The sequence below is a fragment of the Haliotis rufescens genome, unplaced genomic scaffold, assembly GCF_023055435.1.
Source record: "Haliotis rufescens isolate VD_foot unplaced genomic scaffold, xgHalRufe1.0.p SCAF_18, whole genome shotgun sequence".
NCBI lineage: Eukaryota > Metazoa > Mollusca > Gastropoda > Lepetellida > Haliotidae > Haliotis > Haliotis rufescens.
Window position 1 is genome coordinate 11103067 of NW_025963868.1, and position 144179 is coordinate 11247245.

General features: G+C 39.6%; 4 protein-coding genes across 9 annotated transcripts in view; all 4 read right to left on the reverse strand.

Annotated features, from left to right (window-relative positions):
* The window catches only part of LOC124119123 (perlucin-like), a 7652-nt gene extending 6332 nt beyond the window's left edge, over positions 1-1320 (reverse strand). The window contains exon 1 of the mRNA XM_046481533.2: positions 1260-1320. Within this exon, the coding sequence (XP_046337489.2) occupies positions 1260-1320 (61 nt within the window). The remainder of the gene's footprint in view (positions 1-1259) is intronic.
* Positions 1321-7218: 5898 nt separating this feature from the next.
* Positions 7219-75281, reverse strand: LOC124119138. 5 transcript variants are annotated; one of them, XM_048398210.1, is made up of 6 exons: positions 75212-75281; positions 11988-12052; positions 11415-11561; positions 10993-11094; positions 8754-8925; positions 7219-7490 (listed from the first exon to the last, which is right to left on the reverse strand). In XM_048398210.1, exons 2-6 carry the CDS (start codon positions 12042-12044, stop codon positions 7414-7416), a joined length of 555 nt encoding a protein of 184 aa, XP_048254167.1. In that variant the 5' UTR covers positions 12045-12052; positions 75212-75281; the 3' UTR covers positions 7219-7413. The 5 variants fall into 5 exon arrangements, with proteins under 5 accessions (XP_048254167.1, XP_048254163.1, XP_048254165.1 ...); XM_048398206.1 differs by lacking the exon at positions 75212-75281 and adding an exon at positions 12160-12274; XM_048398208.1 differs by lacking the exons at positions 7219-7490; positions 8754-8925; positions 10993-11094; positions 11415-11561; positions 11988-12052 and adding exons at positions 31711-31984; positions 33312-33483; positions 34253-34354; positions 34745-34891; positions 75040-75111 and having other exon boundaries at positions 75212-75259.
* Positions 75282-88197: 12916 nt separating this feature from the next.
* Positions 88198-92851, reverse strand: LOC125381519. Of its 2 annotated transcripts, none has more exons than XM_048398212.1 (6): positions 92829-92851; positions 92065-92136; positions 91224-91370; positions 90732-90833; positions 89792-89963; positions 88198-88471 (listed from the first exon to the last, which is right to left on the reverse strand). In XM_048398212.1, exons 2-6 carry the CDS (start codon positions 92119-92121, stop codon positions 88392-88394), a joined length of 558 nt encoding a protein of 185 aa, XP_048254169.1. In that variant the 5' UTR covers positions 92122-92136; positions 92829-92851; the 3' UTR covers positions 88198-88391. The 2 variants fall into 2 exon arrangements, with proteins under 2 accessions (XP_048254169.1, XP_048254168.1); XM_048398211.1 differs by lacking the exon at positions 92829-92851 and adding an exon at positions 92265-92373.
* Positions 92852-131949: 39098 nt separating this feature from the next.
* Positions 131950-136193, reverse strand: LOC124119131. The gene is made up of 6 exons (XM_046481544.2): positions 136089-136193; positions 135889-135960; positions 135142-135288; positions 134650-134751; positions 133252-133423; positions 131950-132062 (listed from the first exon to the last, which is right to left on the reverse strand). The coding sequence occupies exons 2-6, from the start codon at positions 135943-135945 to the stop codon at positions 131965-131967; spliced, it is 576 nt and encodes a 191-aa protein (XP_046337500.1). The 5' UTR covers positions 135946-135960; positions 136089-136193; the 3' UTR covers positions 131950-131964.
* Between the last annotated feature and the right edge of the window lie 7986 nt (positions 136194-144179).

Here is a 144179-nt window from a genome sequence, read left to right on the forward strand (position 1 = left end):
CCAATCATGTGTTCACAAGCATCACAAGGTCCATGCGGAGGCGTTCTGTGGCAGTTGTCAACGCACGTGGTGGCCATACACGCTACTAAACTTGTGTGCCATCAGATTCTCGTGCTTGGGACTTATGATTTAAACTGTTGATGTTATTACCGAATACCGTAGGTGCTTGGAACAAATTATGGTTACCACCGTTAATTAAAATCCTTCTTTGGACATTAATGATTTAAAATTACCTTCTCTGATACATTTGTCCGTTGTATATCATATATGGGATTACTTTTAAAAATGTGAAGTTTTTAATTTGACTCAGTATATATGGTATTCACACAAGTATAAAAAAAATATACTAGTTTCAGTTTGAACTATGTTTACTGTTGCCACTGTCTCGCTGACCATGTGACATAATATTTAATGAAAACTTGCAGAGTTTAGGTACTGTTTCTGGTTAGGTTACCGCTTTTAACAGTATTCAAGTTATATCACGACGTGTCAGCTTTGTGATGCAGGTCTTGGACGTTTACCGCTTCGATGACACCCACGAGCACAAGTATGGTGATGACACACCTGGAAACATAACTTGGGCGAACCGGGATTCGAACCCACAATCATAGGTTTCTGGCGTGCCCAAGGGACGCAACTATGCACAGCGAATCGCGGCGCCTCAGACGACTGGGCCACCCGTGGCCCCCTCAACACCAGGGAGGGAATATAAATGGTAAGAGCTGTGCTGACGGATGTCAAATTGGTCTGTGTTGTTAGGTAAGTGTCTTGAAGGCAAAAAGCCGACGGTTCCAAATTTTGAAACAAGAGCTGTATTTCATTAAAAGTATTGCGACCTCTTCAATGCCATTGTATAATGTTTTATGGATTCATGGTTCTTCCACGGGAGATATCTCAAGCGAACGTGGGGCGACAAACAACGGAGGTATGGCAGGACTCGGATCCATGTCCAAACTCTTGTCATATGTTGTTGTTGTTTGTTGTTTAACGCCGCACCCAGCAATATTTCAGCTATATGACGGCGGTCTGTAAATAATCGAGTTTGGACCAGACAATCCAGTGATTGCTATCATGAGCATCGATCCACGCAATTGGGATCAATGACATGGATCAACCAAGTCAGCGAGCCTGACCACCCGATCCCGTTAGTCGCCTCTTATGACAAGCATAGTAACCATTTACGGCATTGGTTGCTGAAGAGCTATTTTTCCCCGGCTCTTCACGGGTCCATAATGTAATAATATGATGAAAGTATTTACCTCCAGCAACAGTTACTGATGCAAGTGAGCACAGTAAGACAGATACAAGTGCGAGCCTCATGCTGCTGGTAGATTGTGCTTCTGTCTTCGCCTCTGGTTTGTCAACTCAACAGTATACAGCGCCGCGTTTGGGCTCGGACCCTACATGCAGCTTTAAATTATTCCAACAAGGAAGTTCATTGGTCCATGATATGTGATCAGCCAATGAAATAAATGGTTTTAAGCGAAATGCCGGATCTGACTGAAATTCCCCATTCTGATTGGTTAAAGAGGGACTACGCTCTACTTCCTGGAGTCGATGGCCAGTCTAGGTCCGACCGTTGTCATTACTTCCCCGTCAGACCATGCATGTTTGTTTGTTTGTTTGTTGTTTAACGCCGCACTCAGCAATATTCCAGCTATATAACGGCGGTCTGTAAATAATCGAGTCTGGGCCAGACAATTCAGTGATTGACATCATGAGCATCGATCCACGCAGTTGGGATACGATGACATGTGACTTGGGTAATCGTTTACTGCTATATTCACGAACATCGAAAGTGCGTTTTGAACTTCATTCAAAGTTTTGTTAGGCTGGCCTTGTTTTCCTTAAATAAACCCGTGAAGATCCGGGGTAGAATAGGTCTTCAACAACCCACGCATGCCGTAAAAGGCGTCTAGCGGAATCGGGTGGCCAGGCTCGCTGACTTGGTTAATGCATGTCATCGATCCCAATTGCGTGGATCGATGTTCATGATGTCAATCAGTGGATTGTCTGGTCCAGACTCGATTATTTACAGACCGCCGTCATATCGCTGGAATATTGCTGAGTGCGACGTTAAACAACCAACCAACCAACCAACCATTACACCAAGGATACGGTTTGGTGTGATGGACACTGATATTTTCTTCACGTTTCCCGATTACATTTACCCGACGTGTGTGACATAGAGAACGCACGACGAAACTTAATTACGTGATTAAAGTTTAAAGGTCAAAGTAAGACCATCGTGGTACACCAATCACTGAAAATTTACATCTACATGTATTCATCAAACACGCAAGGGAAAGCATTTCCACTCTGTGTCAGAATGATTGTTTCTATCAGCAAGGAGCACGCTTCCTGCTTAGATACGCCTTTCCGTTCTTGACTGCACTTGGTTTGCATCTTTCACCCCTGTATTTCTGAATGGTAGTCATGATTGGTTGGTTGGTTGTTGTTTAACGCCGCACTCAGCAATATTCCAGCGATATAACGGCAGTCTGTAAATAATCGAGTCTGGAACAGACAATCCAGTTATTGACATCATGAGCATCGATCCACGCAATTGGGATACGATGACATGCATCAACCAAGTCAGCGAGCCTGACCACCCGATCCCGTTAGTCGCCTCTTACGAAAAGCATAGTAGTATTTTATGGCAAGCATGGGTTGCTGAAGAGCTATTCTACCCTGGATCTTCACGGGTCGGTAGTCATAAACAAAATCACAAGGAAACTTGCACATAGATCAGCTTAATGCAATATTCCAGACATAGTCTGCTACAGACAATCCAGTGATTGATATTATGAGCAACGGTCCCCTGGAATATTGCTGAGTGCGCCGTAAAACGTAAATTCCAATAATTCGAAATTCGAATTTAACTATTGAGGTCAAATACTCTAACGACCTTTATACTCTGTTTTGCTTCATAGATGAGATTATTACTTTTATGTATTTACACAACACATTTTATTCAAAGATCGTGTCCATAGGAGGATAACATTGTAAGGTGAATACCTTTCAAAAAAGGCACGTGAAAATCCAGGGTAGAATAGGTCTTCAGCAACCCATGCTTGCCGTAAAAGGCGAACACATGGAAACAAGTTATACTAGGCTGAAACGGAGGTAGGTGTCGTTTCCGAAGCAGTACTAAAAGAATATTCAACATGTGTAACCCAAAACTTGGTACATGTATTAATTAGGTCTTCAGCAACCAATGCTTGCCGTAAGAGGCGACTATGCTTGTTGTAAGAGGCGACTAACGGGAGCGAGTGGTCAGGCTCGATGACCTGGTTGATACATGTCATCGCATCCTAATTGCGGTGATCCATGATCATGATGTCAAACACTGGATTGTCTGGTCCAGACTCGATTAATTACAGACCGCCGTCATATAGCTTGAACATTGTTGAGTGCGGCGTTAAACAACAAACAAACAAACATTGTGACAACAGAATGTAAGGAGGACACGTAACATCTCTTACTTCGAACACACATTCCAAGTAAGTCTAGGATCTCTTTTGGGATTGTCACTGCACTCCCGAACCATTCAAACCCTCTTCAATCGTCGTATTTCACTATCCGCGATTTATATAATAAGGTCCGGGTTGGAACTGATCTTCAGCAACCCATGCTTGTCGTAAGAGGTTAACGGGATCGGGTGGTCAGGCTTGCTGACATGGTTGCTGCATATCATCGTATCCTAAATGTTCCCGATGTTCATGATGTCAATCACCGGATTATTTACAGACCGCCGTCATACACCACAAACAAACACACAAACAACATTTAACACGTAAACACGTAAACATACAAGTAAGGGGAATGAAAATTCGGCAATGATGAAAACATTTGGTGACGTTTAAAGTGGAAAATGCTTTCTTGATAAACAATAGGTGATGTTACATGGAAAATAAACTACTATTATGGTACAAATAGAGGTGACCAAACAAAAGGTGACTTCGAGTGAAAATGGTGATGATTTATGTTGTGCAACTCTTATATTGAAGACCGCTTCCATTGCCTAATGGATGGAGCGTTTGCTCGGAGAGCGGAAGGTCGGTGGTTCGATTCCCCGGCATCGTCATACTGAAATATATTGAAAGATGGTACTCTCCAAAGACTGGAACGTGTCTGAGTCACTATGAAGTATAGGGGCGGTCGGGTAGAGTGGTTAAAGCGTTCCCTCGTCACGCCGAAGACCCGGGTTCGATTCCCGACATGGGTACAATATGTGAAGCCCATTTCTGGTGTCCCCCGCTGTGATATTGCTGGAATATTGCTAAAAGCGGCGTAAAACCATACTCACTCACTCACTCACTATGAAGTATAAATCCGGCATTGGTACGGCCAAGTACAGCAGTTGCACGAGTTGCCTCCCTTTAAGCACACACATTCTCGCTTGCCTCATTGAGCCATATACATTAAAAAAAAATACAATAGTTGCATTGCAGCTAAAGGGAGGCAACTCATGTCTCCATACCTCGTTAAAAGGAGTTTTAAAGTTAAATTGTGCATCAAAATGTTTTCAATTAACGGCGAACAAGTCGAATATAGCTCAGTCACGTTGGTTTGTTTGTTGTTTAACGCCGAACTCAGCAATATTCCAGCTATATAACGGCGGTCTGTAAATAATAGAGTCTGGACCAGACAATCCAGTGATTCATATCATCGATTATTAACAGACCGCCGCCATATAGCTGGAATATTGCTAAGAGCGACGTTAAACAAACAAACACACTTTGTGTGACAAAAACATCTAATTCAAAATGATTTACAGCATATCTAACTGAAATAAAGCTTACAATACACCGTCTACATGGTCAGGTGAAACCCGCATTGCTTGTGTCAATATTGACCCTCCAGCATCTCTATATTTCCCGTTACAAGTGCCACACCTGATGTCACAGTGTATGGTGTTCATATGTATTCAACAAGTTCGTCTTTGTCTGGGTTTAAAATTAAGCTGAGTGCCAAACATTGTGACAGACCCGTGAAGATCCGGGGTAGAATAGGTCTTCAGCAACCCATGCATTCCATAAAGGCGACTGTGCTTGTCGTAAGAGGCGACTAACGGGATCTGGTGGTCAGACTCGCTGACTTGGTTGATGCAGGTCATCGTATTGCGTGGATTGATATCAGCTCATATCAGTCACTTGATCGTCTGGTCTAGACTCGATTATGTACCGCCCGCCGTTATACCGCTAGAATATTGCTGAGTGCGGCGTTAAACAAACAAACAAACAAACAAACAAACAAACAAGCCCTCAGAACAAAGGACAGGTGTGGACCAGATGTGCACCTAAATCAGCATATTATGCTGCCAGTGCGATAAACATGTAGTTGCTATATGCTCAAACGACACATTTGGTATAATTTGAAAATAAGTTCTCTTTATGTTTTGTCTTTCTTCCAATCGATATCTTTCAAATCAAATCGGATTGATAATCCTTTCGAATAACGTCCTCAATTATATGCAGATATGACAAAATTACTGCGATAACAGTAAGCAGCATCCATTCACGCAATCACTCATTACCTTTGAGCCATCACGATGTACAGATACGACTGTTTGTAAATAATTGTACTCGATGTTAACTAACGTCTCGGTGCCCGACAATTCGTGTAAAAACGTGGACACTTATGTTCGTATTTTCTCGCCTTATTGAGAAGTATTCTGTACTAAGCTTTATGTCGTGTATAACTAATGAAGAATACGTGGAGATCCGGCTTAGGATTCAGCAACAAATCATGAGGGATCGGGAGGACAGACTCACTGATTTGGTTGATGCATGTCATCGTATCCCAATTGCGAACATGATTCAATTACTGAATTTTGTGGTCAAGACTCGATTATTACAAACCGCCGTCATGTCACTGAAATAGTGCTGAGCGTGGTGTTAATCTATCCATCAATCATTTCATCAATAATAATTGACAAAGAGGACATAAATATTGCATTTTTAGCAATAATCCAGCAATATCAGGACGTGGGACAACAGAAATTAGTTTTACACACTCTACCCATGTCGGGAATCGAACCCGAGTCTTCGACGTGACGAGCAAACCATAATGATAACTGATAAAGAAGACATGTACTTTGCATTTTTAGCAATAATCCAGCAATATCAGGACTTTGGATACTAGGAATGGGCTTCACACAATCTACCCATGTGGGGATTCGAAACAGAGTTCTCGACGTGACGAGCAAACGCTTTAACCACGAGGCTACCCAAACGACCAAAGAATTCCATGAAGATTCAGTGGGCATGTTCGTAGAAGCCGACCATATTAAAATGCCTTATGAGGCTGATACTGTGTCACGGTACCCCTCGTTGTATCGTTGGTCATACTATCAACCACTGGTTTGCCTGCCCAAGTTATCTACAGACTCAGCAAGTCAAACAACTCCATCGCTCAGTCAGAATGATTGAGGGCAAATTCAGTGGAGGGGCAGACAATATAAAAACAAAGCCAAGTGCTTAGATCATCCCTTGTTCTCCACAAAGAATTCACAATTTAGTTTGAATTCATATTTTATTTATTGGAAATCTACATTGAAGATGAGCCACTTGTATCGAGCAAGTCCCTACTTTCCTAAACATCTTCTGACACAAATATTTGCTGATGGTACAGTGATTGTATTCCAAGACTATCCAATGACATCGGTCATTTGGTCTTAACCGTCGTATGTTTGAGTGACTGAATAAGTTACATGTTGAGTTCAACAGATGAAGTGTTGACAACTGGTTCGTTGGTTTGTTTGTTGCTTAACGCCGCACTCAGCAATATTCCAGCTATATGACGGCGGTCTGTAAATAATCGCGTCTGGACCAGACAATCCAGTGATTTATGTCATGAGCATTGATCCACGCAATTGGGATCGATGACATGCATCAACCAAGTCAGCGAGCCTGACCACCCGATCCCGTTAGTCGCCTTTTACGACAAGCATAGTCACCTTTTACGGCAAGCATGGGTTGCTGAAGACCTATTCTACCCCGGCGTCTTCACGGGGCTGTTGACAACTGAAATACATACAGTTGACAGACATTCTTGACACCATACCTTACTGACACAATATTCAGTAGCTGTATGGTAGTCAACATGTAAGTCACGTGACAAACAAGTGACCCTGAATGTTGTTAGAAATAGTAAAGGAATAGCTGTTCATAATGTTTCTAATTGTGAAAAAACAACATTGTTTTCAGAAAGCAATTGGTTTGAAACATTAGTTTATTGCAACATTGTGGTAAATAGGACAACAATTTAACTTTAGAGAATGCATAGTTTTTTGCGTTATCTAGTGGCTTTATTGAAATCCGACACTGGATACCTATTGTAATTCATGAGTTATGAAGTTGACAGAAGCTCTGCTCATGTCTGTTGTCCGAGACTGGTGTATTCTTGTAATTAGTGACGACAACAGCAGCAAGCGCTTGCAACAGATACCCGAGGAGGTGCTGCACGTTTGTATCGCCTGGGTGGAGCTGTAATAATCAAATTATGTCTATGAAGTATAACGTAAGGTGCTATATGTATGAGATGTCTGATTGTCCGAGCTCAAATGAACAGAAATTTAGATAGGCGTGAGAATACAACAAAAGTAAAGTAGACAAAACCACTATCAGTTTCACTCTGTAAACAATCCACACAAATACTTACCTCATTCGATTAACAAGGACTTTTCATTGACTAAGGCCACAGATGGTGCACATTTTAGATATTGTTTTGTAGAGGAATCGCCAGTAAATATGAATGGCATATTAGAAAACAGGTGTACAACAGAGTGCAATACCAATTTAAAGAAACGAATGAATAGCGAATGTTTAATACAAACGGTATGACATGGGAGCGAGTTTAGTAATGTATTTATTACTGTCGCTTATAACCCTAATTTGATCGAACTATTGGAATTCCCGCCATAAACTAGGTGAAGCGTATGAATACAACAAGTCTGGCGTCGTGTGTAAAAAGGAAGACATTGTTGGTTGGTTGGTTTGTTGTGGTTTGTTGTTTAACGCCGCACTCAGCAATATTCCAGCTATATGACGGCGGTCTGTAAATAATCGAGTCTGGACCAGACAATTCAGTGATTGACAACATGAGCATCGATCCACGCAATTAGGATACGATGAAATGCATCAACCAAGTCAGGGAGCCTGACCACCCGATCCCGTGAGTCGCCTCTTACGACAAGCATAGTCGCCTTTTACGGCAAACATGGGTTGATGAAGACCAAGACATTGACGCGATCCACAGCATAATCCAATTTATTTTTACAGAATAATACAATGAGGGAGTTTGTATGGTTTTACACCGCTTTTAGCAATATTTCAGCGATATCACGGAGGTATGGGTAGGCACACCGGATATGGGCTTCACACATTGTACCCATGAGGGGAATCCAAACCCTGATCGTCGCCCTGACGAGCGAACACCGACGTTGTGACGTAATCTTTGAGATTCTTTTGCCAGCTACAACAGCGAGACAATGCCCTAGGAACAGGGTTCATGCCATCGAGTTTTGAGTGATCTATCACTGTACGCAATGTCATAGAATAAGCTCAGCGATGTTGAGAGTTTTCCATTTTTTTCGTGGAACATGAAAGCACCAGCTTATTGTTATTAAAAAAAGTGGTATCTTAAACGGGCGAGTAATAAACGGAAACACCACTCGGACAATGTCTTACATAAACTATGTATTTACAATTAAGAGTTCCACACGATCAATGATGTATGACAATACATACCTGTGAGGTCAACGGTCCCTGTGTGCACGAGACCGACGTAGTAGACGTCGTGGAAGCGGCAGAAGCTGTCGATCTCATCTCCAAGAAGCTCCTTCACAGCCCACGGCTCAATTGGGCAAACATTGTCCACGTCGATCCAATCTTCAGCGAGCTGGCCTACGGTTGCATTGTGCTTTAGGAGTAAATGAGAGAAAATATATTATTTCTAAACGTTTCAGTTCAGGACTAAGACAGCTGTGGAGACAAGAATAAGAACAAATGTGAACTATACTCTTTTACGAAAGTAGGGGATCAAGAAATATCAATAATCGATTGTCAGGAGAAGATGAGATTTGAAAAATGACTACTAAAAACTAAAGCCCCAACACATCAGAAACATTGCACATGGACCATGTAATTCCTCCGTGCACGGAGGTAGGTAGTCATGCTTCATTTTCATATTTCAGGGAAAGGTCGTCATGTCGCTCTGGAGCCATAAGTATTTTCGATTTTAATTATCCACAGTAACAGGAAAACGCTCTACTATTGCTATAATTAAGCATTTGTGATCTGACTGACAACAACCAATCAAACGCCAGGCCACTGACCTTTCATTTGTTTGCATGCTTGGCGACCATGTATTGTACGTTGAGAAATATAAGTGAGTGAGTGAGTATGGTTTTACGCCGCTTTTAGCAATATTCCAGCAATATCGAGAAATATAAGAAACTTGGTCCTTCCCCTTATCTTATCCACCTAATACAGTCCCTTGTTACCTGCACCGTGAAGATCCGGGATAGAATATTGATCTTCAGCAACCCATGCTTACCGTAAAAGGCGACTATGCTTGTCGTAAGAGTCGACTAACGGGATCGGATGGTCAGGCTCACTGACTTGGTTGATGCATGTCATCGATCCCAATTGCGTGGATCGATGCTCGTGATATTAATCACTGGATTGTCTGGTCCAGACACGATTATTTACAGACCGCCGTCATATAGCTGGAATATTGCTGAGTGCGGCGTTAAACAACAAACCAACCAACAACCCTTGCTACCTCTTTGTATATCTGTAATCATCTGTTATTTTCGAATATACACTACGTGTTTGGAGGGTATAATACATACAAAGAAGCAAATATAATTATTTGAAATAGTATTGAAATGAAATGAAATGTTTCTAACATTTGGATATTTGTTTATGATAAAAGTCATACTGGAAATTGTTCTTTTCTTGCTTGTGAAATATTCTGCAGACACGTCCCATACCTACTATGCTTTACAGCAGCAGCATGCACACGGAAAACGTCTTTTGTAAGCAAATAAGTAAATGATATAGCATATCATGTTGTAAATGTCTTTCAAAGGTTTAATATAGAACTTAGTTTCTCTGACATAAATGTTATTAAATTTGAGAGTTTTTCTAAAGCACAAACTACCAGTACTTGGAATAACGTATTGTACATATTACATAGGTTTTAATTCAGATGGATTGACGAATATGTTGTTTATCACTTAACATGGAATTTTCTTTGAGACTAAGATTTTATAATGAACATTTTAAACATTCTAGGCAACACAAAGTCTTCGGGTCAGACTTCCCCTAAACAGAAAATGTTTAAATATTTACAAAAACAGAAACATCTAACACGACCCCAGCCCCACGTGTACCTGGTTGTGCTTTTAGTTCATTTTTTTAACCTTTGAAGATAGATATGCAACTATAAGGAATGAAGTTCTTCCTCAAGTGTGTCGTGTTGGATAGTGGTGTAATTGACATATTTCAACATAATTGAACTAAGATATTTTCCGAGAATTAAAAATATCAAGCAAAACATTTAAGGTTTTGAGAATCTACATGATATTAATTCCACTCGTCCCCAAATACTTCCTCTTAATGAAATGGGCAATGGGGTAGCAATGGCAATGGGTACAATGTGTGAATCCCATTGCTGTTGACCCCGCCATATTGCTGCAATATTGCTAAAAGTGGCGTAAAACCATACTCACTCACTCATTCCTGTAAATATGACGAAAATCCTTCCTTGATTGTATTACAGATATACATATTGTTAATTATTGAGAGAAGCATTTGGTGGTACATGTGATGGATCTGGAAATATATCTCTCTTTGTACTCATTGAAGCTCTGGAATCCGGACGGATGGTCGCTGGACGTCAGGACATATGCTCAGTTAGTATTCTACTCTTTTAACAACATCTCCTAATCGTTGTTAGAAGCTAAAACAAAACTTCACGTACCTGTTCGATACCTCCTATTTTCACTTTCAAATCTTCAAAGGTTTCTTTGATATGTCTGACATAACACTCTTTGTCCACCGAATTCCTCATGGCAACAAGTTGCTGAAATAGAATGATGTTCTATCAAGGCGGACTTAAACATCGAGACTGGACCAACGTTTAAGAGACTGAGAGCAACTATCAGCAAAATTGGGACATGCAGTCAGACAAATCACAGTGCCTGTCTTACAAATCCATCTTAGTTGACTGTGATGTTCCTTTGTATGAATGTCACCCAAGAGTTCCAAGGGGGCTATTGAGTCTCCAATAAGAGTAAGTTTTAGGTTAAGCTTATTGAAACGGGCGTTAAGGTGAACACATATTTCGACAGAAAACTGTACACCTATAGTTTAACCATTAAGAGACAAATAAAGAACAAATACCCTGGAAAACACGTGGAGGTTGGTTGTTTCTCGGAAAGAGGCAGGCGCATTCTCTGGTTTGTGGGAGTGCAGTTCAATGAATCCATCTCCGATTGCAACGTTCAACAGCATTTTCGTATCCCCGAAGGTAGCGCTGATATTTCTCCACTACAAATATTGGAATTGATTGTTGCTTAGCGCCGCAATCAGCGACATTCCAAATACAATTAGAAATAAATAAAACATTAAGTATCATTGTCATAATTCAACTTTTACATTAAAAGGATTGAGATCAGAGAACTCTGTTTTAAGAATTGAACTAATTCTTTCTGAAGATTCTTGACAGGGTAAATGATATTTTGTTTGCATTGTCCTTAATAAGGCAATGCTGTTTAACATCGCACTATGCCAGCCATTTGGCGTTGACCTGTAATTGATCGAGTCCTGACCAGAAAACCCCATTTTACGTCAACTCACATCTAACATGGCGTCCTCACGGAGGTACCACTATTCATTTGTTTAACTTCACAGACAATGTGCAATGTCATCATCGCAACACTGAATGGCATGAATTCATTGCTGTCACTCACTCACCTCATGCGCTGCTGCAGGAGACAAAAGGAGCACAAAACCCATCAGGAACCTCGCCATTGTTGATGCTTAAGACAGAAACATGAAATTAATACAAAGCATTAAACAAGGTGTGGAGATGTATCAAGGAATAAGCTATGTGACAGCAGTGTTTAAGGATAAGAAAGTAACTGACCTTTCCTAATGAAGGAGAACCGGTACTTGAATGTTATTTCAGTGTCCAGCCGCCGTCTGTAACAAGTCGTTTTACTCATCGGTATTTATATCTAATCTGTCAGACACGTCAGTTGCACTGAACAGTCAAACATCCAATCACATTTGTTGAGAAGAGGACAACGTGATTTGCATATGATGGTCACACAACCAATCACAATCATTCAAAAGAGGAACCATTGAATGTTAAGACAGTTTTGTTGTTTGTCCGTCCCCTGAGCAGTGACCATACTAGTTCTACACATTGTTCTCATTCTACATGCATTTACATAATACAGTTGTCTGTGAATAGAATAGCTTAATAGCATGCTCGTAATCCTTTTCTTTGCCACAAGATGTATTGCATTATTGTACAATGCATATTTTGAGAACACACGTTGATATCATTTTATACATTGCATTGAGAACTATTTGTTGGGCGGTTCGTGGTACCAGTCATGTTAAAATTCATAATGAAACAAATTGTCAGTCTTTAAAAGAATGAAGAGACCGCTCCAAATAGATTACGTTTTACAGAATGAAATAACGGTATTTCACGTGTATATCGCAATTATCTCACTCCAAGTCAAGTCAAGATAATGGTATTTATAACCTTAGAAATAGATCTAACATACAAACAATCAAATGTAAAACCAGACCTATGCTAAATCATTTCGTCCTGATACGATTAACCTGTGGAACACTCTACCCGATGAAGTAACTAATGCTCGCTCATTAAAAGAATTTAAATCCTTAATTAATCCTTCTGATACAATTATAAATAACTTAGACTTAAAATACGGTCATAGATCATGCGAATAAGTTTAGACGACATGTATCAGACATACCAGACTTCACTTGTGGGTATCACTTTGAAGATGCAATTCACATTTTCTATACCTGTCGAAAATACGATAATATCAGATACACTGTGTATTTCTACACACTTGGGTATGATTTAAAAACGATATTACATGGCTATAGTTCTACAAACATGGCTATTTTTCAATCAGTTCACGATTTCATTGTCAAAAGCAAAAGATTTGAGTAGCTTAATTATATGCATATAGTAAATAGAAAACTGCATAATTTTATTTCACAGACACCACTTGCTTCAATGTATTGGGTTCATGTATTTCATTTGTTAATTTTGTATGTTTATGTTTGGCACTATAACCAGCTGTTGATAAGCTAATACCTGGATAGGTATTTACATAAGCAAGATTTGCTTGTTTACCGATCCAGATTTCTTTTTGAAATGCAAATATGTTTAAACCATATATTGCAGTGATTCGTGGGTGTACATGGCTTGCTCCTCGGGAGATGCTATGGATGCTACACCACGGGGGTGGTTCATTTAATATGCGATCAAATTTCATATACCTATAATATATAAACATGCAGCACTTACCATTTTGGAATATCTCAATATCACAATATCGCAATACATATGTACATGCATGTTTTATAAAGCAGACATTTGGTTCGGTTCGCCCTGATTATGTTTCTAGGTTTGTCAGCACCATACCCGTGCTCGTGGGTTTCACCGAAGTGGTAAACGTCTGAGACCTGCATCACTTCGGGCTTTCCTCCCACATTAAGCTGACATGCCGTGATATGACTGGAATAATGTTCTCACCTACCATGTATAATACTGTACCATGCTCATTATTCAATCTTGCTGAACATCGGTTTAGGGTCCATACAAAACGTCGATGTTACTGTATGATAAAGAAGTTCTTAGCCATACAAAATGTCACATTGTGATATGTGGATGCAACTTGGCAACAATGGTTTCTATCACCTTACTTATGCAGCATAGAGACATTCATGTTTACTTGACGGCGGGCAGGTACCAATTCAACATGCACGTTTATTCCATAAACAGGTTACATTGTAGGCAAGGCTGTTTGTTTCGACTGAAAAGGCATTAAAACCACACATGTAGCTTACGCACACGTCTGAATAATGAGGTATATATTCTTTTAGGTAAACATCGGATGATGGTGCAAAACACTGTCTACATATGTACCCACTGTGTCCAATGTCTGGAAGTAAAAAGTGCTGATGCATTCGAGACAAGTGCAGGCGAGAATGACGGTGACTATAAGTTTTTGTAATGATGGAGGTATTCTTTTTGTCACGTTGAAACTACATAGGCTCGGAAGAAACTCTATTTAAAGTGTTCCATTAAACATGAGACTAGACTGACAAACACGCGACCATTTCTTTTCTATAGTTCTATTAAAAATATGTCCTTGACGAGTACATGTTTATTTTGGACAAAATACATAAGATCCTATGTCCATACATTTCCTTACAAAACGAATGCGCGTTTTCTTGCTGTCTACACACGTCGGCATGCAGTTGTTGACTCGGAACACGACCCTTTAAGTAAATAGAACGTATTGTCAGAGCGTATGCAGATGTATGGTGATAAAACAGACCCTCTCTTTGTGATGAACCCCCCACCCTAATTCATATTTACTTTCTCGAGTCCTGTTCGTTTGGGCCTCTGTGGTGCATAATAAAACAACATGGTTCACACGTACCCACTCGACTGTACCTGCAGCAGTGTCCAGAACCAGAACTAGATTTGGGGGGCACGGGTGGCCCAGTTGTCTAAGGCGCCGCGATTCGCTGTGCAGAGTTGCGTCCTTTTGGCACGCCAGAAACCTATGATTGTGGGTTCGAATCCCGTTTCGCCCTGATTATGTTTCAAGGTTTGTCAGCACCATACCCGTGCTCGGGGGTTTCACCGAAGTGGTAAACGTCTGAGACCTGCATCACTTCGGGCTTTCCTCTCACATTAAGCTGACACGCCGCGATATAACTGGAATAATGTTAAAAGCGGCGTTAAACCCAACTCACTCACTCACCCTACAGATTTGGTCAGTATTGTGTGAACAAATTAGCAAACATCAATAATGTGAGTTCCTGGTGAAATTATTTTATTTGCAATTGATTAGGTCATTTGGGTCATTACTTGTACTTCCAGAAGCCCTGTCAGCATGTATGACTGACTCTTTGCCCTACATTTGGTGATGTTGGTTACTGAGTACACTGAAGTGGACATTTTGTAGGAAAGTTACTCGTAAATTCAGAGAGGAACTGTATTCAAGGACATGTTTTCTAGACCATTAATATTATCTACATCCCTATGAATGTTTTATGACATATGAATGGATGAACTGGAACATCCCCGTTTTGAAAAACGGGGGGATATGGCGATCAGCATGTACGTCCGTCCGTCTGTCCTTCGTCCGTTTCAGAAGCAGAATTCCTAAACCGTTCTATATTTATTGTTGAAACTTGCAAAAACAGATGAACTAGTGGGGAACTGAGATTTGGGTTTGTATTTTTAAAGAAAAAAATATTTGTTTTCATGACAATTTTAAAAATGAGGGTAGTGCTCGTTTCCGGGGCAGACCTCCAAAACTATTGAATATTTCTTGTTGAAACGTGCGGCACAGGACAATCTAGGGGTCAGCTGGTGCCATTTGATCCTTTTATATTTGGAAATATACTGTACAGCATTATTTTTTTTCAACTGAACAGAAGGGGTTAAAATAGTCAAACTCCTAGTTCGACAAGACCAGAGTAATGCAGATATTTCTGATTGGTATCCAGAAGAATTAAATGATGACACACATGTGTAAAATGCATTTGTATTTGTAACAAATGTCAGTAGGTCTTAATGACACCTGAATCCACCGACTTGTGAAAGTTTGAAGCAAATCGAATTTGTTTCAGTGCTGATATCCACACTAGATCAGTTTACTGACTACACGACGATTTTCCTATTTGAAGATTAACTTATCATAATCAAGTTGATATTGATCAGATTGAGCTGAATATTATTTCATGAAAGAAACTTTAAATTTTGTCAAAATGTTAGTTTTTACGTAAAAGCCAAATATCAATTTAATTGTGTCGGAGTCCGCCAACAGATACATGTACTTGGATAATATTGTGTCCGTCTTCAAATGTTTATAAAAAAGACTTGAAGATGTACATGCATTAATGAAAGAAAGGACTCGACATGTTTCTCCATGTAATATTAATTGCTGTCTTGTTTCTCAATTGTGTTTTTTAAGTATATCATCAATAATATCTGCATGTGTGCAAGTAGTATGCACCTGCATCTCCACATAAGTAGTATGTAGTAGTATGTAAATGTCAACAGAGAAGGAATGGTTACATAATTCCCCCGCCGTACTCCAGCCCATCACAGTTATGTTAAGATATCACACAATGTGTGTAATTCCTTCTCTCCTATCATCATCCTTCTTGACACATCGGGGCGGTGGGGTAGCCTTGTGGTTAAAGACTTCGCTCATCGCACAGAAGACCTGGGTTCGATTTCCCACATGTGTACAATGTGTGGAGTCCATTTCTGGTGTCCCCCGTGATTTTGCTGGAATATTGCTAAAAGCTCCGTAAAACAATACTCACTCACACACTCACTCTTGACACATCATTCATTCTAGACACCATACAAGTTGCCACTTTTGGTCCATCATTAGCATCCATCATTCAACATTCAGCCCAACTTGTCATGGTACCTCATCATGTCTCCTTAGTTAGAGAATAAACTGAAAGTTTAAACTATGGAAACATACACTTCATTTCAATATACCTATTATTCACCGCACCCAGCACCTACTGCACCACATTCTCCATGTGTAAAGTGTTTGCGCACCCTCTCATTTTCTACTCAGAGCATGTCTTGCTTCAACATGTACTGCTGCCCAGATAACGTGTCAGTGGACATGGTTTTTAATAACTCTAAGATCTCCTTCATAACAAGATTGAAGTCTTTTTAAGGAGTGGCCCATACAGCTGCAGCAGAAGCCTCACTGGTTAGCAGCTGCAGGGTTCTATTATAGCGGCACCTCTGACAAAAGGCGTTTGCTTTGCGTGCTGAAATATGCTCAAATATTGGATCACCTGCTGACAATCCTTAAAGTGAACATACCCAATGGTCATCAAGCTGCAAGTTTCTCGGAGAGGGACATACCCAACGAGGCTCAACAACACATTACAAAACCACATATGACACAGTTCTGTGACTAACCCTATATCAGAGTCTGGCCTGCCGCAAAACCGTCTTAGCTATACATCCATCTAGCAACTGCCGTTTCTGCGAATTTGTTTCCAGTCAATTTGGTCCTTACCATAACGATGCAATCTGTTAGTACTGTGCCTCCTGTAGACGCGTTCCACCCGGTGGTCAAACACCCTATCAAAGAAAGCTGTTAAACATACCCCTGTTGGATGGCAGCCATGTGCCTATGTATTGATACTTATCTTAATGTTAACAGTAAGGAACACATGTGGTGCTTTCACGGCTCTAAAGCTTTCACACTCCACACCAGAAATTCCTGTTCACCACGGTGTCAACAATACATTGACCGTGAACGTCACAGGCAGCATGTGTAGGAAGGATCAAGTGAGTCTGTCAACTTCCAATCGTCTCACAATATGCACAAATCAAGGATCGGCAATTGTTGACATTCGACAAATTCCCAATAACAGGTCTACAATTAGAGGTATAGCCATTTCACAGCAAGAATGGCATCATCTTCCCGAGGCATGGGAGTTAACTGGCTATAAAAGTCCAGTTTCAACCCTTGTCGAACTAGGCTGGAATTCCTGGGCTCGATCGTAGCGCCACCAGTGGTTATTACGAGTCATGTCCCTTCTAAGCCTCTCCTATGGACCAATCAGATCCCACCTCTCGTATCACTTGCATTTGTATCAAACAAAATGGCGGCACCCAGTCAAGACGATCGATAATTAAGTTCCATGTCGTGATAAAATGAGACTTACGTTGCGAAGTGCATCAAACTGCATGAGCATCTGCATCTGCGTCATGCACGAGCACCATTATATTTGACTATCCCGCATTAGAGTTTAAAGCTTGATGGAATAAAGCAGTTGAATTGCAGGTCTTCATATTGTCTTTTTTAAGGTAGATAATTATCTCTCACAATTTACACCTGTACCAACCTACAAATGGCTCTAAATTATTCACACATATTTCTTCTTATTTTTATGCACCTCACTGGCATAGCCGTTTCAAATATTTGCATAAAATGCAAATTCCGGAGAATCTTGTTACAGGTGTATATGGTAATAAGTATTCCAGGCATGTTGTTTGTTTGTTTGTTTGTTTGTTTGTTGTTTAACGCCGCACTCAGCAATATTACAGCTATATGACGGCGGTTCCAGGCATGTAAAACGACCGACTACAAATAATTATGCAAATGTGAGATTACCCTTTAAGTGTACTTTTACATGTAAAATAATGAAAATATTCGTGTGTTGTCATGGATGTATGAAATGGCCTATAACTTGATGTAATAACCAAACACCTGACCCGAGGTGATGACCTCACACCGTCCCGTGCATTATCCCAGGTGCAAATATCAGCGAGATGGGGGCGGTCTCAAAATGTTATGGTACTTAATTGACATGTGCGTTGATAGGAAAACAATTAAGGATATGTACTGCATTATATTTGCTTGGAAATTTGATGGAATAGTTAAGAGCTATGAAACGGGATGAATATTGGAAAGTTGCGGTTTTGGAATCAAGAAGTATTTGTTGTTCTACAGATGGTTTCTTGAGGGAGCATTTATAAATGTCCGCTGATAACGTATATGAACCTGTACTTTTGGATGTTGTGTTATGTCTTGCCATGAATCCTTTACACTTAGCCAAGATGGGCACAACAGGGTTGAGCTCACAATGTCTGACTGACAGACGTAAGACAACGTGACCGTGTTGTGCCGCCAGCACATATGTCTTGTACTTTACTTGTTTCTTATTCAGCCGAATTTTCTCCATGAGTTGAACTTTCGTTTCATATGGTCTGAAGTCGACAGTGTCATATATGTATTCCTGTGTGGTCACCTTCAGACTACTCATGGTTGGGGCGACAGTATCTGATTCCCAGATGTTATATTAACTGGCGTTATCCATGACAATGACAATGACGTTTTTAAAGTGGGCGATTGCTGAAGTTCCAATCAGTCAATGAACACATCATTTCCTGTAATTTCCTTATGAAAATCAGCAGCTTTCATTTTGGCCTCGAAAACTAGCATACATCCATCAACAAGCCCCATATCCTGGGTTGCGGCCTGCAAAAATTCTGATTTCAAATTATACTACAAGTCAGGGTTACCTTCTGCTCACAAAGCTTGTACACTTTTTGCCTAATCACCCTGTGTCAAAAGCTGTCTGATATTCTTTCACTTCCCTGTTTTATTTTGAGACGACCCCTATAACTGTTTTGTTTTCTTATCATACCGTGGACTTGATGATATGAATTGCATACCCAAATGCTTGGGCAGTTCGGTAATTCACCGTATCTAAATTAATAAATGGTTTCCCTCTATCTTTCTAAAGTGGAAAGAACTTGTATACATTTCCCAGTACAAACTCCATGTCGTGTACCGTGGCTATGGCCATGCGAGTGTAATGTAACATGCATCACGGGAGCAAACGCAGCCTTCATTTTGTTATTTTAGAAGATGCACACCTAGAATTTTCTCTAAATGATTTTTGTGTGTGGATTGGATGTTTTATGAAGACTACATTATCATCATTATAACGGAATCACGTGCGCATATTTCTATAGCCCGTTTAGACTGTCATCATTGGAATAAATGTGAACTTCCTGTTTTCGTTCGAATTTGTCTCCTGTAAACTGACCGCCTCCGTGGTCTAAAGGTAGAGCGTCCGCCCGGAGAGCGAGGGTCCGGGGTTCGATCCCCAGCCGCGTCATACCAAAAGACGTTAAAAGATGGTACTTGTTGTTACCCTGTCTGGCGCTCGGCATTAAGGGGCTAAAACAAGGACTGGTCGGCTCGGAGTCTGAGTGGGGTATTCATGTTAAACTGCGGCATGGTATCTCAGTGTGCTAGCACTATAAATCGGCATCAGTCCGGACTAGTAAAAGCAGCCACACACATACATACACGTGCATGCGCGTCGCTATATAAGTGCAATAATCTTGGACGCGACGTTAAACCCCATTTCACCTCACCTCACCTCCTGTAAACTTATTAATAGGACTCCTTGTGACTGAAATACTTGAAACCACAGGTAGGGCTATCGGTAGTTACTCGATATTTCAGTCTATCAAGCATTATGTCCTTGTTAAGAGGCAAAAAACAGTTTTGTAGCATTTCTGACAGTACTTTAACTATATTTCCCATTTATTAAGGATACCTGATACCAGAATACACACCTTCCAATTTAGACAACCAATTATGATGCATATGAATATTAGTTGCTCAGTGCCATAGATTTTATGGTTTATTATCAAGACTTCGCGTCAGACAAATCAAAAGAAAGTACTTCGTGTGTCGCTTATATGTTTATCGCCGCGATTTCTTGCAGCGTGGTTTTTTTCCGGAAAAGGCATCAAGTAACTACGATCGGCTTTTGAAGGCTACAGACGAAGTTGTTCCGCTGCATTTGACCGAGTTTCCCATGACGGTTGTGCACGTATTCCACTAACGACCGTTGTTTTTTTAGTTCGCATAAGAAATGCATTCAGTTCCAATACGGAAGCTATGCTACCAATACCCCTTCATTTTAAACCCATTCAATGTTGTTTATTCAAATAGATAGGACGGGCTGAAGTTACAATGTCTGTCATGTGATTCTCATGTAACTGTTATCAAGACTGAGCAAACAACAGTGGGATAATCCTGATCTCCATCTACTCGGATAAAGTATGCTCAGTTTATTTTGTACCGCAGAGGCTGTCACAAATCTTTTTCTGTAGGAACATCCGGTTGTACAGCAACATGTATTAACAAGTGTAAGAATCTACATTTGTTCTTAGTAAAACAATCACTCATTGAACTTTCCCGTTGGAGTTAAAACTAACTCGTACAAAATAAACTGAGGAAAAAAGCAGAATTATGATATCGCCTTCAAACAATTACTTCACATTTGTTGTGATCATTTCGTCTATCCCCAACTACCATAAGCGCAGGTAGTTGTGATATCTTAATATGAAGAGACAACATGCAGTTATAAAATAAGGTACGGGCACACCAAGGGCACACCTCCCCAATCCGTCTTGTCCATGTTGAGATCCCTGTCGAAGATGTTAAACATGTAATACGCGATTGTACATTATTTCAAATTTTCAGAATTCATGCTTAATTTATTCATGATTTTTCAATTGATGACTTTCTTTATGCCGATCATATTACTAGAAAAAATCTCATATGTCAAGCGCCGTGATATGGTTGGAATATTTGCTCAGTGCAGCGTTGGACAACAAACAAACAAATCACATGTCAAGACAACAACTATGTGAAGACACGTAAAATCCCTTACTTCGACCACACATTCCAAGTTAGTCGAGGATCTCGTTGTTGAATACTACTGCACTGCCGGTACATTCTTGATCCCCTGTAATCTGAGTGTCGTGTTTCCCTATCCGGGGTTTATAGTTAGTTATCACTGCACGTGTCCAAAAGGGTGATGGAAAGTGTCCAGTTATTATGTCCTGGTTGATGTCCAAGTATTCATGGAACATGTCAAAAGGTAAACACACGAAGTGAGTGGAATCAATATGAGATAATGACGAAAACATTCATTGAAGCATAAAGTAGAGAATGCTTTCTTTATCAACAACCGGTGACGTCACATGGATAATAAACTTCTGTGATGGGAAATGAGAGGTCACCAAACAAAAGGTGACCTCGAGTGAAAATGGTGATGATTTATGTTGTGCAACTATAATATTAAGGACCGTCTCTCCATCGCCTAGCTGAGAGAGCGGAGGGTCGGTTGTTCGATTCCCCGGCCTCTTCACACTGAAAGATGTTGAAGATGGTACTCTGAATTAAGGGGCTAAAACAAAGACTGGAAGTCCCTGTACTGAGTCTGAGTGGGTTTGACATGTGAAGCTGCGGCATGGTATCTCAGTGGGCTAGCACTGTTAAGCCGGCATTAGTATGGAATAATGCACGCACGCACGCACGCACGCACGCACGCACGCACGCACACACACAAGCGCGCGCGCACACACACAAAAGCTCACTCGTACGTGCCTTTGTAAATGCAATAATCATGAATGCAGGATTAAGCCTCACCTTACATAAAACATGTACACTGGTTGAACTGCAACTAAAGGGAGGCAACTCGTGTCTCCTTACCATGTTAAAAGGAATTTTACTGTTACGTTGTTAATACAAAATATTTTCAGCTATTTGAGAACCAAATGGTGTTTCTGTTGACGTTAAATTATCTTGCAACATCACGTTGACTCGACCCTGCTTCAGGCATAGGAATGGCTCGCAGAGGCTCATTTTCGGACAGACGTGGCATTTCGTAATGTTGAATAATTGCGTAATTTGGTTGTTTTTCTGAGTGGTTGTTGTCAGCACGATGCTAAACAATACATATGGAATCCCGTTAACGCACATGTTTTTTATACCCATTTTTTGGTAGTGAAATGCATGGTGCTTGTATAAAAGTCAACTTTTGCATGGAATGCATGCTTTTCTGTAGCAGTTGCGTTTTTGTGACTTGATTCCATACATGTACTACAATATTGAAAACCAAACTTTACTTGTTTGAAAAATACACAAAAAATTTGGTGTCACAGGAACTTTTGTTGTTGAGTATAGGTATCACTTCGCCGCCCAAAAACACGAAATTGAACAACAAATGAGAAAGGTAGAAGCTAATAATGATCGAACATAATCCTTTCTTTACTCATACTCCCGCTGCATGAAATATTGGATCACCTATGGACAAATATATCGGTAGGTGCAACTATATCTTTATATAACAGATGTTATGAACTATGCTCATTAAATGAAGAATTTCCGTGTATTCCTAACGGTACTGAAACATAACGGAATGTGATCAGTTTTTTACAGGTTTAAAATGAATATAAAGAAAGAAGACAATGCCTCAACTGTTTCCATTGGGTTTGAAAGTTATGCAAATAACAAATATTTCTGGTATAAGGAATGTTTGTGTGTAATACACCATATCTCCTTGTGAGTGAGTGAGTTGGTTTTAACGCCGCTTTAACATTCTTCATGTTATATCACGGCGTGTCTGTTTAATGTGGGAGGAAAGCCCGAAGTGATGCAGGTCTCCGACGTTTACCACTTCGGTGAAACCCACAAGCACGGGTATGGTGCTGACAAACCTAGAAACATAATCGGGGCGAACCTGGATTCAAACCCACAATCATAGGTTTCTGGTGTGCCCAGGGGACGCAACTCTAGATCTGCACAGTGAATCGTGGCGCCTTAGACGACTGCACCCCCCCCCCCCCCCCCCCCATTAGTTTGAAGTTTGAAATATGTTGGAAATACTTTGTAGTATTTATGATAGTTAATGTACATTGTTACCTGTTATCAAACCACAGTGCCAAAATAATCCTTCATTTAGCAAGTATGCGGCGTTACACAACAAACAAACCAACTTGATATCTATCAGTGCCTTGTCTGGTCCAGACTCGATTATTAACACACTTCCGTCATATGGCTGGAACATTGCTGAGTGCGGTGTTAAACAACAAACAAACCAACCAAGTTGATATCAATCACTGCATCGTGTGGTCCAGACTCGATTAGTTACATACTGCCGTCATATGGCCGGAATACTGCTGATTATGTGACGAATATCTTCATAAAATCTTTTGTTAGGGCACCTAACTTCCAATTGACTTCTTTAAATTCGTCACTAATACTGGCTGCAATTACGTTAAGGTAATAGAAGATACATATTCAAAACATTACAAGCTTGTGTTTCGTAATATAATATTTACACTTTGTTTTGTTTGTAGTAAATTACAATGTCTGGCAGTGGATTCTCATGTTACAGATCTCAAGACTGAGCAAACAACAATGGGAATATACTCTTTCCATCTACTGGGATAAAATATGCTCAGTTTATTTTGTACCGCAAAGGTTGTCAAGATGTCCCTGTTAAAGTGTTACAAGTAGTCTTGTTTCTCTAGGAATATCCAGAAGGTGTACAGCAACATGTATTTACCAAGTGTAAGAATCTACATTTGTACTTCATAAAACATTCACGCATTGAACTTTTCCGTTGGAGTTAAAACAACTCGTACAAAATAAACTGAGGAAAAAAGCAGAACTTCAAACAATTACTTCACATTTGTTTTGTTCATTTCGTCTATCCCCCACTACCATAAGGGCAGGTGGTTGTCATATTTTGATATGAAGAGACGACATGCAATTATAAAATCAGGTACGGGCACACCAAGGGCACACCTCCCCAATCCGTCTTGTCCATGTTGAGATCCCTGTCGAAGATGTTAAACATGTAATACGCGATTGTACATTATTTCAAATTTTCAGAATTCATGCTTAATTTAATCATGATTTTTCAATTGATGACATTCTTTATGTCGATTATATTACTAGAAAAGAGCCGTGATATGGTTGGAATATTTGCTCAGTGCAGCGTTGGACAACAAACAAATAAATCACATGTCAAGACAACAACAAACCACACATTCCAAGTCAGTCGAGCATCTCGTTGTACGATCCTGACAAAATATATACAAACTAAAACGTAACTGTGCTTCCTGTAATCTGAGTGTCGTATTTCCCTATCCGGGGTTTATAATTAGTTAGCATTGCACATATCCAAAAGGGTGATGGGGAGAGTCCAGTTATTATGTCCTGGTTGAGGTCCACGTATTCATGGAACATGTCAAAAGGTCAACACACGAAGTGAGTGGAATGAATATGAGATAATGATGAAAACATGCTTTGAAGCATAAAGTAGAGAATGCTTTCTTTATCAACAACCGGTGACGTCACATGGATAATAAACTGCTGCAATGGGAAATGAGAGGTCACCTAACAAAAGGTGATCTCGAGTGAAATTGGAGATGATTTATGTGGTGCAACTCTTATATTGACGACCGCCTCCATCGCCTAGTGGAAGGAGCGTTTGCTCGGAGAGCGGAGGGTCGGTGTTTCGATTCCCCGGCCTCTTCACACTGAAAGATGTTGAAGATGGTACTCTCCATAAAGGGGCTAAAACAAAAACTTGAAGTCCCTGTACTGTGTCTGAGAGGAGTAGTGAGTGAGTGAGTGAGTTTGGTTTAACGCCGCTTTTAACAGTATTCCAGTTATATCGCGGCGTGTCAGCTTACTGTGGGAGGAAAGCACGAAGTGATGCAGGCTGAGAGGAGTAGACATGTTAAGCTGCGACATGGTAACTCAGTGGCCTAGCACTGTAAAGCCGGCATTAGCATTGTATAGCACACACACACACACACACACACACACACACACACACACACACACACACACACACACACACACACACACACACACACACACACACACACACACACACACACACACAAACGTGCCTTTGTAAATGCAATATTCATGAATGTTGGATTAAGCCTCACCTTACATAAAACATTTACAATGGTTGAACTGCAACTAAAGGGAGGCAACTCGTGTCTCCTTATCGTGTTAAAAGGAATTTTACAGTTAAATTGTACATAGAAAATGTTTTCAGTTATTTGAGAACCAGTCGAATTAAGCTCAGTCTCTTCTGCGTGATAAATTCTAGGTAATATAATGCTAGTAAAATTAGTGATGTTTTGTTTTGTATATATATGAATATCATAGAGAAAAGGAAAAGAAGGAAATAGCCTTATTTTGAAATTAAATAATGCATATCGCATTATTGAAAACCAAACTTTACTTGTTTGAAAAATACACAAAAAATTTGGTGTCACAGGAACTTTTGTTGTTGAGTATAGGTATCACTTCGCCGCCCGAAAACACGAAATTGAACCATCAACAATGTACAGTCAAATGAGAAAAGTAGATGCTAATAATGATCGAACATAATCCTTTCTTTACTCATACTCCCGCTGCATGAAATAGTGGATCACCTATGGAAAAATATATTGGTAGGTGCAACTATATCTTTATATACCAGATGTTATGAACTATGCTCATTAAATGAAGAATTTCCATGTATTCCTAACGGTACTGAAACATAACGGAATGTGATCAGTTTTTTACAGGTTTAAAATGAATATAAAGAAAGAAGACAATGCCTCAACTGTTTCCATTGGGTTTGAAAGTTATGCAAATAACAAATATTTCTGGTATAAGGAATGTTTGTGTGTAATACACCATATCTCCTTGTGAGTGAGTGAGTTGGTTTTAACGCCGCTTTAACATTCTTCATGTTATATCACGGCGTGTCAGCTTAATGTGGCAGGAAAGCCCGAAGTGATTCAGCTCTCCGACGTTTACTACTTCGGTGAAACCAACGAGCACGGGTATGGTACTGACAAACCTAGTAACATAATCGGGGCGAACCTGGATTCAAACCCACAATAATAGGTTTCTGGTGTGCCCAGGGGACACAACTCTAGTTGTGCACAGTGAATCGTGGCGCCTTAGACGACTGCCCCCCCCCCCCCCCCCCCCCCCATTAGTTTGAAGTTTGAAATATGTTGGAAATACTTTGTAGTATTTATGATAGTTAATGTACATTGTTACCTGTTATCAAACCACAGTGCCAAAATAATCCTTCATTTTGCAAGTATGCGGCGTTACACAACAAACAAACCAACTTGATATCTATCAGTGCCTTGTCTGGTCCAGACTCGATTAGTTACATACTGCCGTCATATGGCCGGAATACTGCTGATTATGTGACGAATATCTTCATAAAATCTTTTGTTAGGGCACCTAACTTCCAATTGACTTCTTTAAATTCGTCACTAATACTGGCTGCAATTACGTTAAGGTAATAGAAGATACATATTCAAAACATTACAAGCTTGTATTTCGTAATATAATATTTACACTTTGTTTTGTTTGTAGTAAATTACAATGTCTGGCAGTGGATTCTCATGTTACAGATCTCAAGACTGAGCAAACAACAATGGGAATATACTCTTTCCATCTACTGGGATAAAATATGCTCAGTTTATTTTGTACCGCAAAGGTTGTCAAGATGTCCCTGTTAAAGTGTTACAAGTAGTCTTGTTTCTCTAGGAATATCCAGAAGGTGTACAGCAACATGTATTTACCAAGTGTAAGAATCTACATTTGTACTTCATAAAACATTCACGCATTGAACTTTTCCGTTGGAGTTAAAACAACTCGTACAAAATAAACTGAGGAAAAAAGCAGAACTTCAAACAATTACTTCACATTTGTTTTGTTCATTTCGTCTATCCCCCACTACCATAAGCGCAGGTGGTTGTCATATTTTGATATGAACAGACGACATGCAATTATAAAATAAGGTACGGGCACACCAAGGGCACACCTCCCCAATCCGTCTTGTCCACGTTGAGATCCCTGTCGAAGATGTTAAACATGTAATACGCGATTGTACATTATTTCAAATTTTCAGAATTCATGCTTAATTTAATTATGATTTTTCAATTGATGACATTCTTTATGCCGATTATATTACTAGAAAAGAGCCGTGATATGGTTGGAATATTTGCTCAGTGCAGCGTTGGACAACAAACAAATAAATCACATGTCAAGACAACAACAATGTGAGTACACGTAAAATCCCTAACTTCAACCACACATTCCAAGTCAGTCGAGGATCTCGTTGTACGATCCTGACAAAATATATACAAACAAAAACGTAACTGTGCTTCCTGTAATCTGAGTGTCGTATTTCCCTATCCGGGGTTTATAATTAGTTAGCATTGCACATATCCAAAAGGGTGATTGGGAGTGTCCAGTTATTATGTCCTGGTTGAGGTCCACGTATTCATGGAACATGTCAAAAGGTCAACACACGAAGTGAGTGGAATGAATATGAGATAATGATGAAAACATGCTTTGTAGAGAATGCTTTCTTTATCAACAACCGGTGACTTTACATGGATAATAAACTGCTGCAATGGGAAATGAGAGGTCACCTAACAAAAGGTGATCTCGAGTGAACATGGTGATGATTTATGTTGTACAACTCTTATATTGATCATGAAGACCGCCTCCATCGCCTAGTGGAAGGAGCGTTTGCTCGGAGAGCAGAGGGTCGGTGGTTCGATTCCCCGGTCTCTTCACACTGAAAGATGTTGAAGATGGTACTCTCCATTAAGGGGCTAAAACAAAGACTTGAAGTCCCTGTTCTGTGTCTGAGAGGAGTAGTGAGTGAGTGAGTGAGTTTGGTTTAACGCCGCTTTTAACAGTATTCCAGTTTTATCGCGGCGTGTCAGCTTACTGTGGGAGGAAAGCCCGAAGTGATGCAGGCTGAGAGGAGTAGACATGTTAAGCTGCGACATGGTATCTCAGTGGCCTAGCACTGTAAAGCTGGCATTAGCATTGTATAGTACACACACACACACAGACACACACACAGACACACAAACACAGACACACACACACACACAGACACACACACACACAGACACACACACACACACACACACACACACACACACACACACACACACACACACACACACGTGCCTTTGTAAATGCAATATTCATGAATGTTGGATTAAGCCTCACCTTACATAAAACATTTACAATGGTTGAACTGCAACTAAAGGGAGGCAACTCGTGTCTCCTTATCGTGTTAAAAGGAATTTTACAGTTAAATTGTACATAGAAAATGTTTTCAGTTATTTGAGAACCAGTCGAATTAAGCTCAGTCTCTTCTGCGTGATAAATTCTAGGTAATATAATGCTAGTAAAATTAGTGATGTTTTGTTTTGTATATATATGAATATCATAGAGAAAAGGAAAAGAAGGAAATAGCCTTATTTTGAAATTAAATAATGCATATCGCAATAGATATTCATGAAGACACCATTGCGGTGACATCCCGTTGCGGGTCACGTCATAAGGACGTTTCTTGCTACCAATCAGAGCGACGCTTAACAGATCCTGAAAGTGACGGTCGGAATGTGTCTTCCAATCATGCAAACTGGAAACGGTGAACACGGGGTATTCCGAAAAACAGTTACGGACTCTCAGAATGATTCCGTCGAAATCATCGCCTATCTCTTGCTTCAATGGGAAATTTGAAATTGAGACTTTCCGAGGGAAGAATTGCCACACAATCTTGGCCGCCTGATAGACATTCCAGCATTTCGTTTTTTTAGTTTTCAAATTTTGAATTGATATTTTGCCAAGGTGGTCTGGAAAGGAAGTTGCCATAAAGCTGCCTTCTAAATGGCTGAGGGGCGGTCGGGTAGCCTAGTGGTTAAAGCGTTCGCTCGTCACGCCGAAGACCCGGGTTCGATTCCCGACATGGGTACAATGTGTGAAGCTCATTTCTGGTGTCCCCCGCCGTGATATTGCTGGAATATTGCTAAAAGCGGCGTAAAACCATACTCACTCATTCACTCTTAATGGCTGATGTCGACTTGTTGTTTGTCATTTTATTGGTCGGTCAAAGTTCGCGAAAGGTCGTCCTGGCGTGCCCTGTTTTTGGATGTACTCAGATTTTTGTTCGGCAGTGCGAGAACTAAAATCTGATTTAAGTGAACTTGGGCAGATAATCGAGATTGATTATTTTCTAGTGTTGATGTCTTATATTTACATAATGCTGTCAATGTACACACTTTAGGTCTTCAGCAGCCGAATCTTGCTGTAAAGTGTGGCTATGCTTTTCGTAATGGAAATTTACACAGAAGGAGATCTAGAGTAACCTCTCTCTGTATCGAGCCAGTCTCTACATTCCTAAACTTCTTCTGACACAAGTATTTGCTGATGGTGACCCGTGAAGATCCGGGGTAGAATAGGTCTTCAGCAACCCATTCTTGCCGTGAAAGGCGACTATGCTTGTCGTAAAAGGCCACTAACGGATCGGGTGGTCAGGCTCGCTGACTTGGGTGATGCATGTCATCGTATCCAAGTTGCGTGGATCGATGCTCATGATGTCAAACACTGGATTGTCTTGTCCAGACTTGATTATTTACAGACCGCCGTCATACAGCTGGAATATTGCTGAGTGCGGCGTTAAACAAACAAACAAAGCCCTCAGAACAAAGCACAGGTGTGGACTAGCTGTGCACCTAAATCAGCATAATATGCAGCCAGTGCGATATACATGTAATTACTAAATGCTAAAACGACATATTTGGTATAATTCGAAAATACGTTCTCTATACGTCTTTCTTCCAATCGATGTCTTTCAAATGAAATCGGATTGACAATCCTTTCGAATAACGTCCTAATAATATGCAGATATGACAAAACTACTGCGGCAATAGTAAGCAGAATTCATTCACGCTATCACTCATTACTTTTAAGCCATCACGATGTACAAATGCGACTGTTTGTAAATGATTGCATTTGATGTTAACTAATGTCACGGTGCCCGACAATTCGTGTAAAAATGTGGACACTTAAGTACGTATTTTGAGAAGTTTTCGGTGAAGATTATGTCCTGTATAATTAATAAAGAATCTCTGGAGATCCGGATTAGGATTCAGCAACAATCCATGCTTGACGTCAGGGGACATTAACGGGATCGGGAGGACAGACTCACTGATTTGGTTGATGCATGTCATCGTATCCCAATTGCGTACATGATTCAATTACTGGATTGTGTGGTCAAGAATCGAATATTACACACCGCCGTCATGTCGCTGGAATAGTGCTGAGCGCGGTGTTAATCAATCAATCATTCATTACATCAATAATAATTGATAATGAGTACATATACTTTACATTTTTAGCAATAATTCAGCAATATTCAGACGTGGGACACCAAAAATTGGTCTCACACATTCTTTCCATGTGGGGAATCGAACCAGTCTACGACGTGACGAGCACACGCTTTAACCACTAGGCTACCCCACCGCCCAAAGGACCCCATGAAGATTCAGTGGTCATTTTCGTAGAAGCCGACCATATTAAAATGCCTCATCTGGTTGATACTGTGCCAAGGTACCCCTCGTTGTATCGTTGCTCATACTATCAACAACTGGTTTGCTTGCTACATACTCATAAAATCAAACAACTCCATCACTCACTCAGAATGATTGAGGGCGAATTCAGTGGAGGGGCAGATCATATAAAAACAAGTGCTTAGATAATCCCTTGTTCTCCACAAAGAATTCACAATTTAGTTTGAATTCAGAATTTATTTATTGGAAATCTACATTGAAAAAGTGCCCTTCTCACTGTATCGAGCTAGTCCCTACATTCCTAAACATCTTCTGTCACAAGTGTTTGCTGATGGTAAAGTGATTGTATTCCAAGTCTATCCAATGGCATCGACCATTTGGTCTTAACCGTCGTGTGTTTAAGTGACTGAACAAGTTACATGTTGAGTTAAACAGATGAAGTGTTGACAATGGCGATACATACAGTTGACAGACATTCTTGACACCATACCTTACTAACGCAATGTTCAGAAGCTGTATGTAAGTCAACATGTAAGTCACGTGACAAACAAGTGACCCTGAATGTTGTTAGAAATAGTAAAGAAATAGCTGTTCATAATGTTTCTAATTGTGAAAAAACAACATCGTTTTAGAAAGCAATTGGTTTGAAACATTACTTTATTGCAACATTGTGGTAAATATGACAACAATTTAATTTAAGAGAATGCATACTTTTTGCGTTATCTAGTGGTTTTATTGAACTCCGAAACTGGATACCTATTGTAATTCATGAGTTATGAAGTTGCCAGAAGCCCTGCTCATGTCTGTTGTCCGAGACTGGTGTATTCTTGAAATTAGCGACGACGACAACAGCAGCAAGCGCTTGCAACATCTACCCGAGCAGCTGCTGCACGTTTCCGTCGCCTGGATGGAGCTGTAATAATCAAATTATGTCTATGAAGTATAACTTATGGTGCTATATGTATGAGATAATATAGATAATTAAGTGGCATTCTGATTGTCCCAGCTCAAATGAACAGAAATTTAGAAAGGCGTGAGAATACAACAAAAGTAAAATAGACAAAACCACTGCTACCACTATCAGTGTCACTCTATAAACAATCCACACCAATACTTACCTCATTCGATTAACAAGTACTTTTCACTGACTTAGGCCACAGATAGTTCACATTTTAGATACTGTTTTGTAGAGGAATCGCCAGTAAATATTAATGACATATAAGGAAACAGGTGTACAACAGAGTGCCAAAACCAGCTCCCGTGTAATACCAATATAAAGAAATGAATGAATAATTCTGGTATTTGACGAGCAAATGTTTAATAAAAACGGTATGACATGGGAGCGAGTTCAGTCAAATATATATTACTTGCAACTTATAACCTTTTCAACCGTAATTTGATCGAACTATTGGAATTCCCGTCATTAACTAGGTGAAGCGTATGAATACAACAAGTCTGGCGTTGTGTGTGAAAGGAAGACATTATTGGTTGGTTGGTTGGTTTGTTGTGGTTTGTTGTATAACGCCGCACTCAGCAATATCCCAGCTTTTTGACGGCGGTCTGTAAATAGTCGAGTCTGGACAAGGCAATCCAGTGATTGACAACATGAGCATCGATCCACGCTATTGGGATACGATGACATGCATCACCCAAGTCAGCGAGCCTGACCACCCGATCCAGTTAGTCGCCTCTTACGACAAGCATAGTCACCTTTTACGGTAATTTTGGGTTACTAATTGATTTTAACAGAATAATACAGTGAGGAATAAGTATGGTTTTACGTCGCTTTTAGCCATATTTCAACAATATCACGGAGGTATGGGTGGGTACACTGAATATGGGCTTCACACATTGAACCCATGAGGGGAATCTTGATCTTCGCCGTGCTGAGCGAATACCGACGTTGTGACGTAATCTTTGAAACGTTTTGTGCAAGCTGCACCAGCGAGACAATGTCCTAATGTCATGTCATGTCATCGAGTTTTGAGTGATCTATCACTATAGAATAAGTGATCTGATTTTGCAATTGAGGGTTTTCCATATTTTTCGTGGAACTAGTTCCGAGAATACTTCCATGTAAGCACGCGCTTTGGTATTAAACACCAGCTTATTGTTATTAAACAGTAGTACCCTAAACGGGCGAATAATAAACGGAAATATCACTTGGACAAATGTCTTACATGAACTATGTATTTACAATTTAGAGTTTCACACAACCAATGATGTAAGGCAATACATACCTGTGAAGTCAACGGTGCCAGTGTGCACGAGACCGACGAAGTAGACGTCGTGGAAGCGGCAGAAGCAGTCGATCTCATCTCCAAGGAGGTCCTCCACAGCCCACGGCTCAATGGGGCAAACCTTCTTCACGTCGATCCATTCTTCAGCGAGCTGGCCTACGGTTGCATTGTGCTTTGGGAGTAAATGAGAGAAAATATCTTATTTCTAAACGCTTAAGTTCAGGACTAAGACAGCTGTGGAGACAAGAATCAGACAAAATGTGAAATATACTCTCCAACGAAAGTAGGGGATCACGACAAATAAATGTTATCGTCACCAGGTGTTGATGAAAAGTCGAGCGTATGTTCCCCTACCGGTGGCACCCGTCACAACCACACACAAGGGGTCCACCTGAACAAACAGGATCATCAGATACAAGTCAAAATAGGGAATTGCATCCAGTCAATAATACAATAAATTTGGAAATGTTGGGAGCGTGAATGTTTTCCAAAAAGAATAATCAAGCCCCTGATGATCCAGAATGGTTATTCTCTGGCGTTAACGTTTTGTATAAACAAAATAAACTTGCATATGCGTGGCACGGCGTTAAACCGTTCGGCTGTCACGCCTAAGACTTGAGTTCGAGTCCCCATTTTTTATGTCCCTCGCCGTGATATTGGGAACATTTTCTGAAACCGGCATAAAACCATTATCGCTCACTCATTCTTATGAATATAATAGAAAATCCTTCCTTGATTGTATTTCGAATTTTAGTTTATGATTGAGAGAAGGATTTGGTGGTACATTTGCTTGACCCAGCAAAATAGCTCTCTTTGTATTCCTTTTAGAGAAGCTCTGGAATCCGGACGCCAGACGTCAGTACATATCCTTAGTAAGTATTCTACCCTTTAAACAACATTTCCCTAATCTTTGTTAGAAATTGAAGCAAAACTTCACGTACCTGTTCGATACCTCCTATTTTCACTTTCAACTCTTCAAAGGTTTCTTTGATATGTCTGACATAGCATTCTTTGTCCACCGAATTTCTCATGGCAACAAGTTGCTGAAATGAGAAAAAAGAAAATGAAGCTAGCATAAATGGGTGATTTTGTTCTGCTGTAGACATCGCTGCAAGCTCTATCAAGGTGGCACCTAAATAACCGGGACTGGACCAGGAAGATCGGTGACTGAAAGCGACAATCAGCACCATTTGGACATGCAGTCTGATAGGTAACAGTGTCTGTCTTACAAATCTATTTCAGTTGACCTTTCTTTATGCGTATGTTACTGGGTGCCACTTTTACCCAAGACTGACAAGGGGGCAATGGTGTTTAAAGAAAACGGTTAGTTTGAATGTAAGCTTATTGAAATGGACGTTAAGGTTAACACAAATTTCGTCAGAAAATATTTCAACGTTTATTGTACCACTTAGAGTAGAATAAATAACACATACCCTGGAAAACACGTGGAGGTTGGTGGTTTCTCGGAAAGAGGCAGGCGCATTGTCTGGTTTGTGGGACTGCAGTTCAATGATGCCATCTCCGATTGCCACGTCCAGCAGCATTGTCGTATCCCCGTAGGTAGCGCTGATATTTCTCCACTACAGGTATAGGAATTGATTGTTGTTTAGCGCCGCAATCAGCAAAATTCCAAACACAATTAGAAAGAATTAAAGCATACAAGATAGACTGATTATTAACACGAAGAAATTTGAATTCAATGCATTAAGTATCATTCTCATATGTTTCACTTTTAAATACCAAAATGGAGATCAGATATCTATATTGTAAGAATTAACTTTAGTCTGTCTGAAGATTCTTGACAGGGTAACTGGTCAATTGCATTTAGTTCCTGTGTTTGCATTGCCATCAATAAGGAGATGTTGACCTATAAGTAATCGAGTCTGGACCAGACAATCCAGTGATTGATATTATGATCAGCGATTCACGACTTCGGAGTGCACTGACACGTTGAAACAAGTCACCGAGTCTGACCACCCGTTCCATTTAGTTTCCTTCAATGCCCATATAGGTTGTTGGGAACCAATTCTAACATCTGTGGTCTTGTGGATAGAGCGTCTGCCCAGAGAGCAGATGCGCGTCGAAATATAAGTGCAATAATCCTGAGTGCAACATTAAACCTCATATTATCTCACCTCACATCTAACCTGGAATCCCCAAGGAGGAACCACTATTAATTTATTTTACTTCTCGGACCATGTACAATGTCGGCACCCAACACAGTATGTCATAAATTCATTGCACTCCGTTTCACTCATTCACTCGCTCACTCACCTCAGACGCTGCTGCAGAAGACAAAATGAGAGCAAAACTCATCAGGAGCATCGCCATTGTGGATATTTAAGACTGAAACAGGAAGTTGATGCAACATTAATACAAAATATTAAAAGGGGATCATGGTGTTGAGATGTATGAAGGAATGAGAGGAGCTAAGCTATACGATAGAAGTGTAAAGAATAAAATGGTAAACTGACCTTTGCTATTGTAGAAGCACCAATTCACCGTCTGTAACAAGTCGTTCTACTCATCGGCATTTATATCTAATCTGTTAGACACGTGAGTTGTACAGACTCGTCAATTATCCAATCACATGTAATGAGTAGAGGACCACGTGAGTTGAAGATTACGGTCACACAGCCAATCACAATCATTCAGAAGAGGAACCACTGAATCTTGAAACAGGTTGTTGTTTGGCCGTCACCTGAGCAGTGACCATAGTTAGCTCCTCACAATGTTCTCATTATACCTTCTACTCTTTTCTGTAAATAACATGACTTAATTGCATGCTCGTAATATTCTTCTTCGCCACAAGATAAAGTGCATTATTGTACAATGCATTTATTGAGAACACGTTGACGTCATTTGAAATATTGCAATGATTCGTGGGTGTACATGGATTTGTTCCTCGGGAGATGATATGAATGCTACATCACGGGGGCTGTTAATTTAAAATTCTATATTCCAGGTATATGACGGCGGTTAATTGAGATCAAATTGCATGTACCTATAATTTATATAAACATGCAATACTTACAATGTTGGAATATCTCCTGACTCAGACAGGCTCAAAACCGCAAGACAAATGAAGATGCATGTTTTCGGATGCCAAAGTAGACAAATTATTTTCCTGTAATAGCGACGTAACTGTTGATGAGTCGGAACTCCCTTTGAGTATATAGGATGCTATATCAGAAAACGTATGCAGATGTGTCGCAATGTATGATAATACAACAGTCCCTCTGTTTGTGAATAAGAAAATACCGCAATCTATTGAATACTGTTTTCTCGAGATCCAGTCTTTGGGCCACTGTGTCAGGACGTCCTCGCAGCGATGTATATATGCAGCAGTGTCCAGTACGGTAACATTAGTCGGAATACATATCATTTCAGGTGTATGCCTACATTTCGCAGACTACTTTATAATATAGTTGTCACACGAAATTCAGGGACTTTCTTCTTATTCTCGGTCAATGATATTTTCATACCATCCTTTTATCCTTTTATGATGCAAGCCTCCGTTCACAATCATGGTCGGCTGCACACATTCTCGGGAAAGGAAACCTATTCTTACCCTTTTAACCCTTAGGCATTACATAGTTCTTGATAGACACATGAGTATATTAAGCTGGTCTTCATGTCGTATACTACCACGAACTGACAATGAAACCATTTAGATTAAACCGATCAAGATTATGTTTTAACACAGGGAGCGATACAGCCAGCTGACAATGGGCAGGAAGGGACACTTTCCTTGCACTGTTCACTGTACATTTTGATGCACTGCAGTGGTGATACATCAGGACTGTTTCTTGTGTATGACATTTCACTAACATTTGACCTAAAGTGTTTTGATATTGAATAAGACACAGACACACAAACACACACTACACACATTAACATTTGACCTAAAGTGTTTCGATATTGAATCAGACACAGACACACAAACACACACTACACACATTAACATTTGACCTGAAGTGTTTCGACATTGCATTCTGAATCTTAAAAATGACGAATATCATCTCGATGAGCAATCAAACTATGTTACGAGACACGTGCGCGTGCGAGGATAGTGTTTCACAGTAGTCCTTGACTTGCCTTGAAGGATCGCCAACGTTTGTTGCCACAGTGTGAGGTAATTGTGACTAAATGTGTTAGTGTGCGACTTTTCGAACACATTTGTGAAAGGAATTTGTTTACCACAACATTTTATGAACTTTCCAAGTCACTCTTAGCATGTGATATGTTTATCCATGTCCGCCATATAGCAGGGATCTTGCTGAGCACAGCGTTAAACAACAAACAAACAAACTTATACATGCATGTTTGTTTGTTTGTTTGTTTGTTTGTTTGTTTGTTTGTTATTTTAAAATACATTACTACCATGCAGTGTCATATGCCTTTTCTTGATCGAAAAAGAAAGACACAATGTTCACAATTGCATTCTTAACGAATCACTCTAATCGATCTAAATTGTCAATGGTACTGCGATTTTTTAAGAAAACCACATTGAATATTTGTTATTAAATTATTGGATTCTAAGTTCCATGTCAGTCTTTTACTGACCATGCGTTCCATGGTTTTGAAAACGCAGTTAGTCAATGAAATGGGTCCATAATTTGAGGGATCGGTATGATCCCGTATCAGTTTTGGTATAGGAACAACTATGATATCACGCCATGATGAAGGAAACTTACCAGATGTCCAAATATCGTCAAATAGTAACAAGAGAGATTCTGTACAAGGTTCCGGTAAATGTTTCAGGAGTTGATAATGCGCATTATCAGCTCCTGTAGCAGTATGTATCATGAGCTTGCCCAAGGGTTGGTTGGTTGGTTTGTTGTTTTACGACGCACACAGTAATATTCCAGCTATATGACGGAGGTCTGTAAATAACCGAGTCTGGAACAGACAACCCAGTGATCATGAGCATCGATCCATGCAATTTGTATCGATGACAATGCTTCAACCAAGTCAGCGAGCTTGACCACCCGATCCTGTTAGTCGCCTTTTACGACAAGCCAATTGCCTTTTACGGCCAGAATGGGTTGCTGAAGACCTATACCACCCTGGATTTTCACGGGTAGCTTGCCCAAGGGCAGTATGGAGCTAATGAATGGAAAATATTTTATTGTAGTCTTCGCATTATCTGATTTTAAATTAATGTTTCTCTTTTCCTGCTGCTGTTGGTATTTTTTAAATTTAGGAACATAGTTAGTCGAGGAAGAATTTGTTGCTGCCAGTTAATATGCAATACTTGTTTCTGCCATATATGTTGTTTGTTTGTATGTTGTTTTACGCCGCACTCAGCAATATTCTAGCTATATGACAGCGGTCTGTAAATAATCGAGTAAGGACCAGACAATCCAGTGATTGATATCATGAACATCAATCCACGCAATTGGGATCGATGACATGCAACCCCCCAACAGCAGTTTCATGTAAACTGTCACATTTGGGGCGATTAATTAACATAATATCATAGTATGCTAATGTGGATGTTTTGTAAACGTCCGACAAAGGACTTGTCCATACAATCTAGGATTATGTATGTGTCGTTCGTCTTGAGAATTCATGAAGCTGAACTGTCATGAATGTGACCCGACAATAGTCCCCGTTCACAGAACTGGAATCTTATTTTGGAATATGGACTTGTCTCATCATTGCCTACCATCTCCCTCATTAAAATAGATTTATCTTCCAGAAATAGTCACACCAAAAGATATTCATGTATCATGACTGTATAGTACGTCAAAGTCAACGATTTTTCTGTATGGTATATGATTGGTCAGACATGGATACGTCATGATACGTTATGATAAGGCAATGGGATACAACCCATACAAAAGGAGAGTCAGCTGCATAATTCCTACCACATCAGGAGCATGTGGTATGAACCGTTTTTGAAATAACATTAAGTATTAATGTGTCATGAATCACTATCAAACAGTGATGACAGAGAGTGCTCTCGAAAAGGCGAGCTCACCCCTCCCACTGGCGTTATTCGTTTCAAGAGCTGCACAAAGACTGGTGTGAATTGCAAGAATAAGACGATTCCCTTTGTATGTTAAACAAAATGTTTTGGCTAAGGCTATTATTTTTGTCCAAAGTAAACATGTACTCGTCAAGGACATTTTTCAATAGACATTGAGAATAGAAAAGAAATGGCCGCCTTTGTGACAACCGATGATACACAATGGATATATTTAAAAAAGGGTATGTCAATCTGATCTCATGTTAACGAGCGTCTCTTCTGTGTGTATCAAGTTTAAACATGACAAAGAAAACACCTCAACATCTTACAATGCACCTTAAGATTAGAGTGGGGCATCGTAAACTATGATCGTAAACAAAACTATCCAACACCAGGGTATGAAACTCCCAAAAAATTCAGCCAGACCACAGGACTGGTTAGCTGAAATACTTGCCAGCCCTGACCAAAACCTGCCTGCCCACTATAATCATATGTTTTTCAGGACAAGCTAACGGGTTTTCTTTTTGGTTACATTTTATCATTCATCTTTACATGTGAATTAATGCTTGTCATCGGGAAATATTTAGAATATTTTCACATATGAAATATAACCCGACCGTCGGGCAGTGGAATTTGAAAATCTGGCAGCCCGAGTTGAAATCAACCCGTCTCGGACGATCGGGCAGGCAGGTATTTCGAACACTGCCAACAGGTCATTACTGACAAATACACCCAGGCAATCTATGCAAGATCAAGGGATGCATACGTTTTGAAAATTACAAATCTAAGACTGCCACTTGTATGAAAGAAACGACAACCTAACCTAAACAATACCTGATTTTGAGTACCTACAATGTTGTAGTTACACTATCTGTCTCAAAATACATATTGTATGTCTAAAATATTTATTATGACACGAAGCGTGTGAAAAGCTATGCAATATATTCATGAAACAATAAAACCAATTGTGTTTAATTGTCGCCGCTATAATGAAACAATAAAACAAGTTGTGTGCATGTGTTGCTAACATAATGAAACAATATAACCAATTGTGTGCAATTGTTGCCAACATAATGAGTGAGTGAGTGAGTATGGTTTAACGCCGCTTTTAGCAATATTCCAGCAATATCACGGCGGGGGACACCAGAAATGGGCTTCACACATTGTACCCATGTCGGGAATCGAGCCCGGGCCTTCAGCGTGGCGAGGAAACGCTTTAACCACATGGCTACCCGACCACCCCGCCAACATAATGAAACAATAAGACCAACAGTGTGCAATTGTCGCCAACATAATGAAACAATAATACCAGTTGTGTGCATGTGTTGCTAACATAATGAAACAATATAACCAATTGTGCAATTGTCGCCTACATAATGAAACAATAAAACCAATTGTGTGCAATTGTCGCCAACATAATGAAACATGAAACAATAAAACCAGTTGTGTGCATTTGTCGCCAACATAATGAAACAATAATACCAGTTGTGTGCATGTGTCGCTAACATAATAAAACAATAAAACCAATTGTGTGCAATTGTCGCCAACATAATAAAACAATAAAACCAATTGTGTGCAATTGTTGCCAACATAATGAAACAATAAAACCAATTGTGTGCAATTGCCGCCAACATAATGAAACAATAATACCAGTTGTGTGCATGTGTCGCTAACTTTATGAAACAATATAACCAATTGTGTGCAATTGTCGCCAACATAATGAAACAATTAAACCAGTTGCGTGCAATTGTTGCCAACATAATGCAACAATAAAACCAATAGTGTGCAATTGTCGCCAACATAATGAAACAATAAGACCAATTGTGTGCAATTGTCGCCAACATAATGAAACAATAATACCAGTTGTGTGCAATTGTCGCTAACATAATGAAACAATATAACCAATTGTGTGCAATTGTCGCCAACATAATGAGACAATAAAACCTGTTGTGTGCAATTGTCGCCAACATAATGAGACAATATAACCAATTGTGTGCAATTGTCCCCAACATAATAAAACAATAAAACCAATTGTGTGCAATTGTCGCCAACATAATGAAACAATAAAACCTGTTGTGTGCAATTGTCGCCAACATAATGAGACAATATAACCAATTGTGTGCAATTGTTGCCAACATAATGAGTGAGTGAGTGAGTATGGTTTAACGCCGCTTTTAGCAATATTCCAGCAATATCACGGCGGGGGACACCAGAAATGGGCTTCACACATTGTACCCATGTCGGGAATCGAACCCGGGCCTTCAGCATGGCGAGGAAACGCTTTAACCACATGGCTACCCGACCACCCCGCCAACATAATGAAACAATAAGACCAACAGTGTGCAATTGTCGCCAACATAATGAAACAATAATACCAGTTGTGTGCATGTGTTGCTAACATAATGAAACAATATAACCAATTGTGCAATTGTCGCCTACATAATGAAACAATAAAACCAATTGTGTGCAATTGTCGCCAACATAATGAAACATGAAACAATAAAACCAGTTGTGTGCATTTGTCGCCAACATAATGAGACAATATAACCAATTGTGTGCAATTGTCCCCAACATAATAAAACAATAAAACCAATTGTGTGCAATTGTCGCCAACATAATGAAACAATAATACCAGTTGTGTGCAATTGTCGCTAACATAATGAGACAATATAACCAATTGTGTGCAAGTGTCGCCAACATAATGAAACAATATAACCAATTGTGTGCAATTGTCGCCTACATAATGCAACAATAAAACCAATAGTGTGCAATTATCCCCAACATAATAAAACAATCAAACCAATTGTGTGCAATTGTCGCCAACATAATGAAACAATAAAACCAATTGTGTGAAATTGTCGCATACATATGGAAACAATAATACCAGTTGTGTGCAACTGTCGCTAACATAATGAGACAATATAACCAATTGTGTGCAATTGTCGCCAACATAATGAAACAATAATACCAGTTGTGTGCAATTGTCGCCAACATAATGAAACAATAAAACTAGCTGTTTGCAATTGTCGCCAACATAATGAAACAATAAAACCAGCTGTGTGCAATTGTCGCCAACATAATGCAACAATAAAACCAATTGTGTGCAATTGTCGGCAACATAATGAAACAATAAAACCAGTTGTGTGCAATTGTCGTCAACATAATGAAACAATAAAACCAATTGTGTGAAATTGTCGCATACATATGGAAACAATAATACCAGTTGTGTGCAACTGTCGCTAACATAATGAGACAATATTACCATTTGTGTGCAATTGTCGCCAACATAATGAAACAATAATACCAGTTGTGTGCAATTGTCGCTAACATAATGAGACAATATAACCAATTGTGTGCAATTGTCGCCAACATAATGAAACGATAAAACCAGTTGTGTGCAATTGTCGCCAACATAATGAAACAATAAAACTAGCTGTTTGCAATTGTCGCCAACATAATGAAACAATAAAACCAGCTGTGTGCAATTGTCGCCAACATAATGCAACAATAAAACCAATTGTGTGCAATTGTCGGCAACATAATGAAACAATTAAACCAGTTGTGTGCAATTGTCGTCAACATAATGAAACAATAACCCAAGTTGTGTACAATTGTCGCCAACATAATGAAACAATAAAACCAGTTGTGTGCAATTGTCGCCAACATAATGCAACAATAAAACCAATTGTGTGCAATTGTCGTCAACATAATGAAACAATAAGACCAACAGTGTGCAATTGTCGCCAACATAATGAAACAATAAAACCAGTTGTGTGAATGTGTCGCCAACATAATGAAACAATAAAACCAATTGTGTGCATGTGTAGCCAACGTAATGAAACAATAAAACCAATTGTGTGCAATTGTCGCCAACATAGTGAAACAATAAAATCAACAGTGTGCAATTGGCGCCAACATCATGAAACAAAAAACAACAATTGTGTGCAATTGTCGCCAACATAATGAGACAATATAACCAATTGTGTGCAAGTGTCGCCAACATAATGAAACAATATAACCAATTGTGTGCAATTGTCGCCTACATAATGCAACAATAAAACCAATAGTGTGCAATTATCCCCAACATAATAAAACAATCAAACCAATTGTGTGCAATTGTCGCCAACATAATGAAACAATAAAACCAATTGTGTGAAATTGTCGCATACATATGGAAACAATAATACCAGTTGTGTGCAACTGTCGCTAACATAATGAGACAATATAACCAATTGTGTGCAATTGTCGCCAACATAATGAAACAATAATACCAGTTGTGTGCAATTGTCGCCAACATAATGAAACAATAAAACTAGCTGTTTGCAATTGTCGCCAACATAATGAAACAATAAAACCAGCTGTGTGCAATTGTCGCCAACATAATGCAACAATAAAACCAATTGTGTGCAATTGTCGGCAACATAATGAAACAATAAAACCAGTTGTGTGCAATTGTCGTCAACATAATGAAACAATAAAACCAATTGTGTGAAATTGTCGCATACATATGGAAACAATAATACCAGTTGTGTGCAACTGTCGCTAACATAATGAGACAATATTACCATTTGTGTGCAATTGTCGCCAACATAATGAAACAATAATACCAGTTGTGTGCAATTGTCGCTAACATAATGAGACAATATAACCAATTGTGTGCAATTGTCGCCAACATAATGAAACGATAAAACCAGTTGTGTGCAATTGTCGCCAACATAATGAAACAATAAAACTAGCTGTTTGCAATTGTCGCCAACATAATGAAACAATAAAACCAGCTGTGTGCAATTGTCGCCAACATAATGCAACAATAAAACCAATTGTGTGCAATTGTCGGCAACATAATGAAACAATAAAACCAGTTGTGTGCAATTGTCGTCAACATAATGAAACAATAACCCAAGTTGTGTACAATTGTCGCCAACATAATGAAACAATAAAACCAGTTGTGTGCAATTGTCGCCAACATAATGCAACAATAAAACCAATTGTGTGCAATTGTCGTCAACATAATGAAACAATAACACAAGTTGTGTGCAATTGTCGCCAACATAATGAAACAATAAAACCAGTTGTGTGAATGTGTCGCCAACATAATGAAACAATAAAACCAATTGTGTGCATGTGTAGCCAACATAATGAAACAATAAAACCAATTGTGTGCAATTGTCGCCAACATAGTGAAACAATAAAATCAACAGTGTGCAATTGGCGCCAACATCATGAAACAAAAAACAACAATTGTGTGCAATTGTCGCCAACATAACATTCAACTGCAAGTCATCAGATGTTTGAAAATGTATTTTCTAAGAAATGTTTCAAGCTGAAACTAGTTATATTTAGTTAGAATGAAATAATGTATGTCAAGCGTTCGGTACCTCTGAAATTCAATCTGCGTGTGTTTGTAAATGGTAGTCCAGGTTGCAGCCATTTCAGTCTTAAAAATGTGTCCTTGAGCTAACAAATTACAGTTTATGCTTTTTCGTATCTGTTTGGCCATTTCGAAAAGTTCAGACTTCTTGAGCATAGAGACTTGTTCAGCTGAAGGTTGGTTTACAAATTCCTCTACACTAAACACCATAGTGATTGTTGGCTTCACACAAACTTAGACAATATAATGTTTATCCAATAATTTTGAAAAATAATTTGTGATATATTTTTGATCACGGACGAGTTCCAATTTCTGTTATGTGTCGATTCCCAAATTGAAACAATATGTTAATCCAGAAATCTGTACGCAAAAGAAATTTGTGTGAAACCAACAAACAACCAACAAGTGGTATACAATCAACAAAAGTATAATTACAAAATTCATGCTTGCAGTGGTCAATGTCAAATACAAAGATACAGTGGTGATAGCAAAAGTATATTCACCCAGCGGCGACTGTGGTCAAGTTTCCGAGATGGGTTAGGCAGGGAATCAGGGATGATGAGCGATCCTCACATGGAGGGATGAAAAAGCGTGAGAGAGAGACCAAATGTGTGAGAGATGCGTATGGTCCAACTCGCTTCCAGAACACAGAATATTCGATACTAGTCCACGGTATACCGGCCTTTTACACATCACACTCGTATCTAAATATAATAACTTCCTGACGACTGCTTAGATTAAATAGTACTACATTCTTTACGACTAATTCCTGCCAAAATACAATGCAAGCAGTGTCTACCGAATCTCGACAGAAACAACAGAAACACACTGTGTTCATTTTTAAATACAAGTAATAAAATACACTGTCACATAACACTCTTGACAATGGACACATTATAACTAACGCATAATATGATTGATGGATGAAAGCAATACATGTACTTAATTTGATTTTGTTTGTTTGTTGTTTAACGCCGCTCTCGGCGGTTTGATTTATATAATTAAATTAAATAATGAATCACTCAAGCATTCAATGCATATTGAATTAACACCCCACTACACTAGAGGCAGCTGTGACTCGTGAAGATTGCGGTTAGAATAGGTCTTCAGTAACCCAAACTTGTCGTTAGAGGCGATTAACGGGATCGGGTGGTCAGGCTCGCTGACTTGGTTGATACATGTCATCGTATCGCAGTTGCGCAGAACGATGCTCATGATGTCAATCACTGGGTTGTCTGGTTAAGACTCGATTAATTACAGACCGCCGTCATATAGCTGGAATATGGCTGAAAGCGGCGTTCAACAACAAACAATGCTACGGCTCGTTTAATATGAGATCAAACGGTATATACCTATGATACATAAACATGCATCGCCTACTGATTCCGGATTCAGACAGGTAAAAAACCGCTAGGCATATGTACATGCAACTTTTTATCAATGGTTTTTCTCAAGTCACTAACACAGCATAGATAAATTGCATCAGGATGCACCTGGATGAATTCATAACTCTTAGTGAACTGATATATTTCTGAAACGTAGACTACCCATGTATCTTTCACGTGACACTCACATAACATCAGCGACATGGAAGTCACAAAGGAGTTGTTTACTTGGCGATGGGCAAGTGACTCATCTAAAATGCACATGCACATGCTATTTATATGCTTTATAGTACAGGCAAAGTTGTGTGTCTACTGCCACAAAGGAGCTGGCTTCAGTACAAAGACAACCTGTTCTAAGACTTCAAATTGTATCAATGTATTGATTATGTTCTAAATAGAAGCGACGAAACACTATCCATATTTCTAAGAAATAGACAAAGGTCGATTGTATGATTGCGACTATATCATGAGCATGTGCCTGTGAGTCACCGTTACTTTGGGATGATATCAGGTGTTCGTTGTCGCAAACAAATCCGTCTTATTTTGAATAACTGTTTGTTAACCTACAATGTTGTTGTCAGTCAGTAATTGTAAAGAGAGATTCGAACCCACAATCACAGGTTTCTAGCATGCCCAAGGGACGTAACTCTGCACATATTCAGTACATGACACATGACAACATGAATCCATGTAAGACCACTAGATCATAAAAAGATAAATAAAAAATAAAAATATGAAATTATTGATATCTGGCTCTCTCCATTTTACAGGACTTCATTATTCTATATTGTACATTGACATAACAATGACTTATGGTCGTGTTCGAATCCTGGTCGCCCAGAGTGTGCTTCTAGGTTTGTCAGCGCCAAACTAGGATACTGTTAAATTTGGATTTAAACCCCACTCACTCACTGTTTTTCGTTGCTCTCCAATACACGTATTTTCACTATTCACAACCATTAGTGGTGGTTTCGTGCATCACGTGCTGTTCAAGCATGATGGGAACTTACATTGAGATTATATATTGCATTCAGACTGCCTCCGTGGTTTAGTGGTAGAGCGTCTGCCAGGAGAGAGGAAGTTCTGGGGTTCGATCCACGGCCGCGTCATACCAAAAGACGTTAAAAGTTGGTACTCGTTGTTACCCTGTCTGGCGCTTGGCCTGAAGAGGCTAAGACAAGGATTGGTCAGCCCGGAGCCAGTATACTGTGTCTGAGTGGGGTATACATTTTAAACTGTAGCATGGTTTCTCAGTGGGCTAGTAAAATAGGCAATAGTCCTGACTAGTACAAGCAGCCACACATATGCACAAACTCACACGCACACAAACACACACACATACACACACGTCATGCACTTCGATATACAGCGAAGTGTCATAGCATCATATTGGATGTGATATGCAGTTACGTTTTGATCGTTTTAAAACTGTTTTTTATTTGCGTAATAAAGTATGTTTATCAATTCTGATTTTCACCAGAAATATGAAACGGATATAGTTATGTAAAAAAAAAAAAATCAAAACCCTTTCTATAATCATAAGAAATATCTGCTAAAAGCAGTCGATTGTAAGCGACAAACTATTTTACAAACACGTGCAGAGGAACCACAATGATGCTAAAATGTTCGCTCAGAGGTTAACTGAACGTCTTCCTTGTGAATAGCCGTCATATAGCTGGAATAGCTGGCGTTAAACAAGAAAGAAACAAACGAACAAATCCGAGTGAATGACTTGTGAAGTAGGGGATACTATTGGCAATGCAAAGCATTGTTTCCTTGATGACTGCCTCAGTGATGTAAGTGATAGAAAAAAGTTGATTGCCTTAATTTATGGGCATTTATCAATCCCTGTTAGAAACGCCTGTCGTGACAAATAGATAGTGTTATGCTTTGTGACGTAGTAGATTATCCCTACCTGCTTTAAAACGTGAAGGTATATAATCAATGTGCTTATGCTGTCACCAATAGTCAATGCAGATAAATACAGGTTTTCCTGTTGTGAGGGACTCAAGTTGAAACTAGATACATTGATGTATGTAAAGCGTTCGGCATACATCTGATTTTGGTTCATTTTTCTCTAGCAAACAGTTTTAATGTATTTTGTATCTCCAGACAATGAACACACTAAAGGCATAAACATATATATAGCCATATTCGTGTGATGAAAGAAATACTTTCTGTCTCTAAATTTTTCTCACGCTCCTTTTAGCTGTGTCACAACCTGATCATTTTGAAGAAAAACACTATTTGAAATTATTTACGTACAGCTATTCTTCCTTGTAATTTGTGTTTGTGCTTTGGTATAGGCACAGTGAAACTTCACCTTATATTTCAGAGGTCGTACCTGAAACTCAAGTAACATGAAAACATGGACACACAAAGGAGATGTTTACTTGACGACGGGTACATAACAAGGTAAAGAAGCACTTAAGTGTATGTATTATCATAATTATTTTGACCCGAGAAGATCCGGGGTAGAGCTCTGGTATTTTCCAAACGCAAAGTTTCAATAGGGACAATTTTTCTCAGAGCCTACAGACAACCTGTTAAGACAAGACTGAGTTTGAGAACTGATGGCATATATAATATTTTCAAGAGTGGCCTTTCGTGTGTATTATTTAACATTTAATAACATTTTCTGATCACATAAAGCGACCCTAGTGCCAATCTCTTCATAAGGCATTTTAGCTTGTTGTTAATACCATATATATATGAACAAACCAAATTATAATGTGTCACATGGCGGGTGATAGTGATAACGTTGTTTTCTTGTTTTCACTTCTTATAGTCACACACAATGCATGGTGATACAATTGACATGGTCATTGTGGTGAAAAACACCATAATGTATTTACAAGTTTACTTTCAACGAATCACGCTAATGTTGGGCCTCGTCACAGGGCAGTATAAGCATGTGTTTGTCCTTGTTCACGTGTAGCTATGCAGCAAGGAAAGTTGCCAGCAACCTAAACTGGCCGTCAGAGTAGACTTAATGGATCGAGTAACTTGTTTGATTGAGGTCAAGGTACCCCGATGATGTGGAGAGTTCACGAATTGAATCTCTCTGGTCGAGACTCGATTACTATTATGTCGCTGTCATATAGCAGGAATAGTGCTGAATGCGGCGTTACAAAATAACCACACACGCATTCGCTTCAGTTCCATAACTGATTGGAAGCCAATTTCCGTATAAGGGTTCATTCGCAAGACGATGACCAAGTGATTTTTCGCGAAATCAGCGATGCAGGTGTCTTGCTTAATCTTGATTTAGCGGGGGTTCATCTCCATAGCAAAGAGTAAATATTGTTGGGTTCATCAAATTTAGGTGCGTTATTACAGAGCCTTACATAAGCGTGTAGATTGATGTACATCATAGTTTATTTCATTCCTTTTTTTATTTCAATATCCAAACACACTCAAACTGGCAATGTATATATTTAGCTGGTCCATCACGGAAGATACTTTCTTAGTGAATTTATATATCGCTACCTTGTCTTTCTGTGTAGTGGCAGTGTATGGGTACCTCGATCAACTGTTTGGTGAATTATTAAAATCGACAAAACCTTTTCCATATTCATTAGACCGCCACCGTGGATCGAGCATCTAGCCGTGGACTGGAAGGTAAGTGGTTCGCTATCCGTCCACGTCATACGTTTAAGATGGCACTTGTTGTTACCCTGCCTGGCTTGTGGCTAAAGCAAGGACTGTGTCTCTGTGGGATATTCATTGTAAATCCCATTTCATCTCACCTCAGCTTATTCAATTGAACGATTCCAACTTTTTCATGAGCATGTGTTTACTGCTCACTATCATAACTATTTGATAGTGAGCACTAAAAACACGGTAGCATATGATATATGTCAAAATAGGGTCTGGCATTGGGCATACATGTAATATTTGCTACCGATTCGTCAAATTTGGAAATGTCCTCCACTTGTCAGCCATAAAATCTTTGAAAGGTTTTCATTACATAAATGTTGTTGTCTGAGCAAGAGTCATATGGCACTCTCTAACATCTTCGCAAAAAGAGCATGCCCGATTGTTACTCAAAAGAACTGATTATGAAATGTAGACAACAAAGGCTGGAACTGCTGGAAAGACAAAGAGGGAAAGTTGACTTGTATGGAGAACAAGTCGTCCTTTATGCAATACAGTCTTGTTCACATTGGACGTATCATTTCAAATGTACAAAGGCGTCCCTGTCAGATAGAAATCGTAATTCAATCATGAAACGCTACGTTCTGAAAGGCATATAGTATGCCATTTTGATCTGCATTCAAGTCTCTTCGTGTCCCACGCTCTGCACTGACACCAGTATTATTTGTGTTGGCAAAAGAAAGCATATCGAATTTCTTATGAATTTTCACTCTTTGAAATATATCATATTTACGACTAAAACACATGCTGATACCCTTCAAAAGATTCATAACAGCGGATACAGCTGATACCTTGCCTATTATATTTCGCATGGTTGTTTTTCCGGTTTGGGTTATATATGAATTGACCCGAAACATTCTGATGCGGCGTTCATGACACTCTAATGCATCAATCCTAGACAAAAGGATTTTTCGACTTACTTGTTATTTTGAGTTTGGAAATCTATTGGAAATATACATAGACGTAGAGCCACTTCTCACTGTATCGAGCTAGTCCCTACATTCCTAAACTTTCTTCTGACACAAGTATTTGCTGAGGGTACAGTGATTGTATTCCAACACTATCCAGTGACATCGGTCATTTGGTCTTAACCATCGTATGTTTGATTGGTTGGTTGTGTTCTTGTTTAACGCCGCACTGAGCAATATTCCAGCTATGTGCCTTCGGTCTGTAAATAAACGAGTCTGGAGCAGACAATCCAGGGATTGACATCATGAGCATCGATATAAATAGGGTCATTGTACAACATTAAATTGTCATTTAAGATCTGCAGATTCTTACTTGTTAGTACTAGACACTATTATAACTACTGTTTACTTACTTACAATTAACCCGTGAACATCCGGGTAGAATAGGTCTTCAGCAGCCCATGCTTGCTGTTAAAGCACATGCTATGCTTGTCGTAAGATGGTGACTAAAGTGATCGGGTGGTCAGGCTCGATGACTTGGTTGATGCATGTCCTTCTATGCCAAACGCGTTGATCGATGCTCTTGATGTCAATCACTGATATTTTATGGCTTCCATTTGTCCTTTGCTAATCACTTATCAGGGCCAATTATCCGTTTCCACCTTTGTTATCTCGTTACTTTTGTTGTTATACATGTATATGTCCTCTGCATCATATTCACCTTTATTTACCTGATGAAGAAGTAAGTATATACTCCAAAACGTTGTTCCTAATAATAAGAAGTGGACATCCATAAATCCTCTTCTATATTTTTCGTCCAAACTATAAAAAAATTCGTTCAATGGTCAGGGTAATTTCTTCTGTTAATTTACACAAGGTGTGATGAACATTAATTTTCATAAGCAATGTTTGCAGATAAATAGCTGAATTTGTGCTCTGTCGGTGTCTGGTGATCTCCATATTCACTTCAATAAGCTATTTAAGCTGTGGATAGGTTTATCATAAAAAAAAGTCAAACAGGTGCATATAACTACGAAATTCTCGAAAACTATGCTGAAAAGCTTACAGAAATGTGTGCAAAATTATTAAAATGTGCATAAACTGCTTGACTGTGTGGAAATCTGAAAGATCTCACTCCCGTGTCAGCGGGCATCTCATTATCAGCTATTTCAAAGAAATTTGTCTGTGTAATAAATTTATAAAATATGTATGGGGATAGTTAAATGCTTGTTTTTAAATTTGGTGTGATGCTATTATCAAGTGACATTATTGAAGGCTCTGTCCAGGAGGTTAAAAGTACCGTTAATCTATAGTACTCCTGTGTGACACGTAATCATAATTGATTGAACTATCATCAACTAGTGTTTTTAAGCCAACTCATTTGCTGAGTATTCTTAATATTGGGTAGAATTGTGCACAACCACCAGTGGCTAAAGTGATGGCGTAAATCCCCCTGGGGTATCATGGAGGAAGCAGAGGTACTGTAAGTCTCAATGATCCCAAGCGAGGTGGCCCAGTTTTTGTTACTGGTGTCATATAGCCCGTGTTTTAAAACTGTATACATGATATTGTTATGCTCAAATATGTTTCATAAATTGTTGTTAAATATAACTTTGCATAGATAACTAAATTGTGAATATATTAATCTCATCGCTATAATTATGGCTGAAATAATGCCGATGCCATGTTAAATTTTAACTTACTCACTCATGTAACCGAAATGTATTTTTAATTGGTTGTATTTTGTTCTTGTCTCTACATGGTTGAAACATTGTGACTTTAATGTTTAACCCACTATGAGATATGGTTACAATGAAATTGCATCACATTGCTTTCCATCGTTCAGTTACCATGAAGTAAGAATCAAATGACACCACAAATCGCTCTGCCCCTGAAACTGGTAAGCTGTAGTTTTTACACTCAAGACGCTGGTTGTTACTGTTTACAAACTAACAAAGTTAGCAAAATGATTTTGTATGATAAAAGGAATCGCACCCTTATGTCTTTTGATATACGTGGTATCAGAAGACACACAAGTGAGATTCTCATTGTGAATGCATGGAAGATGTTCCATCTAAGGAACATTAAGTAATGTTGGGATCAGTATAAAAAATGCATGCATAATTGTTTGTCTGTCGGTTAACACCGCACTCAGCAATGATAAAGCTGTACCATGGCGTTTTTAAAATAATCGTGTCTGGACCAGCCAATTCAGTCATTAACATGTGCATCCATCATTGCAACTAGGATACGCCTGTCCACCAAATCCCGTTACTCGCCTCTTAGAAAAAGGATGAAATATAACACACCCTATGTATTTCGATAATGAATAACACTCCATCCAGACTTGAAATGAAAAAAATAATTCACCTGTAGATTTTACCAGGTGAAATATTACAGTCTATGTATTTCACTAATAATAACGGCCAGTACTGACATGGGTTGCATGTGTTGTAATGTCTCTCGGATGAAATTGTATACCTTCTGAAAACGAAGTATTTACCTGTACGTCCCCATTAGAGTGTCACGAACGCCGCATTAAAGTGATCCACTCAACTATATCATGGCAGAAACCATTCATTATTATCAATGGTTTCTCTCAAGTCACTAACACAGCATTGATAAATTGCGTAAGGATGCACCTGGATGAATTCATTACTCTTAGTAAACTGATATATTTCTGAAACGTAGACCTCCCACGTATCTTTCACGTGACACTCACATAACATCAACGACATGGAAGTCACAAAGGATTTGTTAACTTGGCGATGGGCAAGTGACACATCTAACATGCACATGCATCTGCTATTTATCTTTTTTGTAGTACAGGGGATGCTATCAGGTGTTCGTTGTCGCAAACAAATCCGTCTGGTTTTGAATAACTGTTTGCTTACCTACAATGTTGTTGTCTGTAAGTAATGATGCGCAGGTAATATGTGTATAGAAACATACATTGTACGTCTGCAATTGACAAGTATGAACGTAGTCAAAGCATGTCTAGCACTAACAAGAATACAGTATTCAAAATATTTAAAAGTAAATACAACAGTTGCCATCACAACATTAAATCGGAAGTCATTCGGTCCTGTGCTTTCTATGTACTTATTCAAGCTCAAACTAGTTGTATTGATGTGTGATATAACATATATAGACCGTATGACAGACACTGAATTTGATACTTTTGAAAAACAAATTGCATGTGTTTGTAAATGGTTGTCAAGGATGCAACCATTGCTGTCTTGACAGTTGTCATGAGTCTTATCTCCTATACTTTTATGAACAAACGAGGCATTGACATAAATGGCCATGTGTTTGCATGACACTTTTTGATGGAATTAAAATTTACATAAGGCTTTTCAGCTTTGTAGTTGATGTGTTTGAGCTTAGATGTATTATTGCCTCACATCTTACCTGTCTATTACCTGACATTCCAATATCACCAACAAAGGGCAGACACACAGAATATGTTTGCATGATGACAGACTGATACCAATTAAAAATGTACTATCATATTAATTTTATATCATAGGCAGGGCTGTTTGTTAACATACAAAGGGAATTGTAATATTCTTGTAGTGTACACCAATCCTCGTGTAGGTCTTGAGTCAGAAAATGTTCATCTTCCCGAGGCAAGGGAGTTAACTGACTATAAAAGTCCAATTTCCACTCTTGCCGAACAAGGCTGGTATTATGGTTTTACATTTTTGCTGGACTAACGAGTCTATGCATAGTCCAATCAAAATCGCAGGTTTTGCAATGCATGTACACCGCCAACTCGTTGTCAACAGATATTTTCCACATCTTTTCCTGTTTTTTAATAAAGGTGATCACGTGATTTGATGCACTTTGTGATGAAAGACCCGTTTTATCACACTAGAGAACTTGATTATCGATCAAATCGTCTTGACAGGGCGCCGCCATTTTGTTTTTATACAAATGCAAGTGATACGAAAGGTGGAATCAGATTGGTCCATAGGAGAGGCTTAGAAGGGACATGACTCGTAATAAGGACATCGAGCCTAGGAATTCAAGCCTAGTTCGTCAAGGGTGGAAAATGGACTTTTAAAGTCAGTTTACTCCCTTTCCTCGGGAAGATGAACATTTTCTGACTCAAGACCTGCCTGCGGAAGACGGAAAACGTTATATGCAACACTGTCCGGGATGAAAACTAATCCGGGTCCTTCTGCTTGCATCGATGCTTAGACACCTGTACACATTGACATGTGAAAGTTGACGACCATATTTAGACCCAGTTATCACGACGTAGGATTTCGCTTCCTTTGGTCGGGTTTAGACTATTCGGGACATGGCTGGGGCTGTGAAAAGGTTTTTGTTTCCAAAATTGAATACCAAAATGGTGTCCGATGCAATTCCTCATTTTGACTTGTTCCGTGTGTTCCTGTGTTTTTTTGGGTGAACAATTGGCTTGTCATTACATGTGTTTGTAGCGGGTGTCACCAGTGGGCGGGTGAGCCCACCTTTTCGAGAGAGATTCGAACCCACAATCATAGATTTCTGGCATGCCCAAGGGACGCAATTCTGCGCATATTCAGTACATGACAACATGAATCCATGTAAGACCACTAGATCATAAAAAGATAAATACAAATAAGAAACATGATTTTTTTTATATCCGGCTCTCTCCATTTTACAGGACTTCATTATTCTATATTGTGCATTGACATAACAATGACTTATGGACGTGCGTCCGAATCCTGTTCGCCCTGAGAATGCTTCTAGGTTTGTCAGCGCCAAACTGGGATACTGTTAAATGTGGCTTTAAACCCCACGCACTCACTCTTTTTCGTTGCTCTCCAATACACGTATTTTCACTATTCACAACCATTAGTGGTTTCTGTATGTACGTGCATCACGTGCTGTTCAAGCATGATGGGAACCTTTATTGAGATTATATACTGCATTCAGACGCCTCCGTGGTCTAGTGGCAGAGCGTCTGCCAGGATAGAGGAAGTTCGGGTGTTCGATCCACGGCCGCGTCATACCAAATGACGCTAAAAGATGGTACTTGTTGTTACCCTGTCTGGCGGTCGGCATTAAGAGGCTAAGACACGGATTGGTCAGGCCGGAGCCAGTATACTGTGTCTGAGTGGGGTATACATTCTAAACTCTAGCATGGTTTCTCAGTGGGCTAGCACAGTAAAATAGGCAATAGTCATGACAAGTACAAGCAGCCACACACATATGCACAAACTCACACGCACACGCACACAACCATACACACATACACACACGTCCGTGCACTTCGCTATACATGTACAATAATCTTGAACGCAATGTTAAAACCCATTTAATCTCACCATCCCATCACTTGTTTGCCATCTCTTCAGTTTGGTAACGGTGTAAGAATGTACATTGAAACATCACTGTTTTTTTATTTACGCTTTAGACGCTATATGGCAGTAGTAATGTCGATGCGACATTATATTTTAACTATTGAGGGCTACGCATGCGTTACACATGTCCTCATAATAACTAATTTTAAGAAGGGAAACCCACAAACACAAGGATCGAACATACGAAAGATTTGTTTAGCGAAGTGTCATAGCATCATATATTGTACGTGATATGAAGTTACGTTTTGATCGTTTCATAACTGGTCTTAATTTGCATAATAAACTATTTTTATCAATTCTGATTTTTACCAGAAATATGAAACGGATATAGTTATGTAAAAAAAACCTTTCTATAATCATAAGAAATATCTCCTAAAAGCCAGTCGATTGTACGCGTCCAACTTTTTTACAAACACGTGCAGAGGAATCACAATGATGCTAAAATGTTCGCTCAGAGGTTAACTGAACGTCTACCTTGTGAATGTCCGTCATATAGCTGGAATATTGCTGAGTGCGGCGTTAAACAAGAAAGAAACAATCGAACAAATCCGAGTGAATGACTTGTGAAGTAGGGGGTACTATTGGCAATGCTAAGCATTGTTTCCTTGATGACTGCCTCAGTCATGTAAGTGATAGAAAAAAGTTGATTGCCTTAATTTATGGGCATTTATCAATGGATCGAGTAACTTTTTTGATTGAGGTCAAGGTACCCCGATGTTGTGGAGAGTTTACGATTTGAATCTCTCTGGCCCAGACTCGATTACTATCATGGCGCTGTCATATAGCGGGAATAGTGCTGAATGCGGCGTTGCATAACAACCACACACGCAATCGCTTCAGTTCCATAACTGATCCGAAGCCAATTTCCGTATAAGGGTTCATTCGCCAGACGATGACCAAGTGATATTTTACTTATTCCCTACTGGAATGTCGTGCGAATTTTTCTCGAAATCAGCGATGTAGGTGTCTCGCTTAATCTGGATTAAGCGGGGGTTCATCTCCAAAGCAAAGAGTAGATAATGTTGGGTTCATCAAATTAAGATGCGTTATTACAGAGCCTTACAGAAGCGTGTAGATTGATGTACATCACAGTTTATTTCATTCCTTTTTTTATTTCAATATCCAAACACACTCAAACTGGCAAGGTATATATTTAGCTGGCCCGTCATGGAAGAGACTTTCTAAGTGAGTTTCTGTATGGTGGCAGTGTCCAGGTATCTCGATGTGCATTCTTACAGTTCAGTGAATTATATTAATAAAAGCGTCAAAGCCCTTTCCATATTCATTAGACCGCCACTGTGGATCGAGCATCTAGCTGTAGACGTTAAAAGATTATACTTGTTGTTACCCTGACTAATACTTGGCATTATGGGGCTAAAGCAAGGACTGGGCAACTCGGCGTCAGTATACTGTGTCTGTGTGGGATATTCATGTTAAACCCCATTTCACCTCACCTCACCATATTCATTACAAATTTCTGCTATAAGCAGTCAATTGAACGGTTCCAACTATATCATGAGCAAGTGTTTAATGATCTCATTCAAAATAGTGATGATAACAGGTGTTCGCGAAAAGTTGAGCGTATCCTGCCCCATCGTTGGCACACACCAGAAACACGTGCAAAGACAAGTCAATTGTTCACCTGAAAAATAACACGGGAGCATATGGTATGTCAAAATAGGGAATAACATTTGACATCATTTTTGTCTCTGATTCGTCAAATTTGAAAATGTTCTCGACCTGTCTACCATAAAATCTCGAAGCTGTTGGAAAGTACCAATCATCCCTCATGCCACACAGTCTTGTGAAAAGTTTGTTAGGCATGTGATAAAATTGAAGTGCGTTTCACATTGGACCATTTCAAATGTAATTGAAAAGACGTCACTGTCAGATAGAAATCGAATTTCAATCATGAAACGCTCCCTTTTGAAAGGCAGAGAGTATGCCGATCTGATTTGCATTCAAGTCTCTTCGTGTCTCACGCCCTGCAATGACACCAGTATTATTTGTGTTGACAAAGGAGAGAACGTTGACTTTCTTTTTAATTTTCACCCTTTGAAATGGAATATATTTACGACTTAACACATGCTGATACCCTTCAAAAGATTCATAACAACGGCTACAACTGAAACCCTAACGATTATTATTCGCAAGTTTTTTTAATATAACGACTACTGGCTGTCCTTTGTCGAAGTGTGCATGATATTGCGTAAAAGCATACTGACATAACAAGCTGACTTTCCATATGCAGTAGTTGTAATATTATTGGTAGTACACGGTTTTGTTTGTTTGTTTATTGTTGTTTAACGCCGCATTCAGCAGTTTTCTAAATAAATAATCGAGTATTGACTAGACAACCCAGTGATTGACCTTATGACCATCGATCCATGCAATTGGTAGTGATATCAGTTGTAGCACTGGTAGTCCTAGTTCTAGACATTAACTAGTAGCATTTGTGTTGTAAAAGTATTGGTAGTAGTAGTTGTGGTTGTTGATTATTTGTTTCCTGAGAAGATGATTCGTTGTTGTAGGCGTAGTATGTTGTCACTTTGTCACTTATTAATATAACACAACTCACAAGATAGCCCCCAGTTTAAACCCGTTTAACCAACAGTAGTTAAGCGCGCGGATTTAAGAATCAAAGGATACCGCACTGGGACTTCATGCGAATATCTTTGGTCAACAGGTCGTCGTCCTGCGAATACCCTTTTTAAGATAAATATACTGAACAACAAAAGTTCCTGTGATACTGAATAAGATTTAATGCAAAGTTATATTTTTTACCAAATCTGAAACAATTTCGGTTTGCAACAGAAAAAAGACTCCTTTAAGTGTTCAAATGGTTTATATCGCCATACAGAAAATTCAGAAAATGCGTGTTTTCATAAAAAAAACATGAACATGCCAAAATGTCTATTTACAAATCAATAGCGTGTGTGTCCACCTCTGGATGCGATGCAAGCAACACATCTTCGTCTCATGGAATGGACCATACGTCGCACAAAGTCTTGTGGGATATCTGTTCATATCTGCTGGAGCATGTTTCGTAGTTCCTAGAGTGTCGGTGGAACACGTGGTTGAAAACGAAGGCGCCGATCCATCTCATCTCACATGTGCTCAACAGGTGAGAGATCAGGGAAGGGAGTCGGCCAGGGGATGACATTGACGTTGTTTTGTTGAAGAGAATCCTGAACAAGTCGAGCAATATGAGGCCGGGCGTTGTCATGTCGAATGGTAATTCCTGGGCCATGACGACGCAAAAATGGTAGAACAACAGGGCCGTATTCTCGTCGCAGTAGCGCTGTCCATTGAGATTTCCCTCTACCACTATCAAACGGGTCCTCTGTCTTGCTGTAATACCACCCCACACCATAACGCTGCCACCCCTGAACCGATCTTCTTCCATGACACAATGATTGACGTAACGTTCACCTCGACGTCGGTACACTCGAATCCGTCCATCGCTGTAGCTGAGGTGAAAACGAGACTCGTCAGTGAATAGAACTTGTCCCCACGGCATGGCCGTCTGCACCACTGTAGACGTGCTTGACGGTGGTTTCCTGTCAAAATGTGACGTCTGGCGGGTCTTCTGGCGACAATCCCAGCATATCTGAGGCGGCGACGTACGGTTTGTGAAGATATTCGTCGAAGGCCAGAGATGCTTCTTGCAGTCACTGTTGCTGGCTGTAATAGATTTCGTAGTGTGCTGTTCGAATCCAGTTGTCTTGTCGATTATTGGTAACGCGTGGCCTGCCACTGCGAGGATGGTCTCTGACTGCATTCGTCTGTTGCCAACGTTGTCATAACACCAATTGGTGTTTCTGTGGACGTTAAATTGTCTTTCAACATCACGTTGACTCAATCCTGCTTCAGGCATACCAATGGCTCGCAGACGCTCATTTTCGGACAGGCGTGGCATTTCGTAATGTTGAATAATTGCGGTATTTTGTTGTTTTTCTGAGTGGTTGTTGTCAGCACGATGCTTAACAATGCATATGGAATCCCGTTAACGCACATGTTTTTATACCCATTTTGGGGTAGTGAAATGCATGGGGCTTGCATAAAAGTCAACTTTTGCATGGAATGCATGCTTTTCTGTAGCAGTTGGGTTTTTGTGACTTGATTCCATACATGTACTACAATATTGAAAACCAAACTTTACTTGTTTGAAAAATACACTAAAATAATGGTGTCACAGGAACTTTTGTTGTTGAGTATAGGTATCACTTCGCCACCCTAAAACACGAAATTGAACCATCAACAATGTACAGTCAAATGAGAAAGGTAGATGCTAAAAATGCTCGAACATAATCCTTTCTTTACTCATACTGCCGCTGCATTAAATAGTTGATCACCTATGGAAAAATATATTTGTAGGTGCAACTAGATCTTTATATACCAGATGTTATGAACTATGCTCATTAAATGAAGTATTTCCATGTATTCCTAACGGTACTGAAACATAACGGAATGTGAACAGTTTTTTACAGGTTTAAAAGAAATAGAAATAAATAAGACGATGCCTGAACTGTTTCCATTGGGTTTGAAAGTTATGCAAATAACAGTGTTGTTAACAAATATTCCAAACGTCATGAACTGGTATTAGGAATGTTTGTCTGTCACACACCATATCTCTTAGTGAGTAAGTGAGTTGATTTTAACGCCGCCTTTAACAGTATTCCAGTTATATCACGGCGTGTCTGCTTAATGTGGGAGGACAGCCCGAAGTGATGCAGGTCTCAGACGTTTACCACTTCGGTGAAACCCACGAGCACGGGTATGGTGCTGACAAACCTAGAAACATAATCGGGGCGTACCTGGATTCAAACCCACAATCATAGGTTTCTGGTGTGCCCAAGGGACGCAACTCTAGATCTGCACACCTCATTACTCTTAGAGTGCCAGAAGTTTGAAATATGTTGGACATACTTTCTAGTATTTATGATAGTAAATGTACATTGTAACCTGTTATCAAACCTCAGTGCCCAAATAATTGTTCGTTTAGCAAGTATGTGGTACGCCATAACGTGGAGAAAGCGTATCAATAGTGAGACTGTGGGGCGACGGGGACTTCAAATGAGCACATGCCTGGATTCCTTTGTTCTGAATCAGATTCATGTTCTATTACTGACACTGATAGACAGGGTCTAAACGAAGCACAGGAATGTCTATTCTGATCGATGTTTTCTGCAAAGGGAATTTGGTTTTTCATGTCTTACAGCATACATTGCAGGGATTGTGACCTCAAAATGTGTGTTTTAAACTAATTAATGACGTAATCCATATAGAGTCATTGTCCAACTTTGAATTTAAGACCTACAGATTATTTAATGTTTACTACTCGACAATAGCATTACTACTGCGTACTTACCACAATTAACCAGGTAAGATACGACTATGCTTGTCGTAAGAGGCGACTAACGGGATCGAGAGGTCAGGCTCGCTGACTTAGTTGATGCATGTCATCGTATCCCAATTGCTCTTGATATCAATCACTACATTGTCTGGTCCAGACTCGATTATTTACATACTGCCGTCATATTGCTGGAATATTGCTGAGTGCAGCGTTACACAACAAACAAACCAACCATCTTGATATCAATCACTGCATTGTCTGGTCCAGACTCGATTATTTACACAGTGCCGTCATATGGCTGGAACATTGCTGATTATGTGACAAATATCTTCATAAACTGTTTTGTTAGGCACCTAACTTCCAATTGACTTCTTTAAATTCGTCCCATATAATGGCTGCAATTACGTGAACGTATTAGAAGATACATATTCAAAACAACATAAGCTTGTATTTCGTAATATAATATTTACACTTTGTTTTGTTTGTAGTACATTACAATGTCTGGCAGTTGATTCTCATGTAACAGATCTCAAGACTGAGCAAACAACAATGGGAATATACTCTCTCCATCTACAATGTACTGGGATAAAGTATGCTCAGTTTATTTTGTACCGCAAAGGATGTCAAGATGTCCCTGTTAAAGTGTCACAAATCTTGTTTCTGTAGGAACATCCGGAAGATGTACAGCAACATGTATTTACCAAGTGTAAGAATCTACATGTGTGCTTCATAAAACATTCACGCATTGAACTTTTCCGTTGGAGTTAAAACAACTCGTACAAAATAAACTGAGGAAAAAAGCAGAACGATGATATCGCCTTCAAACAATTACTTAACATTTGTTGTGTTCATTTCGTCTATCCCCTACTACCATAAGCGCAGGTGGTTGTCATATTTTGATATGAACAGACAACATGCAATTATAAAATCAGGTACAGGCACACCAAGGGCGCTCCTCTCCCAATCCGTCTTGTCCATGTGGAGATCCCTTTTAAAGATGTTAAACATGTAATGTGCGAATGTAAATTATTTCAAATTAATAATATATAAATCACATGTCAAGACAACAACTATGTGAAGACACGTAAAATCCCAGACTTCGACCACACATTCCAAGTTAGTCGAGGATCTCGTTGTCGAATACTACTGCACTGCCGGTCCATTCTTGATCCTCTGTAATTTGAGTGTCGTATTTCCCTATCCGGGGTTTATGATTAGTTATCATTGTACATATCCAAAAGGGTGATGGGGAGTGTACAGTTGTTATGTCATGGTTGATGTCCACATATTCATGGAACATGTCAAAAGGTAAACACACGAAGTGAGTGGAATGAGTATGAGATAGTGATGAAAACATACATTGAAGCATAAAGTAGAGAATGCTTTCTTTATCAACAACCGGTGACGTCACATGGACAATAAACTGCTGTGATGGGAAATGAGAGGTCACCAAACAAAAGGTGTTGTGCAACTCTTATATTGAAAACCGCCTCCATCGGATAGTGGAAGGAGCGTTTGCTCGGAGAGCAGAGGGTCGGTGTTTCGATTCCTATGCCTCTTCACATTGAAAGATGTTGAAGATGGAACTCACCATTAAGGGGTTAACACAAAGACTGGGAGTCCCTGTACTGTGTCTGAGAGGAGTAGACATGTTAAGCTGCGATATGGTATCTCAGTGGGCTAGCACTGTAATGCCGGTGTGACATTGAAAATGGACCCGCGTTGAAAAGTGACCCGGGAGTCAGTATTCAACGTTGAAAACATACCCGGTCTCAGTTTTCAACAGACCAGGGTCAGTTTTCAACAGTTGAAAAGTGACCCTGTGAGCTTACCAAGTCGTTAAATAGTGACCTGGGCCTCGCGTTGAAAAGTGACTCCGTTGAACTATGACTTGTGGTTTATTCTGCTTTCCAGAAGACTTTGGCAACATGTCTAAATTGGTGCAAATATTTATCAGTGTGTTCGGGATGAGGGTTGGAGGTGACACGCATTTATAGGCATTTGTTAACGTATACATAATCATACAAATTGCCACGGTTCCTGGCTTTAGAAATGGTCGTCACGATATGGCTAAAATATTGCCGATGTGACGTGAAGCATTAACTCACTCACTCGCCTCACTCACTCACTAACTCACTTTAGAAATGTCCAAAAATGTGTGTGCATGTACAGCTGTCATGTGACTGCCTGTGCGTACGTTTGCACGTGTGTTATGTTTGTTTGATTGGGTTTTACGTGGCTTTGGGTAGTATTTCAATCATAACACCACGGTGGTTACAATGGGGCACCAGTCTTCGGGCTGAACGAAAGTGGCCCGGTGGGTGCATGTGTGTTACAGCAAGTATGTGGGTGCAGGGTAGTATTATATATGTGTGTGTGTGTGTGTGTGTGTGTGTGTGTGTGTGTGTGTGTGTGTGTGTGTGCGTGCGTGCGTGCGTGCGTGCGTGCGTGCGTGCGTGCGTGCGTGCGTGTGCGTGCGTGCGTGCGTGCGTGCGAGAGAGAGAGAGAGAGAGAGAGCAAGAGAGAGAGAGAGAGAGAGCAAGAGAGAGAGAGAGAGAGAGAGAGAGAGAGAGAGAGCACTGTGCCCTGAATGGTTGAAGTTGATTATCCGAAGATATTATATCTACAATCTGGAAGCTAGATAGAAAGTGTGTGTGTGTGTGTGTGTGTGTGTGTGTGTGAGTGCGTGCGTGCGTGCGTGCGTGCGCGCGTGAGAGAGAGAGAGAGCGAGAGAGAGAGAGAGAGAGAGCACTGTGTCCTGAATGGTTGAAGTTGATTATCCGAAGATATTATATCTACAATCTGGAAGCTAGATAGAAAGAGGTACACCGAAAACGTCCCCAACCTAAAATGTCCCCACGCATAAAATGTTCATGGTGGTGTTATGAATAGCGTTTAATGATTATTTTTAGAAGAGTTAACGTGATGTCAAGTATATTTTAGTACAAGCATATATAAATGTTGTGATTTGAAGTCATTCTATTATTATATTGATGCAAATATATATTGTGTTGACACGCAAGTTGGTATATTTACATACAAACTTCAACCCCGTAATATTTCAAAATATGAAATCCCACTTCACAAATGAATAAACGATATTGTGAGAAGTTAGTATCAATAAGAAACTATATCATTAAAAGCACCATTCGCATTCGATGCGTGGGGACGTTTTCGATGGAACTCAATAGAAACCATTAGTCTAATGCATGACAAAGGTCTGAAAGGGAAGACTGCAAGTGTTACCAGCTACCAAAAGACCGTGCCCACAACGTTGTAAGAACGTTACTTTGTTTAAGCAACGTGACGTTGTCGTAATATTGCTACAACGTTTTTAAGCAGCCAATAAGTCGAACGTTGCACAGACGTTGCATGGTTCCACAGGAACGTTTTTGTAACATTACTGAGCGTCTACAGAGTAACCAAATAGTAACCTACGTATGCAACGTTGCCTGGACCCCCTGTGTTTACTGGGTTATTAGCATCTCTGTTGGAAGGGTAGATCGCATCATCGTCATTATCGAATTAGGAATAACAACGGTTTATACAAGGCGGTTGAAGCAGATCAGAAATACATAGTTTTGTATTATAAACCCTAGAAGTTTCTGATCACATATGCTACAATGGCCACTACCATCATTTGCAACGTGAAACAAAAGTGCAGGAAAAGCGATGGACGTTACCAAACTCGCCAACAGCAAAATACCAAGTTTGTTTTCAAAAGATTAAACTTTTTTACTATACTGAACAACAAAAGTTCCTGTGACATTGAACAAGACTTAATGCAAAGTTATGTTTTTACCAAATCTGAAACAATCTCGGTTTGCAGCAGATAAAAGACTCCTGTAAGTGATCAAATGGTTTAATTTGCCATACTGACTTCAGAAGATGCGTGATTTCATGAAAAACATGAACATGCCAAAATGTCAATTTTCAAATCAATAGCGTGTGTCTCCACCTCTGGTTGCGATACAAGCAACACATCTTCGTCTCATGGAATGGACCAGGCGTCCTGTGGGATATCTGTCCATATCTGCTGGAGCAGGTTTCGAAGTTCCTGGACTGTCTGTGGAACACGTGTTGACGTCGAATGCGCCGATCCATTTCATCCCACATGTGCTCAATTAGTGAGAGATCAGGGGAGCCAGCCGGCCAGGGGATGACATTCACGTTGTTTTGTTGAAGAGACACCTGAACCAGTCGAGCCATATGAGGCCGGGCATTGTCATGTTGAAAGGTAAAGCCCGGGCCATGACGACCCAAAAACGGTAGATCAACAGGGCCGATGAACTCGTCGCGGTAGCTACCACTATGACCCCCCCCCACCCCCCCACCTTACCACCAACCTCCCCCCACCCCCAACCTCCCCACCCACCCAACACACCGGGAACCGATCTTCTTCCATGACACAATGATTGACGTAATGTTCACCTCGACGTCGGTACACTCGAATCCGTCCATCGCTGTGGCTGAGGTGAAAACGAGACTCGTCGGTGAATAGAACTGGTCCCCACAGCATGGCCGTCCAGCGTAGACGCTGTCTGCACCACTGTAGACGTACTTGGGTTGGTGTCCTGTCAAAATGGGACGTCTGGCGGGTCTTCAGGCGACAATCCCTGCACATCTGAGGCGACGACGTACGGTTTGTGAGGATATTCGTGGAAGGCCAGGGATGCTTCTTGCAGTCACTGTTGCTGGCTGGAATCGATTTCGTAGATGTGTTGTTCGAATCCAGTTGTCTTGTCGATTATTGGTTACGCGTGGCCTGCCACTCCGCGGACGGTCTCTGACTGCATTCGTCTGTTGCCAACACTCCCATAAACACCAAATGGTGTTTCTGTGGAGGTTAAATTGTCTTGCAACATCACGTTTACTCGATCCTGCTTCAAGCATACCAATGGCTCGCATACGCTCATTTTCGGACAGGCGTGGCATTTCGTAATGTTGAATAATTGCATAATTTTGTTGTTTTTCTGAGTGGTTGCTGTCAGCACGATGCTTAACAATGCATATGGAATCCCGTTAACGCACACGTTTCTATCCCCATTCTTGGGTAGTGAAATGCATGGGGCTTGTATAAAAGTCAACTTTTGCATGGAATGCATGCTTTTCTGTAGCAGTTGCGTTTTGTGACTTGATTCCATACATGTACTACAATAATGAAAACCAAACTTTACTTGTTTGAAAAATACCCTAAAATATTGGTGTCACAGGAACTTTTGTTGTTGAGTATAGCTTTTAAAATGTCAAACACGCAATAGATCAAAGACATATCTGCATACTATGGGTATTTCAAGATAAGAAAGCTGAAAACCTATCCAAAAGGGCAATGTTCTATTACGTCAGTGAACTGCTTCCGTATCGGTGTGGCAATGAAGGCAACTCTTCGAAAAAACACAAAATCAAAGAGATTGAGCTCGTTTAAAAAATTGACAATGATGTTACACTTTACACAATTCCTATAGAAGCCTGTTTTGATTGTGAAAAGTGGTATGCACGATTAAATGAAAAGAAACCAAACCAGCACTTTTTGAAAAACTTCAGTAAACTGTTACATCTGTGAATTTTGCCGAATTTAAAAAATGCACAATGAATTTTGGAAATGTGGACGTTATCAAATGCTTTGAGCCTAAAACACTTGTTGTAAGTATATAACGACGAGCATTCTCTACCACATTAAGGGATTCTATACTATACAATGGAGAATACCCATATACTAGTACCTCTTCTAGATTATCTAACAAGACCACGCACCAGTACGCGCCAGCTGGGTTCAGATGGATGCTGTTCGAAAATGTGGGTTCGACCTGTGACCCACAGATCTAGCCCCAGGTGATTTCCACTTGTCCCCTAAATTGAAAAAGCACCAGCAATTGACGACAACAATTAACGGCTGGATTTTATATCGGGCATTAATGATTGGAAAAACAACAACAGATGGAACAAGTGTGTGAAACTGGAATGGGACTATGTTGAAAAATAATTGTAACTTTAACCAGAATTTCAACTTTAAGTTATAGAGGCTCAAAACGTTTTGATAGCCGCTCGTAAAAAAACTATGTTTATTAATTAAATCTTAACAAAAATAAAGATTGAAAGGTAGCTGGATTTCTGGTTGTATAGACTTATAGATTTGGCCAGTAAATCCTGAATCTGGATTTTTCCCGTTTTAATAAAACATGAAACGCCCCCACCGTTCCCCGTACCGCACTCAAAAAGACATACATGTACGTAAAACAACTGATGCAAGCTGACAAATACGCACACAGAAACACCCGGATAAAGACACTTAAAAGATTTTATCGATTATAAAATTCGATTTTTCTATTTACACTAGAAGTCACAATTCAACGGAGTCACTTTTCAACATGAGGCCCGGGTCACTATTAAACGACTTGGTAAGCTCACAGGGTCACTTTTCAACTGTTGAAAACTGACCCTGGTCTGTCTCCAGGGTCACTTTTCAACGCGGGTCCATTTTCAATGTCACACCGGCATTAGCATTGTATAGTACACACACACACACACACACACACACACACACACACACACACACACACAAACACACACACACACATACACACACCCCTCACTCGTACACGTGGCTTTGTAAATGCAATGATCATGAATGCAGGATTAAGCCTCACCTTACATAAAACATGTACAATGGTTGAACTGCAACTAAAGGGAGGCAACTCGTGTCTCCTTACCATGTTAAAAGGAATTTTACTGTTAAATTGTACATAGAAAATATTTTCAGCTATTTGAGAACAAGTCGAAGTTAGTTTTAGTTTGGTTTTGTGTATATATATATATATATATATATATATATATATATCAGAATGTGTTTTCCAATCATGCAAACTGGAAACGGTTAACAGGGGGTATTAAAAAAAAAAGTTACGAACTGTCCGAATGCTTCCGCCGAAATCATCGTCTATCTAGACCACTACCGCCCCCCCCCCCCCCCCCCCCCCCCCCCCCTAAAAAACAAACTAAAATTGAATATTCTTTCATTTCATCAAACTAGCAACCATTTCTACCCATCATGTTAGATATGTGGTTCATTTAAGGATATATTCATATGGTATGTTTATATGTCTTCTTACATGGATGGTTGGTTAGTTGGTTTGTTGTTTAACGCCGCACTCAGCAATATTCCAGCTATATGATGGCGGTCTGTAAATAATCGAGTCTGGACCAGACAATCCAGTGATTAATATCATGAGCACCGATCCACGCAATTGGGATCGATGACATGCATCAACCAAGTCAGCGAGCCAAACCACCCGATCCCATTAGTCGCCTTTTACGACAAGCATAGTCCCTTTTTACGGCAAGCAAGGGTTTCTGAAGACCTATTCTACCCCGGAATCTTCACGGGTCTCTTCTTACATGGAGCTGTGCATAAATATCAAGTTGAACGAAATTCTATGCAGGGCTCTTTTGTTTGTATGGACTTAAGCCTTCATTTTAAATGTGTTAGTGTTAGTGTTAGTGTGTTAGTGTGTTAGTGTGTGTATGTGTGTGTGTGTGTGTGTGTGTGTTGGGGTTGGAAGTTGTAACCCAGTAAGAGGGGAAGGAGGATAGAGTTAGAGAGTTGTAGTTTGGTTTCAGCGACAGATCCCTGTAGTTATCGAAGGCTACTGAATCAAATCAAAATTGGAAATAATATGTAACATAAGGAACGACTACCAATATTAAATTAATCTGTGGGCGTGAATATTTTGTAGAAAGAAACACCTTGCAACAATGTAACTTTTGTGGCATGCAACCTTTTATTCTGTTTTTAGAAGTCTGAAGCATAAGAATTTGTTGCAAGAACTTTCTGGAACAATATTTATTTCGATGAAGTCCCAGCCCCTTAAGCTTCCACCTACCGAGACTATGAAAGGGTCGGTCTCATAAAGAGATCTGGGAAAGGTTCCAAATTGCCACCAGCATCCATTATCCAATGACTCATGCTTTTCTATGTTATTACCAGTGTTCACTAACGTTTAGCACATGTGTTTCATTTATAAATCTGTATTGTCAAAAAACACTACGTGGCATTCTTAAGAGCTTTATTGGTCATTCTAATAATGGGTGGATATTGCATTTGTGTACTGCAATAGCTTGCGCTTGCCCCTGCAGATTATTTGTTTGACAGACATTGTATTTACATAATATGTACAGTGACTAGGAATCTGTATGTGGTGATGATGATGCTAAAGGATCCTGATGCGTCCGAAGATTATGTTATGTTATGTATAATTGAGGAAGGATCCGTTAAGATCCGGGTTTAGGCTTGGTCTTCAGCAACCCATGCTTGAAGTAAGGGGTGACTAAAAGGGATCGCGTGGTGAGACTCGTTGATTTGGATGATGAATGTCACCGTATACCAGTTTCGTAGTTACTGAATCGTGTGGTCCAAACTCGCCATTACGAACCAGCCTCATGCAGCTGGAATATTGCTGGGCGCGGCATTAATTAGTCAATCCATTCATCAATTTGTATTGATAAAGGGGACATATATTTTGATGTGTTTGATTTTCTATGTTTTCTATTAGTGTGGCAAGTGTATGTTAAGGATACCATGAGCGAGCGAGTATGGTTTTACGCCGCATTTAGCAATACTTCTTCGGAAGCCCAGAAATGGGCTTTAGAAATGGTACAAATATGGGGAATCGAACTCGCGTGTTCGGCGTGACGAGCCAACGCTTTAACCACACGCGTACCAAACCGCCCCAAGAATCTCATGTATTAAGGTTCTGTGGGGCATTTACGTAGAAACCGAAGATGTTAAAATGCCTCATCCGGCTGACACTTTGTCATGGTACCCCTCGTTGGTCATACTATTAACCACTGGTTTGCCTGCCCAAGTCTACAGACTGCCATAAAGTCACACAACTCTCTCCCTCACTCAGAATGGTAGAAGGTAAATTCCATGGAGGGGCAGATTCTATAAAGACAAGGCCAAGTGCTTTGATAATCCCTCAATTCTGCGAAATGACTTCTCAACTTGCTTCTTATTGTGAATTCTTATGGAAATCTACACAGAAGAAGAGCCACCTCTCTCTGTATCGAGCAAGTCTCTACATTCCTGAACTACTTCTGATGCAAGTATTTTCTGATGGTGACCCGTGAAGATCCGGGGAGGATAGTTCTTCAGCAACCCATTCGTGCCGTGAAAAGCCAATATGCTTGTCGTAAGAGGCGACTTACAGGATCGGGTGGTCAGGCTTGCTGACTTGGTTGAAGCATCTCATCAACCCTAATTGTGTGGATCGATGCTCATGATAATCATCACTGGATTGTCTGGTCAAGACTCGATTATGGACCGACCGCCGTCAAACAGGAGGAATATTGCTGATTGCGGCGTTAAAATTCAAACAAACAAAAAATGTTAGAAATAGTATAGATATAGATATTCATAATGTTTGTAATTGTGCAAAAACAACACATTTTCTCACAAAGCAATTGGTTTGAAACATTGGTTTATTGTAACATTGTGGTAAATATCTATATTTACCTTCGTATGACATCAATTGAAATTGAGAGAATGCATACTTTTTGCGTTATCGAGTGGCCTTATTGAAATCCGACACTGGATACTTATTGTAACTCATGAGTTACTGAGTGAACTTGACGTTATCCCAGTACTAATTGGTCTGTACAGTGACAACAACAGCAGCAAGCGCTTGCAACAGATACCCGAGCAGCTGCTGCACGTTTGCGTCTCCTGGATGGAGCTGTAATAATCAAATTAAGTCTATTAAGGTATAATGCTATACGTATGCGATAATAAAGATACTGTAGTGAGATTCAGATTGTCCTAGTTAAAAACCCAGAACTTTAAAACAGCATGAAAACACAAGCAAAGTAAAGTAGACAAAATCAATGTTACTACTATCAGTGTCACGCAATAAACGTTGAACACAAATACTTACCTCATTCGATTAACAAGGATTGTTTATTGACTTACGCCACAATTAGTTCACATTTTTAGATAGGTTTTACGTGGAGTGAGTGAGTGAGTTAAAGGTTTTATGTGGAGGAATCGCCAGTAAATATTAATGACATATAAGGAAACAGGTGTACAACATAGTGCCAAAACGAGCTCCCGTGTAATACCAATTTAAAGAAACGAATGATTAATTCTGGTATTTGACGAGCGAATGTTTAATAAAAACGGTATTACATGGGAGCGAGTTTAGTAATGTATTTATTACTTGCCGCTTATAAACTTTTCAAACCTAATTTGATCGAACTATTGGAATTCCCGTCATAAACCAGGTGAAGCGTATGAATACAAGAAGTCTGGCGTCGTGTGTAAAAGGAAGACATTGTTGGTTGGTTTGTTGCTAAACGCCGCACTCAGCAATATTCCAGCTATATGACGGCAGTCTGTAAATAATCGAGTCTGGACCAGACAATTCAGTGATTGACAACATGAGCATCGATCCACGCAATTGGGATACGATGACATGCATCAACCAAGTCAGCGAGCCTGACCACCCGATCCCGTTAGTCGCCTCTTACGACAAGCTTGGTCGCCTTTTACGGCAAGCATGGGTTGCTGAAGACCAAGACATTGACGCGATCCACAGCATAATCCAATTGATTTTAACAGAAAAATACAGTGAGGGAGTAAGTATGGTTTTATGCCGCTTTTAGAAATATTTAGGCAAATTCACGGAGGTATGGGTGGGTACACCGGATATGGGCTTCACACATGGTACCCATGAGGGGAATCTTGATCTTCGATGTGTCGATTGAACACCGACGTTATAACGTAATCTTTGAAACTTTGTTGCAGGCTACACCAGCGAGACAATGTCCCTAAACAGGGTTCATGTCATCGAGTTTTGAGTGATCTATCAGTATACGCAATGTCATAGAATAAGTGATGTGATGTTGAAAGTTTTTCCATATTTTTCTTGGAATTTGTTCCGGGAGTACCTACATGAAAGCACGCGCTTTGGTATTTAACACCAGTTTATTGTTATTAAACAGTGGAATCTTAAACGGGCGAGTAATAAACGGGAACACCACTCGGACAATGTCTTACACAAAATATGTATTTACAATTTAGAGTTTCACACAACCAATGATGTAAGACAATACATACCTGTGAGGCCAACGGTGCCTGTGTGCACGAGACCGACGAAGTAGACGTCGTGGAAGCGGCAGAAGCAGTCGATCTCATCTCCAAGGAGCTCCTTCACAGCCCACGGCTCAATGGGGCAAACCTTCTTCACGTCGATCCAATCTTCAGCTGGCCTACGGTTGCATTGTGCTTTAGGAGTAAATGAGAAAACATTACTTATTTCTTAACGTTTCACTTCAGGACTAAGACAGCTGTGGAGACAAGAATCGGACAAAATGTGAAATATACTCTCCAACGAAAGTAGGGGATCACGACAAATAAATGTTATCGTCAATGTATCAATGAAAAGGTGAGCGTATGCTCCCCCACCCGTGGCACCCGCCACAACCACACAGAACGGGTCCACCTGAACAAACAGGTACAAGTCAAAATAGGGAATTGCATCCAGTCAATAATACAATAAATTTGGAAATGTTGGGAGCGTGAATGTTTTCCAATAAGAATAATCAAGCCCCTGATCACCTAGAATGGTTATTCTCTGGCGTTGACGTTTTGTATAAACAAAATAAACTTGCATATGCGTGGCACGGCGTTAAACCGTTTGGCTGTCACGCCGAAGGCTTGGGTTCAATTCCCCATTTTTGATGTCCCTCGCCGTGATATTGGTAACATTTTGCTGAAAGCGGCATAAAACCATTATCGCTCACTCATTCCTATGAATATAAAGAAAACCCTTCCTTGATTGTATTTCGTATTATAGTTAATCATTGAGAGAAGGATTTGGTGGCACATTTGCTAGACCCAGCAATAAAGCTCTCTTTGTACTCCTTTGAATGAAGCTCTGGAATCCGGACGGATGTACGCCAGACGTCAGTACATATGCTTAGTTAGTATTCTACCCTTTAAACATCATCTCCTAAGATCAAGCAAAACCTTTGAGGTTTTGAGAATCTACATGATATTAATTCCACTCGTACCCAAATACTTCCTCTTAATACAATGGACAATAGGGTAGCATAGAGGTAAAAGCGTTCGCTTGTGACTCTGAATGCCCGAGATCGACCTACTACATTGCAATTGGCAGAATGTGTGAATCTCATTGCTGTTGCCCCCCGGCGTGATATTGCTGTAATATTGCTAAAAGTGGCGTAAAACCACACTCACTCACTCATTCCTGTAAATATAATCCTTCCTTGATTGTATTACAGATATACAGACTGTTAATCATTGAGAGAAGGATTTGGTGGTACATTTGCTTGACCAAGCAAAATAGCTCTCTTTGTATTCCTTTGAGAGAAGCTCTGGAATCCGGACGCCAGACGTAAGTACATATCCTTAGTAAGTATTCTACCCTTTAAACAACATTTCCTAATCTTTGTTAGAAATTGAAGCAAAACTATTGAAACGTACCTGTTCGATACCTCCTATTTTCACTTTCAACTCTTCAAAGGTTTCTTTGATATGTCTGACATAGCATTCTTTGTCCACCGAATTTCTCATGGCAACAAGTTGCTGAAATGAGATAAAAGAAAATGAAGCTAGCATAAATGGGTGATTTTGTTCCGCTGTAGACATCGCTGCAAGTTCTATCAAGGTGGCCTGTAAATAACCGGGACTGGACCAGGCAGATCGGTGACTTAAAGCGACAATCAGCACTATTGGGACATGCAGTCTGATAGGTAACAGTGTCTGTCTTACAAATCTATTTCAGTTGACCTTTCTGTATGCGTATGTTACTGGGTACCAGTTTTACCCAAGACTTACAAGGGGGCAATGGTGTTTAAAGAAAACGGTTAGTTGGAATGTAAGCTTATTGAAATGGACGTTAAGGTAAACACAAATTTCGTCAGAAAATATTTCAACGTTTATTGTACCATTTAGAGTAGAATAAATAACACATACCCTGGAAAACACGTGGAGGTTGGTTGTTTCTCGGAAAGAGGCAGGCGCATTGGCTGGTTTGTGGGACTGCAGTTCAATGATGCCATCTCTTATTGCCACGTTCAACAGCATTGTCGTATCCCCGAGGGTAGCGCTGATATTTCTCCACTACAAATATTGGAATTTATTGTTGCTTAACGCCGCAATCAGCAAAATTCCAAATACAATTAGAAATAAATAAAACATTAAGTATCATTGTCATAATTCAACTTTTACATTAAAAGAATTGAGATCAGAGAACTTAATAAGGCAATGCTGTTTAACACCGCACTATGCCAGCCATTTGGCGGTGACCTGTAATTGATCGAGTCCTGACCAGAAAATCCAGTGAGGAATATTATGATCAGCGATCGACGCCATCGGAGTACATTGACACGCAATCATACAATTGCAAGTCACCGAGTCTGACCACCTATTCCATTTAGTCGCGTCTAATAACCAATATAGGTTTTGGGGACCAATCCTAACCTTCGTGGTCTAGTGGATAAAGCGTCTGCCTGGGAGAGCAGACGCACGTCGATATATAAATGCAATAATCTTGATTGCAACGTTAAACCCCATTTTACGTCAACTCACATCTAACATGGCGTCCTCACGGAGGTACCACTATTCATTTGTTTAACTTCACAGACAATGTGCAATGTCATCATCGCAACACTGAATGGCATAAATTCATTGCTGTCACTCACTCACCTCATGCGCTGCTGCAGGAGACAAAAGGAGCACAAAACCGAACAGGAACCTCGCCATTGTGGGTGCTTAAGACTGAAATATGAAATTAATACAAAGCATTAAACAAGGTGTGGAGATGTATCAAGGAATAAGCTATGTGACAGCAGTGTTTAAGGATAAGAAAGTAACTGACCTTTCCTATTGAATGAGGAGAGATACTGTTATTTCAGTGTCCAGCCGCCGTCTGTAACAAGTCGTTTTACTCATCGGTATTTATATCTAATCTGTCAGACACGTCAGTTGTACTGAACAGTCAAACATCCAATCACATTTGTTGAGAAGAAGACCACGTGATTTGCATATTATAGTCATGATCACACAACCAATCACAATCATTCAAAAGAGGAACCATTGAATGTTAAGACAGATTTGTTGTTTGTCCGTCCCCTGAGCAGTGATAATCATTAGTTCTACACACTGTTCTCATTCTACATGCATTTACATACTACAGTTGTCTGTGAATAGCATAGCTTAATAGCATGCTCGTAATCCTTTTCTTTGCCACAAGATGTATTGCATTATTGTACAATGCATGTTTTGAGAACACACGTTGATATCATTTTATACATTGCATTGAGAACTATTTGTTGGGAGGTTCGTGGTACCAGTCATGTTAAAATTCATAATGAAACAAATTGTCAGTCTTTAAAAGAATGAAGAAACCGCTCCAAATAGATTACGTTTTACAGAATGAAATAACGGTATTTCACGTGTATATCGCAATTATCTCACTCCAAGTCAAGTCTCTGATAATGGTATTTATAACCTTAGAAATAGATCTAACATACAAACAATCAAATGTAAAACCAGACCTATGCTAAATCATTTCGTCCTGATACGATTAACCTGTGGAACACTCTACCCGATGAAGTAACTAATGCTCGCTCATTAAAAGAATTTAAATCCTTAATTAATCCTTCTGATACAATTATAAATAACTTAGACTTAAAATACGGTCATAGATCATGCGAATAAGTTTAGACGACATGTATCAGACATACCAGACTTCACTTGTGGGTATCACTTTGAAGATGCAATTCACATTTTCTATACCTGTCGAAAATACGATAATATCAGATACACTGTGTATTTCTACACACTTGGGTATGATTTAAAAACGATATTACATGGCTATAGTTCTACAAACATGGCTATTTTTCAATCAGTTCACGATTTCATTGTCAAAAGCAAAAGATTTGAGTAGCTTAATTATATGCATATAGTAAATAGAAAACTGCATAATTTTATTTCACAGACACCACTTGCTTCAATGTATTGGGTTCATGTATTTCATTTGTTAATTTTGTATGTTTATGTTTGGCACTATAACCAGCTGTTGATAAGCTAATACCTGGATAGGTATTTACATAAGCAAGATTTGCTTGTTTACCGATCCAGATTTCTTTTTGAAATGCAAATATGTTTAAACCATATATTGCAGTGATTCGTGGGTGTACATGGCTTGCTCCTCGGGAGATGCTATGGATGCTACACCACGGGGGTGGTTCATTTAATATGCGATCAAATTTCATATACCTATAATATATAAACATGCAGCACTTACCATTTTGGAATATCTCAATATCACAATATCGCAATACATATGTACATGCATGTTTTATAAAGCAGACATTTGGTTCGGTTCGCCCTGATTATGTTTCTAGGTTTGTCAGCACCATACCCGTGCTCGTGGGTTTCACCGAAGTGGTAAACGTCTGAGACCTGCATCACTTCGGGCTTTCCTCCCACATTAAGCTGACATGCCGTGATATGACTGGAATAATGTTCTCACCTACCATTTATAATACTGTACCATGCTCATTATTCAATCTTGCTGAACATCGGTTTAGGGTCCATACAAAACGTCGATGTTACTGTATGATAAAGAAGTTCTTAGCCATACAAAATGTCACATTGTGATATGTGGATGCAACTTGGCAACAATGGTTTCTATCACCTTACTTATGCAGCATAGAGACATTCATGTTTACTTGACGGCGGGCAGGTACCAATTCAACATGCACGTTTATTCCATAAACAGGTTACATTGTAGGCAAGGCTGTTTGTTTCGACTGAAAAGGCATTAAAACCACACATGTAGCTTACGCACACGTCTGAATAATGAGGTATATATTCTTTTAGGTAAACATCGGATGATGGTGCAAAACACTGTCTACATATGTACCCACTGTGTCCAATGTCTGGAAGTAAAAAGTGCTGATGCATTCGAGACAAGTGCAGGCGAGAATGACGGTGACTATAAGTTTTTGTAATGATGGAGGTATTCTTTTTGTCACGTTGAAACTACATAGGCTCGGAAGAAACTCTATTTAAAGTGTTCCATTAAACATGAGACTAGACTGACAAACACGCGACCATTTCTTTTCTATAGTTCTATTAAAAATATGTCCTTGACGAGTACATGTTTATTTTGGACAAAATACATAAGATCCTATGTCCATACATTTCCTTACAAAACGAATGCGCGTTTTCTTGCTGTCTACACACGTCGGCATGCAGTTGTTGACTCGGAACACGACCCTTTAAGTAAATAGAACGTATTGTCAGAGCGTATGCAGATGTATGGTGATAAAACAGACCCTCTCTTTGTGATGAACCCCCCACCCTAATTCATATTTACTTTCTCGAGTCCTGTTCGTTTGGGCCTCTGTGGTGCATAATAAAACAACATGGTTCACACGTACCCACTCGACTGTACCTGCAGCAGTGTCCAGAACCAGAACTAGATTTGGGGGGCACGGGTGGCCCAGTTGTCTAAGGCGCCGCGATTCGCTGTGCAGAGTTGCGTCCTTTTGGCACGCCAGAAACCTATGATTGTGGGTTCGAATCCCGTTTCGCCCTGATTATGTTTCAAGGTTTGTCAGCACCATACCCGTGCTCGGGGGTTTCACCGAAGTGGTAAACGTCTGAGACCTGCATCACTTCGGGCTTTCCTCTCACATTAAGCTGACACGCCGCGATATAACTGGAATAATGTTAAAAGCGGCGTTAAACCCAACTCACTCACTCACCCTACAGATTTGGTCAGTATTGTGTGAACAAATTAGCAAACATCAATAATGTGAGTTCCTGGTGAAATTATTTTATTTGCAATTGATTAGGTCATTTGGGTCATTACTTGTACTTCCAGAAGCCCTGTCAGCATGTATGACTGACTCTTTGCCCTACCTTTGGTGATGTTGGTTACTGAGTACACTGAAGTGGACATTTTGTAGGAAAGTTACTCGTAAATTCAGAGAGGAACTGTATTCAAGGACATGTTTTCTAGACCATTAATATTATCTACATCCCTATGAATGTTTTATGACATATGAATGGATGAACTGGAACATCCCCCTTTTGAAAAACGGGGGGATATGGCGATCAGCATGTACGTCCGTCCGTCTGTCCTTCGTCCGTTTCAGGAGCAGAATTCCTAAACCGTTCTATATTTATTGTTGAAACTTGCAAAAACAGATCAACTAGTGGGGAACTGGGATTTGGGTTTGTATTGTTAAAGAAAAAAATAGTTGTTTTCATGACAATTTTGAAAATGAGGGTAGTGCTCGTTTCCGGGGCAGACCTCCAAAACTATTGAATATTTCTTGTTGAAACGTGCGGCACAGGACAATCTAGGGGTCAACTGGTGCCATTTGATCCTTTTATATTTGGAAATATACTGTACAGCATTATTTTTTTTCAACTGAACAGAAGGGGTAAAAATAGTCAAACTCCTAGTTCGAACAGACCAGAGTAATGCAGATATTTCTGATTGGTATCCAGAAGAATTAAATGATGACACACATGTGTAAAATGCATTTGTATTTGTAACAAATGTCAGTAGGTCTTAATGACACCTGAACCCACCGACTTGTGAAAGTTGGAAGCAAATCGAATTTGTTTCAGTGCTGATATCCACACTAGATCAGTTTACTAACTACACGACGATTTTCCTATTTGAAGATTAACTTATCATAATCAAGTTGATATTGATCAGATTGAGCTGAATATTATTTCATGAAAGAAACTTTAAATTTTGTCAAAATGTTAGTTTTTACGTAAAAGCCAAATATCAATTTAATTGTGTCGGAGTCAGCCAACAGATACATGTACTTGGATAATATTGTGTCCGTCTTCAAATGTTTATAAAAAAGACTTGAAGATGTACATGCATTAATGAAAGAAAGGACTCGACATGTTTCTCCATGTAATATTTATTGCTGTCTTGTTTCTCAATTGTGTTTTTTAAGTATATCATCAATAATATCTGCATGTGTGCAAGTAGTATGCACCTGCATCTCCACATAAGTAGTATGTAGTAGTATGTAAATGTCAACAGAGAAGGAATGGTTACATAATTCCCCCGCCGTACTCCAGCCCATCACAGTTATGTAAAGATATCACACAATGTGTGTAATTCCTTCTCTCCTATCATCATCCTTCTTGACACATCGGGGCGGTGGGGTAGCCTTGTGGTTAAAGACTTCGCTCATCACACAGAAGACCTGGGTTCGATTTCCCACATGTGTACAATGTGTGGAGTCCATTTCTGGTGTCCCCCGTGATTTTGCTGGAATATTGCTAAAAGCTCCGTAAAACAATACTCACTCACACACTCACTCTTGACACATCATTCATTCTAGACACCATACAAGTTGCCACTTTTGGTCCATCATTAGCATCCATCATTCAACATTCAGCCCAACTTGTCATGGTACCTCATCATGTCTCCTTAGTTAGAGAATAAACTGAAAGTTTAAACTATGGAAACATACACTTCATTTCAATATACCTATTATTCACCGCACCCAGCACCTACTGCACCACATTCTCCATGTGTAAAGTGTTTGCGCACCCTCTCATTTTCTACTCAGAGCATGTCTTGCTTCAACATGTACTGCTGCCCAGATAACGTGTCAGTGGACATGGTTTTTAATAACTCTTAGATCTCCTTCAAAACAAGATTGAAGTCTTTTTAAGGAGTGGCCCATACAGCTGCAGCAGAAGCCTCACTGGTTAGCAGCTGCAGGGTTCTATTATAGCGGCACCTCTGACAAAAGGCGTTTGCTTTGCGTGCTGAAATATGCTCAAATATTGGATCACCTGCTGACAATCCTTAAAGTGAACATACCCAATGGTCATCAAGCTGCAAGTTTCTCGGAGAGGGACATACCCAACGAGGCTCAACAACACATTACAAAACCACATATGACACAGTTCTGTGACTAACCCTATATCAGAGTCTGGCCTGCCGCAAAACCGTCTTAGCTATACATCCATCTAGCAACTGCCGTTTCTGCGAATTTGTTTCCAGTCAATTTGGTCCTTACCATAACGATGCAATCTGTTAGTACTGTGCCTCCTGTAGACGCGTTCCACCCGGTGGTCAAACACCCTATCAAAGAAAGCTGTTAAACATACCCCTGTTGGATGGCAGCCATGTGCCTATGTATTGATACTTATCTTAATGTTAACAGTAAGGAACACATGTGGTGCTTTCACGGCTCTAAAGCTTTCACACTCCACACCAGAAATTCCTGTTCACCACGGTGTCAACAATACATTGACCGTGAACGTCACAGGCAGCATGTGTAGGAAGGATCAAGTGAGTCTGTCAACTTCCAATCGTCTCACAATATGCACAAATCAAGGATCGGCAATTGTTGACATTCGACAAATTCTCAATAACAGGTCTACAATTAGAGGTATAGCCATTTCACAGCAAGAATGGCATCATCTTCCCGAGGCATGGGAGTTAACTGGCTATAAAAGTCCAGTTTCAACCCTTGTCGAACTAGGCTGGAATTCCTGGGCTCGATCGTAGCGCCACCAGTGGTTATTACGAGTCATGTCCCTTCTAAGCCTCTCCTATGGACCAATCAGATCCCACCTCTCGTATCACTTGCATTTGTATCAAACAAAATGGCGGCACCCAGTCAAGACGATCGATAATTAAGTTCCATGTCGTGATAAAATGAGACTTACGTTGCGAAGTGCATCAAACTGCATGAGCATCTTCATTAAAAACATGAAAAGATTTGGAAAATATATGTTGACAACAAGTTGGCGGTGTACATGCTTTGCAAATCTTGCAATTGACCAAAATCTACCCAACAGTTTCCTAACCGGACTCACGAGTCCAGCCAAAATGTATCTCCTTAATACCAGCCTAGTTCGACAAGGATGGAAACTGGACCTTTATAGAAAGTTAACTCTCTTGCCTCGGGAAGATGGAATGGGATCAACTACTCTCCACAGTCTTTCGCATCAACACACTTAAATTACTGAAACTGTTCATAATCTGTAGCCTGTGGTGTGCGTCATGCACGAGCACCATTATATTTGACTATCCCGCATTAGAGTTTAAAGCTTGATGGAATAAAGCAGTTGAATTGCAGGTCTTCATATTGTCTTTTTTAAGGTAGATAATTATCTCTCACAATTTACACCTGTACCAACCTACAAATGGCTCTAAATTATTCACACATATTTCTTCTTATTTTTATGCACCTCACTGGCATAGCCGTTTCAAATATTTGCATAAAATGCAAATTCCGGAGAATCTTGTTACAGGTGTATATGGTAATAAGTATTCCAGGCATGTTGTTTGTTTGTTTGTTTGTTTGTTGTTTAACGCCGCACTCAGCAATATTACAGCTATATGACGGCGGTTCCAGGCATGTAAAACGACCGACTACAAATAATTATGCAAATGTGAGATTACCCTTTAAGTGTACTTTTACATGTAAAATAATGAAAATATTCGTGTGTTGTCATGAATGTATGAAATGGCCTATAACTTGATGTAATAACCAAACACCTGACCCGAGGTGATGACCTCACACCGTCCCGTGCATTATCCCAGGTGCAAATATCAGCGAGATGGGGGCGGTCTCAAAATGTTATGGTACTTAATTGACATGTGCGTTGATAGGAAAACAATTAAGGATATGTACTGCATTATATTTGCTTGGAAATTTGATGGAATAGTTAAGAGCTATGAAACGGGATGAATATTGGAAAGTTGCGGTTTTGGAATCAAGAAGTATTTGTTGTTCTACAGATGGTTTCTTGAGGGAGCATTTATAAATGTCCGCTGATAACGTATATGAACCTGTACTTTTGGATGTTGTGTTATGTCTTGCCATGAATCCTTTACACTTAGCCAAGATGGGCACAACAGGGTTGAGCTCACAATGTCTGACTGACAGACGTAAGACAGCGTGACCGTGTTGTGCCGCCAGCACATATGTCTTGTACTTTACTTGTTTCTTATTCAGCCGAATTTTCTCCATGAGTTGAACTTTCGTTTCATATGGTCTGAAGTCGACAGTGTCATATATGTATTCCTGTGTGGTCACCTTCAGACTACTCATGGTTGGGGCGACAGTATCTGATTCCCAGATGTTATATTAACTGGCGTTATCCATGACAATGACAATGACGTTTTTAAAGTGGGCGATTGCTGAAGTTCCAATCAGTCAATGAACACATCATTTCCTGTAATTTCCTTATGAAAATCAGCAGCTTTCATTTTGGCCTCGAAAACTAGCATACATCCATCAACAAGCCCCATATCCTGGGTTGCGGCCTGCAAAAATTCTGATTTCAAATTATACTACAAGTCAGGGTTACCTTCTGCTCACAAAGCTTGTACACTTTTTGCCTAATCACCCTGTGTCAAAAGCTGTCTGATATCCTTTCACTTCCCTGTTTTATTTTGAGACGACCCCTATAACTGTTTTGTTTTCTTATCATACCGTGGACTTGATGATATGAATTGCATACCCAAATGCTTGGGCAGTTCGGTAATTCACCGTATCTAAATAAATAAATGGTTTCCCTCTATCTTTCTAAAGTGGAAAGAACTTGTATACATTTCCCAGTAAAAACTCCATGTCGTGTACCGTGGCTATGGCCATGCGAGTGTAATGTAACATGCATCACGGGAGCAATGGTAACAAAACAAACGCAGCGTCATTTTGTTATTTTAGAAGATGCACATCTAGAATTTTCTCTAAATGATTTTTGTGTGTGGATTGGATGTTTTATGAAGACTACATTATCATCAATATAACGGAATCACGTGCGCATATTTCTATAGTCCGTTTCAGACTGTCATCATTGGACTCAGAATAAATGTGAACTTCCTGTTTTCGTTCGAATTTGTCTCCTGTAAACTGACCGCCTCCGTGGTCTAAAAGTAGAGCGTCCGCCCGGAAAGCGGAAGGTCCGGGGTTCGATCCCCAGCCGCGTCATACCAAAAGACGTTAAAAGATGGTACTTGTTGTTACCCTGTCTGGCGCTCGGCATTGAGGGGCTAAAACAAGAACTGGTCGGCTCGGAGTCAGTATACTGTGTCTGAGTGGGGTATTCATGTGAAACTGCGGCATGGTATCTCAGTGTGCTAGCACTATAAATCGGCATCAGTCCGGACTAGTAAAAGCAGACACACACATACATACACGTGCATGCACGTCGCTATATAAGTGCAATAATCTTGGACGCGACGTTAAACCCCATTTCACCTCACCTCACCTCCTGTAAACTTATTAATAGGACTCCTTGTGACTGAAATACTTGAAACCACAGGTAGGGCTATCGGTAGTTACTCGATATTTCAGTCTATCAAGCATTTTGTCCTTGTTAAGAGGCAAAAACCAGTTTTGTAGCATTTCTGACATTAACAGTACTTTAACTATACTTCCCATTTATTAAGGATACCTGATACCAGAATACACACCTTCCAATTTAGACAACCAATTATGATGCATATGAATATTAGTGCCATAGATTTTATGGTTTATTATCAAGACTTCGCGTCAGACAAACCAAAAGAAAGTACTTCGTGTGTCGCTTATATGTTTATCGCCGCCATTTCTCGCACGTTGTTTTTTTTTTCGGAAATGGCGTCAATTAACTACGATCGGCTATTGAAGGATACAGACGAAGTTGTTCCGCTGCATTTGACCGAGTTTCCCATGAAGGTTGTGCACGTATTTCATTAACGACCGTTGTTTTTTTTAGTTCGCATAATAAATGCATTCAGTTCCAATACGGAAGTTATGCTACCAATACCCCTTCATTTTAAACCCATTCAAAGCTGTTTATTCAAATAGATAGGACGGCCTGAAGTTACAATGTCTGTCAGATGATTCTGATGTAACTGTTTTCAGGACTGAGCAAACAACAGTGGGATAATCCTCATCTCCATCTACTGGGATAAAGTATGCTCAGTTTATTTTGTACCGCAAAGGCTGTCAAGATGTCCCCTGTTAAAGTGTTACAAGTAGTCTTGTTTCTGTAGGAACATCCGGAAGATGTACAGCAACAGGTATTCACGTATTAAACCTTTCCCTTGAAGTTAAAGTAGCAGAATTATGACATCGCCTTCAAACAATTACTTAAAATGTGATGTGTATTCATTTCGTCTATCCCCCACTACCATAAGCGCAGGTGGTTGTCATATTTTGATATGAACAGACAACATGCAATTATAAAATAAGGTACAGGCACACCAAAGGCACACCACCCCCAATCCGTCTTGTCCATGTGGAGATCCCTGTTAAAGATGTTAAACATGTAATACGCGATTGTAAATTATTTCAAATTAATAATATATAAATCACATGTCAAGACAACAACAATGTGAAGACACGTAAAATCCCTGACTTCGACCACACATTCCAAGTTAGTCGAGGATCTCGTTGTCGAATACTACTGCACTGCCGATCCATTCTTGATCCCCTGTAATTTGAGTGTCCTGTTTCCCTATCCGGGGTTTATAATTAGTTATCATTGCACGTGTCCAAAAGGGTGAAGGGAAGTGTCCAGTTATTATGTCCTGGTCGAGGTCCACGTATTCATGGAACATGTCAAAAGGTAAACACACGAAGTGAGTGGAATGTTGTGCAACTCTTATATTGAAGACCGCCTCCATCGTCTAGTGGAAGGAGCGTTTGCTCGATTCCCCGGCCTTTTCACACTGAAAGATGTTGAAGATGGTACTCTCCATTAAGGGGCTAAAACAAAGACTGGAAGTCCCTGAACTGTGTCTGAGTGGGGAAGACATGTGAAACTGCGGCATAGTATCTCAGTGGGCTGGCACTGTAAAGCCAGCATTATTATGGAATAATGCAGGACACACACACACGCACACAGGCACGCACGCACGCACGCACGCACACACACAAACGCTCACTCGTACGTGCCTTTGTAAATGCAATATTCATGAATGTTGGATTAAGCCTCACCTTACATTAAACATTTACAATGGTTGAACTGCAACTAAAGGGAGGCAACTCGTGTCTCCTTATCATGTTAAAAGGAACTATAAAGTGTAAATTGTACATCAAGAATGTTTTCAGTTATTTGAGAACCAGTCGAATTTAGCTCAGTCTCTTTGTCGTTGCAGTTCTACGTGGTAAATTCAAGGTCATATAATGCAACTAGAATTAGTGATGTTTTGTTTTGTATATGTATGAATATGATAGACAAAAGTAAAAAATCCTGAAAGTGACGGTCGGAATGTGTCTTCCAATCATGCAAACTGGAAACGGTGAACACGGGGTATTCCGAAAAACAGTTACGGACTCTCCAAATGATTCCGTCGAAATCATCGCCTATCTCTTGCTTCCATGGGAAATTTGAAATTGAAGAGACTTTCCGAGCGAAGAATTGCCACACAATCTTGGCCGCCTGATAGACATTCCAGCATTTCGTTTTTTTAGTTTTCAAATTTTGAATTGATATTTTCCCAAGGTGGTCTGGAAAGGAAGTTGCCATAAAGCTGCCTTCTAAATGGCTGAGGGGCGGTCGGGTAGCCTAGTGGTTAAAGCGTTCGCTCGTCACGCCGAAGACCCGGGTTCGATTCCCGACATGGGTACAATGTGTGAAGCTCATTTCTGGTGTCCCCCGCCGTGATATTGCTGGAATATTGCTAAAAGCGGCGTAAAACCATACTCACTCATCCACTCTTAATGGCTGATGTCGACTTGTTGTTTGTCATTTTATTGGTCGGTCAAAGTTCGCGAAAGGTCGTCCTGGCGTGCCCTGTTTTTGGATGTACTCAGAATTTTGTTCGGCAGTAGCGAGAACTAAAATCTGATTTAAGTGAACTTGGGCAGATAATCGAGATTGATTATTTTCTAGTGTTGATGTCTTATATTTACATAATGCTGTCAATGTACACACTTTAGGTCTTCAGCAACCGAATCTTGCTGTATAGTAAGGCTATGCTTTTCGTAATGGAAATCTACACAGAAGGAGATCTAGAGTCACCTCTATCTGTATCGAGCCAGTCTCTACATTCCTAAACTTCTTCTGACACAAGTATTTGCTGATGGTGACCCGTGAAGATCCGGGGTAGAATAGGTCTTCAGCAACCCATTCTTGCCGTGAAAGGCGACTATGCTTGTCGTAAAAGGCGACTAACGGATCGGGTGGTCAGGCTCGCTGACTTGGGTGAGGCATGTCATCGTATCCAAGTTGCGTGGATCGATGCTCATGATGTCAAACACTGGATTGTCTGGTCCAGACTTGATTATTTACAGACCGCCGTCATACAGCTAGAATATTGCTGAGTGCGGCGTTAAACAAACAAACAAAGCCCTCAGAACAAAGCACAGGTGTGGACCAGCTGTGCACCTAAATCAGCATAATATGCAGCCAGTGCGATATACATGTAATTACTAAATGCTAAAACGACACATTTGGTATAATTCGAAAATACGTTCTCTATACGTCTTTCTTCCAATCGATGTCTTTCAAATGAAATCGGATTGATAATCCTTAATAATATGCAGATATGACAAAACTACTGCGGCAATAGTAAGCAGAATTCATTCACGCTATCACTCATTACTTTTAAGCCATCACGATGTACAAATGCGACTGTTTGTAAATGATTGCATTTGATGTTAACTAATGTCACGGTGCCCGATAATTCGTGTAAAAACGTGGACACTTAAGTACGTATTTTGAGAAGTTTTCGGTGAAGATTATGTCCTGTATAATTAATAAAGAATCTCTGGAGATCCGGATTAGGATTCAGCAACAAACCATGCTTGACGTCAGGGGACATTAACGGGATCGGGAGGACAGACTCACTGATTTGATTGATGCATGTCATCGTATCCCAATTGCGTACATGATTCAATTACTGAATTGTGTGGTCAAGAATCGAATATTACACACCGCCGTCATGTCGCTGGAATAGTGCTGAGCGCGGTGTTAATCAATCAATCATTCATTACATCAATAATAATTGATAATGAGTACATATACTTTACATTTTTAGCAATAATTCAGCAATATTCAGACGTGGGACACCAAAAATTGGTCTCACACATTCTTTCCATGTGGGGAATCGAACCAGTCTACGACGTGACGAGCACACGCTTTAACCACTAGGCTACCCCACCGCCCAAAGGACCCCATGAAGATTCAGTGGTCATTTTCGTAGAAGCCGACCATATTAAAATGCCTCATCTGGTTGATACTGTGCCAAGGTACCCCTCGTTGTATCGTTGCTCATACTATCAACCACTGGTTTGCTTGCTACAGACTCATAAAATCAAACAACTCCATCACTCACTCAGAATGATTGAGGGCGAATTCAGTGGAGGGGCAGATCATATAAAAACAAAGCCAAGTGCTTAGATAATCCCTTGTTCTCCACAAAGAATTCACAATTTAGTTTGAATTCAGAATTTATTTATTGGAAATCTACATTGAAGATGAGCCCTTCTCACTGTATCGAGCTAGTCCCTACATTCCTAAACATCTTCTGACACAAGTGTTTGCTTATGGTAAAGTGATTGTATTCCAAGTCTATCCAATGGCATCGACCATTTGGTCTTAACCGTCGTGTGTTTAAGTGACTGGACAAGTTACATGTTGAGTTAAACAGATGAAGTGTTGACAACTGAAATACATACAGTTGGCAGACATTCTTGACACCATATCTTACTAACGCAATGTTCAGAAGCTGTATGTTAGTCAACATGTACATGTAAGTCACGTGACAAACATGTGACCCTGAATGTTGTTAGAAATAGTAAAGAAATAGATGTTCATAATGTTTCTAATTGTGAAAAACAACATCGTTCTAGAAAGCAGTTGGTTTGAAACATTACTTTATTGCAACATTGTGGTAAATATGACAACAATTTAAATTAAGAGAATGCATACTTTTTGCGTTATCTAGTGGTTTTATTGAACTCCGAAACTGGATACCTATTGTAATTCATGAGTTATGAAGTTGCCAGAAGCCCTGCTCATGTCTGTTGTCCGAGACTGGTGTATTCTTGAAATTAGCGACGACGACAACAGCAGCAAGCGCTTGCAACATCTACCCGAGCAGCTGCTGCACGTTTCCGTCGCCTGGATGGAGCTGTAATAATCAAATTATGTCTATGAAGTATAACTTATGGTGCTATATGTATGAGATAATATAGATAATTAAGTGGCATTCTGATTGTCCCAGCTCAAATGAACAGAAATTTAGAAAGGCGTGAGAATACAACAAAAGTAAAATAGACAAAACCACTGCTACCACTATCAGTGTCACTCTATAAACAATCCACACCAATACTTACCTCATTCGATTAACAAGTACTTTTCACTGACTTAGGCCACAGATAGTTCACATTTTAGATACTGTTTTGTAGAGGAATCGCCAGTAAATATTAATGACATATAAGGAAACAGGTGTACAACAGAGTGCCAAAACCAGCTCCCGTGTAATACCAATATAAAGAAATGAATGAATAATTCTGGTATTTGACGAGCAAATGTTTAATAAAAACGGTATGACATGGGAGCGAGTTCAGTCAAATATATATTACTTGCAACTTATAACCTTTTCAACCGTAATTTGATCGAACTATTGGAATTCCCGTCATTAACTAGGTGAAGCGTATGAATACAACAAGTCTGGCGTTGTGTGTGAAAGGAAGAGATTATTGGTTGGTTGGTTGGTTTGTTGTGGTTTGTTGTATAACGCCGCACTCAGCAATATCCCAGCTTTTTGACGGCGGTCTGTAAATAGTCGAGTCTGGACAAGGCAATCCAGTGATTGACAACATGAGCATCGATCCACGCTATTGGGATACGATGACATGCATCAGCAAAGTCAGCGAGCCTGACCACCCGATCCAGTTAGTCGCCTCTTACGACAAGCATAGTCACCTTTTACGGTAATTTTGGGTTACTAATTGATTTTAACAGAATAATACAGTGAGGAATAAGTATGGTTTTACGTCGCTTTTAGCCATATTTCAACAATATCACGGAGGTATGGGTGGGTACACTGAATATGGGCTTCACACATTGAACCCATGAGGGGAATCTTGATCTTCGCCGTGCTGAGCGAATACCGACGTTGTGACGTAATCTTTGAAACGTTCTGTGCAAGCTGCACCAGCGAGACAATGTCCTAATGTCATGTCATGTCATCGAGTTTTGAGTGATCTATCACTATAGAATAAGTGATCTGATTTTGCAATTGAGGGTTTTCCATATTTTTCGTGGAACTAGTTCCGAGAATACTTCCATGTAAGCACGCGCTGTGGTATTAAACACCAGCTTATTGTTATTAAACAGTAGTACCCTAAACGGGCGAATAATAAACGGAAATATCACTTGGACAAATGTCTTACATGAACTATGTATTTAGAGTTTCACACAACCAATGATGTAAGGCAATACATACCTGTGAAGTCAACGGTGCCAGTGTGCACGAGACCGACGAAGTAGACGTCGTGGAAGCGGCAGAAGCAGTCGATCTCATCTCCAAGGAGGTCCTCCACAGCCCACGGCTCAATGGGGCAAACCTTCTTCACGTCGATCCATTCTTCAGCGAGCTGGCCTACGGTTGCATTGTGCTTTGGGAGTAAATGAGAGAAAATATCTTATTTCTAAACGCCTAAGTTCAGGACTAAGACAGCTGTGGAGACAAGAATCAGACAAAATGTGAAATATACTCTCCAACGAAAGTAGGGGATCACGACAAATAAATGTTATCGTCACCAGGTGTTGATGAAAAGTCGAGCGTATGTTCCCCAACCGGTGGCACCCGTCACAACCACACACAAGGGGTCCACCTGAACAAACAGGATCATCAGATACAAGTCAAAATAGGGAATTGCATCCAGTCAATAATACAATAAATTTAGAAATGTTGGGAGCGTGAATGTTTTCCAATAAGAATAATCAAGCCCCTGATGATCCAGAATGGTTATTCTCTGGCGTTAACGTTTTGTATAAACAAAATAAACTTGCATATGCGTGGCACGGCGTTAAACCGTTCGGCTATCACGCCTAAGACTTGAGTTCGAGTCCCCATTTTTTATGTCCCTCGCCGTGATATTGGGAACATTTTCTGAAACCGGCATAAAACCATCATCGCTCACTCATTCTTATGAATATAATAGAAAATCCTTCCTTGATTGTATTTCGAATTTTAGTTTATGATTGAGAGAAGGATTTGGTGGTACATTTGCTTGACCCAGCAAAATAGCTCTCTTTGTATTCCTTTTAGAGAAGCTCTGGAATCCGGACGCCAGACGTCAGTACATATCCTTAGTAAGTATTCTACCCTTTAAACAACATTTCCTAATCTTTGTTAGAAATTGAAGCAAAACTTCACGTACCTGTTCGATACCTCCTATTTTCACTTTCAACTCTTCAAAGGTTTCTTTGATATGTCTGACATAGCATTCTTTGTCCACCGAATTTCTCATGGCAACAAGTTGCTGAAATGAGAAAAAAGAAAATGAAGCTAGCATAAATGGGTGATTTTGTTCCGCTGTAGACATCGCTGCAAGCTCTATCAAGGTGGCACCTAAATAACCGGGACTGGACCAGGAAGATCGGTGACTGAAAGCGACAATCAGCACCATTTGGACATGCAGTCTGATAGGTAACAGTGTCTGTCTTACAAATCAATTTCAGTTGACCTTTCTTTATGCGTATGTTACTGGGTGCCACTTTTACCCAAGACTGACAAAGGGGCAATGGTGTTTAAAGAAAACGGTTAGTTTGAATGTAAGCTTATTGAAATGGACGTTAAGGTTAACACAAATTTCGTCAGAAAATATTTCAACGTTTATTGTACCACTAAGAGTAGAATAAATATCACATACCCTGGAAAACACGTGGAGGTTGGTGGTTTCTCGGAAAGAGGCAGGCGCATTGTCTGGTTTGTGGGACTGCAGTTCAATGATGCCATCTCCGATTGCCACGTCCAGCAGCATTGTCGTATCCCCGTAGGTAGCGCTGATATTTCTCCACTACAGGTATAGGAATTGATTGTTGTTTAGCGCCGCAATCAGCAAAATTCCAAACACAATTAGAAAGAATTAAAGCATACAAGATAGACTGATTATTAACACGAAGAAATTTGAATTCAATGCATTAAGTATCATTCTCATATGTTTCACTTTTATATACCAAAATGGAGATCAGATATCTATATTGTAAGAATTAACTTGAGTCTGTCTGAAGATTCTTGACAGGGTAACTGGTCAATTGCATTTAGTTCCTGTGTTTGCATTGCCATCAATAAGGAGATGTTGACCTATAAGTAATCGAGTCTGGACCAGACAATCCAGTGATTGATATTATGATCAGCGATTCACGACTTCGGAGTGCACTGACACGTTGAAACAAGTCACCGAGTCTGACCACCCGTTCCATTTAGTTTCCTTCAATGCCCATATAGGTTGTTGGGAACCAATTCTAACATCTGTGGTCTTGTGGATAGAGCGTCTGCCCAGAGAGCAGATGCGCGTCGAAATATAAGTGCAATAATCCTGAGTGCAACATTAAACCTCATATTATCTCACCTCACATCTAACCTGGAATCCCCAAGGAGGAACCACTATTAATTTATTTTACTTCTCGGACCATGTACAATGTCGGCACCCAACACAGTATGACATAAATTCATTGCACTCCCTTTCACTCATTCACTCGCTCACTCACCTCAGACGCTGCTGCAGAAGACAAAATGAGAGCAAAACTCATCAGGAGCATCGCCATTGTGGATATTTAAGACTGAAACAGGAAGTTGATGCAACATTAATACAAAATATTAAAAGGGGATCATGGTGTTGAGATGTATGAAGGAATGAGAGGAGCTAAGCTATACGATAGAAGTGTAAAGAATAAAAAGGTAAACTGACCTTTGCTATTGTAGAAGCACCAATTCCCCGTCTGTAACAAGTCGTTCTACTCATCGGCATTTATATCTAATCTGTTAGATACGTGAGTTGTACAGACTCGTCAATTATCCAATCACATGTAATCAGTAGAGGACCACGTGAGTTGAAGATTACGGTCACACAGCCAATCACAATCATTCAGAAGAGGAACCACTGAATCTTGAAACAGTTTGTTGTTTGGCCGTCACCTGAGCAGTGACCATAGTTAGCTCCTCACAATGTTCTCATTATACCTTCTACTCTTTTCTGTAAATAACATGACTTAATTGCATGCTCGTAATATCCTTCTTCGCCACAAGATAAAGTGCATTATTGTACAATGCATTTATTGAGAACACGTTGACGTCATTTGAAATATTGCAGTGATTCGTGGGTGTACATGGATTTCTTCCTCGGGAGATGCTATGAAGGCTACATCACGGGGGCTGTTAATTTAAAATTCTATATTCCAGGTATATGACGGCGGTTAATTGAGATCAAATTTCATGTACCTATAATATATATTTAAAAACATGCAATACTTACAATGTTGGAATATCTCCTGACTCAGACAGGCTCAAAACCGCAAGACAAATGAAGATGCATGTTTTCGGATGCCAAAGTAGACAAATTATTTTCCTGTAATAGCGACGTAACAGTTGATGAGTCGGAACTCCCTTTGAGTATATAGGATGCTATATCAGAAAACGTATGCAGATGTGTCGCAATGTATGATAATACAACAGTCCCTCTGTTTGTGAAAAAGAAAATACCGCAATCTATTGAATACTGTTTTCTCGAGATCCAGTCTTTGGGCCACTGTGTCAGGACGTCCTCGCAGCGATGTATATATGCAACAGTGTCCAGTACGGTAACATTAGTCGGAATACATATCATTTCAGGTGTATGCCTACATTTCGCAGACTACTTTATAATATAGTTGTCACTCGAAATTCAGGGCCTTTTTTCTCATTCTCGGTCAATGATATTTTCAAACTATCCTTTTATCCTTTTATGATGCAAGCCTCCGTTCACAATCATGGTCGGCTGCACACATTCTCGGCAAAGGAAACCTATTCTGCACACTTTTAACCCTTAGACATTACATAGTTCTTGATAGACAATTGAGTATATTAAGCTTGTCTTCATGTCGTATACTACCACGAACGGACAATGAAACCATTTAGATTAAACCGATCAAGATTATGTTTTAACACATGTACAGGGAGCGATACAGCCAGCTGACAATGGGCAGGAAGAGACACTTTCCTTGCACTGTTAGCTGTACATTTTGATGCACTGCAGTGGTGATACATCAGGACTGTTTCTTGTGTATGCCATTTCACTAACATTTGACCTAAAGTGTTTTGATATTGAATAAGACACAGACACACAAACACACACTACACACATTAACAATTGACCTAAAGTGTTTCGATATTGAATCAGACACAGACACACAAACACACACTACACACATTAACATTTGACCTGAAGTGTTTCGACATTGCATTCTGAATCTTAAAAATGACGAATATCATCTCGATGAGCAATCAAACTATGTTACGAGACATGTGCGCGTGCGAGGATAGTGTTTCACAGTAGTCCTTGACTTGCCTTGAAGGATCGCCAACGTTTGTTGCCACAGTGTGAGGTAATTGTGACTAAATGTGTTAGTGTGCGACTTTTCGAACACATTTGTAAAAGGAATTTGTTTACCACAACATTTTATGAACTTTCCAAGTCACTCTTAGCATGTGATATGTTTATCCATGTCCGCCATATAGCAGGGATCTTGCTGAGCACAGCGTTAAACAACAAACAAACAAACTTATACATGCATGTTTGTTTGTTTGTTTGTTTGTTTGTTATTTTAAAATACATAACTACCATGCAGTGTCATATGCCTTTTCTTGATCGAAAAAGAAAGACACAATGTTCACAATTGCATTCTTAACGAATCACTCTAATCGATCTAAATTGTCAATGGTACTGCGATTTTTTAAGAAAACCACATTGAATATTTGTTATTAAATTATTGGATTCTAAGTTCCATGTCAGTCTTTTACTGACCATGCGTTCCATGGTTTTGAAAACGCAGTTAGTCAATGAAATGGGTCCATAATTTGAGGGATCGGTATGATCCCGTATCAGTTTTGGTATAGGAACAACTATGATATCACGCCATGATGAAGGAAACTTACCAGATGTCCAAATATCGTCAAATAGTAACAAGAGAGATTCTGTACAAGGTTCCGGTAAATGTTTCAGGAGTTGATAATGCGCATTATCAGCTCCTGTAGCAGTATGTATCATGAGCTTGCCCAAGGGTTGGTTGGTTGGTTTGTTGTTTTACGACGCACACAGTAATATTCCAGCTATATGACGGAGGTCTGTAAATAACCGAGTCTGGAACAGACAACCCAGTGATTGATATCATGAGCATCGATCCATGCAATTTGTATCGATGACAATGCTTCAACCAAGTCAGCGAGCTTGACCACCCGATCCTGTTAGTCGCCTTTTACGACAAGCCAATTGCCTTTTACGGCCAGAATGGGTTGCTGAAGACCTATACCACCCTGGATTTTCACGGGTAGCTTGCCCAAGGGCAGTATGGAGCTAATGAATGGAAAATATTTTATTGTAGTCTTCGCATTATCTGATTTTAAATTAATGTTTCTCTTTTCCTGCTGCTGTTGGTATTTTTTAAATTTAGGAACATAGTTAGTCGAGGAAGAATTTGTTGCTGCCAGTTAATATGCAATACTTGTTTCTGCCATATATGTTGTTTGTTTGTATGTTGTTTTACGCCGCACTCAGCAATATTCTAGCTATATGACAGCGGTCTGTAAATAATCGAGTAAGGACCAGACAATCCAGTGATTGATATCATGAACATCAATCCACGCAATTGGGACCGATGACATGCAACCCCCCAACAGCAGTTTCATGTAAACTGTCACATTTGGGGCGATTAATTAACATAATATCATAGTATGCTAATGTGGATGTTTTGTAAACGTCCGACAAAGGACTTGTCCATACAATCTAGGATTATGTTTGTGTCGTTCGTCTTGAGAATTCATGAAGCTGAACTGTCATGAATGTGACCCGACAATAGTCCCCGTTCACAGAACTGGAATCTTATTTTGGAATATGGACTTGTCTCATCATTGCCTACCATCTCCCTCATTAAAATAGATTTATCTTCCAGAAATAGTCACACCAAAAGATATCCATGTATCATGACTGTATAGTACGTCAAAGTCAACGATTTTTCTGCATGGTATATGATTGGTCAGACATGGATACGTCATGATAAGTTATGATAAGGCAATGGGATACAACCCATACAAAAGGAGAGTCAACTGCATAATTCCTACCACATCAGGAGCATGTGGTATGAACCGTTTTTGAAATAACATTAAGTATTAATGTGTCATGAATCACTATCAAACAGTGATGACAGAGAGTGCTCTCGAAAAGGCGAGCTCACCCCTCCCACTGGCGTTATTCGTTTCAAGAGCTGCACAAAGACTGGTGTGAATTGCAAGAATAAGACGATTCCCTTTGTATGTTAAACAAAATGTTTTGGCTAAGGCTATTATTTTTGTCCAAAGTAAACATGTACTCGTCAAGGACATTTTTCAATAGACATTGAGAATAGAAAAGAAATGGCCGCCTTTGTGACAACCGATGATACACAATGGATATATTTAAAAAAGGGTATGTCAATCTGATCTCATGTTAACGAGCGTCTCTTCTGTGTGTATCAAGTTTAAACATGACAAAGAAAACACCTCAACATCTTACAATGCACCTTAAGATTAGAGTGGGGCATCGTAAACTATGATCGTAAACAAAACTATCCAACACCAGGGTATGAAACTCCTAAAAAATTCAGCCAGACCACAGGACTGGTTAGCTGAAATACTTGCCAGCCCTGACCAAAACCTGCCTGCCCACTATAATCATATTGTTTTTCAGGACAAGCTAACGGATTTTCTTTTTGGTTACATTTTATCATTCATCTTTACATGTGAATTAATGCTTGTCATCGGGAAATATTTAGAATATTTTCACATATGAAATATAACCCGACCGTCGGGCAGTGGAATTTGAAAATCTGGCAGCCCGAGTTGAAATCAACCCGTCTTGGACGATCGGGCAGGCAGGTATTTCGAACACTGCCAACAGGTCATTACTGACAAATACACCCAGGCAATCTATGCAAGATCATGGGATGCATGCGTTTTGAAAATTACAAATCTAAGACTGCCACTTGTATGAAAGAAACGACAACCTAACCTAAACAATACCTGATTTTGAGTACCTACAATGTTGTAGTTACACTATCTGTCTCAAAATACATATTGTATGTCTAAAATATTTATTATGACACGAAGCGTGTGAAAAGCTATGCAATATATTCATGAAACAATAAAACCAATTGTGTTTAATTGTCGCCGCTATAATGAAACAATAAAACAAGTTGTGTGCATGTGTTGCTAACATAATGAAACAATATAACCAATTGTGTGCAATTGTTGCCAACATAATGAGTGAGTGAGTGAATATGGTTTAACGCCGCTTTTAGCAATATTCCAGCAATATCACGGCGGGGGACACCAGAAATGGGCTTCACACATTGTACCCATGTCGGGAATCGAACCCGGGCCTTCGGCGTGGCGAGGAAACGCTTTAACCACATGGCTACCCGACCACCCCGCCAACATAATGAAACAATAAGACCAACAGTGTGCAATTGTCGCCAACATAATGAAACAATAATACCAGTTGTGTGCATGTGTTGCTAACATAATGAAACAATATAACCAATTGTGCAATTGTCGCCTACATAATGAAACAATAAAACCAATTGTGTGCAATTGTCGCCAACATAATGAAACAATAAAACCAGTTGTGTGCATTTGTCGCCAACATAATGAAACAATAAAACCAGTTGTGTGCAATTGTCGCCTACATAATGAAACAATAAAACCAGTTGTGTGCAATTGTCGCCAACATAATGAAACAATAAAACCAGTTGTGTGCATTTGTCGCCAACATAATGAAACAATAATACCAGATGTGTGCATGTGTCGCTAACATAATAAAACAATAAAACCAATTGTGTGCAATTGTCGCCAACATAATGAAACAATAAAACCAATTGTGTGGAATTGTCGCCAACATAATTAGACAATATAACCAATTGTGTGCAATTGTCGCCAACATAATAAAACAATAAAACCAATTGTGTGCAATTGTCGCCAACATAATGAATCAATAACACAAGTTGTGTGCAACTGTCGCCAACATAATGAAACAATAAAACCAATTGTGTGCAATTGTCACCAACATAATGAAACAATTATACCAGTTGTGTGCATGTGTCGCTAACTTTATGAAACAATATAACCAATTGTGTGCAATTGTCGCCAACATAATGAAACAATAAAACCAGTTGCGTGCAATTGTTGCCAACATAATGCAACAATAAAACCAACAGTGTGCAATTGGCGCCAACATCATGAAACAAAAAACAACAATTGTGTGCAATTGTCGCCAACATAACATTCAACTGCAAGTCATCAGATGTTTGAAAATGTATTTTCTAAGAAATGTTTCAAGCTGAAACTAGTTATATTTAGTTAGAATGAAATAATGTATGTCAAGCGTTCGGTACCTCTGAAATTCAATCTGCGTGTGTTTGTAAATGGTAGTCCAGGTTGCAGCCATTTCAGTCTTAAAAATGTGGCCTTGAGCTAACAAATTACAGTTTATGCTTTTTCGTATCTGTTTGGCCATTTCGAACAGTTCAGACTTCTTGAGCATAGAGACTTGTTCAGCTGAAGGTTGGTTTACAAATTCCTCTACACTAAACACCATAGTGATTGTTGGCTTCACACAAACTTAGACAATATAATGTTTATCCAATAATTTTGAAAAATAATTTGTGATATATTTTTGATCACGGACGAGTTCCAATTTCTGTTATGTGTCGATTCCCAAATTGAAACAATATGTTAATCCAGAAATCTGTACGCAAAAGAAATTTGTGTGAAACCAACAAACAACCAACAAGTGGTATACAATCAACAAAAGTATAATTACAAAATTCATGCTTGCAGTGGTCAATGTCAAATACAAAGATACAGTGGTGATAGCAAAAGTATATTCACCCAGCGGCGACTGTGGTCAAGTTTCCGAGATGGGTTAGGCAGGGAATCAGGGATGATGAGCGATCCTCACATGGAGGGATGAAAAAGCGTGAGAGAGAGACCAAATGTGTGAGAGATGCGTATGGTCCAACTCGCTTCCAGAACACAGAATATTCGATACTAGTCCACGGTATACCGGCCTTTTACACATCACACTCGTATCTAAATATAATAACTTCCTGACGACTGCTTAGATTAAATAGTACTACATTCTTTACGACTAATTCCTGCCAAAATACAATGCAAGGAGTGTCTACCGAATCTCGACAGAAACAACAGAAACACACTGTGTTCATTTTTAAATACAAGTAATAAAATACACTGTCACATAACACTCTTGACAATGTACACATTATAACTAACGCATAATATGATTGATGGATGAAAGCAATACATGTACTTAATTTGATTTTGTTTGTTTGTTGTTTAACGCCGCTCTCGGCGGTTTGATTTATATAATTAAATTAAATAATGAATCACTCAAGCATTCAATGCATATTGAATTAACACCCCACTACACTAGAGGCAGCTGTGACTCGTGAAGATGCGGTTAGAACAGGTCTTCAGTAACCCAAACTTACGAATAACGGGATCGGGTGGTCAGGCTCGCTGACTTGGTTGATACATGTCATCGTATCGCAGTTGCGCAGAACGATGCTCATGATGTCAATCACTGGGTTGTCTGGTTAAGACTCGATTAATTACAGACCGCCGTCATATAGCTGGAATATGGCTGAAAGCGGCGTTCAACAACAAACAATGCTACGGCTCGTTTAATATGAGATCAAACGATATATACCTATGATACATAAACATGCATCACCTACTGATTCCGGATTCAGACAGGTAAAAAACCGCTAGGCATATGTACATGCAACTTTTTATCAATGGTTTTTCTCAAGTCACTAACACAGCATAGAGAAATTGCATAAGGATGCACCTGGATGAATTCATAACTCTTAGTGAACTGATATATTTCTGAAACGTAGACTACCCATGTATCTTTCACGTGACACTCACATAACATCAGCGACATGGAAGTCACAAAGGAGTTGTTTACTTGGCGATGGGCAAGTGACTCATCTAAAATGCACATGCACCTGCTATTTATATGCTTTATAGTACAGGCAAAGTTGTGTGTCTATTGCCACAAAGGAGCTGGCTTCAGTACAAAGACAACCTGTTCTAAGACTTCAAATTGTATCAATGTATTGATTATGTTCTAAATAGAAGCGACGAAACACTATCCATATTTCTAAGAAATAGACAAAGGTCGATTGTATGATTGCGACTATATCATGAGCATGTGCCTGTGAGTCACCATTACCTTGGGATGATATCAGGTGTTCGTTGTCGCAAACAAATCCGTCTTATTTTGAATAACTGTTTGTTAACCTACAATGTTGTTGTCAGTCAGTAATTGTAAAGAGAGATTCGAACCCACAATCACAGGTTTCTAGCATGCCCAAGGGACGTAACTCTGCACATATTCAGTACATGACACATGACAACATGAATCCATGTAAGACCACTAGATCATAAAAAAGTAAATAAAAAATAAAAATATGAAATTATTGATATCTGGCTCTCTCCATTTTACAGGACTTCATTATTCTATATTGTACATTGACATAACAATGACTTATGGTCGTGTTCGAATCCTGGTCGCCCAGAGTGTGCTTCTAGGTTTGTCAGCGCCAAACTAGGATACTGTTAAATTTGGATTTAAACCCCACTCACTCACTGTTTTTCGGTGCTCTCCAATACACGTATTTTCACTTTTCACAACCATTAGTGGTGGTTTCGTGCATCACGTGCTGTTCAAGCATGATGGGAACTTACAATGAGATTATATATTGCATTCAGACTGCCTCCGTGGTTTAGTGGTAGAGCGTCTGCCAGGAGAGAGGAAGTTCTGGGGTTCGATCCATGGCCGCGTCATACCAAAAGACGTTAAAAGTTGGTACTCGTTGTCACCCTGTCTGGCGCTCGTCATGAAGAGGCTAAGACAAGGACTGGTCAGCCCGGAGCCAGTATACTGTGTCTGAGTGGGGTATACATTTTAAACTGTAGCATGGTTTCTCAGTGGGCTAGTAAAATAGGCAATAGTCCTGACTAGTACAAGCAGCCACACACATATGCACAAGCTCACACGCACACAAACACACACACATACACACACGTCATGCACTTCGCAATACATGTACAATAATCTTGAACGCAAAGTTAAAACCCATTTAATCTCACCAACCCATCACTTGTTTGCCATCTCTTCGGTTTGGTAACGGTGTAAGATTGTACATTGAAACATCACTGAGTGCAATAAACAAGAAGTTTTAAGCACAAACTTGTATGTTTATTTATATTTTTTTTATTTACGCATCATACGCTATATGGCAGTAGTTATGCCGATTTACGCATCATGCGCTATATGCCAGTAATAATGCTGATGCGACATTAAATTTTAACAAGTGAGGGTTACGCATGCGTTTTGCATGTCCTCACAATAACTAATTTTAAGAAGGGAAACCCACAAACACAAGGATCGAACATACGAAAGATTTGTTTTGCGAAGTGTCATAGCATCATATTGGATGTGATATGAAGTTACGTTTTGATCGTTTTATTTGCGTAATAAAGTATGTTTATCAATGCTGATTTTCACCAGAAATATGAAACGGATATAGTTATGTAAAAAAAATAATCAAAACCCTTTCTATAATCATAAGAAATATCTGCTAAAAGCAGTCGATTCTATGCGACAATCTATTTTACAAACACGTGCAGAGGAAACACAATGATGCTAAAATTTTCGCTCAGAGGTTAACTGAACGTCTTCCTTGTGAATAGCCGTCATATCGCTGGAATAGCTGGCGTTAAACAAGAAAGAAACAAACGAACAAATCCGAGTGAATGGCTTGTGAAGTAGGGGGTACTATTGGCAATGCAAAGCATTGATTCCTTGATGACTGCATCAGTGATGTAAGTGATAGAAAAAAGTTGATTGCCTTAATTTATGGGCATTTATCAATCCCTGGTAGAAACGCTTGTCGTGACAAATAGATAGGGTTATGCTTTGTGACGTATTAGATTATCCCTACCTGCTTTAAAACGTGAAGGTATATAATCAATGTGCTTATGCTGTCACTAATAGTCAATGCAGATAAATACAGGTTTTCCTGTTGTGAGGGACTCAAGTTGAAACCAGATACATTGATGTATGGAATATTGTATGTAAAGTGTTCGGCATACATCTGATTTTGGTTCATTTTTCTCTAGAAAACAGTTTTTATGTCTTTTGTATCTTCAGACAATGAACACACTAAAGGCATTAACATATATATGGCCATATTTGTGTGTTGAAAGAAATACTTTCTGTCTCTAAATTTTTCTCACGCTCCTTTAAGCTGCGTCACAACCTGATCATTTTGAAGAAAAAACACTATTTGAAATTATCTACATACAGCTATTCTTCCTTGTAATTTGTGTTTGTGCTTTGGGCTAGTCACAGTTGAACCTCAGCTTATATTTCAGAGGTCGTACCCGAAACTCAAGTAACGTGAAAACATGGACACACAAAGGAGATGTTTACTTGACGACGGGTACATAACAAGGTAAAGAAGCACTTAAGTGGATGTATTATCATAATTATTTTGACCCGAGAAGATCCGGGGTAGAGCTCTTGTATTTTCCAGAGTTTCTTTCTTTGCTATATGTTTTCAGATCTTGAGTATGCACTCAGTTTTGACCTTTGATCCATATTTTTTTTAAAAACACAAAGTTTCAATAGGGACAATTTTTCTCAGAACCTACAGACAACCTGTTAAGACAAGACTGAGTTTGAGAACTGATGGCATATATGATATTTTCAAGAGTGGCCTTTCGTGTGTATAATTTAACATTTAATATTATTTTCTGATCACATAAAGCGACCCTAGTGCCAATCTCTTCGTAAGGCTTTTTAGCTTGTTTTTAATACCATATATGTATGAACAAACCAAATTATAATGTGTCACATGGCGGGTGATAGTGATAACGTTGTTTTCTTGTTTTCACTACTTATATACCTATACTGGCCATCAGAGTAGACTTAATGGATCGAGTAACTTGTTTGATTGATGTCAAGGTACCCCGATGGGGTGGAGAGTTCACGATTTAAATCTCTCTGGTCCAGACTCGATTACTATCATGTCGCTGTCATATAGCAGGTAGAGTGCTGAATGCGGCATTACATAACAACCACACACGCATTTACTTCAGATCCATAACAGTTACTGATCCGAAGCCAATTTCGTATAAGGGTTCATTCGCAAGACGATGATTTTTCATTTATCTCCTAATGGAATGTCGTGTGAAATTTTTCGCGAAATCAGTGATGCAGGTGTCTCGCTTAATCTGGATTAAGTGGGGTTAATCTCCAAAGCAAAGGGTTAATAATGTTGGGTTCATCAAATTTAGGTGCGTTATTACAGAGCCTTACATAAGCATGTAGATTGATGTATTTCATTTCTTTTTTTTTATTTCAATATCCAAACACTCAAACTGGCAAGGTATATATTTAGCTGGCCCGTCATGGAAGAGACATTCTGAGTGAATTTATATATCGCTACCATGTCTTTCTGTATGGTGGCAGTGTATAGGTACATGTATCTCGATCAGCTGTTCGGTGAATTAATAAAATCGAAAAAACCTTTTCCATGTTCATTAGACCGCCACCGTGGATCGAGCATCTAGCCTTGGACCGGAAGGTTAGTGGTTCGCTATCCGTCCACCCCATACGTTTAAGATGGCACTTGTTGTTACCCTGCCTGGTGCTCGGCATTATGTGGCTAAAGCAAGGACTGTGTCTCTGTGGGATATTCATGGTAAGCCCCATTTCATCTCACCTCAGCGTATTCATTACAAACTTCTGCTAAAAGCAGTCAAAGGAACGATTCCAACTTTATCATGAGCATGAGTTTACTGCTCACTATCATAACTATTTGATAGTGAGCTGTAAAAACACGGTAGCGTATGGTATATGAATAAATTAGATCCCTCCAAGCAGGGATATCTTTTAAAATTTGACAGTTAGATCCCTATATAGCTAAGGGCGCAGCCCGCAGGGTCTAACTGTCAAATTTTAAAAGTTTGATCCCGGCTTTATAGCACCTAAATGCTTAAAAAAATTGTTTTGTTAAAGGTATTTTGAAAAATATTCAGGAACTCTATGCTCAACTGTGAGAACACTGTGTTAGTCGGCCCTGCGTGAAGCACGTGAAATGTGTTCCCCGAGCCTTTCGCACGTGCACCTCGCACTTTGCTGATGTGGGCTATGGAATGCATGCCCCGGGGCAATTTTACCATTCGTTTTGGACCAACTCGAGCACATTTATCAATCAAGTAAATATTACTTGCCGATGTTGATGGGCCTATTATGAGCCAATATAGCCCTGATCAAGATAATAGTAATTTCTTTTCTGTCTGTTTTTTCGTTGAACGAAAAGCTTCAAAATCACAAGTACTGTACAAATACAAGAATGCATCGAGTAACATACAGTATAAAAATTGCATAATACACATTTCGCAGTTCATAGAGGGATAAGCAATTGGTACTGATGTAAGTAAATATTTAGTTGTTAATTTACATCCTTTCTCCCATGTCGCCGAGTAGTATAGGTAATGGGGGTTCTGCCGCAACTCCACTGGAGCCAGATTCATATACCTATACTGCTACTACAGGGGGCATTTTCGCTAATACCATTGGTCTTTCGAGATTTTGATCGAATCTCCTGCTTCATTGCATTGTATTTGGTGAGTTCTGACAACACTAAATGAAACTCAACCTCAGATATCTTACAATCGACCATTGCTGTCGAAATATGATCCTCAATGCTGTTCAACTTTGCTTCGGCGAGTATCCAAATACTATCGTGTTTTAATGCTTTCTTATGTAACCTACGAGAAATGAATTTTATCGCTATTCCTGCCAGTCCCGAGACTCCAGCCGCTATTTCCATGCCGAGCACGATAGGCGCGGCGATTATAGTTGATAGTAAACCAACACCTGCTACACCGAGTCCCATGCTAGCTGCTACAAGCGAGGTGTCAACTCTGTCCAGAGCATTCACGGCTCTGCGATACTTTTTATACAATCCAAGTCTCAACTCCCTATCCTTCTCTATTCGATGTTTTATGTCGCTTACTTGATGTAATCGAAATCCATCAACAGTATCCATCTTTTCAAATGCTTCATCGAGCGCTGGATATAAACTCATAGTGTATATTACGATCATATAATAGTCTTTAATTGGTCTTGCTTAAATGTTTTGAGAGTATACATCAACCTTATCAAATGTATATTATACGGCAAGCATATCTTAGTAAGCGAAATACTACCACTTTTAATAATTTGGACCCCCTCGAGGGTTGCAACGGGTGATGCTCCGATATGAATAATATTGCAACGTTGACGCTCGTGTTTCTTGAGCCATTTAATCGATAGACCTGGTAATATTTCGAAGGCATCTACCGGTACATCCCCGAACAAGACTTCAATAATAAGCGTAGAAAGATTAGGTATTGCACTCAAGTTAACTTTAATTTCATTGAATTCAGTAACCAAATTCAAACTAACGTTTTGGATTGCCGAACGACTATATAACATATGACCTGGGTTTTCTGGCAGGGGAGAAACTAACACACTTTTTCGTTTTGATGGGATATAAGCCGTGAGTACGATGCCACTATTTATTATCTTAGTTAAATGTGCCTTACCCATCATCACATACGGTGGGGTAATGACGATATTCAATAGCCACTCGATGTTTGCTTCGACCATAGTCCATTTTTTAACGTCGTTGCGAGTAAGATTGTACGAAGTGTTTTTCTTAAGGAGTCTACTAACAACCTCGACATCGCTTAAATCTTCTAGATTACCCGTGAATGTAACTTCTTTCTGCTTGTATACATTATCGTGTAAGTGTAAAGCGTATAACTTACCATCGGTACCGGGTTTACCAAATCTTTCTGTGTCTCCGAGATCGGAAAGCACAATTGTATTACATTGTCTGAGCGTTCCAGGGCCTGATGCATCAACCATTATTTATAATATGGAGTGTTACACTTAAGTATCCTATATGTACAGGTTGGTGTTTTACATCTAATACAGAAATTTTAAGGTCTGAAATAATACCATGCTTTAATTTTTTATATTGTAATTGTGAGAAAGATTCCGTTCTACCGCTATTATATTTTTCATTTTTCACTGGAATAGATCTGAGCAGAGTTAAAGGACTTTCGAGTTGAATATTATCCGTCGTACTTATTTGATCAAGATGGATACACAACTCTTTATAGGGAACTAAATCGGAAAATGTATTTCCATCAAATGTTGACCTGAATATTGATATAATTCCGCGTGTAAATCAAAGTGTAGCTGATAAGTTCCCTACAATCCGTACACCTTTTTCTCCAGTGTTGATTTTCACTGTCCCATTCGACTCATCTTGTGTTAGACTAATTCCATTAGGCTTAAAAATTTCATCATTGAGTGAGTATACGCTGTAATACCAAAAATTTTTCATTTAGATTTTTTTCATCTGATATATACATCTCATTATTTCTTTTCGCATCACTTACATTGGTCCACCGAGGGTAATACGTTATGTCACAGAGAGCGACTTCGAGTTGTCCAGCCGAGTTATCGATAGTACGAAGCAGTTGAATAGACTGACCATTTGTTATTATCGGGAGTGTAACATACATTTTAAATATTCAATGATACTATATCATAACTTAAATATGAAATCGAGATACTTTACTAATCAGTCGATTATAGTAACTGCCTCTGGTGCTGAATTTATCGTTAAATTCCCTGATATCTTTGAAAAGTACAGAGTCACGGCAACTAGCGATAAAATGGTGCACGATTGGTTTCACAATCCGATGCAATTTTGGCAGAATCAGTTAAACTTTGCCATATGGAGTGCCACAACGGGATGTGGCGTATCTCTTTATTCCCAGGATTTGAACTAAATAAGTCTGTTATATCATTTCACGTGTACTATCAGATTAGACGTATACTTAAAGAAATTAGTGCTCCATTACCGCATGATCGAGCGTGGAATTCCACAAATAATAATTATGATAGGTCTGCGTATGAGCGTATTTGTAATGAATTTAATGTTTCTACGAGTAAAGATTGGCGCATTAAAGGAGCAAACCATGGTCTAGGTGTTCCGTATAGCAGACAAAGAACTGTTAAAGAAGTCAGCGATGATTTAGTTTCAAAAACTCATCAACCATTCGATCCATTTAAATTCTTACAGATAGACAATCTTTTTGTAAGATTGCATAATCTTAATCATGGCTGGGAACTTTCGAGTAACGATTGGAGAGGTTCTCTTATGAGTTTTAAGGGTGGTTTGGCTTATATTGTTACAAAATTTATACAAATGAACGATACCGCAAACGCTTGGAATGGATTTCTTAATGATAAAACGGAAAATAATTTTACTAACCCAGGAGTTGTAAGATTTAATGAATCGATAAGAACTTATGTATGGGCAATTCTCGGTGCACAATCGCAAACACGAACGTCCATCATCGGTTCTGGGACGGCGCTCGATGCGCAAAAACAGTCTGTCGCAAACGTGGAGGACGCCATTAATTCACCAGTTGACATACCATCGTCTATAAAACGTTTTCAAGATGTAATACAGTACGCTCAATCCAAAGTAGACTACGTTTATGCGCCGGGATTATACATGTCTCCGAGTAATATGGAACTTAAGATAGGTCAAGTGATCGGTTATAATAATAAAATTGTTATTGATACCGATCAACAAAAACCAGGTGTAAATTCAGATATTAACGTCGAATTAATGACGCCAACAATCACAGGCGAAAAGGGAATAGTCAAGCCACAAACACCAACTATCGCTCAACCATCTACTAACGCACAAACACATGTGTCACCGCATATTGCGGCTAAAAATCAACAACATATCAACAGCATAACAGCACTTGTATGAGGTGGAGTTGCGGTTGGTTTACTCATGATTTGGTTAAATAGTTCTTAGCGGATACGTATAACAGCCCTGCAATTGCTACGATCCGTGCCCACAAGTTTTGACTAAGCCAAGTGGTGGTCTTAGCTAATAAATTCAAGAGCCAGGAAACAACACTCCCTATTATACCGGGAAGTGCGGCCCCGGCTTTCTCAGCGAGCTTTCCCAGTGCTGAACCTAATGCTTTTAAATGCTTTTTTATCCACTCTTTTATACCATCCGACGTAGGCGGTGATCCACCACCACCTGTACCACCTGTGCCGCCGGTCAACGCGAGAGTCAAAGTCAATATAATAAATCCCAACGCAGTTAAAATACTGGCAATTGTTATTCCCTGTTCTCTGAACAATGTTTTAATTTTATCGGCCAGTGTAGTGTCATCGTTGAGGACTCAATCGATAGTTTCTCGAATATGACTGATTTGCTAACGAAGTGCCTCTCTATTAGTGGAAGCAGCCTCGAGGTGGGCCGATCTTTCGTCTTCTAAGTTACGCAATCTTTCCGCTACGCGGCGTCTACTGAACTCACCGCCCGCCTGTTCAAGTTTCGTTTTCTTGTAAACTATATGCTTATCGATTTCGGATATCTTGGCCATATTTTTGGTGAGTTCTCCCCGCATTGTTCGCATTGCCTTATCAAGACCTCGTAATTCCCTAATACTGAACTCCGAATATGGTGATACACTGACCGTGGAATTATCGTAGTAGGTACCCAAGATTTCTTCGAGTCCATCCGAGGCCACCTTCGAGGAAGCTTCCAAATTATCTGTGTTGTTAACGAGTTCAGTACGCACAGTCCTAAGAACCTTAGTAGTCTTCAAGGAAAGTCGTGAGTAGTCTACAAAACCTAATTTATCACGAACAGTGCTGATACCGTGTTTACCGGCTATCGTAGACAAGACTAGGGGCTTACGAGTACAAGAATGCATTAGGTCAATATCCGGAGCGCCACGCAGTCGCAATATTCCTTTACTATCTATCTCAAACTTTGAATAGTCACGAACAATAGGACTATCATCTTTAAAGGTATCGTAATAATCATTGACGGCTGGTTTCCAAAGTTCATCATTTACTGTTGGGTTCAAAATTTCATCGTTAAGATTCATAAAGCTGATTTCATCAGTACCCTCTTCGATTGGATTCCGGTTATCTAAATCATCTAGATCATTTTTATATTAAACATATGGTTATATAATTTCAATATAACAATGTCTTTGCAATACGGACGCAAGTTAAACCCACAACGTAGACTTCGAGATCCATTAGGGGTCCAAGCAACTTGTCAGTCTGTAACTATAACTAATAACCCTAGTACCATCGATCAGAATCAAACGCTTCTGGTTCGCTTTCCTAATCTCGGCGCACACGATGTGTTAGTTCCAGGAACTGTCCGACTAGCATTTACGATTATTTTGACTTCTACAGACGTTAACAGGGAGCCCGTTCAGAACATAGGTCATGCTATCGTTAAGAAAATCGCCATTAAAATTAGCGGTAATGAGGTTTTGAGTATCGACGATAGCGATGTATACTATTGCTACATGGATCTCTGGAGAAGGGATAAAGAGCGGGAAAACTTACAGTACTAAGATATTTGTAATCGGAACACATTGAGACTGCGCGTGGGCGCTGAAAATGGTGATGGTACCGTCGTAAAAGATAAGGCCGTTGCCGACGCATGAGGTAACCGATTCTATATTCCCCTAGACTTTGAATTACTAGATTCCCACATGCCCTTTTATCAAGCATCCCTAGGCGATAGGTTAGAATACGAACTCACTTTTAATGACTACGGTAGAGTAATCAGATCTGGTGAAGATGATAGCTATTCCATTGACAATATCTCGCTGGAGTACGATATGATAACGGATCCCGAATTAGCCAGACAAATTCGTAACCATTATACCGGAAGTTTAGCCATTTTGTATGATCGCATGCTGCGACACCGAAAGATCACAAGGGACTAAAAAAGATACGATGTGGAAAATCAATCTAAACGTCCCCAAGAGGTTGTTGAAGAGTATTTTAATGTTGTTCGAGGACCCCTCCGATGCATTTAAAAGAAATACCGAGAAGTTCTACAATCCCAAGATTACAAAAGTAGAATTGACTATCGAGGGCGTTCCTAATCAACTATATAGCCAAGGAATGCTAGCGTATCACCAGTGGGATGAGATTAAAAAACTTCCTTCTATAAAACGAAGCCTGGAAGTTATCGCGGTCGTGAAAGATCTGTCTCTCGGGAGTGTATCGATGGGTGAATACCTCACCACGAAGTACGCTCTATGGCTAGACATGCGAACAAAGGACGATGACCAACTACACAGCAGTGGGAGGAGAATAGATAATGCTAGCGAGGGTGTCACTATACAGATAACGAAGCTCCAGGAAACGGCTGGTAAATTAAACATATATTTGTACGTGATTATGGATACGCAACTTAATATACAGAATGGACGATTCATGCAAGCAATCTATTAATTATCTTTTACCTAAAGATCCGCACTGCGCTATCATATGCGGGCAAATGGGCTGTGGAAAAACAGCTTTTATTCTAGATATTTTACAAAGTCATTATCGGGACGTTTTCGATCATATTATTATTCTGTGCCCGACTATAAGCGTTAATAAAACATACCTATCGAGAGATTATGATATGAGTAAAAATAACACAGACGATAGCACAGTAAATACCGATCCAGATATAGCAAATTATATGCCCTTCAAAGGTGGTTCTTATATAGATTTACCCCCGTATTATAAAAAGAAAAAAAACATAATTAACGTAAAAAATAAATCCGATGACTGTTTAAGAATGATGATAAGATCTGCATTGTTCCCCGTAGATTCTAAAATTGCAAATAGACCTTCTAGCTATCCCCAAAACGATGGACTCAACTTCGATGGTATAGAAGAACCTACACCAATATCACAAATTGATAAGGTGGAAAAGCAAAATAATTTAGCTATAAATGTTTTCGGACATTCTAAAGGAATTGTTGTACACAGGATAAGCTCCGCTCCGGAACATATCCCCAGAATCAATTCATTTCTGATCGAAAAAGATGGAAAATATCATTATACGTGGATAAAGAGTTTAAACAGGCTATTATACGATCAAACAAAACAAAAGAAAAGAAATATTTCTGCAAAAGATGCCTACATGGGTACAGTAGACAAGATCTATTAGAAGCGCATAAAGAAGACTGTAGAGGTGTTGGACAGACCGCTATCAGGATCAATATGCCTAAATAGGGAAAACATATATTAAAATTTGAGCATTATTGTATTCAAATGCCAGTACCGTACGTAATTTATGCCAACTTCGAAGCGCTTCTCAAACCCATAGAAAATACTGAACGCAATACTGATAGTAGTTTTACGTACAAAACTCAAGAACATATTCCTTGTGGGTTTGGATATATAGTTGTAAGGTATGATGGGAAAACAAACACGCCCGTGATTTACAGAGGTCCCGATGCAGCGGGAAAGTTCCTAGAATATCTACAAAATGAAGAGAGAATAATCAGGGAAAAATTATCGTGTAAGAAACCCATGTGTATGACGAGGGATGATTGGAGGGCCTATAAGAAGTCAACGAGTTGTCATGTTTGTAATAAACCCCTGGATGGGGATTCCGTAAGAGATCATTGTCACGTCACGGGTAATTATCGGGGAACCGCGCATAACGAGTGTAACTTGAAACTAAAAATGAATTCTCAAACAATACCCATCCCCGTTGTGTTTCACAACCTTAGGGGATACGATTCACATCTCATTATGCAAGCTATCTCAAAGACCGACGGCGGTTTAACGTGCATTCCTAATAATATGGAAAAATACATATCGTTCTCGTTGACTAAACCTATACATTATAGGGACAAGGATGGGAAATCTAGAATAAAGCAAAGTAATGGGCTTAGATTCATAGACTCCGTACAGTTTCTGTTATCTTCCCTGGACAATTTAGCTAATGCGAACAATCCTGATGACTTTGCGATAACAAATCAATATACCGATAAGATAACTCGTCATTTGTTACTGAGAAAAGGTGTATATCCTTACGAATATATGGATGATTGGTCTAGATTCGAAGAAACTGAATTACCACCGCTTGAATCATTCTATAGTAACTTAACAGAATAACTTAACTAAAATAACCGATGCCGATTATGAACACGCTCTGACGGTCTGGGATAAATTAGATTGTAAGAATTTAGGCGATTATCACGATCTGTACTTAAAAACCGATGTACTATTACTCGCCGATATATTCGAGATATTTAGAAAGACATGTTTAAAACAATACGGCTTGGACCCGGCATGGTACTATTCCAGTCCCGGACTATCGTGGGATGCATTGTTGAAGAAGACCGGCGTAGAACTAAAACTACTCACAGATTACGATATGCACTTGTTTAATGAGAAAGGATTAAGAGGTGGTATATCGATGGCAGCGAAAAGGTATTCTAAGTCTAATAATAAATTTGTGGAAGGATATGATCCCAGTAAACCCAATACGCACATATTATAACAATTTGTAGGGATGGGCTATGAGTCAACCTTTACCCACGGGTGGTTTTGAATGGGTCGATGATATCCATAATATCAATGTGAATGATATCCATAATATCCATAATAATGATGTGAATAAAGGGTATATACTAGAAGTTGACTTTGAATATCCAAGTTCGTTACATAAAGATCATAACAGTTATCCGCTAGCTCCCGAAAGATTAATGGTTAATAAAGATTGGATGTCGGAATATCAACGCTCCTTGATGGGTAATTGTAGATTAGCTAACGTAGAAAAACTCGTACCAAATTTGATGGATAAAACAAAATATATAGTTCACCACAGAAACCTCCAGTTGTATCTATCGTTAGGTATGAAAATTAAGAAAATACACAGAGTTCTAAAGTTTGATCAAAGCCCTTGGATGGAGCCCTAAATAAGGTTGAACACAGATTTAAGAAAGATAGCTACCAGCGATTTCGAAAAGAATCTGTATAAGCTCATGAATAACTCAGTATTTGGGAAAACTATGGAGAATCTAAGGAAGCGTGTTGATCTAATGAGGAAGAAAGACTCAGGAAACTTATAGCCAGTCCGGCTTTTAACAGAAGCAAGAAATTCGATAACGACTTAGCCGCGTTGCATATGCAGAAGAGTAATATAAAATTCAACAGACCGTCGTACGTCGTTATGCGTATTCTCGACTTGTCAAAACACTTTATGTATGACTTTTATTACAACGAACTTAAGAAGCAATACGGCGATAGATGCGATGTGTTATATACCGACACAGATTCTTTGTTGATGGAAATACAAACCGAGGATGTGTATAAAGATATTGCAGAAAAAATAGATATGTACGACACGAGCGATTACCCAAAAGATAATCCACTGCACAGCGTAGTAAATAAAAAGGTGTTAGGTAAGATGAAGGATGAATGTGCTTGGACCCCTATAGTGGAGTATGTCGGATTAAGACCTAAGATGTTTTCTATAAAGAAGTCCGATAATGGAGAGATAAGAAAAGCTAAGGGCGTTAAGAAGTATGTTGTAAAAAAGCATATCAAACACGAACAGTATAAAGAATCATTATTCAACAGTTGAACGTTCAAACACGAGATGAACTCTTCAAGAAGTTACAATCATAGGATATATGGATTAAGAATGAACAAGACATCATTATCCCCCTTAGATACAAAGAGATGGATTGATAAGGATGGTGTAACTACCTATGCTTATGGTTATGGTGGTAATACCGTACCGTCGGGAACTATGAACAACTCTTCTCGTACAAATGCCCTACCCGGTCCATCTTGAAGATAATAAAGAATAGGCTCTCCTTCTTTCATAACCAATCGACTTATGTGATATGTCTTAAGGGACCATATGGGATCGGTTGCGTGACATAGGCCTCCTTCGAGTTCACCGGCCTGGTATAAATATCTTACCCTTACTCTATCCGGAAGTTTTCGTTCTTTGCCTCTCCTCGGTGCTGAAGATTCGGAAGTCACGGATTTAATTTTAATAGCATCGGATGGTTTCTTCCCTATTAATCTTATTACTTCATTATTCAGCGCTATTACAACGCCTGATAATCGTGTCACCCATTCGGTTGATCTCAATCGCTCGGATTTCATTTCGATCCCATACTGATAGCCAAACAAACATTCCGCTAATGTCCTGTTAAATCTTTCAACGATAGCTTGATTGCGGTGGGCCTCTCTTTCACCACGCCTGATTTCGACATCGTGCTTTGTTAACAGTTTAGTTATCGATCCCATAAACTCGCGACCAGGATCTACTTGAAATAGCTTAAGCCATTTTAGTGGTTCGCGTTTATATATGCAGCTCAGTGCATTAGCTACTTCTGTTGAATCTTTCGAGGTTAATGGCTCAGCCTCTTTGTATCGACTAGCCACATCCACTACTGTTTAAGCGTATTTATACGTTTTGCGTTTTACCTTATCGTGGGGAAGAAACAAGAGGGACGCCTGATGAACTTCATTCGTTGTAAATATATCAAACTTCTTCCTCGGTATATAACGTGGTGCCGGTAAATATATTTGCCACATCGCTTGTTTCTTTAACCAATTCTTGGCCACATCTTTAGATACCTTAGCTGCTGTGGCTAATTTTTTTATTGCTCCTACACCTTTCCAATCTCCTCGTGGGCTATAGTAAATTGTATTCATTATTAATTAATATTGATGTTTCTTTTAATACGACTCATGACTATCGTTGAATCGCATCATCATTTTCGCATAAAAAATTCCCCCTATAGTAGCGGTATAGGTATATAAATCCGACTCCAGTGGAGTTGCGGCAGAACCCCCATTACCTATACTACTCGCCGTGGCAGAAGACTATATTCGCGAGCCTTCTGTGCTTCTGTGGCAACAAACGTTTTCCATGAAATTGTTCTGTCATCAAGACAAGTGATAGGGGAAAAAAGAAGTTCCGTCATTGCCAACAGGTGTTCAACTAACAACTCAATTAGTTGGACCACGGTCAAAGACAAAGAAGCCATGGTTTAAGTCAAAATAGGGTCTTGCATTGGGAATAATTTTTGTCACCGATTCGTCAAATTTGGAAATGTCCTCCACTTGTCTGCCATAAAATCTGTGAAAGGTTTTCATTACATAAATGTTGTTGTCTGAGCAAGAGTCGTATGACGCTCTTTAACATCTTCGTAGAAAGAGCATGCCCGATTGTTACTCAAAAGTAATGATTATGAAATGTAGACACCAAAGGCTGGAGCTGCTGGAAATTTGCTCGACAAAAAGGAAAAGTTGACTTGTATGGAGAACAAGTCGTCCTTTATGCAATACAGTCTTGTGGAAAGTTTGATAGGCATGTGATAAACTGAAGGGCGTTTCAGAAATCGTATTTCAATCATGGAACGCTACCTTTTGAAAGGCAGAGAGTATGCCGATCTGATGTGCATTCAAGTCTCTTCGTGTCCCACGCTCTGCGCTTGCACCAGTATTATTTGTGTTGGTAAAGGAAAGCATATCGAATTTCTTGTGAATATTCACTCTTTGAAATTTATCATATTTACGACTAAAACACATGCTGATACCCTTCAAAAGATTCATAACAGCGGATACAGCTGATACCTTGCCTATTATATTTCGCATGGTTGTTTTTCCGGTTTGGGTTATATATGAATTGGCCCGAAACATTCTGATTATTAATACGACGGATACTTGATTGTCCTTTGTCGAAGTGTGTAAGATATTGCGTAAAAGCATACTGACATAACAAGCAGCAGTAGTTGTAATATTATTGGTAGTGTCTAGTTTGTTTGTTGTTTAACGCCGCATTCAACAATATTCCAGCTATATGACGGTGGTCTGTAGATAATTGAGTCTGGACGAGATATTCCAGTGATTGACATCATGAGTGAGTGAGTGAGTATGGCTTTACGCCGCTTTTAGCAATTTTCCAGCAATATCACGGCGGGGGACACCAGAAATGGGCTTCACAGATTGTACCCATGTCGGGAATCGAACCCGGGTCTTCGGCGTGACGAGTGAACGCTTTAACCACTAGGCTACCCGACCGCCCCTTGACATCATGAGCATTGGGATACGATCACATGCATCAACCAATTGCAAGCCAGCGAGACTGACCATCCGATCCCGTTGGTCGCCTCTTACCACAAGTATAGTCGTCAAGGGTACAATGAGTGAGACCAATTTCTGGTTTCCGCCATGATATAGTTGAGTGGATCGCTTTAATGCGGCGTTCGTGACACTCTAATGCATCAGTTCTAAAAAAACAACTTTTCGACTTACTTGTTATTTTGAGTTTGGAAACCTATTGGAAATCTACATAGAAGAAGAGCCACTTCTCACTGTATCGAGCTTGTCCCTACATTCCTAAACCTTCTTCTGACACAAGTATTTGCTGAGAGTACAGTGATTGTATTCCAACACTATCCAATGACATCAGACATTTGGTCTTAACCATCTTACTTATTAGTACTAGACACTATTATGACTACTGCTTAGTTACTTACAATTAACCCGTGAAGATCCGGGGTAGAATAGGTCTTCAGCAGCCCATGCTTGCTGTTAAAGCCCATGCTATGCTTGTCGTAAGATGGCGACTAAAGTGATCGGTTGGTCAGTCTCGATGACTTGGTTGATGCATGTCCTTCTATCCCAAACGCGTTGATCGATGCTCTTGATGTCAATCACTGGATTGTCTTGTCCAGACTCGATTACCGACATACCGCCGTCATATGGCTTGAATATTGCTGAGAGCAGCGTTACACAACAAACATTGCAGGTACTAATTATCTAGCTGGCTTCCATTTGTCCATTGCTATTCTCATTCTATTACTTACCCTAGCCTATAATCCCAGGACCCCCTTTTGCCCATTGTATATTATCAATCACTGATATTTTATGGCTTCCATTTGTCCTTTGCTAATCACTTATATTTTATCAGCGCCAATTATCCGTTGGCTTGTTAAGTTTCCACCTTTGTTATCTCGTTACTTTTGCTGTTCTTACAGGTACATATACATGTATATGTCCTCTGCCTCATATTCATCTTTATTTACCTGATGAAGGAGTAAGTATATACTCCAAAACGTTGTTCCTAATAATAAGAAGTTGACATCCATAAATCCTCTTCTATATTTTTCGTCCAAACTATAAAAAAATTCGTTCAATGGTCAGGGTAATTTCTTCTGTTAATTTACACAAGGTGTGATGAACATTAATTTTCATAAGCAATGTTTGCAGATAAATAGCTGAATTTGTGCTCTGTCGGTGTCTGGTGATCTCCATATTCACTTCAATAAGCTATTTAAGCTGTGGATAGGTTTATCATAAAAAAAAGTCAAACAGGTGCATATAACTACGAAATTCTCGAAAACTATGCTGAAAAGCTTACAGAAATGTGTGCAAAATTATTAAAATGTGCATAAACTGCTTGACTGTGTGGAAATCTGAAAGATCTCACTCCCGTGTCAGCGGGCATCTCATTATCAGCTATTTCAAAGAAATTTGTCTGTGTAATAAATTTATAAAATATGTATGGGGATAGTTAAATGCTTGTTTTTAAATTTGGTGTGATGCTATTATCAAGTGACCTGTGTGACACGTAATCATAATTGATTGAACTATCATCAACTAGTGTTTTTAAGCCAACTCATTTGCTGAGTATTCTTAATATTGGGTAGAATTGTGCACAACCACCAGTGGCTAAAGTGATGGCGTAAATCCCCCTGGGGTATCATGGAGGAAGCAGAGGTACTGTAAGTCTCAATGATCCCAAGCGAGGTGGCCCAGTTTTTGTTACTGGTGTCATATAGCCCGTGTTTTAAAACTGTATACATGATATTGTTATGCTCAAATATGTTTCATAAATTGTTGTTAAATATAACTTTGCATAAATAACTAAATTGTGAATATATTAATCTCATCGCTATAATTATGGCTGAAATAATGCCGATGCCATGTTAAATTTTAACTTAATCACTCATGTAACCGAAATGTATTTTTAATTGGTTGTATTTTGTTCTTGTCTCTACATGGTTGAAACATTGTGACTTTAATGTTTAACCCACTATGAGATATCGTTACAATGAAATTGCATCACATTGCTTTCCATCGTTCAGTTACCATGAAGTAAGAATCAAATGACACCACAAATCGCTCTGCCCCTGAAACTGGTAAGCTGTAGTTTTTACACTCAAGACGCTGGTTGTTACTGTTTACAAACTAACAAAGTTAGCAAAATGATTTTGTATGATAAAAGGAATCGCACCCTTATGTCTTTTGATATACGTGGTATCAGAAGACACACAAGTGAGATTCTCATTGTGAATGCATGGAAGATGTTCCATCTAAGGAACATTAAGTAATGTTGGGATCAGTATAAAAAATGCATGCATAATTGTTTGTCTGTCGGTTAACACCGCACTCAGCAATGATAAAGCTGTACCATGGCGTTTTTAAAATAATCGTGTCTGGACCAGCCAATTCAGTCATTAACATGTGCATCCATCATTGCAACTAGGATACGCCTGTCCACCATATCCCGTTACTCGCCTCTTAGAAAAAGGATGAAATATAACACACCCTATGTATTTCGATAATGAATAACACTCCATCCAGACTTGAAATGAAAAAAATAATTCACCTGTAGATTTTACCAGGTGAAATATTACAGTCTATGTATTTCACTAATAATAACGGCCAGTACTGACATGGGTTGCATGTGTTGTAATGTCTCTCGGATGAAATTGTATACCTTCTGAAAACGAAGTATTTACCTGTACGTCCCCATTAGAGTGTCACGAACGCCGCATTAAAGTGATCCACTCAACTATATCATGGCAGAAACCATTCATTATTATCAATGGTTTCTCTCAAGTCACTAACACAGCATTGATAAATTGCGTAAGGATGCACCTGGATGAATTCATTACTCTTAGTAAACTGATATATTTCTGAAACGTAGACCTCCCACGTATCTTTCACGTGACACTCACATAACATCAACGACATGGAAGTCACAAAGGATTTGTTAACTTGGCGATGGGCAAGTGACACATCTAACATGCACATGCATCTGCTATTTATCTTTTTTGTAGTACAGGGGATGCTATCAGGTGTTCGTTGTCGCAAACAAATCCGTCTGGTTTTGAATAACTGTTTGCTTACCTACAATGTTGTTGTCTGTAAGTAATGATGCGCAGGTAATATGCGTATAGAAACATACATTGTACGTCTGCAATTGACAAGTATGAACGTAGTCAAAGCATGTCTAGCACTAACAAGAATACAGTATTCAAAATATTTAAAAGTAAATACAACAGTTGCCATCACAACATTAAATCGGAAGTCATTCGGTCCTGTGCTTTCTATGTACTTATTCAAGCTCAAACTAGTTGTATTGATGTGTGATATAACATATATAGACCGTATGACAGACACTGAATTTGATACTTTTGAAAAACAAATTGCATGTGTTTGTAAATGGTTGTCAAGGATGCAACCATTGCTGTCTTGACAGTTGTCATGAGTCTTATCTCCTATACTTTTATGAACCAACGAGGCATTGACATAAATGGCCATGTGTTTGCATGACACTTTTTGATGGAATTAAAATTTACATAAGGCTTTTCAGCTTTGTAGTTGATGTGTTTGAGCTTAGATGTATTATTGCCTCACATCTTACCTGTCTATTACCTGACATTCCAATATCACCAACAAAGGGCAGACACACAGAATATGTTTGCATGATGACAGACTGATACCAATTAAAAATGTACTATCATATTAATTTTATATCATAGGCAGGGCTGTTTGTTAACATACAAAGGGAATTGTAATATTCTTGTAGTGTACACCAATCCTCGTGTAGGTCTTGAGTCAGAAAATGTTCATCTTCCCGAGGCAAGGGAGTTAACTGACTATAAAAGTCCAATTTCCACTCTTGCCGAACAAGGCTGGTATTATGGTTTTACATTTTTGCTGGACTAACGAGTCTATGCATAGTCCAATCAAAATCGCAGGTTTTGCAATGCATGTACACCGCCAACTCGTTGTCAACAGATATTTTCCACATCTTTTCCTGTTTTTTAATAAAGGTGATCACGTGATTTGAAAGACCCGTTTTATCACACTAGAGAACTTGATTATCGATCAAATCGTCTTGACAGGGCGCCGCCATTTTGTTTTTATACAAATGCAAGTGATACGAAAGGTGGAATCAGATTGGTCCATAGGAGAGGCTTAGAAGGGACATGACTCGTAATAAGGACATCGAGCCTAGGAATTCAAGCCTAGTTCGTCAAGGGTGGAAAATGGACTTTTAAAGTCAGTTTACTCCCTTTCCTCGGGAAGATGAACATTTTCTGACTCAAGACCTGCCTGCGGAAGACGGAAAACGTTATATGCAACACTGTCCGGGATGAAAACTAATCCGGGTCCTTCTGCTTGCATCGATGCTTAGACACCTGTACACATTGACATGTGAAAGTTGACGACCATATTTAGACCCAGTTATCACGACGTAGGATTTCGCTTCCTTTGGTCGGGTTTAGACTATTCGGGACATGGCTGGGGCTGTGAAAAGGTTTTTGTTTCCAAAATTGAATACCAAAATGGTGTCCGATGCAATTCCTCATTTTGACTTGTTCCGTGTGTTCCCGTGTTTTTTGGGGTGAACAATTGGCTTGTCATTACATGTGTTTGTAGCGGGTGTCACCAGTGGGCGGGTGAGCCCACCTTTTCGAGAGAGATTCGAACCCACAATCATAGATTTCTGGCATGCCCAAGGGACGCAACTCTGCGCATATTCAGTACATGACAACATGAATCCATGTAAGACCACTAGATGATAAAAAGATAAATACAAATAAGAAACATGATTTTTTTTATATCTGGCTCTCTCCATTTTACAGGACTTCATTATTCTATATTGTGCATTGACATAACAATGACTTATGGACGTGTGCCCGAATCCTGTTCGCCCTGAGAATGCTTCTAGGTTTGTCAGCGCCAAACTGGGATACTGTTAAATGTGGCTTTAAACCCCGCGCACTCACTCTTTTTCGTTGCTCTCCAATACATGTATTTTCACTTTTCACAACCATTAGTGGTTTCTGTATGTACGTGCATCACGTGCTGTTTAAGCATGATGGGAACTTTCATTGAGATTATATACTGTATTCAGACGCCTCCGTGGTCTAGTGGCAGAGCGTCTGCCAGGATAGAGGAAGTTCGGGTGTTCGATCCACGGCCGCGTCATACCAAATGACGCTAAAAGATGGTACTTGTTGTTACCCTGTCTGGCGGTCGGCATTAAGAGGCTAAGACACGGATTGGTCAGGCCGGAGCCAGTATACTGTGTCTGAGTGGGGTATACATTCTAAACTCTAGCATGGTTTCTCAGTGGGCTAGCACATTAAAATAGGCAATAGTCATGACAAGTACAAGCAGCCACACACATATGCACAAACACACACGCACACGCACACAACCATACACACATACACACACGTCCGTGCACTTCGCTATACATGTACAATAATCTTGAACGCAATGTTAAAACCCATTTAATCTCACCATCCCATCACTTGTTTGCCATCTCTTCAGTTTGGTAACGGTGTAAGAATGTACATTGAAACATCACTGTTTTTTTATTTACGCATCAGACGCTATATGGCAGTAGTAATGTCGATGCGACATTATATTTTAACTATTGAGGGCTACGCATGCGTTACACATGTCCTCATAATAACTAATTTTAAGAAGGGAAACCCACAAACACAAGGATCGAACATACGAAAGATTTGTTTAGCGAAGTGTCATAGCATCATATATTGTACGTGATATGAAGTTACGTTTTGATCGTTTCATAACTGGTCTTAATTTGCATAATAAACTATTTTTATCAATTCTGATTTTTACCAGAAATATGAAACGGATATAGTTATGTAAAAAAACCCTTTCTATAATCATAAGAAATATCTCCTAAAAGCAGTCGATTGTACGCTTGCAACTTTTTTACAAACACGTGCAGAGGAATCACAATGATGCTAAAATGTTCGCTCAGAGGTTAACTGAACGTCTATCTTGTGAATGTCCGTCATATAGCTGGAATATAGTGCGGCGTTAAACAAGAAAGAAACAAACGAACAAATCCGAGTGAATGACTTGTGAAGTAGGGGGTACTATTGGCAATGCTAAGCATTGTTTCCTTGATGACTGCCTCAGTGATGTAAGTGATAGAAAAAAGTTGATTGCCTTAATTTATGGGCATTTATCAATGGATCGAGTAACTTTTTTGATTGAGGTCAAGGTACCCCGATGTTGTGGAGAGTTCACGATTTGAATCTCTCTGGCCCAGACTCGATTACTATCATGGCGTTGTCATATAGCGGGAATAGTGCTGAATGCGGCGTTGCATAACAACCACACACGCAATCGCTTCAGTTCCATAACTGATCCGAAGCCAATTTCCGTATAAGGGCTCATTCGCAAGACGATGACCAAGTGATTTTTTACTTATTCCCTACTGGAATGTCGTGCGAATTTTTCTCGAAATCAGCGATGTAGGTGTCTCGCTTAATCTGGATTAAGCGGGGGTTCAACTCCAAAGCAAAGAGTAGATAATGTTGGGTTCATCAAATTAAGATGCGTTATTACAGAGCCTTACATGAGCGTGTAGATTGATGTACATCACAGTTTATTTCATTCCTTTTTTTATTTCAATATCCAAACACACTCAAACTGGCAAGGTATATATTTAGCTGGCCCGTCATGGAAGAGACTTTCTAAGTGAATTTCTGTATGGTGGCAGTGTCCAGGTATCTCGATGTGCATTCTAACAGTTCAGTGAATTATATTAATAAAAGCGTCAAAGCCCTTTCCATATTCATTAGACCGCCACCGTGGATCGAGCATCTAGCCGTAGACGTTAAAAGATTATACTTGTTGTTACCCTGACTAATACTCGGCATTATGGGGCTAAAGCAAGGACTGGGCAACTCGGCGTCAGTATACTGTGTCTTGGGGGATATTCATGTTAAACCCCATTTCACCTCACCTCACCATATTCATTACAAATTTCTGCTATAAGCAGTCAATTGAACGGTTCCAACTATATCATGAGCAAGTGTTTAATGATCTCATTCAAAATAGTGATGATAACAGGTGTTCGCGAAAAGTTGAGCGTATCCTGCCCCACCGTTGGCACACATCAGAAACACGTGCAAAGACAAGTCAATTGTTCACCTGAAAAATAACACGGGAGCATATGGTATGTCAAAATAGGGAATAACATTTGACATCAATTTTGTCTCCGATTCGTCAAATTTGAAAATGTTCTCTACATGTCTACCATAAAATCTCGAAGCTGTTGGAAAGTACCAATCATCCCTCATGCCATACAGTCTTGTGAAAAGTTTGTTAGGCATGTGATAAAATTGAAGGGCGTTTCACATTGGACCATTTCAAATGTAATTGAAAAGACGTCACTGTCAGATAGAAATCGTATTTCAATCATGAAACGCTCCCTTTTGAAAGGCAGAGAGTATGCCGATCTGATTTGCATTCAAGTCTCTTCGTGTGTCACGCCCTGCAATGACACCAGTATTATTTGTGTTGACAAAGGAGAGAATGTTGACTTTCTTTTTAATTTTCACCCTTTGAAATGGAATATATTTACGACTTAACACATGCTGATACCCTTCAAAAGATTCATAACAACGGCTACAACTGAAACCCTAACGATTATTATTCGCAAGTTTTTTGAATAAAACGAATACTGGCTGTCCTTTGTCGAAGTGTGCATGATATTGTGTAAAAGCATACTGACATAACAAGCTGACTTTCCATATGCAGTAGTTGTAATATTATTGGTAGTACACGGTTTTGTTTGTTTGTGTATTGTTGTTTAACGCCGCATTCAGCAGTTTTCTAAATAAATAATCGAGTATGGACTAGACAACCCAGTGATTGACCTTATGACCATCGATCCATGCAATTGGTAGTGATGTCAGTTGTAGCACTGGTAGTCCTAGTTCTAGACATTAACTAGTAGCATTTGTGTTGTAAAAGTATTGGTAGTAGTAGTTGTGGTTGTTGATTATTAGTTTCCTGAGAAGATGATTCGTTGTTGTAGGCGTAGTATGTTGTCACTGTGTCACTTATTAATATAACACAACTCACAAGATAGCCCCCAGTTTAAACCCGTTTAACCAACAGTAGTTAAGCGGATTTAAGAATCAAAGGATACCGCACTGGGACTTCATGCGAATATCTTTGGTCAACAGGTCGTCGTCCTGCGAAAAAACCCTTTTTAAGATAAATATACTGAACAACAAAAGTTCCTGTGACACTGAATAAGATTTAATGCAAAGTTATGTTTTTTACCAAATCTGAAACAATTTCGGTTTGCAACAAAAAAAAAGACTCCTTTAAGTGTTCAAATGGTTTATATCGCCATACAGAAAGTCAGAAAATGCGTGATTTCATAAAAAAACATGAACATGCCAAAATGTCTATTTACAAATCAATAGCGTGTGTGTCCACCTCTGGTTGCGATGCAAGCAACACATCTTCGTCGCATGGAATGGACCAGACGTCGCACAAAGTCTTGTGGGATATCTGTTCATATCTCTGGAGCATGTTTCGTAGTTCCTAGAGTGTCTGTGGAACACGTGGTTGAAAACGAAGGCGCCGATCCATCTCATTTTACATGTGCTCAACAGGTGAGAGATCAGGGGAGCGAGTCGGCCAGGGGATGACATTGACGTTGTTTTGTTGAAGAGAATCCTGAACAAGTCGAGCAATATGAGGCCGGGCGTTTTCATGTCGAATGGTAATTCCTGGGCCATGACGACGCAAAAATGGTAGAACAACAGGGCCGATGATCTCGTCGCAGTAGCGCTGTCCATTGAGATTTCCCCCTACCACTATCAAACGGGTCCGCTGTCTAGCTGTAATACCACACCACACCATAACGCTGCCACCCCTGAACCGATCTTCTTCCATGACACAATGATTGACGTAACGTTCACCTCGACGTCGGTACACTCGAATCCGTCCATCGCTGTAGCTGAGGTGAAAACGAGACTCGTCAGTGAATAGAACTTGTCCCCACGGCATGGCAGTCTGCACCACTGTAGACGTGCTTGACGGTGGTTTCCTGTCAAAATGTGACGTCTGGCGGGTCTTCTGGCGACAATCCCTGCATATCTGAGGCGGTGACGTACGGTTTGTGAAGATATTCGTCGAAGGCCAGAGATGCTTCTTGCAGTCACTGTTGCTGGCTGGAATCGATTTCGTAGTGTGCTGTTCGAATCCAGTTGTCTTGTCGATTATTGGTTACGCGTGGCCTGCCACTGCGAGGATGGTCTCTGACTGCATTCGTCTGTTGCCAACGTTGTCATAAACACCAAATGGTGTTTCTGTGGACGTTAAATTGTCTTTCAACATCACGTTGACTCGACCCTGCTTCAGGCATACCAATGGCTCGCAGACGCTCATTTTCGGACAGGCGTGGCATTTCGTAATGTTGAATAATTGCGTAATTTTGTTGTTTTTCTGAGTGGTTGTTGTCAGCACGATGCCTAACAATGCATATGGAATCCCGTTAACGCACATGTTTTTATACCCATTTTTTGGTAGTGAAATGCATGGGGCTTGCATAAAAGTCAACTTTTGCATGGAATGCATGCTTTTCTGTAGCAGTTGCGTTTTTATGACTTGATTCCATAAATGTACTACAAGATTGAAAACCAAACTTTACTTGTTCGAAAAATACACTAAAATAATGGTGTCACAGGAACTTTTGTTGTTGAGTAAAGGTATCACTTCGCCGCCCGAAAACACGAAATCGAACCATCAACAATGTACAGTTAAATGAGAAAGGTAGATGCTCATAATGCTCGAACATAATCCTTTCTTTACTCATACTGCCGCTGCATGAAATAGTGGCTCTATGCTCATAAAATGAAGTATTTCCATGTATTCCTAACGGTACTGAAACATAACGGAATGTGATCAGTTTTTTACAGGTTTAAAAGAAATGGAAATAAAAAAGACAATGCCTCAACTGTTTCCATTGGGTTTGAAAGTTATGGAAATAACAGTGTTATAACTGGTATTAGGAATGTTTGTCTGTCTTACACCATATCTCTTAGTGAGTGAGTGAGTGAGTTGGTTTAAACGCCGCTTCTTACATTCTTCCAGTTATATCACGGCGTGTCTGTTTAATGTGGGAGGAAAGCCCGATGTAATGCAGGTCTCAGACGTTTACCACTTCGGTGAAACCCACGAGCACTGGTATGGTGCTGACAAACCTAGAAACATAATCGGGGTGAACCTGGATTAAAACCCACAATCATAGGTTTCTGGTGTGCCCAAGGGACGCAACTCTAGATCTGCACACCCCATTATTCTTAGAGTACCAGAAGTTTGAAATATGTTGGACATTCTTTGTAGTATTTATGATAGTTAATGTACATTGTTACCTGTTATCAAACCACAGTGCCCAAATAATCGTTCATTTAAGCAAGTATGTGGTACGCCATGACGTAGAGAAAGCGTACGAATAGTGAGACTTTGGAGCGAAGGAGTCTTGAAATGAGTAGATACCTCGATTCCTTTGTTCTGAATCAGATTCATGTTCTATTACTGACACTGATAGACAAGGTTTAAACGAAGCACAGGAATGTCTATTGACTTTTTAAATTCTTCACACATAATGGCTGCAATTTCGTGAACGTAATGGAAGAAAATATTCAAAACATTACAAGCTTGTATTTCGTAATATAATATTTACACTCGTGTTTTGTTTGTAGTATATTACAATGTCTGGCAGTTGATTCTCATGTAACAGATCACAAGACTGAGCAAACAACAATGTGAATATAGTCTTTCCATCTACTGGGATAAAGTATGCTCAGTTTATTTTGTACTGCAAAGGTTGTCAAGATGTCCCTGTTAAAGTGTCACAAGTAGTCTTGTTTCTGTAGGAACATCCGGAAGATGTACAGCAACATGTATTTACCAAGTGTAAGAATCTACATGTGTGCTTCATAAAACATTCACGCATTGAACTTTTCCGTTGGAGTTAAAACAATTCGTACAAAATGAACTGAGAAAAAAACAGAGCGATGATATCGCCTTCAAACAATTACTTAACATTTGTTGTGTTCATTTCGTCTATCCCCCACTACCATAAGCGCAGGTGGTTGTCATATTTAATATGAACAGACGACATGCAATTATAAAATCAGGTACAGGCACACCAAGGGCACACCTCCCCCAGTCCGTCTTGTCCATGTTGAGATCCCTTTTAAAGATGCAAAACATGTAATGTGCGAATGTAAATTATTTCAAATTAATATATATAAATCACATGTCAAGACAACAACTATGTGAAGACACCTAAAGTCCCTAACTTCGATCACACATTCCAAGGATCTTGTTCTCGAATTCTACTGCACTGCCGGTCCATTCTTGATCCCCCGGACCCGTGAAGATTCCGGGGTAGAATAGGTCTTCAGCAACCCATGTGTGCCGTAAAAGGTGACTATGCTTGTCGTAAAAGGCGACTAACAGGATCGGGTGGTCAGACTCGCTGACTTGGTTGATCCATGCCATTGATCCCAATTGCGTAGATCGATGCTCATGACATTAATCACTGGGTTGTCTTGTCCAGACTCGATTATTTTACAGACCGCCGTCATATAGCTGGAATATTACTGAGTGCGGCGTTAAACAACCTACCAACCAACCAATCTTGATCCCCTGTAATTTGAGTGGCGTATTTTCCTATCCGGGGTTTATAATTACTTATCATTGCACGTGTCCAAAAGGGTGATGGGGAGAGTCCAGTTATTATGTCCTGGTTGAGGTCCACGTATTCATGGAACATGTCAAAAGGTTAACACACGAAGTGAGTGGAATGAATATGAGATAGTGATGAAAACATGGTTTGAAGCATAAAGTAGAGAATGCTTTCTTTATCAACAACCGGTGACGTCACATGGACAATAAACTGCTGTGATGGGAAATGAGAGGTCACCAAACAAAAGGTGACCTTTGAGTGAAATTGGTGATGATTTATGTTGTGCAACTCTTATATTGACGACCGCCTCCATCGCCTAGGGGAAGGAGCGTTTGCTCGGAGAGCGGAGGGTCGGTGTTTCGATTCCCCTGCTTCTTCACATTGAAAGATGTTGAAGATGGTACTCTCCATAAAGGGGCTAAAACAAAGACTTGAAGTCCCTGTACTGTGTCTGAGAGGAGTAGTGAGTGAGTGAGTGAGTTTGGTTTAACGCCGCTTTTAACAGTATTCCAGTTATATCGCGGCGTGTCAGCTTACTGTGGGAGGAAAGCCCGAAGTGATGCAGGCTGAGAGGAGTAGACATGTTAAGCTGCGACATGGTATCTCAGTGGCCTAGCACTGTAAAGCTGGCATTAGCATTGTATAGTACACACACACACACACACACACACACACACACACACACACACACACACACACACACACACATGTCTTTGTAAATGCAATATTCATGAATGTTGGATTAAGCCTCACCTTACATAAAACATTTACAATGGTTGAACTGCAACTAAAGGGAGGCAACTCATGTCACCTTACCATGTTCAAAGGAATTTTACAGTTAAATTGAACATAGAAAATGTTTTCAGTTATTTGAGAACCAGTCGAATTTAGCTCAGTCTCTTCTGCGTGATAAATTCTAGGTAATATAATGCTAGTAAAATTAGTGATGTTTTGTTTTGTATATATAAGAATATCATAGACAAAAGGAAAAGAAGGAAATAACCTTATTTTGAAATTATATAATGCATATTGCAATAGATATTCATGAAGACATCTCTTCGACTTTAAGGTTCAAAATTCACACGTAAGTACAGTTACTTTTTCAGTTTGTATATATTTTGTCAGGATCGTACAATTTACTATTAGAAGGGATTCGTGATGATTATGGACATTGTCAAATTATTGTTTTTTAAAGTGACGGGTACAAACGGTAGAGAAGGGCATGCTTATCCTTTTCACGAACACCTGGTGTGATCACTGAATTTCAGCGATCATTACATACAATTTCACCACTATTTTACCTGTTACGCTCAATGAATTATTATGAATCGGATTATAGTTCTCGCTTCCACTCAAGGTCTGAGGACGTCCCATTGCGGGTCACGTCATAAGGACGTTATTTGCTACCAATCAGAGCGACGCTTAACAGATCCTGAAAGTGACAGTCGGAATGTGTTTTCCCATCATGCAAACTGGAAACGGTTAACAGGGGTATTAAAAAAAACCAGTTACGGACTGTCCGAATGCTTCCGCTGAAATCATCGTCCATCTTAACCACTGCCGCCCCCCCCCCCCCCCCCCCCATCCCCCCACCCCCTAAAAAACAAACTAAAATTGAATATTCTTTCATTTCATCAAACTAGCAACCATTTCTACCCATCATGTTGGATATGTGGTTTATTTAAGGATATATTCATATGGTATGTTAACATGTCTTCTTACATGGTTGGTTGGTTGGTTGGTTGGTTTGTTGTTTAACGCTGCACTCAGCAATGGCGGTCTGTAAATAATCGAGTCTGGACCAGACAATCCAGTGATTAATATCATGAGCACCGATCCACGCAATTGGGATCGATGACATGCATCAACCAAGTCAGCGAGCCTGACCACCCGATCCAATTAGTCGCCTTTTACGACAAGCATAGTCACCTTTTACGGCAAGCATGGGTTTCTGAAGACCTATTCTACCCCGGAATCTTCACGGGTCTCTTCTTACATGGAACTTTGCATAAATATCAAGTTGAACCAAATTCTATGCAGGGCTCTTTTGTTTGTATGGATTTAAGCCTTTATTTTATATGTGTGTGTGTGTGTGTGTGTGTGTGTGTGTGTGTGTGTGTGTGTGTGTGTGTGTGTTATTGTGTTATTGTGTGTGTGTGTGTTATTGTGTGTGTGTGTGTGTGTTATTGTGTGTGTGTGTGAGTGTGTGTGTGTGTGTGTGTGTTCGGGTTGGGGGTTGCAACCCAGTAAGAGGGGGAGGAGGATGTGCAACCAAGAGTTAGAGAGTTGTAGTTTGGCTTCAGCGACAGATCCCTGTAGCCTTATCGAAGGCTATTGAATCAAATCAAAATTGGAAATAATATGTTACATGGGGACCGACTACCAATATTAAATTAAACTGTGGGCGTGAATATTTTGTAGAAAGAAAAACCTTGCAACAATGTAACTTTTGTGGCATACAATCTTTTATTCTGTTTTCAGCAGTCTGAAGCATAAGAATTTGTTTTAAGAACTTTCTGGAACAATATTTTTTTTCGATGAAATCCCAGCCCCCTTCCACCTCCCGAGACTATGAAATGATCGGTATCATAAAAAGATCATGGAAAGGTTCCAAATTGCCACCAGCATACATTAGCCTATGACTCATGCTTTTCTATGTGGTATTCTTTAGAGAATCATTGGCCATTCTAAGAATGACTGGATATTGCATTTGTGTACTGCAATAGCTTGCGCCTGCCCCTGCAGATTATTTGTATTTACATGATATGTACAGTGACTAGGAATCTGTGGTGATGAGGATGCTGAAGGATCCTGATGCGGGAGTCGAACTAAGGATGAGTTGATCAATGGAAGTCTTCAGAACACAGCACAGTTCTGGACCACCTGTGCCCCTAAAGCAACACATTTTGCAGTCAATGTGAAACACATGTATTTGTTTACATCAGGTCTAATTTGGAGAGAGTCCTCCTAATTGTTCTGGTTCAACTGAAATCGAATTGATCATTTTCCTTTCAAACTAATATTTTTGCAGCCATCCGTAATATGCTGACTGCAGTGTTAAGCACTCTATCACTCATTGTTTTACGATGTACAGATACTACTATGTGTAGAGAATTTTATTCGATGTTACAGTGCCCGCCAAATTCTTGTGAAAAACGTGGACAAAAGGTACTTCTTTTCTTGCTTTATTTATGAAGAAGTTTTCTGTCTGAAGATTATGTTATGTTATGTATAATTGAGAAAGGATCCGTTAAGATCCGGGTTTAGGCTTGGTCTTCAGCAGCCCATGCTTGAAGTAATGGGTGACTAAAAGGGATCGGGTGGTGAGAGTCGTTGATTTGGATGATGAATGCCACCGTATCCCAGTTTCGTAGTTACTGAATCGTGTGGTCCAAACTCGTCATTACGAACCAGCCTCATGCAGCTGGAATATTGCTGGGCGCGGCATTAATTAGTCAATCCATTCATCAATTTGTATTGATAAAGGGGACATATATTTTGATGTGTTTGATTTTCTATATTTGTATTAGTGTGGCAAGTGTATGTTAAGGATACCATGAGCGAGTGAGTATGGTTTTAAGCCGCATTTAGCGATACTTCTTCGGAAGCCCAGAAATGGGCTTTACAAATGGTACAAATATGGGGAATCGAACTCGTGTGCTCGGCGTGACGAGCCAACGCTTTAACCACACGGGTACCAAATCGCCCCAAGAATCTCATGTATTAAGGTTCTGTGGGCATTTTCGTAGAAATCGAAGATGTTAAAATGCCTCATCTAACTGATACTATGTCATGGTACCCCTCCTTGGTCATACAATTAACCACTGGTTTGCCTGCCCAAGTCTACAGACTGCCATAAAGTCAAACAACTCTTTCCCTCACCCAGAATGGTAGAAGGTAAATTCCATGGAGGGGCAGATTCTATAAAGACAAGGCCAAGTGATTTGATGATCCCTCAATTCTGCGAAAAGACTTCTCAACTTGCTTCTTATTGTGAATACTTATGGAAATCTACACAGAAGAAGAGCCACCTCTCTATGTATGCAAGTGTTTGCTGATAATGACCCGTGAAGATCCAGGGTAGAATAGGTCCAGCAACCCATTCTTGCCGTGAAAAGCGACTATGCTTGTCGTAAAAGGCGACTAACAGGATCGAGTGGTCAGGCTCGCTGATTTGGTTGATGCATGTCATCGACCCCAATAGTGTGGATCGATCCTCATGATATCAATCACTGGATTGTCTGGTCCAGACTCGATTATATACCGACCGCCGTCAAACAGCAGGAATATTGCTGAGTGCGGCGTTAAACAACAAACAAATGTAAGAATTAGTAAAGATATAGATATTCATAATGTTTCTAATTGTGCAAAAACAACACATTTCTCACAAAGCAATTGGTTTGAAACATTGGTTTATTGCAACATTGTGGTAAATATCTATATTTACCTCCGTATGACAACAATTGAAATTTAGAGAATACATACTTTTTGCGTTATCGAGTGGCCTTATTGAAATCCGACACTGGATACTTATTGTAACTCATGAGTTACTGAGTGAACTTGACGTTATGCCAGTGCTGATTTGGTTTTACAGCAACAACAGCAGCAAGCGGTTGCAACAGTAAGCCAAGAAGCCGCTGCACGTTTGCGTCTCCTGGATGAAGCTGTAATAATCAAATTAAGTCTATTTAGTATAAGGTATAATGCTATACGTATGAGATAATAAAGATAATGTAGTGAGATTCAGATTGTCCTAGCTAAAAAAAACAGAACTTTAAAACGGCGTGAAAATACAAGCAAAGTAAAGTAGACAAAATCAATGTTACTACTATCAGTGTCACGCAATAAACGTTGAACACAAATACTTACCTCATTCGATTAACAAGGATTGTTTATTGACTTACGCCACAATTAGTTCACATTTTTAGATAGGTTTTATGAGTGAGTGAGTGAGTTAAAGGTTTTATGTGGAGGAATCGCCAGTAAATATGAATGACATATAAGGAAACAGGCGTAAAACAGAGTGCCAAAACCAGCTCCCGTGTAATACCAATTTAAAGAAACGAATGAATAATTCTGGTATTTGACGAGCGAATGTTTAACAAAAGCGGTATGACATGGGAGCGAGTTTAGTAATGTATTTATTACTTGCCGCTTATAACCTTTTCAAACCTAATTTGATCGAACTATTGGAATTCCCGTCATAAACCAGGTGAAGCAATTGGGATACGATGACATGCATCAACCAAGTCAGCGAGTCTGACCACCCGATCCCGTTAGTCGCCTCTTACGACAAGCATAGTCGCCTTTTACGGCAAGCATGGGTTGATGAAGACCAAGACATTGACGCGATCGACAGCATAATCGAACTGATTTTAACAGAATAATACAGTGATGGAATTAGTATGGTTTTATGCCGCTTTTAGCAATATTTAAGCGATATCACGAGGGAATGGGTGAGCACACCGGATATGGGCTTCACACATTGTACCCATGAGGGGTTTTGAGCGAACACCGACGTTGTGACGTAATCTTTGAAACTTTGTTGCAAGCTAAACCAGCGAGACAATGCCCATGCAACATCATGTCATCGAGTTTTTAGTGATCTATCACTATACGCAATGTCATAGAATAAGTGATATGATGTTGAGAGTCTTCCATATTTTTCGTGGTACTTGTTCCGAAAGTATGTACATGTAAGCACGCGCTTTGGTATTAAACACCAGCTTATTGTTATAAAACAGTGGTATCTTAAACGGGCGAGTAACGAACGGAAAAATCACTTGGACAAATGTCTTACATGAACTATGTATTTAGAGTTTCACACAACCAGTGATGTAAGACAATACATACCTGTGAGGTCAACAGTGCCTGTGTGCAAGAGACCGACGAAGTAGACGTCGTGGAAGCGGCAGAAGCAGTCGATCTCATCTCCAAGGAGTTCCTTCACAGCCCACGGCTCAATCGGGCAAACCTTCTTCACGTCGATCCAATCTTCAGCGAGCTGGCCTACGGTTGCATTGTGCTTTAGGAGTAAATGAGAGAAAATATATTTTTTCTAAACGTTTAAGTTCAGGACTGAGACAGCTTTTGAGACAAGAATCAGACAAAATGTGAAATATCTTCTCCACAGAATGTAGGGGATCACGACAAATAAATGTTATCATCACCAGGTGTTGATGAAAGGGTGAGCTTATGCTCCCCCACCGGTGACACCCGTCAAAACCACACGCGGGGTCTACCTGAGCAAACAGGAACATCAGATACAAGTCAAAATAGGGAATCGCATCCTGTCAATAATACAATAAATTTTGAAATGTTGGGGGCGTGAATGTTTTCCAAAAAGAATAATCAAGCCCCTGTTGATCCAGAATGGTTATTCTCTGGCGTTGGCGTTTTGAATTAACAAAATAAACTTGCATATGCGTGGCACGGCGTTAAACCGTTCGGCTGTCACGCCGAAGACTTGAGTTCGAGTCCCCATTTTTGATGTCCCTCGCCGTGATATTGGTAACATTTTGCTGAAAGTGGCAAAAAACATTATCGCTCACTCATTCCTATGAATATAAAGAAAATCCTTCCTTGATTGTATTTCGGATTATAGTTAATCATTAAGAGAAGGATTTGGTGGTACATTTGCTTGATCCAGCAATAAAGCTCTCTTTGTACTCCTTTGAATGAAGCTCTGGAATCCGGACGGATGGACGCCAGACGTCAGTACATATGCTTAGTTAGTATTCTACCCTTTAAACATCATCTCCTAAGATCAAGCAAAACCTTTGAGGTTTTGAGAATCAACGAGATATTAATTCCACTCGTACCAAAATACTTCCTCTTAATACAATGGGCAATGGGGTAGCATTGTGGTAAAAGCGTTCGCTTGTGACTCTGAATGCCCGAGATCGACATCCTTACATTGCAATTGGCACAATGTGTGAATCCCATTGCTGTTGCCCCCCGGCGTAATATTGCTGTAATATTGCTAAAAGTGGCGTAAAACCACACTCACGCACTCATTCCTGTAAATATAATCCTTCCTTGATTGCATTACAGATATACAGATTGTTAATCATTGAGAGAAGGATTTGGTGGTACATTTGCTTGACCCAGCAAAATAGCTCTCTTTGTATTCCTTTTAGAGAAGCTCTGGAATCCGAACGCCAGACGTCAGTACATATGCTTAGTAAGTATTCTACCCTTTAAACAACATTCCCTAATCTTTGTTAGAAATTGAAGCAAAACTTCACGTACCTTTTCGATACCTTCTATTTTCACTTTCAACTCTTCAAAGGTTTCTTTGATATGTCTGACATAGCATTCTTTGTCCACCGAATTTCTCATGGCAACAAGTTGCTGAAATGAGATAAAAGAAAATGAAGCTAGCATAAATGGGTGATTTTGTTCCGCTGTAGACATCGCTGCAAGCTCTATCAAGGTGGCCCCTAAATAACCGGGACTGGACCAGGATGATCGGTGACTGAAAGTGACAATCAGCACCATTTGGACATGCAGTCTGATAGGTAACAGTGTCTGTCTTACAAATCTATTTCAGTTGACCTTTCTTTATGCGTATGTTACTGGGTACCACTTTTACAGAAGACTGACAAGGGGGCAATGGTGTTTAAAGAAAACGGTTAGTTTGAATGTAAGCTTATTGAAATGGACGTTAAGGTTAACACAAATTTCGTCAGAAAATATTTCAACGTTTATTGTACCACTTAGAGTAGAATAAATAACACATACCCTGGAAAACACGTGGAGGTTGGTGGTTTCTCGGAAAGAGGCAGGCGCATTGTCTGGTTTGTGGGACTGCAGTTCAATGATGCCATCTCCGATTGCCACGTCCAGCAGCATTGTCGTATCCCCGTAGGTAGCGCTGATATTTCTCCACTACAAATATTGGAATTGATTGTTGTTTAGCGCCGCAATCAGCAAAATTCCAAACACAATTAGAAAGAATTAAAGCATACAAGATAGACTGATTATTAACACGAAGAAATTTGAATTCAATTCATAAAGTATCATTCTCATATGTTTCACTTTTATATACCAAAATGGAGATCAGATATCTATATTGTAAGAATTAACTTAAGTCTGTCTGAAGATTCTTGACAGGGTAACTGGTCAATTGCATTTAGTTCCTGTGTTTGCATTGCCATCAATAAGGAGATGTTGACCTATAAGTAATCGAGTCTGGACCAGACAATCCAGTGATTGATATTATGATCAGCGATTCACGACTTCGGAGTGCACTGACACGTTGTGGATAGAGCGTCTGCCCAGAGAGCAGATGCGCGTCGAAATATAAGTGCAATAATCCTGAGTGCAACATTAAACCTCGTTTTATCTCACCTCACATCTAACCTGGAATCCCCAAGGAGGAACCACTGTTAATTATTTTACTTCTCGGACCATGTACAATGTCGGCACCCAACACAGTATGACATAAATTCATTGCACTCCCTTTCACTCATTCACTCGCTCACTCACCTCAGACGCTGCTGCAGAAGACAAAATGAGAGCAAAACTCATCAGGAGCATCGCCATTGTGGATATTTAAGACTGAAACAGGAAATTGATGCAACATTAATACAAAATATTAAAAGGGGATCATGGTGTTGAGATGTATGAAGGAATGAGAGGAGCTAAGCTATACGACAGAAGTGTAAAGAATAAAAAGGTAAACTGACCTTTGCTATTGTAGAAGCACCAATTCTCCGTCTGTAACAAGTCGTTCTACTCATCGGCATTTATATCTAATCTGTTAGACACGTGAGTTGTACAGACTCGTCAATTATCCAATCACATGTAATGAGTAGAGGACCACGTGAGTTGAAGATTACGGTCCAATCATAATCATTCAGAAGAGGAACCACTGAATCTTGAAACAGTTTTGTTGTTTGGCCGTCACCTGAGCAGTGACCATAGTTAGCTCCTCACAATGTACTCATTATACCTTCTACTCTTTTCTGTAAATAACATGACTTAATTGCATGCTCGTTATATTCTTCTTTGCCACAAGATAAAGTGCATTATTGTACAATGCATTTATTGAGAACACGTTGACGTCATTTGAAATATTGCAATGATACGTGGGTGTACATGGATTTGTTCCTCGGGAGATGCTATGAATGCTACATCACGGGGGCTGTTAATTTAAAATTCAATATTCCAGGTATATGACGGCGGTTAATTGAGATCAAATTTCATGTACCTATAATATATATATATAAACATGCAATACTTACAATGTTGGAATATCTCCTCAAAACCGCAAGACAAATGAAGATGCATGTTTTCGGATGCCAAAGTAGACAAATTATTTTCCTGTAATAGCGACGTAACTGTTGATGAGTCGGAACTCCCTTTGAGTAAATAGGATGCTATATCAGAAAACGTATGCAGATGTGTCGCAATGTATGATAATACAACAGTCCCTCTGTTTGTGAAAAAGAAAATACCGCAATCTATTGAATACTGTTTTCTCGAGATCCAGTCTTTGGGCCACTGTGTCAGGATGTCCTCGCAGCGATGTATATATGCAGCAGTGTCCAGTACGGTAACATTAGTCGGAATACATATCATTTCAGGTGTATGCCTACATTTCTCAGACTTCTTTATAATATAGTTGTCACACGAAATTCAGGGACTTTCTTCTTATTCTCGGTCAATGATATTTTCATACCATCCTTTTATCCTTTTATGATGCAAGCCTCCGTTCACAATCATGGTCGGCTGCACACATTCTCGGGAAAGGAAACCTATTCTTACCCTTTTAACCCTTAGGCATTACATAGTTCTTGATAGACACATGAGTATATTAAGCTGGTCTTCATGTCGTATACTACCACGAACGGACAATGAAACCATTTAGATTAAACCGATCAAGTTTATGTTTTAACACAGGGAGCGATACAGCCAGCTGACAATGGGCAGGAAGGGACATTTTCCTTGCACTGTTCACTGTACATTTTGATGCACTGCAGTGGTGATACATCAGGACTGTTTCTTGTGTATGCCATTTCACTAACATTTGACCTAAAGTGTTTTGATATTGAATAAGACACAGACACACAAACACACACTACACACATTAACAATTGACCTAAAGTGTTTCGATATTGAATCAGACACAGACACACAAACACACACTACACACATTAACATTTGACCTGAAGTGTTTCGACATTGCATTCTGAATCTTAAAAATGACGAATATCATCTCGATGAGCAATCAAACTATGTTACGAGACACGTGCGCGTGCGAGGATAGTGTTTCACAGTAGTCCTTGACTTGCCTTGAAGGATCGCCAACGTTTGTTGCCACAGTGTGAGGTAATTGTGACTAAATGTGTTAGTGTGCGACTTTTCGAACACATTTGTGAAAGGAATTTGTTTACCACAACATTTTATGAACTTTCCAAGTCACTCTTAGCATGTGATATGTTTATCCATGTCCGCCATATAGCAGGGATCTTGCTGAGAACAGCGTTAAACAGAAACAAACAATCTTATACATGTTTGTTTGTTTGTTTGTTATTTTAAAATACATTACTTCCATGCAGTGTCATATGCCTTTTCTTGATCGAAAAAGATAGACACTGCAAGTTTCTTGTTCACAATTGCATTCTTAACGAATCACTCTAATCGATCTAAATTGTCAATGGAACTGCGATTTTTTAAGAAAACCACATTGAATATTTGTTATTAGATTATTGGATTCTAAGTTCCATGCCAGTCTATTACTGACCATGCGTTCGATGGTTCTGCAAACGCAGTTAGTCAATGAAATGGGTCCATAATTTGAGGGATCGGTATGATCCCGTCCCGGTTTTGGTATGGGAACAACTATGACATCACGCCATGATGAAGGAAACTTACCAGATGTCCAAATATCGTCAAATAGTAACAAGAGAGTTTCTATACAAGGTTCCGGTAAATGTTTCTGGAGTTGAAAATGCGCGTTATCAGCTCCTGTAGCAGTATGTATCATGAGCTTGCCAAAGGGTTGGTTGGTTGGTTGTTGTTTTACGATGCACACAGTAATATTCCAGCTATATGACGGAGGTCTGTAAATAACCGAGTCTGGAACAGACAACCCAGTGATTGATATCATGAGCATCGATCCACGCAATTGGTATCGATGGCAATGCTTCAACCAAGTCAGCGAGCTTGACCACCCGATCCCGTAAGTCGCCTCTTAGGACAAGCATAGTCGCCTTTTACGGCCAGCATGGGTTGCTGAAGACCTATTCTACCCCGGATTTTCACGGTTAGCTTGCCCAAGGGCAGTATGGAGCTCATGAATGGAAAATATTTCATTGTAGTCTTCCGTATTATCTGATTTTAAATTAATGTTTTTCTTTTCCTGCTGCTGTTGGTATTTTTTAAATTTAGGAACATAGTTAGTCGAGGAAGAATGTGTTGCTGCCAGTTAATATGTTTGTGTGTTGTTTTACGCCGCACCCAGCAATATTCCAGCTATATGACGGCGGTCTGTAAATAATCGAGTAAGGACCAGACAATCCAGTGATTGATATCATGAACATCAATCCACGCAATTGGGATCGATAACATGCAACCCCCAACAGCAGTTTCATGTGAACTGTCACATTTTGGGCGATTAATTAACATAATATCATAGTATGCTAATGTGGATGTTTTGTAAACGTCCGACAAAGGACTTTTCCATACAATCTAGGATTATGTTTGTGTCGTTCGTCTTGTGAATTCATGAAGCTGAACTGTCATGAATATGACCTCACAATAGTCCCCGTTCACAGGACAGGAATCTTATTTTGGAATATGGACTTGTTTCATCATTGCCTACCGCCTCTCTCATTAAAATAGATCTACCAGAAATAGTCACACCAAAAGATAATCATGTATCATGACTGCATAGTACGTCGAAGTCAACGATTTTTCTGTATGCTATATGATTGGTCAGACATGGATACGTCATGATACGTTATGATAAGGTCACCCATACGTTACCCATACTCATAAGAAATCCCAGACAAAAGGAGAGTCAACTGCATAATTCCTACCACATCAGGAGCATGTGACATGAACCGTTTTTGACATAACATTAAGTATTAATGTGTCATGAATCACTATCAAACAGTGATGACAGAGGGTGCTCTCGAAAAGGCGAGCTCACCCCGCCCACTGGCCACAAACACATGCAGAAATTAAAGAACTTGTGTCAACTAGGTGTATTCATTCATAATACTTAAAAGCATCATGCAAATATCCCTGATTTATGTTGGTGTTTGTGTTGAAAATAATATTTGAGAACCTGAACATTAAGAACAAAAATAGCTGATCTCAAAACAAAGTCCCGCCCTACAATTTCTATTTTTCAATAGTCTGATGCATTACTCACATTCAAATATGCTGAGAAATGGGCCCAAATGACAATTCACTAAAGGATGCTATAATTGGGCGAAAATATGTTTTCAAGAATTGTCGTGAACAATTAATTTTTTTCGATAAAATCCCAGGTCTACCATCCCAAACGCTATCAATGCATGTATTTCGATCGTCTTTTCTATAAAATCTTTATGTTTTTCAAGAATTTTCGGGAACAATTGTTTTTCGATAAAATCATAACATTTCAATAAAACAATATAAACAACCTCTGTTTGTAAATTGTAAATGACTTACTTATTTTAATTTTATTTTTACCACTTGCACTGGTGAGTGCATGCGTGTGTGTGCGATCGTGCGTGCGTGTGTGCGCGTGTATGTGTGTGTGCGTGTGCGTGTGCGTGTGTGCGTGCGCGCGCGCGCGTGTGTGTGTGTGTGTGTGCGTGTTTGTGTGTATGTGCATGTGTGTGCGTGTGTGTGTGTTCGCATCGTTTTCAGAAGTACGAGTAATAACCAAACAATTGACAATATTGCCACAGGGCGAGGATAGTATTGATGTTTGATGAATTATTCACATATTTCTGTCGAAGCATCAATAGCCATGACAGGTCAAATTGACCCGGACTAGTTTCTACCCCGGACAGTGTTGAATGTAAGTGTTCCGACATAATGTCCTATTTACTCAGGGGGGGGGGGTTCATTTTTTTTTACTCAAGAGCTGCACGAAGCCTGGTGTACATTGCAAGAATACGACGATTCCCTTTGTATGTTAAACAAAATGTTTTGGCTAAGGCTATTAAGTTTTTTGTCCAAAGTAAACATGTACTCGCCAAGGACATGTTTGAATAGACATAGAGAATAGAAAAGAAATGGCCGCCTTTGTGACAACCAATGATACACAATGGATATATTTAGAAAAGGGTATGTCAATCTGATCTCATGTTAACGAGCGTCTCTTCAAGTTTAAACATGACAAAGAAAACACCTCAACATTTTACAATGCACCTTTAGTTTAGCGCGGGGCATCGTAAACAATGATCGTAAACAAAACTATCCAACAGGTCATTACTGACAAATACACCCAGGCAATCAATACAAGATCATGGGATGAATACGTTTTGAAAATTACAAATCTAAGACTGCCACTTGTATGAAAGAAACGACAACCTAACCTAAACAATACCTGATTTTGAGTACCTACATTGTTGTAGTTACAATATGTATTTTGAGACAGATAGTGTATGTCTAAAATATTTATTATGACACAAAGCGTGTGAAAAGCTATGCAATATATTCATGAAACAATAAAACCAATTGTGTGGAATTGTCGCCAACATAATGAAACAATAAAACCAGTTGTGTGCAATTGTCGCCAACATAATGAAACAATAAAACCAGTTGTGTGCAATTGTCGCCAACATAATGAAACAATAAAACCAGTTGTGTACAATTGTCGCCAACATAATGAAACAATAACACAAGTTGCGTGCAAATGTCGCCAACATAATGCAACAATAAAACCAATTGTGTGCAATTGTCGCCAACATAATGAAACAATAAAACTAACAGTGTGTAATTGTCGCCAATATAATGAAACAATAACACCAGTTGGGTGCAATTGTCGCCAACATAATGAAACAATAAAACCAGTTGTGTGCAATTGTCGCCAACATAATGAAACAATAAAACCAGTTGTGTGCAATTGTCACCAACATAATGAAACAATAAAACCAGTTGTGTGCAATTGTCGCCAACATAATGAAACAATAAAACCAGTTGTGTGCAACTGTTGCCAACATAATGAAACAATAAAACCAGTTGTGTGCAATTGTTGGCAACATAATGAAACAATAAAACCAGTTGTGTGCAATTGTCGCTAACATAATGAAACAATAAAACCAATTGTGTGCAATTGTTGCCGACATAATGAAACAATAAAACCAGTTGTGTGCAATTGCCGCCAACATCATGAAACAAAAAAACCAATTGTGTGCAATTGTCGCCAACATAACATTCAACTGCAAGTCATCAGATGTTTGAAAATGTATTTTCTAAGAAATGTTTCAAGCTGAAACTAGTTATATTTAGTTAGTATGAAATAATGTATGTCAAGCGTTCGGTACTTCTGAAATACAATCTGCGTGTGTTTGTAAATGGTAGTCCAGGGTGCAGCCGTTTCAGTCTTAAAAATGTGGCCTTGAGCTAACAAATTACAGTTGATGCTTTTTTGTATCTGTTTGACCAATTCGAACAGTTCAGACATTTTGAGCATAGAGACTTGTTAAGCTGAAGGTTGGTTTACAAATTCCTCTACGCTAAGCTCCATAGTAATTGTTGGCTTCACACAATATTAGACAATATAATGTTTATCCAATAATTTTGAAAAATAATTTGTGATATATATTTTCGATCACGGACGAGCTCCTAATTTCTGTTACGTGTCGATTCCCAAATTGAAACAATATGTTAATCCAGAAATCTGTACGCAAAAGAACTTTGTGTGAAACCAACAAACAAACAACAAGTGGTATACAATCAACAAAAGTATAATTACAAAATTCATGATGGCAGTGGTCAGTGTCAAATACAAAAGTACAGTGGTGATGGCAAAAGTATATTCACCCAGCGGCGACTGTGGTCAAGCTTCCGAGATGGGTTAGGCAGGGAATCAGGGATGAAGAGCGATCCTCACATGAAGGGATGAAAAAGCGTGAGAGAGAGACCAAATGTGTGAGAGATGCGTATGGTCCAACTCGCTCCCAGAACACAGAATATTCGATACTAGTCCGTGGTATACCGGCCGTTTACACATAACACTCGTATCTAAATATAATAACTTCCGGACGACTGCTTATATTAAATAGTACTACATTCTTTACGACTAATTCCTGCCAAAATACAATGCAAGGAGTGTCTACCGAATCTCGACAGAAACAACCGAAACACACTGTGTTCATTTTAAAAATACAAGTAATAAAATGCACCGTCACATAACACTCTTGACAATGGACAAATTATAATTAACGCATAATATGATTGATGGATGAAAGCAATACATGTACTTCATTTGATTTTGTTTGTTTGTTGTTTAACGCCGCCCTTAGCGGTTTGATTTATATACTTGATTTAAATAATGAATCACTCAAGCATTAAATGCATATTGAATTAACACCCCACTACACTAGAGGCAGCTGTGACTCGTGAAGATTGCGGTTAGAACAGGTCTTCAGTAACCCAAACTTACGAATAACGGGATCGGGTGGTCAGGCTCGCTGACTTGGTTGATACATGTCATCGTATCGCAGTTGCGCAGAACGATGCTCATGATGTCAATCATTTGCTTGTCTGGTCAAGACTCGATTAATTACAGACCGCCGTCATATAGCTGGAATATGGCTGAAAGCGGCGTTAAACAACAAACAAAAACTGCATATTATGACAGCACATGATGTTATCATTGCAACATGAATTTGCTTTCCAACAGATGTTGTATACATCACGGCTCGTTTAATATGGCATCAAACTATATATACCTATGATAAAGAAGCATGCATCACCTACTGATTCCGGATTCAGACAGGTAAAAAACCGCAAGGCATATGTACATGCAACTTTTTATCAATGGTATCTCAAGTCACTAACACAGCATTGAGAAATTGCGTAAGGATGCACCTGGATCTATTCATTACTCTTAGTGAACTGATATATTTCTGAGACGTAGACTACCCACGTATCTTTCACGTGACACTCACATAACATCAGCGACATGGAAGTCACAAAGGAGTTGTTTACATGGCGATAGGCAAGTGACTCATCTAACATGCACATACACCTGCTATTTATATGTTTTATAGTACAAGCAAAGTTGTGTGTCTACTGCCACAAAGGAGCTGGCTTCAGTACAAAGACAACCTGTTCTAAGACTTCAAATTGTATCAATGAATTGATTATGTTCTAAATAGAAGCGACGAAACACTATCCATATTTCTAAGAAATAGACAAAGGTCGATTGTATGATTGCTACTATATCATGAGCATGTGTCTGTGAGTCACCATTACCTTGGGATGATATCAGGTGTTCGTTGTCGCAAACAAATCTGTCTTATTTTGAATAACTGTTTGCTAACCTACAATGTTGTTGTCAGTCAGTAATTGTAAAGAGAGATTCGAATCCACAATCACAGGTTTCTAGCATGCCCAAGGGACGCAACTCTGCACATAGGCACATGACAACACAATAAAAAATATGAAATTATTGATATCTGGCTCTCTCCATTTTACAGGACTTCATTATTCTATATTGTGCATTGACATAACAATGACTTATGGTCGTGTGTTCGAATCCTGTTCGCCCAGAGTATGCTTCTAGGTTTGTCAGCGCCAAACTAGGATACTGTTAAATTTGGATTTAA

Coding starts and splice junctions, on each gene's coding strand:
- LOC124119138 (XM_048398206.1), bottom strand. CDS start 12,238: ATGAGTAAAACGACTTGTTACAGACGGCGGCTGGACACTGAAATAACA. Junction 8,926..10,992: donor AAATAGGAGGTATCGAACAG/GTACGTGAAGTT, acceptor TTACTCCTAAAG/CACAATGCAACCGTAGGCCA. Junction 7,491..8,753: donor AGGGACCGTTGACCTCACAG/GTATGTATTGTC, acceptor TGATTATTACAG/CTCCACCCAGGCGATACAAA.
- LOC125381519 (XM_048398212.1), bottom strand. CDS start 92,121: ATGGCGATGCTCCTGATGAGTTTTGCTCTCATTTTGTCTTCTGCAGCA. Junction 91,371..92,064: donor CTTCTGCAGCAGCGTCTGAG/GTGAGTGAGCGA, acceptor CTATACCTGTAG/TGGAGAAATATCAGCGCTAC. Junction 90,834..91,223: donor ACCTCCACGTGTTTTCCAGG/GTATGTGATATT, acceptor TTCTCATTTCAG/CAACTTGTTGCCATGAGAAA.
- LOC124119131 (XM_046481544.2), bottom strand. CDS start 135,945: ATGGCGATGCTCCTGATGAGTTTTGCTCTCATTTTGTCTTCTGCAGCA. Junction 135,289..135,888: donor CTTCTGCAGCAGCGTCTGAG/GTGAGTGAGCGA, acceptor CAATATTTGTAG/TGGAGAAATATCAGCGCTAC. Junction 133,424..134,649: donor AAATAGAAGGTATCGAAAAG/GTACGTGAAGTT, acceptor TTACTCCTAAAG/CACAATGCAACCGTAGGCCA.